Source organism: Echiichthys vipera (genome assembly GCF_963691815.1).
Source record: "Echiichthys vipera genome assembly, chromosome: 17".
Classification (NCBI taxonomy): Eukaryota; Metazoa; Chordata; class Actinopteri; order Perciformes; family Trachinidae; genus Echiichthys; species Echiichthys vipera.
Genome location: NC_139842.1, coordinates 22,240,494 through 22,382,976, shown reverse-complemented (window position 1 = coordinate 22,382,976; position 142,483 = coordinate 22,240,494). Strand labels below are relative to the sequence as shown.

Here is a 142,483-nt window from a genome sequence, read left to right as displayed (position 1 = left end):
ATTGGAACAACAATTTCTGAAATTTTGTCCAGTATTGAGCGAGAGTATCAAATGGGGGCCAGTGCACATTGTCAATGTACGTCCACTAAAAGTGCTTGTTTCTGTCACTGACAGGCTCAGACTGTTATCCGAAATGTCTGACTGGATTATATAAAGATGGAGAAGTTGCTGTTCTCCTGCCATGCTTTGGTCTGTAGCTAATGATGCAGGTCAACAAAGTAACTTTAGCTAATTATTAGCATTAGCCTACACCTGCTCTGTCTGCAGCAAGAGTTTCCACTCTGCCTGTCTGCATCCAAAGGGAACTTTAGTCTTTGCAATCTAACGTTCTAACGTTTGTGTAGCTCCGCAAATTGGTGTTTTGGAAAATGACTGACATATGTTGTTGGTGAGCACTTTCCCTGTTCAATTACATTGCAGCCTGGTTTGCAGCAGCCAGGCTACAACTCACTTGCTCAATGCTGGACCAGTTTAATTTTTTGTGCCATTAGTCACTTAGACAGAAATACATGGGGGAATAGGGTCCAAGGTGAATAATAAGGAAATTCCTGTTTCAGCTAACACCACCTGACAAACAGTACAGCAAGATTTATATACTCAACAGGACTCTCTTCTATCAAAGTAGTTTTGTTAGTTTCTTGAACGTCAATCTAATGCAACTAAGATGCATGAAATCTTTTACTTAATCACAAAGGAGTGGTTCACTCTGTGCAATCTCATGAAAGTCATTAACTAGTTGGTGATTTGCCAGCTAAATAGTTCAGAGAATATTATCAATCCAAGACAAAACGGACCGAAGCAATCACAAATCTGTCTTCTACTTCAGCACCACAGCTAACACAATGGATTATCAATCCAATAGACCAGGTTTAGTGTGAGGGCGTCTCCTCCAACAGTTTCAGGAGAGGCTCAGTCAATGGAAGTGAAAAATGAAACATTAGTTATTACATTAGTTATCAAAGAACTACCTCATAGAGCATCCTAAATGTGTGTGATTTGGTTCAAGAGATTTCAGAGTTACAATAGTTTGGGGGAATTTTATTGTTTTTCTCATTTTCCCAGAGTCAGAAATGAATGTCTTACGACGGACCTTTTTTATGTGTTTGGTGTGGTCTAAAGTTATGCCAAACAGTTATATTGTCATACGAGGCTGTCTTGGCTTGATTGTTGATAGTAGCTCTCCAGGAGCAGGATTGGGCACCCCTGGTTTATGGGATCAAATAGAAAATAATGATCCAGGAATTGAGCAACACTAAGTAAGTAAACTAAGGTTGGGTGAGGTGAATTTCTTTCCAAGGTTTTGTCTGAGGTGAAGCCCAGAAGCACTGTATTCAATATGAGTGCATTCTGTGACTTCACCCACCTGTTAAACAAAGTTACCAGCCTTTAATTACACATAACTTTAAGGTTCAGGTTAACAAAGGACATGCATTTAGGTCATTTTGCTTACAAAGGGGATATTACCAAGTTGCATCACAGTGTTTCAAGCCAAACAGAAAATAACTATTTAACCAAACCAAGAGTCTTCAGGGATGCTAGCAGCTCTGTAAGAAGAAGAAGAAGAAGAAGAAGAAGAATTCCTTTATTAGTCCCGCGAATGGGGAAATTCAATTTATACTCTATTATTTTTTTCATTTTTTACACACACACACAGGCCCGAAATACACACACATGCTCAGACAGGACCTATATTCATGCAACCAAGGGAGAGATGTTAGAGCGAGGGGGAGTCACTGCCATTGACCGGCGCCCCGAGCAGTTGGGGGTTCGGTGCCTTTCTCAACAGCACCTCGGCAGTGCCCAGGAGACAAACTGGCACCTCTCCAGCCACCAGTCCACACTCCATTCATGGTTATAGGCAGAGTGGTTGTTTGAGTTCAATACTGACATCAGCATAATATGCTAACAATGATAATGCTTATATGCTAATGTTTAACCGGTGTTTGCATTGTTAACCATCTTATTTTACCGTGTTAGCATGCTAACATTTACTTATTAGTGCTAAACACAAAGTACAGCTGAGGCTGATGGGAATGTCATTGGTTTTGCAGGTAGTCATAAACAGACGGACTGGGCAAATTGAAAATGTGACCTGATGTTGGTGCTCGATGAAAAGTCAAGGATTCACTAAAGTAATAAAAATTTCTCCTGGGCCGAAAGAGTTTGAGAATTATTACGATTAACCTTCTGAACATCAATCATATCTGTACCAAATTTCATACAATCCATCCAGTAGATATTTTTTAAAAAGTCAACCTGCTGGTGTGCTAAAGGAAAAGTCAGAGGATTGCCAAAGTTCCTCTGGGGACCATGAATGTCTTTAAAAGACATGAATGGCAATCAATCAGACGGATGTTAAAGGGATAGTTTTGCTGTTTTGAAGAAGGCACACTTAAAGCTCCTTTTTCTTTCAGCTGCTCAGTCTCCTTCATTAAAAGTTATTTTTCTGTATACTCTCACTTATAAGTGTCGCCACAGGGAATTCGCCAATCTCTGTCATAATCACTCATTTTTATTCCCTTGGGTTTGTTTATTCCATAAACCATGGAAAGTCTGACTCAAACAGCAGGTCTGCAACGTAATATGCGGAGCACACTTACACTTTTGCGTAGTAATAAATGTCATGGCAGAGGCAAGGGCAGTATGGCGGCATGGTTAAGGGGTGAAAATGTTCTAAATATAGTGTCCAATTTAACTGCTATTGACTGATTTTTAGGTGGCTTAAATATGTTAAACTGGGGGTCATCCCTATGTTCAATTGGTTCTATGCATGTATGTTTCCCATAAAGGGACCTATGTTCACCGGTCCAGTTGCCTCTGCCTCCGCTGATTGAATTCAGCATTTTGTTAGGGTTAGGGGTTAAGGTAAGGGTGAGGGTAAAAAAGGGTCTGAGGTTCCCTGCTCACATACAAAGCGGGGAAAATAGGTACGCTCCCTGTCCCCGTCCACTGCAGTACATTGCTAGCTTCTACGCCTGTCCTCCAGTCTGCTTCTCCAAAGTGGCGGCGTGCTAACTGTCATTCACTGTAGGCAATACATTAACTGGGGATAAGTGCCTCATACAACCGCGCTTCCAAAGCCGAACTGTGCCTTTAGATGTTTGAGTCTGGAAGAGAGACAGACAGCCATGCCGTCAGTACAGCTAAAAGCTATGTGATAGATTTGCAGGTCATCAAAAAGAACCCCAATTCAACAGTCTAGAAATGAGCTCTTATTCTTTTAAAATGTACCTTCCCACAAACTCACTGAGCACAGGGCTAACCGCCTCCTGAGAGTAAAAACAAGAAGTTCTCAAAAACAAGCAGAAGGATGATTACAGAATACCAGCAGAGATCAGGCACAGGTAACTGAACTCTCCCTCTCCATCTCACCTGGGACCCTTACCCCAATAGCCCCACTCCCTCCAACCACAATCCCACACCCCACCTCCACCCCCATATATATCAGTTACCTTTAGATGCTCCCCCTTACAGAATTGGAGTAACTAGAGTCTTTCCTTTGGCTGGCCAGTGGAGATATGGAGCAGAACGCACAATGGGCTATTCATTAAGGAAGCAACACACACACACACACACACACACACACACACACACACACACACACACACACACACACACACACACACACACACACACACACACACACACACACACACACACACACGCACACATACACACACACACAAACACACCTCACACCAATTCATCCCCACCCGACCAACACCAGTAGCAGCTCCGTCCATCACACACATATTTACTAACCATGTCCCTCTGTAACGTACATACGTGCAGGCATACAAAAACCTGCGCAAATACATTCACATACACAGAGAGAGCACACACAACTTGCCACCTCACTCCCCAGCTGCAGTGAAAGCGCTTCCAAGTTCTTGCCACACACACACACACACACACACACACACACTTCTACCCCTCCTCCCTGACCAGTAACTCAGAGAAAGACAAGGAGTACACAAGAGAATAGGAACTTTGGTGGTATGAGCACAAAGGCAGGATTCACAGGCGTTCAAGAAGGGGGACCTATTTAAATGTAACACAGCTGCATGAATTTATTAACAGACAGATGGACGGAGCGGAAGGCTGGATTTTTTTATTACCCATTTGAAGATTTCTTGACATTCACTATTTGGGAGTGATAATTTGAATAATTTAGCTCAGTCCGTGGGGACTTGGCTTGGGGACCTCCCTGTAGGGTAGAAAAATACATGGGAATCCATCAATATGTCATTTTTACTGCCATTATTTGTACTGCCATTATTATTACTGCTATTATTTGTACTGCCATTATTATTACTGCCATTGTTCCAGAGGAACTCAAGCTTGGATGCTGCTTTTATTTCAAACTATAAGACAGACTTGATTAGGTTTGTAATAACTTAATAGCTGTAGCCCATCGGATCCTGCTGCAAGGTTGACTGATCAACTTCAAGGAGCAGATGCTGACACACCTGCTCTGTCTTGCACAGGTGCATGCAGGGAGAGAGAGAGTGAATGAGAGAAGAATAGAGCAAGAGTGTCACAGAGGCATAGGGTATGGTTGTGAGTAAGAGAGCGATATATAGAGTATATATGGCTGCTTTCAGAGGTTACAGGGACTCAGGAAGAGTGTAAGACCTTCTACACAATCACATATGTTGAGACTTTTATTTGCAACCCTTGCTTAAACAAACACTGCACTAACATCATTCCCAGCAGATTCATGCCAGGAATGCAAGTCAGAAGGAATGTGTTAGTTTGAAACAAAAAAATCTTGGCTTCTATGCTGAATAATGCTACCCTGTGCGCGATAAATCGCAATATAATACACATGCTTTTGGATTCCAGATTCTAGACAGTGGAAACCCTTTTTTTCTTCTTAGACATAAAGGTTCCATATTGTGAAAGTGAACTTTTTCAGTCCCTATACTCTCACTTATAAAGATCAGCAAATAGCAGACTGCTGTTGGCAGCGAAGATAATAAATAATATTTATTTATTTATTGATTGAATTGGTGTGTTTAGGAGTATTTTAGATCTGAAAAAACACTGTGTTACTAGACGAGTCCCTGGTAGTTGGCACAGAGATCGAAATTGGGTCCTGATTCCAAGAAACTGTGTGTGTGTGCGCGTGTGCGCGTGTATGTGTGTGTGTGTGTGTGTGTGTGTGTGTGTGTGTGTGTGTGTGTGTGTGTGTGTGTGTGTGTCTGAATGTACCTTCAGCAGCCATCTCTGTGAGGACCAATTTTAGAATATTCCCACTTTTTCAAAGGCCTGTTTGTTAAGACCTGGTTCTAAGGTTCAGGTCAAAATTAGGTTCAAAATTAGGTTCAGGTCAGGGTCAGGGTAGTAAGGAATTTATTGTTATATTGTGTGTGTGTGTGTGTGTGTGTGTGTGTGTGTGTGTGTGTGTGTGTGTGTGTGTGTGCGTGCGTGTGTGTGTGTGTGTGTGTGCCCGTGCTTCACAACAAACTACATCATCTCTGTCACATGACAGGATGTTTGTATCATTTTGACGGCCTGTTTGTGTGTTTCCTCTCTGGGTTCCTCGTTGTTAAAGTTGTTGCGAAATAATTCAGTCAATTATAATCATCTTATTATTTCTTCGGTGTAGCAAAGTATTTGACTCATCTGGTGATGGTCAGAGGAGATCCATATTGTTACGAGTTTTACTTTTCTATGTTTTGGTTCTTTTACTCATTTTAAAGTCACTGTGATCATGAACATAACACTAAAAGTAACTTCATTCCCATCAAAGTTTATTCATGCAAAGAATTGTAACAATTATTCACTGGGAGCAGGTTTTACAGTAAATCACTGTCTGCATATTATTTCTTAAAAATCTACCAAAATCATTTTACTGCGACCATTTCTTCTAAGTTTTGCATTTTAAATAGGTTATTTTCTTTAAAAACATCTGAAAACGACTAAAGTGAAGTTTTATTGCAGCCTAATTATTTAAGCACAATTGTACATTTAAAAATGAGTGGTATACCTTTAACCTGCTGTAATACAAAGCGTTTCACGCTGAATACATTGTTTCGATGTAATAAATATAGGCCGGAACACACATTTATAATTATAGTTTTGTGCCATGAGGAGTCACTTCTCTACGGCCTTTTATACACGTACAAATATATACAAAACACTCTGCTATTACATTCCATAATTCATGTTCTGTTTTTCTAAGTTAGTTTCATCTATTTTTCGCTTAATTCAATTTCTCTTGGTCTGAACAAGTCTGTCAAGGCATCCATCATGATCCTGAAGCCTGAAGGCAACATTTGTCGGACAGACGTTAGACATGTATTTATTTGTATTTATTACGCAAGAATAAATGCTGTCTGCGCTTTTCTCAAGACGCTGAAAGTTTTCTCACTGAGACTTCTAACTAATAACACAAGTTTAAGCTTTTGCAAAACATATTTTTGAAGCACATGGAAGCATAAAATCCGACCAAGTTGCTACCTTTTCCCAAATGTCGCTCAAACATCCTGTGGGTGTATATATATTTTTGTCTAAGCGTCATTAATTCATGTAGCAATGTATTTGTTGGGCCGCTTCGTTTCCCTCCATTTCTCCCCACCTTCATTATTTGCGCACAAACACACACACGCCAAAACAAGCACTCACGTCAAACCGAGGTCGGGCCACAAATCCTCCGCTGCACAGCGGGAGAGAAATCCCCGAAGTGTCTCTCTGAAGATCCCCGGTTAAAAGCTCCAGGAGCCGGACAGTCCCACCACAGCTCCCCGGGGCCGAGCCGCTGCGCTCCTGGAGCATTATTCTCTATATGTCAGAGTTTGTTGAGACGCGGACAAAGAATGTCGGTAAGGGAAGACACAAGCTTTCCCCTTCTTTTCTTTTCTTTTTTCATTAACACAGAACTGCTTTTTGTTGCCCTTTTTTTCATTTCAGGGGGAAGGGGGTGCTCGTTTTGATCACATGATTACAATTCACCTGTGATAAAACAAAGGGCGCAAAGAAAGGAGGGGAGAGGAGGAATCAGACAGAGAGATGCACTCATGCTTAGGATTCCCTTATCACAGTCAACATTATTGGGTAATGAAAAAAAAAGTGGTGATTCTTGGATTGGGAGCCAGTGTGTCGCAAGGCGTGGATACAAGGGGTCATTGTTGTGAAGAACAGCGCCTGTGTTTGTATCCGTCCCCTCTCGTCTCTCCTCTGTGCTGCCGGGTTGTATACGCGCGCTCCGTGGCTCTAAAAGACGCGCTGGTGCAATTATAAAACTCACTCATGGACATAAAGAGGCGCACTGTCGGATGCCACAGTCTTTTTTAAAGGCCTTTGAATGTTTTCTACACATTTGATGTGGTGTTGAATATTAAAGTGGATAAACATGAATATAAACTCCAAAACCTTAAACTGTGTATGAATGCATGCCTTTACCTGCATGTTTTACCCAATACATCTTATTAGGATTAAACGTCTTTTCCTACCAAAAAGTGGAAAGACTGTATATACATGATGCAAATTCAGTAACTTTGACCGTGTGTGCGTAAAATCAGACAACATTTTCTCCACTGGCTGCATCTTATTTTAGACTTGAACAGCACGGAACATGTTTGGTGAACTGCAGCCTCTGTCTGTTTGTCAGGCGCGGCCTGCATGTCCTCAAGAAATGATGGGGCCTGTGATAAAGCTTTGCTTTAATGTGTGCGTGTGTCAGTGACATTTGCCTCCGAGCATGTTCTGTAATCTGAAATGAAACTGTTGAGCATCAAATGTTATTCACGTGAGAACATTTGTATCATTGATTTATTTCCACGAAAGCCATGCAGCGGCGCGTTTGATTTATTTTTTTCAGTTCATTTTAGAATCCAATCGATGTGATTTGGATTATTGCACAGTTTCAATTTTAATGAGCCTGTTTTTCATCTAGATGCAGGCTTCATCTGATAAAACAAGGCCTGCGTTATTTGTCAGATGTGGAATTATAAGAGATGTACGATAAAGAATATGCCCGCGGCTGCCAATTCCCCAGTCAGCGTAAAGTTCCGTACGCCACTGTACGCACGCTCATATCTGACTGTATTCAACCTCCATTCAAAAAAAAAATTCAGCTTTTATTTAATTTTTCTTTATTTTTAATTTTCCTCTTCGATCGTGTTCTGAAACATTATAAGAGAGAGAGAGAGAGAGAGAGAGAGAGAGAGAGAGAGAGAGAGAGAGAGAGAGAGAGAGAGAGAGAGAGGGGGGGGGGAGGGAGGGGGGGGGGTTTCTTCAGCCAATCAGAGATATCCTAGTCTGCATCCGTACTGCTCCTTTAAGACTTGTCCTCCCCAATATCTTTTTTTTTCTTTTTTTTTCTCTCAGCCTCATACAAGGAGCTCTTTAAGCCCCAAAACCGACACACAGAGCAGGCATTCATACTGGGCAGCGCGAGCGAGGGGGCTCGGGAACGAGCGTCACTTTGGAAACTCGGGAACTCACGGATTCTCGTGCTAAACCGGCGACCTCCTTTCTCATTACTGAAGTAAGGTGCTTAGCATTTCCAACTCTTTCCTCTCTGCTGCTGCTGGCTGCTTTCACTCTGCGATTTGATTATTTCTTCTCCTCGGGATCGTAGAGAAGAACCCCGACTCACATTACAGATGTAATCTTATTATCAAATAACAGTGTCATGATAATTATTTTTAATTGTGAGCTCTGGGTTTAGATAGTCCAGATAGGACTGAGGATTTGTTCTTCTGAGCAGAACAGTGTTTTACCTTCAGCTCCAGAAACAGTGTGGTTTAAACTTTTAGACACTTTTTGACATGGGTTATTGTCATAAACATAACAATCCATGTCACTGTGACTCTTTTAATGGTTTTGTGTCAGTACAACAAGTGCTGCTGTTTTGAATTGATTTCATTTTATACATCATTTGCTTGGACAGTCTTTCTTGACAGAATCTAAAATTCAAGCTTTTCCTGTTCGACTAACTGAGACAGGAACATCTTTCATACTGAGAAAACCCGATTGTTCAAACAGTTAACTAAAGAAGGGAAAAGTGTTTAGAAGTTGAAAGACACTATGAATCAATTGTAAACGGACAACGGACAAAGTATCTCAGACATGGACTTCAGCAGTCGAAACTATTTGTTTATATAGTGTTCAGACACTAGCCTATATATGTTCGATTATAGCATCCTGTGATGTTTTTGCAGTATTCACTGTTGTTTCGGAGCTGTGTGGACTAAATGTCACGGCTGTTGTAAAACTAATTGAAAGAAAAACAAAAAAAAAACAAACAAGCAAATTAAGGCCAACTCACTGACAAGTGGAGCGGCGATAATGAGTTCACATAGCCTGAATTCATTACGCACAGCAAATGTGCTGAGTGATGTTAATTAATAACAAACACGATTTGAGGGTTGTGTTGAAAATAATTTAAATACTACATATTATCAGATAATAAATCACGTGACAGATTATGGACATGTCCAGCGGAGATGCGACTCTGCTGAGTTCATCATTCGCTTATCTGCTAAAGAAATAACGTATAATGAGTGCAGTCAGGGGGTCAGGGAATTATAAGCAGTAGGTTAACTCAGTCAGTTCATTCTTGACCACTGCGCTTTCCTTTCTTGCATCAGAGTAGCATTATAAGCAACCAGCGCGTCGCGCAAACATATGCAACTAGTGCGCAATGAGGCGTTGGGTGCTTTACGCACGGTGTTTACGCACGGTGTCTCTGCAGCAAGGATGCTTTTACGCCGTGATGACTGTCTGTGCAGACCAGGTGGCAGGCGGATATCGTAATTAATGCGCCTCGGACAGATGGTGGAGCTTTACTTGCACCTCTGCTGGAAATGGATCCCATCCCTCACATTCACACCGATGTTAATTAAAAGCTAGTTTTTGGGAACACATCAAACTTGTATTAAGAGCCACGCGACACGTGATCTGTAATTTAACCCTTCATATATTAAAAAGGGCCTGCTTAGTGTACGTGTCACTTAGGCTCAACGTTAAAATAATAGTGAAGCTTTTCCTCATATATAAAGATGAGGCAGCCTTAGTTTTAAGCGGGTACATCCCCCCACTTAACTCACACATGAACACACAGACTGTTAAACTGACAGGTTATTTCATAATGTCTCTGGGCGTGAGCGAGGTCGCTAATTTTCCTGCAACATGATACCGGAGTAGAAAACAACCAAGCGGGTTGTGTGGTGCTGGTTCACGGGAAGTTCGCTGATTTTAGGACGTAAAGTTGGAGGCAGGGTGTTGATTTAATGGACAAAACAAGGACACATTTTGCTCCCGCCGATAGACCTGGCCCTGTTTGACAAACACACTGTGTCTAATTCACACACGCGTACTGACGCGCATGCACACGGGGTTTATATTTCCAGCGCCAGGCCGTGTTTATCCAAGAACTGCAGACTATAAATCCAAGGTCTGTGCTGCTGCGGCCTCATATCATTCCAAGACTTTCTCTCCGGGGACCTTGGAATAACTGCTAAACCTTAAACAGTAGCTTAAGATGGGAGGGGGGGTACTTTGCAGGAGCTGGACCTCTAAACCTACGTCCTTATTTCACGACTGAACTGTATCCACTTTAAAGCAGATGCATAAAGCAAAGAAAGCCCCTCCATGACTTCCACTTTGATAATACCGATTATTAAGTTCCATAAAGGTCTCTTTTCACATAGATTTGAACGAATAAAGTCCCTTTTATGCCTTCAATACTCATGACATTTCAAGAAACCACCTGAGGCTCATATCTGGATGAGTCCATGAGTGTTGCTGATAGTGAAGTGAAAGGTGGAGGTAATATTGGGGCATGGCCCACAAAAGGACTATTTTATTGAGAACATTGGGATGGGACGACCCCTTTAAGGGCCAGTCTCGTGTTTTATTACTGTGACGGGGAGAAATAAATTGTGCAAAATGAAGTCCAAACGTTTCCCACAGTGACATCTCCACTTGGCGTTCAACACGAACACAGCACCTCCAACCTCTAATACAGTCAATAGGCTTGCAGGTGTTGGTGAAGTTTACGCATTGTCACTCCACCTCTGGCTCTGCTTAACCGACGCTCCTCATCATTCTGCTCTTTCAGGTCCAGGTCCTGGATTTCAACCGCGGGGCAAACGGAGGAGAGAGTGCAGGGGAAGTCAGGAGGGAAGTGAGACCGGGTGAGTTTGGTGCGGATAGCTGTGCTTTAGCAGGTAAACTGGGGTCCAAGGTGCGCACTGAGCCGCCTATGATACCAACAACACGGATGGAAAGAACTTTAATGTGGAACCCTCACAGAGTTTTGCAACGGAGGCTGAGAGTAGAGACAGACTGGCAGTTCATATTATAACTTGAAGGAGGCCAGAGGGACAGACCAGACAAAAGTCAGCCGACACCCCGTACGTCACTGTAGGGATAAACAGCAACAGAGACCCGACAGGTAGAGCTGAGCAATTTAGGAATAGAACCTTGCGTCCTCTGCGCGCCTGGAGGCTTGTGTGTGTAGAAAGATGTCCAGAGAGGAGCAGAGCTTGTCGGAGGTGGAGCTCAGCTCCGGGATGTCGGACGACAGTCGCTCCCTGTCACCGGGTAATTCCTCCGGTGCGGTCGGCGGGGGGGACTCGCCTCTCCACGGGCAGCAGCAGCCGCAGCTGGCGGGTCTGGACGACTCTGCGGCAGGCTGCTCCTCCATCAAATCCGACGATGAGGACGACCGCTTCCCCGCAGGAATCCGTGATGCGGTGAGCCAGGTGCTCAACTGCTACGACTGGACCCTCGTGCCCATGCCCGTGCGCGTGAACACCGGAAGCAAGAACAAGCCGCACGTGAAGAGGCCCATGAACGCCTTCATGGTGTGGGCGCAGGCGGCGAGGAGGAAACTGGCCGACCAACACCCGCACCTGCACAACGCGGAGCTCAGCAAGACCCTGGGGAAGCTCTGGAGGTGAGGAGGCCACTTCATGTGGATAGTTGAGCGCTGATAGTCAAACCACTGTAATGATCACATGATGCTCACACAGACGAGTAGGATGCAGGGTTCAGTTAGGAATGGGGCTCGAGATGCTTTCAGTAAAAGAAGCTACAACCTACTGCACTTTGGCTTTATTCTAACAACTGTTGAGGGAAGATTATCAGCTTTCAAGATTTTTCTGAAACATTCCTGACAGGGCAGGGTTTATATTTAGTTTGGGAGTTAAGGGGGTGGCTCCAGATTAGGAAAGCACAAAGGTCAGTGTTATGGTCAAGCCCGAGTTTTCCAGAATAAATGCAAGTGGGAAAAGAAATGTTTTACTTGTTCTGAATGTTTCATTAGTAAACACAAACACATAAACACAAAATTGGGAAAAAATCAGCATCATCTCAATCAGCTGATCACTCAGCCTGTGCGTAAACTCCCCCTATTTGTTTCTCCATTTCCCATCCCTCTTCCATGAGTTTTACTTCAGGCCAACTTGAATAAGTATGCTCAGATTCTGACATTAAGAAACAAGAGTGCTGCAGGATGTTTAGATTTTACAGATAGAACACATATCCACTCCTCTTCTTTATTATGTTCTGTCTAGTTTTTTTCTAATTTTAGGATAATTATGCAACAAGAGTGTACCTTTTCCCCCAGACCACTTAACCATTGTTTATGTTCTTATGAACAAAGACATAACTGAGATTTTGTACAAGGGAAAATGCAGCAAGACAACATTCCCTCATATGGCATTATATTTCTAGCTAAATATATTTGCCGTAATTGAGTTGGTTTGTATATGACCATGATTTTTAGGAGACATAGTTGCACTCAACATTACCACACTGTATCACTGGACTTTTTCCACACAGCTCACCAGTTGAGAAGTATTTGTATGTGTTTACTGTCAGCGTGCCACAGTCACATGTTCCTGATTCCAGACTAATTTCATACCCTGCCTTGTAGCTGGAGTAAATAGCTCCTGAGGGACTCAGGGGGTGCTTTCCTAACTTTTCAGCTCATATCTGAAGTACAGGTTTTCAGCCCTCAAATTGAAAATGTATTGCCAGATTTTCTATGTCATTTAAAGTTTTGAAGATTTTAATCTTTTACTGTATCTAATTAAATGCTTGAGCGTCAGAGTGGTTGTCAACACCGATGCGTCTTGATCACAGAATCCCTGCAGCTCTTTCAGATTAATCTTTGTTCAGAGCAGTCATTCAGTGTCTATTCACTTACTATTTTTCCGACAAGACGTTTAGAAGGGTTGAATTCATTAACCTTGTGAGGACTGAACTTTAATTAGATAAAGACTTGACCTTGGGCTCGGGCATGATTGGTTAACTGGCTCAGAAACACGATGAACAGGGAGGCTGAGGAAGGTCGGGGGTTTCTCATGCCATTCCTGCCAGCAGCAGTAATAAGGAGCTCAGTCTCATGTTTGCAGACAGGACGCATCTTTGGCCTGCATGATTTCATTACTGTCCAGCAGTCAAAAGCCCCTGGCAGGCGTGACATTAGACGCAGCTGTGCAGATGTGGTGATTGAAGCGTAATGTATTAATATGCACTGAAAATTGATAAAACATATTACTGGAAAGTATGTTGGTGAGCATATTGTGAAAGATCATTTTAAGCCATATATTGTGTGTAGATATTATTTTATGCCTGTTAATCCTGGATCCTCCAAAATATAGTATTCAGGTTACCATTAACATATGCTCTAAATGTTATCATTTCCTCATACCAAAAGAAATGTTACTGGCATTTCTACACTTTTGCATGATCTTGTAAATATATGACAACAGTGTGGCATAATTCTTATTGAGTGTGCTGAGACTTTTATTCTCTTAATCATATCTTAAACAAACCTATCCACCAATACCTCTACTTTTCCTCCAAGGCTTCTTAATGAGAGCGACAAGCGACCCTTCATCGAGGAGGCAGAGAGGCTGCGGAAGCAGCACAAGAAAGACTATCCTGATTACAAATACCAGCCACGACGCCGCAAAAGTGGAAAGCCTGGTTCTGGATCAGGAAGTGAGGCCGATGGCCATTCGGAGGGTGAGGTCAGCCACAGCCAACCCCACTACAAGGGCCTCCAACTGGATGTGGCCCTCAGCAGGGCAGCCGGGTCCCCTCTGGCAGATGGGCACCACCCTCATGCTGCAGGTGGGCTGCAGGCTCCCTGCTACTACCTCACTAATACAGTGCCAGTCACACTGTTAGATTGATCTTGATACAACTGGACAGTGTGGCACACAGATACATGATTGTTTGAGTCTGTCAAAAAAATCTACTAACTACATGTTTGCACGTGTCTTTACAGGTCACAGTCCTCCCACACCTCCCACCACTCCCAAGACCGAGCCCCAGTCTGGGAAGGCGGGGGATGGAAAGCGGGAAGGTGCTGGTAATGGGGGCTCCCGTGGTGCAATGGGAACAGAGGGAAGCTCAGGTGCTCCGGGATCTGGTAAACCTCACATCGACTTTGGTAATGTGGACATTGGTGAGATGAGCCATGAGGTTATGGCCAACATGGAACCTTTTGATGTCAATGAGTTTGACCAATACCTTCCCCCCAATGGACACCCAGGGGTTGGGCAGGGTGCTGGGGCCACAGCAGCTGCAACTGCTGCAACAGCTGCTCCGGCCTCTCCGTACACCTACGGCATCTCCTCAGCTCTGGCAGCAGCCAGTGGACACTCAGCAGCCTGGCTCTCCAAGCAGCAGCCGCTGCAACATCACGGCCCCCCTCTGGGCTCAGACCCGTCCAAGGCCCAGATCAAGAGTGAGGCCGGGGGTACCGGGGTTCACTTCACAGAGGCGGCCTCTGTAGGTTCTCATGTCACCTATACCCCCCTCAGCCTTCCTCACTACAGTTCTGCCTTCCCTTCACTGGCCTCTAGGGCTCAGTTTGCTGAATACGCTGACCACCAGGCCTCAGGGTCATACTACACCCACTCTAACCAGGCCTCGGGGTTGTACTCTGCCTTCTCTTACATGGGGCCCTCCCAGAGGCCCCTGTACACTGCCATCACTGACCCAGCCAGTGTACCGCAGTCACACAGCCCCACTCACTGGGAACAGCCCATCTACACCACACTGTCGCGGCCATGACAGATAACGAGACCAGAGGGCAGTGGTGCAGGTTCAGCCCCCATGTCCGACCCAAGGAGCAGCAGCAGCGGCCCCAACAGCAGCAGTGTTGGTGGTATCGGTGATGAAAGTGGTCTGGGCTGGGGGGATTGGGCAGGCACTGGGGGAGTTGGCAGGGGAGGCACCTCATTCTGCCCAGATGCAGAAATGCTGTCACAGCCCACGGATGAGCATGGAGCATGGTGCTTTTTAAGCGCGGTTGATTATTTGGCGCACTCAGTGTAGTAGTCAGAGAATGTATTTCTTCACACCATCGCAGAGTTCCAGGTTAGATTCACAGCAGCCAAGCCTCTGGCGCTCCAAACAACACAATTGGCAGTGTTCATAAGGGGTAAAGGATCATGTCCCTGTCGGCTTTGTGTATCAGAAGAGGCATCTTTTAGTCTACGCCCCTCTCCCTAAAGCCACAAGGGGTCAGTAGCAACAGAGACCATGGTACACACTGAGAATTAGCAAGACTTCGATCTGTATTGTGAAGGGTGTGACTGAGATGGAGCCAAATTCATTCTATATGAAATGTTTTTTCTTGTACCAGTGCCAAACTATTTGGCTGTGGCCTACTCACTTCTCAGGCAAGATTGACCTTTTATTACACAGATGATAGTTTTGTATTGCTTTTGGAAATCAACACAACACAAACTGATATCATTCTGTTGGTTTCTGAGGCACATCTGTCCCTATTTAATTCAAATTATTGTGCTGTGTTCACTTAAAATGCCTTTTGTACACACAATGGATGTGCATGGAAGCAAAATGCCATAAAAGTATGTTGAGGTTTTGTTAAGTGAAATGTATATTTAGTCGAAGAAAACCTTGTATGATGACTATTATCAGGATAGTTTCTACAATGTACTTGAAATTAAAAATGTATGCTTATTGATGCATATAGATTTGAGATATTTTTAAACACGACCAAAGTTTTGAGACCAAAACTTATCGAAAAGAAACTGATTTTACAGACGTTTCTCCCAACGTGACACTCAAAACTACCTTACATTTAGTGTCTAATTAGTACTCTTTTAGCTGTCAACATTTTTCCAATGTGTTCTATTCGAAATGACTTCAAAACATATCGGTGTCAAAAGATACTTTTGCCTTTTTTCACAATGACACTGATGGGTGTGATGATTTTCATTAAGTATTTGACGCATTCATGACAAACATTCATGATGGAAGACAATTCTATTTATACTCGCATAAACCATTTGACCATGGTCGCAATGTGTCACTAAATACATGTTAGACGCCTTTTCCTTGTTTTAACAGTTGACTGTATTAATATCGTTCAATGCTTTTTGCCATTATTATCTCCACTGAAAATCTGCACCACTGCCTCTTCTTTCCCATTGTGTGTCATTCAAAATATGTAAATAGAACAATATTCAATGTGAAATGTCAGATCTTTTAATTGTAGTTCTGTTACTTAAAAAAAGAAGCATACAGAGAAAAAGTTGCCAGAGATTGAGCAAGTAAAGCTTCCAAGAGATGAGTTTTAACACAGCCTAATATTAAATAGAAATGTGTCTTAATAATACCTGCTACTTGTACATGAAACAGAAGTATTTTATCTAAAATCACGTTTGTCTTTGCCATTTTTTCAGTTAATAATAATTCAGTTAATCTGTTATTTCATGTTGTGTTCATCTCTCTTTGATGTCTATAATTTACTGTTTCCACAAGTCATTGTTTTGATGTATATCACTCAAATATCCTTTATCACTACTGCACACAGATATGAACCATATGCATGCAGCACTGCTTGTTTGAATTCACTGTCTTACACAGCTTAAAGCCCATTTGTATTTATCCATTTACCTCCAGCGCATGAGGTACGGTTCATTTGACATCCTTGTTGCTATGTGAAATATGTTGCTATCAATTTGACTTTTCTTATTTATATTTGTTTTTTGTTTGTGAGCACCGGTAATTGTTTCACTCCATTGTGAGGACAACTTTTGACTGCTGCTGCCATTTTAGTATTTCATATTTTCCATGCTTGTATAACTGTTGCCAGCACAGCACGGCAACACGACTTCTAAATAACAGCAGGAAGAGGCGAAAGCCTGAACATGTGATGATGACTAATGACCTTTTACGCTCACTTGAAATAAAGCTTATTTCTGCTTTGATACAAGTCCGGCTCTTGAGACTTTTTCTTGTTTTGTTTTTTTTTACAATGGAACAAGTAACAGAAAAAATAAATAACACATCGCACTCATCAACAATTTGTCCCAGATTATAAAGATGTTCCTATTGTTATTAAGTTGATAAAAAAAAATGATCTTCATGGCATTTAGTGACTCAACCACTGCTCACTCTCCCGACATAATCTGTCCACCTAATGGATAATTGACTTTAGCTGGCTGGTACTCACAGCTACAACACTCTGCAGCATCAGCAGAGGTAGAGTGAACATTAGTGATGTGCAGGCAGTGAATGGGACTGTGGGGATGGTGCGTTAACAACAGTAGCAGTCATCACATATACACTCACTTACTGCATGTTAGAGCCATTTACTGCAACTGAAATTTTCCAATGTGAACTAATCCAGTCCGCCGTGAGGGTATGATTGGTTATGCATGCCTATATGCATAGTTCAAGTTTGTTATAGTGTGCATGTGTGTTTCTCTGTGTGTTGCGGGTTAAGCCTGACTCCTAATTCCCTCTCTTTAATCGGCTGTGTGATACTTTGTAAAGACAAAGAGGGCCATTGAAGGGGAGCGAGGGGAGGAGGGAAACAGGGCAATGAGGGAGCCTTACCCATAACTGCCTGGCCTGTAGCTTCACCGGAATACAAAGGGACTCTCATACTCTCTTTGCACATAGACCCTGCAACCCCCACTACCCACTCTCCTCCTCTCATCCCCCATACTCACTCCATCCACTGAAAAAAATGCTCTTTTCATGTCAGAGCTGTAATGGGATTAAAACATTCCGAAAGTTAAGAGAGTTATCCCAGAAAGGAGACGCAGGTAGAGTTTGGTCAAGTGAGTTTTGAGCAACAAACTGTCAAAGCAGGTGTCAGAAAGGAGCAGTAGACCCAGGGACAGACAGTCAATGGGAGATCAGAAGCATTCTTGGTTAGATGGAAGGGCTTTTGTTTCCCCAGTCATGCTGATACATTAAAGGTTTGGTCAAATCCAACTGAGGTACTGCAGATGTGATCTCATTCTGTTAAGCAGTATAGGTTTGATTTCCCTCAAAGATCAGAGAGTGATCATGAGAAGTACATGGAACTAGGGCCGGGACAGATGGCCCAAATCTTCTATCCTGATTGGTCGTTTCATATTTGGATGATATGTATACCTATGTAGCATGTTATCTGGTCATTATAAGAAGTCTATATGTCAAATAATCAATTTTAAAATACTTCTGTTGGTTTACAAAGCACTGAATGGTTTAGGACGAAAATACATTTCATATCCTCTGCTCAGCTACGAACCATCCAGACCTCTCAGATCCTCTGCTCTTTGTCCCCAGAGTCAGAACTAAACATGGGACAGGTCTGCTCCGTGTCCCCAGAGTCAGGACTAAACATGAGACAGGTCTGCTCTGTGTCCCCAGAGTCAGGACTAAACATTGGACAGGTCTGCTCTGTTTCCCCAGAGTCAGAACTAAACATGGGACAAGTCTGATCCGTGTCCCCAGAGTCAGGACTAATCATGGGACAGGTCTGCTCTGTGTCCCCAGAGTCAGGACTAACATGGGACAGGTCTGCTCTGTGTCCCCAGAGTCAGGAATAAACATGGGACAGGTCTTCTCTGTGTCCCCAGAGTCAGGAGTAAACATGGGACAGGTCTGCTCTGTGTCCCCGGAGTCAGGACTAAACATGGGACAGGTCTGCTCTGTGTCCCCAGAGTCAGGACTAAACATGGGAAAGGTCTGCTCTGTGTCCCCAGAGTCAGGACTAAACATGGGACAGGTCTGCTCTGTGTCCCCAGAGTCAGGACTAAACATGGGACAGGTCTGCTCTGTGTCCCCAGAGTCAGGACTAAACATGGGACAGGTCTGCTCTGTGTCCCCAGAGTCAGGACTAAACATGGGACAGGTCTTCTCTGTGTCCCCAGAGTCAGGACTAAACATGGGACCGGTCTTCTCTGTGTCCCCAGAGTCAGGACTAAACCTCGAGAGGCAGCATTCCACGTTCAGAAGACTTTTCTGTTTGCTGCTGCTTTTCAGTAAACTGCACTGTAACTTCTGTAACTGTAATAATATTTGGGTTTTAAATCTTTATACAGTTGTGACCGAAATTATTAGCCCCCAGGAATTATGGAACATTTTCCTAAAATTCTTCCCAATGTTTGCACCATTGATAAAACTTGATATAATCAAGCATTCACCTGCGCTTTTTAGAAGCTATTGGCACATTTTGGAATAACATTTCAGACTTACTTTATATCAAATGTAGACAAAATTGGGTTGTCAAAAATATTAGCCCCCATTATGGGGTGGTCATGAGCGAAAGAACGAGGTCGAAGGTACAAGCGGCCGAAATAGGTTTTCTCAGGAGGGGGGCTGGAGTCTCCCTTAGAGATAGGGTGAGAAGTTCAGCCATCCGTGAGGAACTCGGAGTAGAGCCTCTGCTCCTTTGCGTTGAAAGGAGCCAGTTGAGGTGGTTCAGGATCATCTAGTAAGGATGCCCCCTGGACGCCTCCCTATGGAGGTGTTCCAGGCACGTCCAGCTGGGAGGAGGCCTTGGGGAAGACCCAGGACCAGGTGGAGAGATTAGATCTCCACACTGGCCTGGGAACGCCTCAGGATCCCCCAGTTAGAGCTGGTTAATGTGGCCCGGGAAAGGGAAGTTTGGGGTCCCCTGCTAAAGCTGCTGCCCCCGCAACCCGACCCCGGATAAGAGGCTGAAGATGAGAAGAGATGAGATGAGATAATGGGGTGGTCAATATTATTTTCCCCCAAGTGAATTCTTGCCTTCAAAACACATCTAATTAATCAGCTCCACCACACCTGTGCAGTCAATTGGCTTCCTAACAACACCTGAACATTCAATCAGCATAAAAGGACTCCAAAGAACAGGGTACTTGAACACATTTTTGCGACTACTCACAATGCCAAAGACAAAGGAAATCAGTCTTGAGCTCAGAAAGAAGATAGTCGAGGCATGTGATAAGGGGGAAAGCTATACGGCCATTTTAAAGCGCTTTCCAGTGTCTAGAACCACTGTACGTTGCATCATCTCCAAGTACAAGGAGACAAACTCTGTAGGAAACAAACCTGGGCGTGGACGTATGCGCAAGATTTCAAGAACTCTGGAGAGAAAAAATTGTCAGAGATGTCAGCAAGAATCTCTGGGCTATCTGCCAAGAAGATTGTTGCTGAAATGACCTCTTCTGGAGTTGATGTTTCAAGGAGCCCATTTGTGAGGGCTCTCCATCGTGGTGGACTTGGTGTGGTGAACCCCTTTATTTAAAGAACGGCACAACAAAGCCAGTCTGAGGTTTGCCTGTGAACATTTGAAAGGTAAAGATGAGTTTTGTAAGTCTGTGCTTTGGTCTGATGAGACTAAACTGGAATTGTTTGGGCACATGGATGTTGCTTATGTTTGGCGAAGAAAGGGAGAGGCCTTCAACCCCAAGAACACAGTTCCCACAGATGAACATGGTGGTGGGAGCATCATGCTGTGGGGCTGTTTTGCAGCCTCAGGCACAGGGAGCCTTGTTCGGGTGCATGGCATCATGAAAAAAAGAAAATGATGTTGACATTTTGAGGGATAATATGCAGAAATCTGCTCATAGTCTATCCTTAGGTCGTTGCTGGGTCTTCCAACAGTTCCTGGTGAAATGTTAAAGTGCTTTCTTATTTAGTAGTTTTTGTGCCTTCGAAAGTATGGACACACTCCTGGCCAGCTTACTTTTTAAGAGTCATAATAATGTCATTGATAATCACTCCCAGCACTTTGTTCTCACTAACCCTTTCAATATTCACTGCATTAACTTGAATGTTAATACTCTTGTTGCAGCCTTTTCCCTCCATACAGCATGTATTTAGTTTTATTTAGATTTAGTGAAGCTGTTCTATCCATCTATGGTGCCACCAGACTTCATTAACAAAAGCAGTCGTTTCCTCTTGCAGAACAAAGGAGTTGCTGGTCTTCAGCTGCCTCAATACGTTTAGTTAGTTTGAAATATTGTGTTACTTTGGTGAATCCAAACTAACCCTTTAAAACACCAAGTCACACAATAACACAGAATAACTAACCTGCCGAGGCAACGGAAGACCAGAAACTCCCATCTCTGTCTGGTGGCTTTGAAGAGAGTATATATGGATGTAGCAGCTTCAGTTCCCCATCATAAAGGACCGTCTAGTGTAAAGTGGTGACACGAATCCAAATATAGCAAACAACTGGACAGAAATTGAGCCTCTACGCCTGTCCTCCTGCCTGCTTCTCCAAACTGGGGGTGTACCGACCTCCATCTACTGTAGGTAATACACTGACTATGGATAAGTACCTCATACAACCCCACTTCAAAAAATCTGTACTATCCTGTCTACATTTCTGCTTTTCCATTTTTCTAATGCAGCTTTCTTTTGTGTAGCAAAAGTTAGGATGTTGCCATGCCACATGAAACCATTTCAAAGCATTAGGGTTGAAGATAGACAGCCGTAGCTGAAAGACAGCTACACTGGTAACACCAGTCATGTTCAATATCAGTATGTGTCTGCTTGAAAATTAGCATCTTTATAAGTGAGGTTTCTTGAAGATGTCTGGTACATCCGTCACATCAATCACCAAAATGGCACTCCAGTTGAATACTAGTGAATTATCGTCCAGCCCGACATGGGACTGATGCAAAAGTGTTGCTGTGTAAGCACCAAACTGGGAAAACATGAAGAGACACTTGGCTGAAGGAAGCTGTGAGATATGCATCGATTAGGGAGAAAAAAAGAGAACCAACCTATGCGTTAAAATACACAACGTAGTTTGGTGAAGTGGGCCACTTTGGATCTGAGCTGAGATGTGAAGCAGAATAGAAAAAAGTTAGAATCATGACGCATCACTTGTTAAAAAGAGGATCTGTAAAATTAAAACAACACACATGATCGGAAGAATTCACCTAAGACACTATCCGAATTAACATAATCCACCATCCCCTGATTCAATACTCCAGTCTACAGATCCTGTATATAAATGCTAGGAACGACACACACAAGTGAAAGACAACAAACAGCTGGAAAAACACAGATCAGACTCCAGCAGTATAGTTAAAGAGTTATAAGAGAACCACAAAGAAAGACATGCTGTGTGGGACGCATCGACAGAACAGAGAAATAAGTACATACAAGATAAGAAAACAAGCAAATGAAGAGGAAGGGAGAGGAACACTGAGCAAAAATAACAAGTCACAAGATATTAGTCGGACCATAAGTGGGTGAGGACGACCTGACGGTGGCCTCACTGTGGTTGGTGCTGGTGAGTGTCACATGGGCTGCCCCTCCACCCCTATGAAAGGAGTGCAGCGTCACCCTCAGGCACTGTCTCCTCCAATCAAAAGACTCACAGATTCAAGTCGTTTTTTAGAAATCAACAGCATGACTGTGGCGGCACACAATTACAGACACCAGTACAAACTGGATTCTCCCTGATAACGATGATACACCTCTTGGCTTCACTTTCACCACTGAAAACCATGCTACTTCGTCAGTGTGTATCTTGGCTGTTTTGTTCCCAAACTGCATTTTTATCACATGCACATTGCGCACCCCCTGGACGTATAAACCGTCCATCCATCTACCAGAGGCTGGAGTCTCAACATGCAGCTTCTTCGGCAACAAAGCTGTTAATCCTCTCATTCTAGAAAACCATCAGCCCCCTCTATCTTCCTTCATGCACTGTCCCTCTTTCTGCCTGGGCAACAACCCATTTTCACTAAACAATACTGCGACTGTCAAGCTGCTCTGTGCGTGTGTGCGTGTGTGTTTGTCTGGGTGAAGAGGGGGGAGACACAGAGAGCTTCATGACAGTTACAACACCTCTTTGGCACAGCTCCAAGACATTAGACCAGGTGACAATCTGTGAATCCATGCTAGTTATCAAAAACAGGGAGGAGAAATAACACATGTATAAACAGCTGTTTGATAAAGCTCATGAGGTTCAGCTTTTGTTGAAACTGTCAGGAGTAAGTATTCAACTGGAGTGCCATTTTGGAACAGTATTTGATGTGACGGATGTACCAGACATCTTCAAGAAACCTCACTTATAAAGATGCTGATTTTCAAGCAGACACATACTGATATTGAACATGACTGGTGTTACCAGTGTAGCTGTCTTTCAGCTACGGCTGTCTATCTTCAACCCTAATGCTTTGAAATGGTTTCATGTGGCGTGGCAACATCCCAACTTTTGCTACACAAAAGAAAGCTGCATTAGAAAAATGGAAAAGCAGAAATGTAAACAGGATAGTACAGATTTTTTGAAGTGGGGTTGTATGAGGTACTTATCCATAGTCAGTGTATTACCTACAGTAGATGGAGGTCGGTACGCCCCTAGTTTGGAGAAGCAGGCAGGAGGACAGGCGTAGAGGTTCAATTTCTGTCCAGTTATTTGCTATATTTGGATTTGTGTCACCACTTTACACTAGACGGTCCTTTATGATGTGGAACTGAAGCCGTTACATCCATATATACTCTCTTCAAGAAACCTCACTTATAAAGATGCTGATTTTCAAGCAGACACATACTGATATTGAACATGAGGGGGTTACCAGTGTAGCTGTCTTTCAGCTACGGCTGTCTATCTTCAACCCTAATGCTTTGAAATGGTTTCATGTGGCGTGGCAACATCCCAACTTTTGCTACACAAAAGAAAGCTGCATTCGAAAAATGGAAAAGCAGAAATGTAGACAGGATAGTACAGATTTTTTGAAGTGGGGTTGTATGAAGTACTTATCCATAGTCAGTGTATTACCTACAGTAGATGGAGGTCGGTACGCCCCTAGTTTGGAGAAGCAGGCAGGAGGACAGGCGTAGAGGTTCAATTTCTGTCCAGTTGTTTGCTATATTTGGATTCGTGTCACCACTTTACACTAGACGGTCCTTTATGATGTGGAACTGAAGCCGTTACATCCATATATACTCTCCTCAAAGCCACCAGACAGAGATGGGAGTTTCTGGTCTTCCGTTGCCTCGGCAGGTTAGTTATTCTGTGTTATTGTGTGACTTGGTGTTTTAAAGGGTTAGTTTGGATTCACCAAAGTGACACAATATTTCAAACTAACTAAACGTATCGAGGCAGCTGAAGACCAGCAACTCCTTTGTTCTGCAAGATGAAATGACTGTTTTTGTTATTGAAGTCTGGTGGCACCATAGATGGATAGAACAGCTTCACTCCCCCGTTGGAAAGGGCTGTCTGATGGCGTGGTGAAATGGTAGGATTATACTAAATATATTGTATACTTGTACTGATACTATAACCTATCACTAAATCTAAATAAAACTAAATACATGCTGTATGGGGGAAAAGGCTGCAACAAGAGTATTAACATTCAAGTTAATGCAGTGCAGTGAATATTGAAAGGGTTAGTGAGAACCCTGTGCTGGGAGTGATTATCGATGACATGTTAAATTGGAAGCCATAGATGACTCTTAAAAAGTAAGCTGGCCAGGAGTGTGTCCAGACTTTGGACGGCACAAAAACTAATAAATAAGAAAGAACTCCATCTGTTGTATTGTGTACTAGTCTCTCTACACCTGTGCAGAGGTGTGGGGACACACTGGAAACACACACCCCCTGCTAATACTCCAAAAAAAGAGCTTTGATAATACTACATCATGCCAACTATAGGGCACATACAAATCAATGAATTATCAAATCAAAAATACTCAAATGATATGATTTAATTCACTGTCGCTCAGTACAGTCGATGTATAAGGCTGCCAACAAAAGCCTCCCTCACAACCTGCAAATACAATTCCTAGACAGAGAGGAGGGCCACAATCGGAGAGGGAACATAATTTTCAGGCAGAGAAAGGAACAAACTACATTAAAATCCTTTACCATGTCAGTAACAGTGGAATGATCTAGATGCAGAAGTAAAAAAATCAGCAAAACTTAGTGTCTTATGTAAATATGACTTTTAATTGTTAGAGAATGACCGAGGATGAGGGCTGATAAAGGTCAAAGGCAGGAGTCAGCAGACACTGTGCCAAAAAACAAAAACCACTTGTACCCAAACAATAGCCGACACAGAAAAGCACAGGAGGGAAATGTTAGCTTGTGCGTAAGCAGGATGTTTTGTTTTTATTTTATTTTCAATATAACGTGTAACAACAATGTGCAGATATGGACACTTGTGCAGACACACCTGTAGTCTGTTTGACTGTCTAAAGCTAGACTGCAGCTCTGATTACTACCTGCTGTTGAAACATGTTATGTCACTGTCATAATAAAAATAGTATGATGGAGATAATGTTTTCTGTGTGTAACGGGGCGGGACTAGATAAGCTTTTGCTTCTCCTGCTTTCCCTTTCAGCCATGTGAATTGTATGATTTAAACTAAAGTAATGTGTGATGATGATTGATCTGACATGCCAGAAATAAACAAATACTGATTTTTTTTTTTAGGTGGCTAAAATACGTTTTACTGCCGCCTCCGTCCACAGCTGTACATTGCTTAGCTTTGTGTTTGTAACCTTGTCTGCTCCAAACTGTAGATGTACCAACCTCCATCTACTTTAGGTAATACATTGACTATGGATCAGTACCTCATACAACCACACTTTTAAAAATCCAACTGGTACCTTTAGGTGAATATTTAGGCAATACCACTTAAAACTAAAGCTGTACCAACACCTAAATATACTTAAGCAGTATGACGCACTGTAGTTTCAGGGCAACTGAATAAATCTCTCACGGTTCCTTAAGTGAACCGGGACTTCCCACTTGCTTGGGTCTAAGTGGCTCATTAATGGTACAGTTGAATCCCTGTGACACAGACCTGAACTCATGGTATAACGTCAAAACATCTCTTGTAGTTCTTAGTGTTATTATACAGGTTATGAATGACACATTGTCTTTTATACAAAACAGTTTATTAATAACAATAAAATAGTTATTTTACACTAACCCCCGCTCTCCTTCAAAACAAATTGAATAATTACAACAGAGGATCATTTTGTAAAACAAAGTAAATGTCTGACTTGAGTTACATTTCCCCCTTGTGGCTCTTAGATTTAATACAACTGTTAAACAAGTAAAATAATTACTGCAGATTTTAACTCCAGTTGTGAGGCAGGGAAACACAATGAAGTCAGATCACTGGATTATAGACTTGCCAGCAACACACTGATAGGATTCTAACGAGTCTTCTAGTGTCTCTTCAGTACAGTTTATGTATTGGTATTTCCCCGCCTCGCAGAGTCACAGGATGTGATGGATGTTTGTGGATCAGGCTGAGGCCTGAACAGGTGCTTGCATCAGCTTTAGGGATCTTCTGGGTTTGTATAGCTGACTGATCTGATGTGATGCTGGGCGTGAACCTGCATATATGGTTTTATCAGTGCAGACTGGACCAGCTCTTTAATCGGTTATGATGAGCTCATCACAGCCCCAGTCCTCATAGCTCCCATCAGGAAGGTACCTGCGGATAATGATGGGGATCTTTCTGCTCCTGTGGGAGGGGACATAGAACATTCATGGTAAGACACTTGGCACTACAGAGAAGTTATTTAATTGATTACAGAAAGAAACTAAAGATGCAGCCATTATATCATCTTATAAAGCATTTCTGATCATTCAAACAATTATAACTTACTTGAGCTCTTTCATAGCTATCTGCAAGGGGTCTGTTTCTCCCTCCAGCTCCACCATGACTGGAGCGCACATCCTGTTGGAAACAAGGCAGCAGATAGACGGGTACAGTGAATGCTGAACTGCAGTCAGTACGCTAGTGTCAGACTTATACAGTTGTCTCCAAACACCAAAGCCCTCCTGCAATACATTAAGGGCTGGGTAATGGTACTCATTACATTAGAAGGTATTGACTAGTGACAAATCATCCAACTCCTGCAATTTATAAAGCCGCTGTCACAGTATGTACAAATAAAGTTTGATTAACTGATTGATAGTTTTCCTGCTCTGACTGGTCATCTAACCTCATCGTTTGTTGTATATGGATGCACTCAAATATCAAAATATGTTTAACATAGTATACATGTATCAATATACATCTATTTAACATGACACATGATAATTATCTGTGCTTTAAGAAGTAAAGAGCACACAAGACATTTTTGAGAAATAATCATAGCAACTGAGTATGATGACCAGACAGGAGGGGGTTTTGATCATTCATTTCACTCAGGTGTACTTAGACTGTTATTAACAAACAGTAGTAGACCGAAATACAAGCAGAGGAATGAGCAATTACACATATGTCTTTTACATGAAGCACAGGCGCTCAGTGGCACAAATCAACTACACAACTGTAAGGCCTGTACACACGCACACGCACACGCACACAACATTGTGGTCACATCACCTGAACACAATTTATAGGTCAAGTCAAATAAAACACTCACGCTATCTGGAGAGCTCGTGTCCCAAGCACTCTGGCTCTCTCATATTTGGTCATGTAAGGTGTTGTGATCCTCTTCTGGTTGGCCTGCTGCCTCTCACCTGCTGGAAGGATCTGCACGTTCTCCTGGTCCTCCTGCACACACGAGCCGACAAACAGGTAACATGGGTCCGATGATGATGATGATGATGATGATTATTATTATTATCAGAGTTCAGAGCTTTATTATCACTCGAGGGGGAAATTTGATTTACATTAGCGGCAACAACAAAAACACAACATACTAGAGGACATGGGCCACGAATCACAATAGTTACAACAAACAACCAAAAGACTTAAAATGATAGAATTATAGATGTTCGTTAAAAGAGACTATTGGAGCCGTAGCCATGTGAACAGTGCAGTCAAGGTTCAGTGCAAAGTAAGGGCATTTATTGAACGTGGAACAAAGGAAAACTTAGACTTTTGTTTTTTTTTACACTGGGGCACCTTTATCTCCGCCCAGCGGGGAGCAGAACGAACTCCTCCAAGAGTGGGTGGGCGGAGATGGCTAAGATTGACCGTGCCTTCCCTAAGAGTTGTCTTCTATAGATATTTGCTGAGGAAAGCTGCTGCGTGCCAATGATTTTACTGGCTGCCATAACAATGTTCAACAAACTGTTTTTGTTTTGCACTGTGAGGTTCCAATACCAAGAAATTAAAGAAAAAGTTCAAATGGACTCAATAAAAGATTTATAGAATAAAGCCAATAGTGTCTTGTCCACATCAAAAGTATTCAGTCTATGCAGAAAATAAAGTCTCTGCAGATCCTTTTTAGAGACTGCATTTTAGTTTAGGTCATCGTTCAATTTCTTGTCGATCACTGTTCCCAGATACTTGTAACTCTCAACTAACTCAACCAGTGTTGTAAGGATGAGTGGGAGTTTTCCTGGCGTCAGAGGCCATGTCTTTGGTTTTGTTGACATTTGACTTCAGGAAGTGGTTGTCACAGCACTCTATAAAGTCACAATTGGCCCGGGATCGACCTCCTCCCTGATCTGCAAACTTCCAAAGGTGCCTGTCGTTGTGGCTACTCCTGCAGTCATTTGTTTAAAAAACAAACATTAAAAGGGACAGGACTGGGGATGATGAGTGCTGCTGGGACAGAACACCATTGGCCCTAACTGCCTGGGGCCTAGTGTTGCACGGTATACGATACTAGAAAGGTACCGCGGTACCCAGCCGTTAAGAACGATACTTTTTCACGTTTTATTAGTATCGGTACTTTCTGAATTTTCTGCGACAGCGTGTCTGTGCAGCTTCTCTCTGCTTCCTCGCTGCCTGCAGACGGAGTGGGCGTGGCTTTACGGTGACAGACAGTCACAGAGCAGAGCGAGACAGACATGGCCGAAAGTCTCACGAGTGCTCCTGCCGACCGTCCGAGGCTTGTTGTAAAAGCAGTCGCACGGAGCGAAATATGGAAATATTTCGCTTACATTGCAGACAGCGAGGGCAAGCCCACGGACACCACAAGGCCCGTATGTAAGAGATGCTATAAGTCGGTGATGACCAAGGAAGGCAACACGTCCAACCTGGCGAAGCATCTCGCGGACAGACACCCCGATTTGCACCGAGAGTTCAAAGAGCTGCAGGTTAGCAATAGATAACGTTAAATATCCCCCGGATGAAGTCAAGCGAACTGTTTTCCCCATCAGAATTGCAGGAGGCAGTCAGGGGAGAAGCTGTTTAACAGTCCGATGTGGTTCCACATATCTCTGTCTGCTAACGCAACGTTCACACTGGTGACATGAACTTTACGATAACATGCGCTGGTGTTCACAAGTATGATAATCAACAACACTCATTTTAAGTCAACCGGTGCTAGTAATATAATCATAGCATGTACATTATTGTCAAAAATTTACAAGATATATTGTAATTTACATTTATAGAAAATGGTATGGTAAGAGCACAGACCTCCACCGGGTCTGGGTCATTTGTGTTATACTTTACTGCACTAATGTAGTTTGCAGGCTGATAATACAAGGTTTGAATTTTATCAACTTAAAATACAAATTGCAAATTTCCCTTTTGTGGGACGAATAAAGTATTATCTTATTTTATGAATTGCCAGATTTACAATTATTTTTATGCTGAATAGAATTGTAGTTAATGTGCTGTTAATTTTTTTCTACTACAAACACTGAGCTTTAAATGGAAAATCAGGTCATTAAATAATCTGTGAGAGCAAACAAGACAAATAAACAACACAAGACACTTGTCTTTTTGGACACAGAGATGCTTGTAACCACATTGGCAGCTAAGTTAACTATCAGCCTGAAATAATGATGATAATATTAGTAGTATGCAAGCATAAGCATAAAGTTCTGCAGCTTTGACAAAAATCTCTATATTTATTTTGACTTTTTAAGTTTAAGTGTTGTAATGAATAAAAATAAATAATTTTAAGTTCCACATTTTGTCATCTAATATTTTATTCCATTACTTTTGCTGATGTTTTAGTTTTCTGCCGTGGTATCGTTTCAGTATCGGTATCGAGATATTTTAGGCAGGTATCGTACCGAAGTCATAATTTTGGTATCGTGACAACACTACTGGGGCCTACATGGTATAAAGTCCAATACCCATTTCCAGTGCTCCAATTATTATTATTATTATTATTATTATAGACAAATTACATTAAACCATTAAACAGCAAATGGCTTGATAGGCTAAACGCAGGCTAAATGTCAGATGCTAAATGCTACTTAGAACTGTAAATTATCTCTAAACGGAGAACTTACATCTTCCGCGTTTTCCAGGTCATCTAATCCTTCATCCTCCTCTGCATCATCGAAATCTCCGTCGTCGAAGCTGCAAATGTGACACCAACCGTTATCACAAAGAGCACAGATCCAGACTGTTTGTAATGAACTAGGCTAGCATCAGCGGCTAACTGTGGGTTAGCGGTGGCGTCGGCACACGCTGTGTAGTGTTGAGTAAAGGCGCAGTTTAATTTAGCACTAAAGGTCACTTACTTGTCTTCGTTGTCGGACATGTTTTATTTTGAAGCTCGTATGTAAATCCTTACAATTAAAACTGTTCAGAAACTATGTTTTCTGTCAACATAGACCCACGTGCACTTTCTACTTCCGGCCGCTTGGTCCGTCGGTCCGTCCGTCCGTCAGTCCGTCGGAGAACAACATTCCGGATGTTTCAGAGGAACGTTTGTTTTCGTTCCGCTTGTCCTGCCGTTTAATAAAAAAGGTGTTTAGAAATTATTTTAATTATTATTACATTTTATTTGTCTGTTTCCTAGCGGACTGAATTAGTGGGAAGCGCCTTGGCCCACCTTCCGCATTCTTTTGAATTAAAAAAAATAAAAATATTTTGACCTATTTTGTGTTACAAACTAGAGCCAGATCAATATATCGGTTGCCCAATGGTGAACCAATATTGGCCTATCACAGACGTATCGGTATCTATCAGTATTAGCTTATATGTTTTTTTGATATGCGCCAAATTACAAGGTTTTTGCAGAACATACTTCTGAAAACAATGCTTTTGGTGATTTAGAAGCTGTCTCATATAATTATTTGATTTAACTAGTCAGCAGTTGACTGGTACTAAACATGATGTTTATTTAGATATTTATTTCATTTCTATTTATGTGATGTTAATATGTTAGACATTCTTGAATGAGATCCTTAATAATTAGTTTGAGAAAGCAGCCTGCTGATTACCTTTGCAGAATCACATCGGTGCACAGTCCATGTAGAAATCACCACGGCCACTCTATCAGTAATCTGGAATGTCCACCCGCTAAAATCAGAATTAGCCTCGGATATACTATATCAGTCAGACCCTATTACAAACTTGTGCAAAATAGGGACACACTTGCTTGTGCATGATTTTTTAAACCATCCGGAACATGTAGGTATTTCACCATAACTTTAATAACTGATGCATGTGATGCTTTTATGTAGTTTATCTACACTTGAGTCTTACTGAAGAGCTTGTGAAGGTTGAGTACAGAATATTAGTCGACTGTGACCCTAAATTATCGGTATTTTTAAAATAAAAAAATGCAGCAGTATTTGTGCATAAAACAGACTCTGAATACCAGATGGGACTCAAACTAGGGAGGACAATCAATTCCACAGAAAATAAGTTGACATCTAGGATAAAGCATCACTTCTTCAGCTCTGCTCTTCAGTGATTCTTAGAAACCAGTATTATACACCATTTTTTATCAAGAAGATACCCTTTATATAGGGTATCTTTTTCTTAATATACAATATATATATATATATATATATATATATATAATGTGTGGCTAGTGTAAATGCTGAGTGGCTAGTAACTTTTAAAAAACCACCAGCCACTGTAGCTGGTGAGCAAAAAAGTTAGTGTCAAGCCCGGCTCATAAAGATGTATAAACATAAACTATACAATTCTTCTCCATAGACAACACATTACACTTTCCCAAATACACATTTATTGCATACTTCAACTGTCTACAAGTATGTCATAAATAATAAAAAACATAAACATACAGGAGATGGGGCAAGAAAAGAAACATGGAAGAGAAACTGTACATTGGTAACACTGAAACATTTGCACTGAGACAGTGTTTCATCTGGTCTATACTTCTGTGCTGCACATTAATAAAAGAATATAATATTGTGATCATATTCCAGTTTTCCACAACCCGTTTATTATGATCTCTAAGTATGAGTGTGTTTTTTGTGAGAGTGTCTGCGCTCATGATGGTACTTCAGCTCTTTTTGTCCTCGGAGTCCCTGCTGCTCTCCAGTTTATGGTTCAGCATCTTAAACATTTTCCCGGCCTTGAACTTTCCTTTCGACTTCTTTAGTTCTTTTAATCCTTCCTTCTTGAACTCTGAGGAGACATTTTTTAACAGTTTTTGAAATGAGTGTTTTTTCATAGCATTAATATGTTTCAGAGAATCCAAGAGCAGAGTAAGACAGGAACAGGAGAAAAAAAACAACAACATGAAAAAGGCTATTGGTGAAATCACCTTTGTTCTTCATCATGGCTTCCAAAAGCATATCTTCTTCTCTTTCCCTAGTCAGAAAAACAAAGTTGCAGTTATGCGTTTTAACATAAAAAGTCTATTCATGGAGAAGCCCCATGAAAGGATGTTTTTCCTGTGCACCTCTGCCTGTCCTGATCCAAGCTGCTGACGATGAGGTTCCTCTGTTCGATGATGGCGACCAGCTCATCCATCAGCTGCTGCTCTTGACCTCGATCCTCCTGACTCCAGTCATTCTCTAAACGTGAAGACAACGGCGGAGCGTAACATTTAGTGAAACAAAGCACAGTACATCACTCACTTGGTACTGCATCACAGTCACCGCATTCAGGAAACAGTACCCGGTGAGGTTTCTTGATTTAGTGTTATTCCCCTAAACACAAAGGCACTTTCAGCTAAAACAGAAAAACACATCGGACTGGACCATTTAAACCTCTAACAATTTGCCTTTAGAAATATGCTTATTTATCTCTGTTCCTTCTGTTAAGAGCCAAAGTCTTTATAGACCCACATCAAAAAAGTGCTTTGGTTATGTGTGAAGCTACAAATGTTGGGTCTATTGATTACAAAGGTCCCCAGTATAAAGCATGATTTATCCCTGAATTATTCCAGAGTTTCTCTCCCGCGATGCCACGTGTGTGATGCACACAGTAACGCACTGACCTGGTTTATTAAGGAGACATCTGAGGTTGTACTCCACATCTGCCTGTCTCTCTTCTAACTTCTGCTGCTTTGTCCTGAGATAACACAAAATGTCCATAACATTTAAGGAAACTCCCATCCCAACCCTCAGGACAGCGTTTGGATGCAGAGCAAACTGCAGAGAAAGTGATCAACAATGACACATACTGAGCAACAGCCTCGTGCTGGTCTGTAGTCTACTTACAGATAAACCAGCTCCGTATCTCTGCGCACCAGTACATGTCTCTCTTGGATAAGAGAGAACCACTCCATCAGCATTTGTTCCTCCTCTTTCTCTAAACATTAAAAGAAGGGCTCGTTGAAACAGATACACAAACGTCTGTATTAAGAGTCAAAAAACTGTGATTTTGTGACTAATGTTGTCTAGAACCAGTAGGCCCAGTTTGGCGGACCATTCTTGTAGTCTCTCAGATTCCTCTCCAGTTTCACTCCTCGTTGTTCCAGTGCCTCCAGTTGTTTATCCAGGTCTCTACTCTCCACCTGCAGGCCTTCTGTGGAAACATTCAGGTCTGTCTGCACCTGTCAAGCAACATACAAGGCTGTAATTTGGGTTTCTACTAGAACATGCTTACAGTCTATAATGTTCAAACTAGACACACAGCCCTGTGGTTGTGTGTCTTCGCCACTCAGTCAAGTTGCAGTTTACATCCAAACTCTCCAGACGTCCAAAATATGCGCCATGAAGACTTTGAAGGAATTGAATTAAAGGTATGACGTGGATTCACACTTCACACACATCTTCAACCCCACAGCACAGAAGAGTTTGAAGATTAGTGTCACCAATTCAGTATCTGACCAAATGTCTCCCCTTCTGTGCCTGAGTTATGGAGTTGAATAATAATAATAATTATTAGAAACATTATGATTTCACAGTGAAGTTGACCTTTGAACACGTCATCACTTCATCATTTTATCCAGTTAGACGTTTGTGTTCAATGTAAGAAAAAAAAAAATAATTAAAAAATAATAATTAGTGTAAGAAGTCTTGAGTTATGAGTAAATGTGTGTTTTGTGACATCACAGTGACCTTGACCTTTGAACCCCAAAATTCCCTCCAGGGGTTCCTGAGATATTGCGTTCACAAGAATGGGATGTTCAGACAGGTGGACAACTTGAAAACACGTGTCCACCCACGCAATGTGTCAACATGTATAGAGCAAACATATCAATAAGTATAAACATTTATTGAGTTCTTTTTATCGATAAACTGCTCTTTGCGTTCGAAATCCAGCCGCTTTACCTTCCTCCTGATGAGTGGGAAGCCATGTCCGGGTGCAGGGGCCCGTGTAGATCGGAGGGTCTGACAGGACATTGATTTGGACATTGCAGGTTTTCGATCGAAGGGATTATCTTTGCAGGCCAGCTAAAAATAGAAAGAAACTTGTTGTCTTGAAGTATTGTGGTTATAAGTCTGTGACTGCAGAAGAAGACATTCATGTTAGATGTCATTATTATCTGTCTTCATACCTTACTTTGACATGACATGACCTGATCAGGTTCATTTGTCCCTGTCGAGTCAAAATACCAAAGGGAACTTTGAGAGGAAGCAGATGTGATAGCTGGAACAGAAAGACTTCTGGGTAAAATGTCACTCTGTGCTTCATCTGAAGAGGCACACGGCACTGCTGCTGCACCAGTCACATCTGGCGGCACACCTCCTGTTGTTCTAGTTTCATCCAAATCTGATAAACCAGTCTGACTAGTATCTCCAGCATGTTCCTTTGAAGCTCCCACATCAGCATCATCAGTTGTGGATTTAATGGGGGTATTTTCAGCATCCGTGTCCCCTGATTTATTTGTCAGATTGCTTCCATTCCCTGACTGGATGGCTGTGGCGGAGGGCTCAGTTTGCTCCGCAGGCTCAGGTTTAGTGCCCTCTTCCTGAGTGTCCTCATCCACCTCCTCTGCAAATGGATTGGGAGCAGCCACTATGGGTTTGTACCATGACTTCCGCAGCTTGGAGACAGATTTGGATCGAGGAGTGGGTACTGGAGGGGGAGCAGGGGGCAGCTGTGTCCAGGGTCCGGGATGGATGATGGTCATCCATGGATGGTTGGTGTGCACTTTAGGATTGCCGCTGGTCGGGCTGCTGCTGCCAGGGGAAAAGACAACAGGCGCTTTAAGGGATTACTCCACATCTGAGGAAATCAGTAATTATTATTATGATAATTTCAAGTTTTCATATAGTGCCTTATATGTGATGCTTAGGATTTTTCCTACATTTAGCTTTGTTAAAACTTAATTTCTAAACTTTTTTCATAATTTGTATTCCCTTTTTTAAGATTAAAATGTTTATATGTGTGATTGTTGTCAATTGAATATATTCGTAAGTGAGAGAGGTATGCTGAGAATAAGAAAGGAGATGTTTGTCTGATACAAACTCTTGCCGTACACTCACATGCGAGATGAGTTGGGTGAACATGGATGTTGGTTGGATGAACTGCCTGCGCAGACAGACGGAGAGAAAAACAAAAAAACTTGCAACATCCACATACATACACGCAGAAAGTGGTTAAAACAACCCCTAAGCAGTTACAGTTCATTAATATAGTGCTTATTTACCTGCAGCAGGGGAGCTGGATTTGGTCCTGGGTGCAGGAACAGGGACTACCGAAGACTCTAACATTCGCCTGGGTGCTGGTACAGGCCGGCTACTTCCTTCTGTCACTTGTACACACGCTGAGGAGTGTTCAGAGTGCTCTCTAGTCTTTGTCACTTCCTGTTGTATTTCGCCTTCTACCAGAGAGGGTTCAGCTTTTCCAGCTTCTTTGACGGTCCTGTCTTTAACTCTGGGTGGAGGATGCGGTGGCTTCTCTACCACAGTTGAGTCTCTATTGTCTCTGCTCCTCTCTTGTCTGTCTTTCCCCTCTGGCTCTGCTGTTTTACAAACCAGTCCGTCCTGTGACTCTGTTTTCTTAGTGTAATGAGGGACGTCGCTGATTGTCGAACCGCCCAGAGAAAAGCAATCCGTCTGAAACTTACATTTGGGCAGATTCTCAGTAGCTCTAACTTGCTGAGCGAGGTCAACATGAGTACTATTACAGTCTGTTATGTGGTGAGTGCAGATCAAGGAGCCGTCATCAGCCCCCTGTGTGTAGGACCCCGGTAAAAGAGTGCTGCAGCACACTCTGCATCTGAAACACAAAGGTGATGTGCGTTGCTGTGAAAGCATCCTTAATGCATATTAACAGGAAAAAAGAGTAATGACATAATTTACCTGCAAGTATTATAATCCAAATGATCTGCAGAAAATCCTTTGACGATTTAAAACCAAAGAAAAACAAATCCAGTTCTCGTCTCTCACTGTGCGGCTGTGCACAGATACAGATTCCTTCAGCTATACGCATACAGTATGTGTGTAGGGATGTCAAATATGATTACAGCGGTCACTTGAAACGCATCTGAAACGCATTCTTAAGTGTAAACTGCAGCCTGTCTCAACCAGTTCTACATAGTCCGGATAAACCTGGATTCAGACACTAACAGAAGCAACAAGAAGCAGGCAGTGTTTACCTTATGAACTGTGCTGTTACCTGAAACAGCTGCGATGGTAGACCTTCCCGTCAGTGAAATGTCTCTGTATAAGGTGGACAGGCTTAAAACACAAGTTACACACTGTCCGTGGCCTTGTGTTGGATAAACGATCTTCTCGACTGATTTCCAGATAAGTTGAGCTCTGAAGAGGGAGAGAAGAGAAACCGGCAGCTGAGATGACAAGGAGCATCAGAAAACAAATATGTTCACACTGGGAATACATGTGTGTTAAAATTACCTTCAGGGGTTTCACGCCATCAGGAGATTTACTCTTTGTGACATGTGATGACCTTAAACTGGCAAGACCTGCTGCAAAGTCAAGAGAAGGCATTACATGCAAATGGGGCACAGGTTGGGTAAAACAAGAAGTTTGGATGTAAGCTATATGTGAAATATTTAATTTACATGATGTCATGAGTAAAGGAGAATGTGCAGTCAAAATACTGATAATAAAGCAGGTGCCACTTAAAGGTCCCCTATCCCGCTCATGTTTAGGTTCATACTTGTATTTTTAGTTTCTACTAGAACATGTTTACATGCTTTAATATGACTTAGACTTAGACTTCTCTTTATTGATCATTTGGGATGACTCCCGCAAGGAAATTGAGTTAATGTTCAAACGCACATAATGTTTCTCATACAGCCTGTCTAAAACACTGTTTTAGCGCCTGTCTCTTTAAGACCCCCTGCTCTGCTCTGATTGGTCTGCATGTCAGGGTCTGCAATCCTTGATTGACTGTAACATCATTGTAGCAGCACTTTCTACCTATATATAGTAATGTTGTGACATCACAACTGTGCAGAAGCCCAGACGGCTTGCTTAAAGACACAATTTCTGAATACGGTCTGTGTGTGTGTGTGTTTCTCTGTGGATTGAGCGTTTTGATACTTTTACAGTATTTATATTGCACCTCCACCTGCTTTATAACAAGAAAAGACAAATTGTCTCACATTTTACAATATCAGACCTTTAAAGGCAATGCCTCAGGGGGCATGCATTTGTGTTTATTGTATCATAGATCCTAGGGACCTGTTAAGTGTCCTTCAATAATCATGTTATCAAGTACATAATCAAGTGCTTTTGAGCAAGACAATATCCCTCAGCTTGCTGATTTTCTGCGAGTAGCTACAAATAAAAGCATCTGATAAAGAGCTATAAAACAGGAAAGATTATACTCAACACACCATAAGACTTCCTGCTGAAGAAGTAGTAGTACTGGGAAAGGTAAGTGATGACGCTCAAACAATCAGGCACCTTGGTGGAAACCATGTCCTTTGGGTCCAGCAGTGCAGGGATGCCCAGCTTCCTCTCTGCGATCTCAAATGCCTGCAGGAAACAAGGAACAATAAACAAAGACTGGAGGTGGACGACTGTCAAACTGTTTTTACAGTGTAAGTGCTGGTAAATAAAAGCCAAACAGAGTTAAGAGAGAGACACTTGCACTGTGGTTTGTGTGCAACCATAGATGTAAAATGACTCACCAGTTTGTTATTTTGATACACGTTATCTTTGGAGAGGGAGCTGAAAACTCTGGAGCAAAGAGAGGAAAGTGGAGGCATTGATTCATTGAAGAGGAAAAAACTAAATCAAACAAACAAACAAAACTGTCGCCTGGAGACTCCACAGACATAAAGCACTGCATGCACACAATGCAGTTCAAGATCAGAGATTGAATAAGCATTTAAAAAGGCAAAACAGACAAACTAATCCCATTAAAGTGGACAAGAAAAGACTACACAGAGAGACAGAGGCAGATTAAGCACATGAGAGCAGATTAGACAGTGTGCAGCTCTGCTCCAGATTAGACAGCACATAGTCCACCTGGTGCAGCCCAGTCGAGACAAATAAACCTCAGGACAGGACCCCCAGACAGACAAGGACAGACCACATGTTTACAGTGTGAGTGCGTGTCCTCATCGTGCAGCAGACTTGCAGCACCGTCCTGAGTTTGCACCTGCAGCCCACACAGCTCTGTGACACCACAGGTCTACTCACATCAGGTCAGGGCGGTGTTTGTGGATGATGGCGCAGAATGCGAGTCCATCCCTGAATGAAGTTGACATGTTCTTAATTTCCACATCGGGGTAGTCGGCGCAGGTGACGCGGCACCAGTCTCGTATAACTTTGGGCGATGCCATTCCTTGCATGAGACTTGACACGCGAGCCGCTGAACATGGCACTTTATAGTCGGAGGAGCTCAAGTAAACCCGAGCAGGTCCGGCTGTGAGGAGGAAACAGGAAACGAGCATTTATACCCACTTTCATTCTTTCTTCTAGCTGCAGAAGACCTGCGGCGACACTCGGGCATCGAGTTGGTGAAGCAGCAGGAAGGAAGTTACAGTTCCCTCCTGTTACGAAGGCGCATTAAAGCGGCTTCACCTTGCTTCAGTGCGTCCGGCCACAGCCGACGGTGACGGTCTACTTCACCCACAGCACTTTTTCAGCACCATCGAGCCCCTGAATGAGGCGGGGTGTCCTCAGAAACATCCGCAGTGATCCTATGACTCCTAACCGAGTTAATAAAACGGCTGCACGTTTCCAATCAAATCCCGTTACTTTGTAGTCCTTCTTGTTGTGCTCCACCTGTGAAGTTCACCATCGCTGCCGCTGGAGGGAGACACAGAGCTGCTTCTCTATAATTAGGAAGAGGAGGTTTCTGGTTACAGGTGGCTCTTCTTTGTTTTTCACTGCCTGGCACCTGAATATAGTAATATCATTTTTCAAAATTAAAACGGGTAATTTGCTAATTTCAGTCCTTCCTTCCCGCTCTTGCTTCAGTTTTATTCTTCAACATGATACTTTGACAAACACGTCCAGTTGTAGAGCTGAAAATATTTTGTCATTATTGAAGTTCATTAGTACTTCCGGTCAAATAAATTCAATGAAACTAGGCTTAAAGAAGCATTAATTATTCAAGTCTTGCAAAATAAGAGGCTAAAGATGATATTTGTATTAAAAATACTAAGTAAGTGCACCTTGGCTTAACCAAATGGCATGCGCTGCTTTAATTTTGAAAGGGTTTATTCCGGTATAGTTCCGTTTTCTCTCTTGACGCAGCTCTGGGATCATAGAAATGGTTTTGATAGAATCCCCAAAGCAATTTCAGTCAAAAGAAACTGGACTTGGTTATTTTTAAATAAATAAATAATAATAACAAAATAAAAATATAAATAAATAGAACAAAACAAAATAAGCAATAACCAAGTCCAGTTGGTTTAGACTGAAATTGCTGCGGGGATAACGAGGACCTGGACAAAAGAGAACATTCACAGGCTTTTGATAGAATTACATTACTTCATAATGTCAGTGTGGGGTCATGAGCATCACATCACGAGCTTGGGGACCGCCTTTTACAAGATGTCTTTAAAAATACACTGGCAATACTACGGCAAACGTCAAATAAATAATTAACAACTTCGGTATATACTTCCTTTATTTTATTAATGCAGTAATAATTAGATTTAATATTTCTGTTTTCCATTATAAGCATTGTTAAAAACAAACATTCAAGCTTATGACGTAATGAATGATGTTTTGCCTGGCAGGCAATTAGAAAAATGGGCATGGCAAATACGATTTCAATAAATATGCTATATTATTAAGTATATTTTATATTAATATTAATAATTATTATTATAAGTTATATGTTATAATAATGTTCACAATAATAACACTAATAAGATAACTACTACTACTACTACTTCTACTACTACTACTACTATTAATAATAATAATAATAATTTGATTTTATGTATTTTCGTAATATATATTTTTCAGCATCTTCCCCCAGCTTCAATTCACTCTTTGAAAGTTGAGTAAACATGCATATTAAAACAAACGGCGACACACACGGCAAATGTACACATATAATAATGATGATGGATGGATGATATATATATATATATATATATATATATATATGTTTTTTTCGTACGTACTATACGAATATGTTAAACATGTATGCTTAAATGTTTCTTCTATGCACTCTAGCTCTGTGTCTCTTCTCGTGCGTCTCTCGCGAGACCGCCGCACCACATAAATCTCGCAGTGATGGCTGCGCCGCCAGAAACGGAGAGTTTGGAGTCTCGTATCAGTGAGTGCTTTAAACTATCTCTACAGAGCAGGTATCGCCTGCAGAGCCAGGCACTCACTCATAATTATCCGCGACTGATTGTAGATGACATGACAGCCCAGTGGAGCCGCGAGTGTCCCTGCAGAGGGGACCCGGACCCTGCCGCCACATCAGGGTGCTAAGCTAGCGTTAGCTCCGGAGCTGCTGTGCCTGCCAGCTGTCAACACACAACCCAGCCGGACGTAGCTTTAGCCCTGCGGCACGATAGCTCAGATCGGTAGTTGGCGATGAGGTGATCAGGGGGCCCCATTTTCGGTCACAGAGGTTAGATTATGATTACGGCAAAGCTTTGGCCTTTTAAGAAAGTTCTAGACGAGACCGACCGAGGACTAGCTACCGAGGACCTGCCCTGTCTGTGTCTCTGCCCGGTGACATGCTGGGGTTATGTGACACAGATTTATGGCTCTGAATCATGGAGTCACTCGGAATGTCTGGAGCGGTTTCTTAAGTGCTTAGCAATTTCTTTTGTGTGTGAGAAAGCTTAAACATTATAAGTCAACATGGTGCGAATATTGATGTTTAGTTAATTAATTTAGTACATTAACAACAAAACACTCAGTTGCTAGGTAAGAACCTGCTAGCTAATATAATACAAGCCTAAAACAATAATAGTGGTGTAATGATCCCTAACCGTACCTCCATGAATGTGTTGTTGTGGTTCTGTTGAATGTCATTGCATTGTATTCAGAGGTGTCCCTAATATTTTGGTATAACAGCTACAAAAGGACTGCTTTATTTTAGATGGGTGTACCTAATAAAGTGGCAGCTGAGTGTAAAAAAACATAAGCTACCTGACCAGGTAGAGATGTTCACTGTTAAGGTCAATTTAGAAAGAGGATGCAACCTTCAGCACTAGGAAGTTATTTCATATCAGCAATTACTGTAACCAGCACCTCAGACATATGTATTCTAATATTAGAATAACAATATTTGATGTAATGCAGTGAAGCGGAAGTTTACTCTTTGATTGTGTATTGAATGACCTGTTAATGCGTGTTATTGTGTGAGTTTATACGGTGAAGCCAAAGACAACTTTTTATATTGTGGACAATAAAGGAAAGATTAAGTAACGTCCATCACTTCTGTTGTTTAACATCTCATTTGCTTCTGTTTCAGACAAAGCCACAAACCCACTGAACAGAGACACAGAATGGAGCAGCATCCATGCCTTCTGTGACCAGCTCAACAATGATTTGGAGGGGTAAGAGGACGCCACAGGGCCACGACGTTCATAAATTAATTATGGTCTGACTGATGCTGATTCTAGTTTATTCATTGTGGAGACCCCAGCTGCAGTCGTGGACATCTTGTCTACCAAAGAAGGTTTCCCTGTTGAACTTAAAATCAGTGAAATCCTTGTTATTAATCTAAACAGAGTTGTGAATGCAAATTAACACATGCGTTCAATTCACTGCTCCACGTTACAGCTGAAGACTTCTCACTTCATTTTAAGAATATTACATTCAATAAAACTTTAGTATCTAATGCTAGTTCTTGTCGTGAGTTGGTCACACAGGCTTTTTTTATCACTAATTCTTTAGGTATAGATTCATTTGGAGTCGTTTAATGTCTGTTTTTTGTTTATTGCATCAGTTATAATTCTGTCACTATTTGAGTTGTGTTTTGTGTGATGTGATGTAATGTTTAATGTTTTAATATTGTGTTTAATGTGATTGTGTAAATTGTATTGTCACAATCTAAAACTGCAGGACCCCTGGAAGAATAGCTTCTAGCCACACTGAAGCTAAAGGGGATCCAAATAAACAAACAAACAAAGAAATATGGAATTTGGAAATGTATGCATAAAGCTATCTGCATATTAATGGGAAGTTAAACAAACTTGATATTTGTCAACAGTTATTCTTAATTATTTTAGAAATCGTTATGGGGTTAATCTGACATATTCATTGATATAAGTGTTCATTTAACATTAAAACACTGAATTGAAAAAAATAATTGACTTGAATCCATCTCTAGTAGTCTGCAGGAGACTTCACTACAGTGCTCTGGCCTTTCAGCTCATTGTGTGACTTGTGTTACAGACCTCAGCTGGCCACCAGGCTCCTGGCCCACAAGATCCAGTCTCCACAGGAGTGGGAGGCCATGCAGGCCCTGCTGGTGAGTTCAGATCTGAACCGGGATCTGATGTTCAGTATTGCCTCAGTACTGACAATCCTGGTTCTGTGTCTCATCAGTTTATTCCACTCCACTAACTAAATAAAACTTGTAAACTTAAAAGATGTTTTACTGATTCTTTTGGCAGATTTTACCCATACATTTTCCATGGGCTCCTAAAAACCCATATGCATCAAAACTCTAAATCAGAATATTAGTTGGATGTTTTCAGAAGAGTCTGTAGTGCTGATTGTATTATGAGGAATATATAGTAATGTGACAGAAACAAACCAAAATGCACATTGGCTGTTTGTCTAAATTTATATTAAACAATTAAAGTGTCATATCTTTTTTAGAGCACGATGTTGCTGTTTTCAGATTCATTTTATCTCTTACATTGTACATCTTGTCTAGGTTCTGGAGACGTGTATGAAAAACTGTGGGAAAAGGTTTCACAGTGAAGTGGGCAAGTTCCGATTTCTCAATGAACTCATCAAAGTAGTTTCTCCAAAGGTAAGACTTTCTTAGTGCCTCTTTGATGTTTGTTTTTCTTTACACTTCTGTAAATCACTCGGTTCTCCTCAATCCCCCACTCAGTACCTGGGCTCACGGTCACCAGAGCCGGTGAAAAAGAAGGTTTTGGAGTTGATCTTCAGCTGGACTTTGGGGTTACCTGATGAAGCCAAGATCTCAGATGCCTACCAGATGTTGAAAAAACAAGGTAAGAGGCTATCGCCATTAGAGGAATGGAAATTTTAACTTCTAAAGTTGTTAAGAGGCACTAAAGACTTAAACTTCTCTTTATTGAGCCCTTTGGGATGACTCCCGCAGCCAAAGTCCATTTTTAAAATAACGTTGCTAAAATTCCTCACGGATGGCTGCTGATCCTTTGCGTTAAAAGGAGCCAGTTGAGGTGGTTCAGGATCATCTAGTAAGGATGCCCCCTGGGCGCCTAGGGAGGTGTACCGGGTACGTCCAGCTGGGAGGAGGCCTCGGGGAAGACCCAGGACCAGGTGGAGAGATTAGATCTCCACACTGGCCTATGAACGCCTCAGGATCCCCCAGTTAGAGCTGGTTAATGCGGCCCGGGAAAGGGAAGTTTGGGGTCCCCTGCTAAAGCTGCTGCCCCCGCAACCCGACCCCGGATAAGAGGATGAAGATGAGATGATAAAATTCTTGACATTGTACAGTGCTACATAATGATTGGAAGCATTTAACTCCTTTTCGTTTTCATATTATTCATATTATATCTGTCTTTTTTTTCAGGTATTATTAAACAAGACCCAGAGCTTCCACCTGACAAACTACTGAACCTCCCTCCACCCAGACCTAAGAATGCCATTTTTGAAGATGAGGAGAAGTCAAAAGTAAGAACTTGTGTGTTAAAAGTTATCTGAAGAGGTGCTTTCCAACGTGAGGATAAATGTGTCCTGAGTGGGTTTGTTACCCACGGTGCATGCTGTCATGATTGTGCTCGTCTACCCTTTGAGACGTATGACGCCCGTTCACTCATTTCTCACCATGGGATCCATGTCTGTCTGCTTTGTCAGATGTTGGCCCGCCTGTTGAATAGCTCGCACCCAGATGACCTAAAAGCTGCCAACAAACTCATCAAGGAAATGGTCCAAGAGGTAAACCTCTTTCAGTTTTCTTCCTAAATCGCTCTTTTCTGTTACACATTTACTGCACCTCCAATTTTCCGGGCTGCTCGGATACAGTCTTGGGTTTGTGATTTTTAAGAAAAGCAGTAAAATGCCAGACTACTGCGTTCATGGCAGGAACAATAACTGAACGAGGAAATGGGTTGGGTGTCCTGAAGGGTTTTGTGTGTCACTGGCAGTGATTCAGCAGGAGTTCAGAGTAAACTTGGGCTTTTTTTTTTTCTAATGGCCTCTCGCTGAACCTGCTGTATTTCAACATTCGTGCCTTTGGCTGTTTTTGTGTTTTTCGATGATTATGTTTCAGCAGCTTGCTTTATGTCGAATCATTTTCATACAGCTACGTGTGCCGTCTGTGAATTTGTCTTCTTGTCTGTTGCAGGATCAGAAGCGAGCAGAGAAGGTGTCAAAGAGGGTGAATGCCATTCAGGAGGTGAAGGAGAGTGTCACTCTGCTGACTCAGCTTCTGCAGGACTATGACAACACCGCCGACAATCAGAGCAACGCTGAACTCCTACAGGTGAACTAATTCCCTGTTGTTCTTAAAAAGTTTTCTGTAAACACGGCGCCGTCTCAAGAATATCGGTGTCCACACAAAACCATTGAAACCGGCTAAAAATCCTGTCGTGCACATGCCAAGCCTATATGTGGCACTGTAACTCAGCTATAGAAATACACCAACAACAGAGAAGAAGGGGCGGCGAATGCACATAAAGCCTGCGCGCCGCATACAAAGACAAGAAGAAGAAGAAGAAGAGGAGGAAGACAGAAGAAGGTGGCGAGTGCAAGCCCAAGAAAGAGAATGGAATCGTTTGTGGGATTGTGGTGTTGTTATTATTGTTGTTTAGTGACGTTGCAGGGTTAGAGGATCGAGGGCTAAAGGTCGGAGGCTATAGGGTCGAGAGGTGGTGCAATGACATCACCGCTTCACAAAATATGCGGATAAGCTTTCCAGACGAAAAACGCAAAGGTGGCGTTCTGAGATGTATCCACTCTGGGACCTGTTTTCAGGCTCCCAAAAAACGCTGCCTCGTCTGGATGATCGGCCAAAACCATACAAAACTTTTTCGCTTACAGTAGGGCTGTAGCTATCGAGTCTTTTTGTAAGCGAGTATTTTACCGTTTATTCCATCGATTAATCGGATAAAAAAAGATATATATATATTTTGCTTAAAAATGTATTGAAATAAAGTGGCGTAAAACAACAGGCTGCTTTTGGCTCAGACACCAAATCATCGATGTTGTGCTGTTGTAGTAGAACAGTTCTAGTTAACTGCTCCATCAACAACCATAAATCCAACATCTTCCCTGTCCCTCAAGGCTCAGTTCTTGGTCCAGTCCTCTTCATTCTGTCCGTGCTCCCACTAAGTCAAATCATCCGCCGCCATGGTCTTCACTTTCACTGTTATGCCGACGATACCCAGCTGTACATCACCACCAAAGCCATTACTTCCACCACTCTCTCTACCCTCTCATCTTTTCAGGATCACCTACAACAACTCCACCATCTTCTACCCTCTGTTTTTTTATTATTATTATTATTATATAAGTGTGAAATGGTCCTCGGCCTTTTCCGAATGTAGTGGTGTGCATCCGTAAAAACGGTCCATGTGGAACAATGATCCCTGCACTGAACAGGCCGCATAACGCGTGAGATAGTAATTAAACAAATCATTTTTGTAATCAAGTAACTTGACTTTCTCGAGTAATTGTTTCAGCCCTAGGTTACAGCAACATGCGTCTTGGTTTGGACGGCCCCTTAGACTGTTTAGTGACAGAATTTCAAGTAGATAAAAGTGTGTTTTGTGTGGTCAGGACCTGTACCAGCGCTGTGAGAAAATGAGACCTACACTGTTCAGACTGGCAAGTGATACGGAGGACAACGACGAGGCTCTGGGTGAGCTTTATTTTTATTGATCTGCTATTACATCTCTCAAAAGGAATGATCTCCCCTTGTTTATTTGCTGCAGAGTGTTTTTAGCTCCATTAGTCCTCATCAATGTCATTTGCAAATGCCTTCATAACTTCAAGTGCTAATTGAAGAGATAAATGTTATTTTAGTCCTTGTGTGTTTGATGATTATATTTCCTGGTTAAAAGAAGGTTAATTTAAAAAAATGACAATCATTTGACTTTCCTAGCTAAAAGTGTCCTCTCAAAACCTCTTCACAAAGCTGTTGAGACCAATTTTTATTAAGGACATGACACAAGTGTTAAGGCGCGATCACACACGTGAATGCAGGTGACAGACCATCACCTGCTGAGGTGATATTTCCTGCTGGTCAAACTTCCCCAAATTTTAAACTTCACGCAAATGTTTTATTCCCCCGTCACTCAAAAAGCATGGAAGGGAACAGGAGGGCAATGTTTATTTCGCATGTGTGTGACCGTGCCTTTAGAGCCGAGAGAAGGGGCGGGTTGATCCTGTTGCTGGAGGGGATGTCCTGTTTTATGAAACTGTGATTGGCTTTCTTGGGCTGTTCTGGGTCTCTTTTAAGGGAATTCTTGAGTTTCTGAGGTATGTTGCTATAAGCAAATAAAGATTTTAAAGTCAAATGTAAAAATGAAACGAAGAGTAATATAGGCTGTTGACTTGTCAAGTATATGTGCAGCTAATTATCAGCCTCTTTCATGTCTGGCAGCTTGTTAACAATTAGCAGGTATCCATGGAAGAGGCCTCGTAATGATCAGACTACAACATGATGATAGTGAGAGACACAAACAAGACCAGCTTTTTACTTCTTGTCAACCTGTGCATGGAAGGACATTAGTAAAGGAAAAGTCAGAGCCAGGATGACTGCAAACCATATATGGGAAAATATATGGCTGTAAATAAATGTGACTTTTCCACTTTAAGACATTTTAGGATAGTTTGTAATTTGCTCTTATTGACCTCGGATTCCTCTTGACTACTTCTAACTTTACACACATTTAGGAGCTGCCTTTAGCACTAAAAGACTGTGAAGTCCTAATTTGCTAAAGATAAGGGGCGCAGGTGTTTTCTATCTCCAACAGGACACTGAACTCAGCCTTCCTTGTTCTTTTCAAAGTTGTCTGATAAGAGCATCAGAGACACGCCCACAATATAAACACAGAAACCATTGGAGCTAATCATTAAAAGCTGATGCTAAACGGGGTAAACCTTTATACCACTCCCCACATATGCAATGTGTCTTAACTATCTTCAAAAATGATTTATGTTTATTTGTTTATATATCCAGGACTGCTATTTTTACTAGGAAATTGTGTCTAGGAGGCATTTGCAATTCATTATAAAATATTTAAAATAAACATCTAATCAACTAGCCTTGATAATAACGGTCGGCTTATTGGAGAAGATGTGCTTTACTTCTCCCCTCTGGCCCGTAGAGCTGCTGAGGTTCACTGTCTTTCCCAAGTATCCCTTTCTAACCAAACCCAGCGCTGCTTCTCATGCCCAGTCTTTACTTTTGAGCATTGTCCCTTCAGCTGGAAAGTTGCTTGCTGACAAAAAATGTTTTATGCTCTGATCCATCAGTTTATAAACAGTCTCTCTAAGCTCTAGACCACTCCACTGTCCAGCCGGAGAGACATCAGTTCTGCTATCGTAACACTGTGAAAACAATAAGGAGCCTTTTCTCATGTCTTTCCACAGCTGAGATCCTGCAGGCCAACGACAGCCTGACTCACGTCATCAACCAGTACAAACAGCAGGTGAAGGGGGAGATAGTAAACGGCAACAACACATTAAACACACAGAAACAAACAGGTGGGTGAGGCGTTGAGCACCGAAACACACAGAGCGTAACAGATCTGGGTTCAGAAGGATCCGTTTACAGAAATGTTTAATGCAGAAACGGTTATAGATTAAAAAGGTCCTGTTTTTTGTTTTTGTCCATCTCTCAAAGGAGGAGGGACAGCACTGCTAGATCTGTCAGGACTGGACACATCACCACAGTCGCCTCCGTCTTTCCCAGAGTTCCCCACTCCAACAGACAGCCTGAACGCCCCCTCACAAGAGATGGGGATCAGTCTCCTCGACGACGAGCTCATGTCACTCGGTAACCACACGTCACTGATAAATATGCAGGATGTTGATCGTGATTTTGTGGAGCTCTCAAGAAGCTGAACTACAGGGCTAATTTGAGGGAAAGAAAACTTGTGGAAATGCTCTTAAAATTATTTTTTTTGCTAAATAGTTCTGCCACTCTCTGTGTATTCTACAGGTTTAAGTGAAGGGACACACACCTCCAACCCCCCCTCACAGCCCGAAGACTCCACAGCCTGGGACTCCTTCCAGGTCAGCAAAGGGAGGGTTTGATTGTTTTTGTAGAACTGTGATGGTCCAGGGACATGATGTTTGCATGATTTGTACAACTTCTTTTAAACTTCAGAATTGAAGTCTTGTTTGATCACTATTTTTAACTCACACACACTCACTTTGTACTTCCAGTCCTCTGACAGCATAGACGCAGACATCCCAGCAGCACCCAGTCTCCTCCTGAGTCCGGACCCTGCCTCCCACTCTCAGCCTCTTTCGTCTGGCTCCACCCCTGGGAACTCAGCCCTGGACGAGCTTGACCTGCTGGGAAAGACACTGATGCAACAGTCCTTGCCTCCAGAGGGCCTGCAGGTCAAATGGTATTTAACTAAAATGATTCTAAGGCCAAACTGTGGGAAATAGCCTCACCGTAGCCATAATATTTTGAAAGTTTAAGTTTTGATATGCTTGTCTGCCTGGTATATACCAGGGTTACGTAGATAAGTGTTGTAGCAGTCGCTGTTGGTAAAAGATTTCTAAAGTTTCTACAGTCCAAAGCCTCTGAGGTCGTACTTATCAGAGAAGTTAACGGCTGCAGTTTATGCTTTGACCTTTTACTCCTCACGTTTTCATTCTGGTTTCTGTTTTCGTTAACTCTTGGTTGCCTATGTTAACTAAAAATTTTCCCCAGAAAATGTGCGTGGAGTTAGTGAGAAGGGAGTTCTTTGGTTTTTTGAAGTTTTTGAAATACTTTATTTAGCCACTTAGCATCCACATCAGTTGTTTACGTATCTGCTTTCAGGGACAAGCAGCAGTGCAAACCTACTCTGAGAGATCTCCAGAGCAAGTCTGGGTGCAACATCACCCCGAACCCCATCCCAACCTTCACCGCTGAACAACCCGCACCTCTCAACTGTCAGCCCAGCATCGCAGCGACGTTGCTGGATATGTCCCCGGTTCACACAGAGTCTCCCTCTGCAGAAGTCTCCCTGACTGATGTTTTTATACCGCTAGAATCCATTAAGCCCAGTAAGTGAACTAAACAGATTCATGCTTCTACCCGCCTGGAAGTACAGATTTACTAGACACTCTTTTATTCTCTCTCCATCTTTCTGTCTTTTCTCTCTCCAGGTAGTCTGCTACCTGTGACTGTGTTTGACGGACACAGTCTGCGGGTTCTCTTTCACTTTGCTCGCGACTCGCCTCCGTCTCGTCCCGACGTGCTGGTGGTGATCATCTCCATGCTGTCGTCCGCTCCTGTCCCCGTCAGCAACATAAACTTTCAGACCACGGCTCCAAAGGTCAGAAGTGACACGTTCAAGGCCTTCGTCTCCCATTAGGGACAGTTGTAAATACAAGGTTCATCATGTAAACAAATTGTTACTGAACCACTGCAGCTGATTGTCTCACTAAAGAATGTTTTTATTTATCCACTGTAGTCTATGGCAGTGAAGCTGCAGCCTCCATCAGGAACAGAGCTCCCAGCTTTCAACCCCATCCTTCCTCCCGCTGCTGTCACACAGATCCTGCTGCTGGCAAACCCAAACAAGGTAAGCTAAGATTTAAAAAAAAAATCTAAATATTGGGGCTCTTCCTTAAAAGAAACTACCTTTCATGTCTTAAGCTGGTTTCACACCATGTGGCAACCGACCTGAATAGAAAAGCGTTTTTTAAAGAGGCTCCTGCCACCCAGCAGTTACGGCCAGAGGTTCAGCACGGTGAACTCTGGGCAGCAGGATAAAAACACCACCCCTACCATTGCGATCAAACACCCCTCTGCTGTCTCCCGTCGTTGCAGTGACTTTTTAAACTGTATGAAAATCACCTTTCACTGTTTTTAAATCACATACAACTCCATTTACAAAACGACTGGGGAGAGACAAAAATGCCACTTACGGTAATTATTTTTTTCTATTACCAAGGGATGTTCTCAAAGATGCAGACTAAAACGCCTCTGGAAACAGTTAGATAGACCTACAACCAGTCAGAGCAACAAAATGATGTAACAATGAGCGCCACATGCAAGTTAGGGGTGTGATTGGTCCCCTTTAAAACATGAAAAAATGGCCTCTGGGTCACAAACTAAAATCAAATTACAACTAAACAGTGAAGAAAATGTATTTATGAAAACATTTGAGGCGAGAAATGGGCAACACAGTAACACAATCTTGATTCATATTCGTTCAGCATTGTCTAGTTTGACAGCTTGATCTGTGTTTGCGGAGTCTGGTATGTGGTGCTGGACGGAGAATACAAATTACGTTCAGGAAGTAGATCTGTCTAAAAGATTCAAGATTCAAAGCGTTTATTGTGTTGCACAGTAAAGGAAACCTGTTTCCCTGTACAATGGAATTCTTCATTTGCTGTCCACAGAATGCCAAAAGTATAAAAGAAGAAAAATATTTAAAAACTGTAAGTTATCTTACTTGAGAATTAAATAACAGTTAAATAAAAAAAGCCAGTGTAAATGATAACAGTGCAATTATGCAGTTATGTGCAAACTGTGCAGTGGTAGGACGTAGAGAATGTAAATGTAAAACATGATATAAATGGTTGTGATCAGATTGCTGAGGGCCTGGCCGGCTGGTAATCCGTCCGAACAGAGAAGAGCCAGACTCATCTGCCAGAACAAATGAAATATGAGCTCAGCAGATTCGTCTGGTTCCCAGGCTACACAAAGACTGTAATGGCTGTAATAGGTCTGTGGTTATCCCTGTTGTATCAGAGTAGTTCTTCTGACTCGTGTCAATAAGATAAGTTCAGAGGATGTCCATCTCTGGATGTTTAACTCTAATTCAATCCCCCTCCCTTGTTCTTTGTTTGTGTGCTTCAGGAGAAAGTGCAGCTGCAGTACAGATTAACCTTCACCATGGGAGAACAGGAGCACAGTGAGAGCGGCGGTCTAGAACAGTTTCCTCCTCCAGAGACGTGGGGGAACCTATAGCATTTAAACCCAGCCATAACCAGACAGACTCTCTGCTTTCAGACTCCCTAAACCAACTCTCCAACTCAACACTCTGCATACGCCCGTTTTCCTTTGTAAACACATTGTACTTTCTTTGATTGGTATCGATTATTTTCCTTGGATCACGCTCATGCTCAGTCAATGTAATGTGTGTATGCTTCGCTCTAAATGAGCCTCGTGTGTCTAGGGCTAGTCTGCTGTGTGTGGCTGCTTTCAAACAAACCTGCAACACATTTCCCCACAGTTGTTGCAGTCTTATCTTTTTTTTTTTAACAGAGAGTGCTTCGAAAAAGAATGAAACATCAGATGTGTGCATACTTGCTCATTTGGCGTGCTTGATGTTTTTAATTTGAACTATCAGTTTACCTTCACCTCTGCATGCTCTGCCAACATGGGACACTATGCTCACAAAATCCACCGCACCGAGAGAGAAAGGACGTGAGCTTTACATAGACACAACTCGTCTTAGTTTGCAAGACAAAACTATACTTAATCAATGTTTTGTGGTGTGTATTTTGTGATGAGTGATAAAGAGTTTCTTTTGCAGTGACTGAGTCCACATTTTGATTTGCACAGAAATTCTTTTTTTGATTGTACTGTTTTCCTGTCTCTTAAGGAACATTTACTGTAACAGAGTTGTGTATCATCTGCCATATGTGCCTATTTTGCAGTTCTAACATTTGAAAGCGTTTGGTTGGATTTGTTTTTTTCATCTGTTACACATCAGTCATAGTAAGTCTGCAGTTTCTCAGATACAGATCAGCTGCATTATAACCTTAAATTCTTAATATATTCAAAAACATTTCCAGTAGGCTATATGTTACATTTTGACTAATCTTTTCTTTATCTTGTGATTTAAGTTAATATTTCAGCATTTATGGGGTAAAACTGAATATCATGCAAACTTGAATGAACCCGGGCGCTCAGAGCAGTGCTCGTCTCAAACATATTCAACTGGTTTCTACAGTTGATCAGAGATGCATGTCAGCCACGCTGAGCACTTCCTCCTCCCCACAGGCTCTCAATCACATTCCGCTACACTAATCTCCAATGAGACCGCTTTGTAAATACCAATGATGGCAGTCCTCTTATGTAAATTTGACTTGTGCAATGTGCAACACTGGTAAAATATTCAAAAAGGGTAATAAAGTTTTTTTTCTTGGTGACCTGAAGGCCTGTTCATTTGTGTTGCAGTTAATTGGAGTTTCAATTATTTAAAGACCACACAGGGATACGTTGAAGAGCTTTATTAAACTGTAAAAATGGACTTACTATCTGCTAGGAAAATCTCCATCACTGCTGCAAAGACTTGACCACACTGGTCACCAGTGGTGGTGAACTGAAAAAGGCATCAACACAAACGGAAATGTGAAAGAAAAGCTCATTTATAAGCATGTGGCACTGCCCACCCATGGATACACAAAGCCCCTGCAGAGATACTTCTATATGACTTAAATTAATATCTACGTCATGAAACCATCAAGAGAAATTTCAAAGAAAACGTTCAAAAGAAGGAAACCAAAACCCCCCTATGAAAAAACTATTTTTAACCTTATGTGTGCTCAAGCAACACCACGTCACCTTGATCTTGTGACTGTCACAAACAAATGTAAAGATACTGGACCTACAACAGAAACAAGCCTATACAAGATATAACTCCAGCACCAACCTCCTGCGGTACACTTACAAGGGGAAATAAGAAGTTCTATAAATCCTATTCAGAGGCTCACAATACCAAAAAAAGTAGTAGTAGTAGTTTTTTTTACTCCAAGACCATCATTACAAACTCAAATGACAGAAAAGCTTCTTTCACACTAAATAATGAATGCTGATTAATTTGACTTCAAAAACAAGAGGTGTCAGCCACTTAATAAACTGGGAGCCAGTCTAAATGATTTGATGTCTGCAGTGTGTGTTGTGTGTGACTGATGCACAGATCACATTACTTTCTGCCTGATGGAGCGGGTGGCTGTTGAGGAGCAAACTGGAACGGTGAGTGGCCCATCAGGCCCATCATGGGCTGGGGTGGGTTGAACTGCTTGGCCATCAGAGGCTGGGGGCCTGATGAAGAAGGTGGGGCCTGCACTACTCCGCCGCCCGCCGACCCAGAGCTGCTCCTGGAGCTGCTGTACTGACTGCTGCCGTTGTTGTTACTCTGGTACTGGTCGTGTGAGTTGGAGCTGGATCCATAGCTCCGTCCTCCGTCCCTGCTGCCGCGATCTCTGTAAGAGGAGGATGAGGAGGAGGAGCGCTCCACGTCCCGGCTGCTTCCTCTGCGGCTATCTCTGCTGCCGCGGCCGTAGGTACTGCTGCTGCCGCCGTGGGTGTCCTTGGTGCTGCTGCTCCCACCCACAGAACGCATTCGCCTGGCACACTCGTCCTGGTACATCAGATTGGGATTGTTAGAACTGGAGTTGTTACGAAAACGAGAACGGCCACCTGAAGATTAAAACAAAAAGAAATGAGAGGGAGGACAAACAGCCATCAAACTATCTTGGCTCATCACACTAGTTATCACAGTCAAGTGGATTTGATGTTAAGTTGTTTTATCACATCTGTTTCAACACCCTCATACTAGTCTCATATTGCCAGACATATGGTCTTGCTTCACAAGTTAGCATTCTGGTATAGAGGGAAAAAGATGCTCCGGTTTCTATGTATTTCTTTAAACCAATGAAAATCATCTTGGGCTATACTAAGCTCTGGATGAAGTGTCAGTACCCTTACAAAATAGATAGCGGAGATAGCACCCATTGGAGATATTGGAAGGTGCAAAAAATGCCAGATGTCAGGCTTTATCCCTGCCCTGTACATCTGTGGGTACCCTCATACTAAAGACATTAGGAAACACAAATACTACAATTCCCAAGAGTCAAAAAAGATCCTTCTTTGGTGATGAGATCTCAGCAGCTAAATCTATATAAAGTACATAGTAATCTACTCCAGGAGGAAGTGTCCCTCACCTCCTCCACGTCCGGTGTCACCCAGCTGCAGCAGTTTGGGATTGATGGCCTGTCGGGCCTCCTCTAGCACCCGGATCAGCTCGCGGGCCTGGCGGAGGTTCCCCGGAGTGAAGAAGGTGTAGGCGGTGCCTTTGTTGGTGCTGCGGGCCGTACGGCCAATGCGGTGGATGTAGTCCTCCGATGAGTTGGGATAGTCATAATTGATGACAAACTTGACATCCTCCACGTCTTGACATTTGAGGCAGCAGTGGTAGTCGAGAAGGGTGGTGTGATGGGATCAGTAACAGGGATGGAAAAGACAAAATCAGAAGTCAGAACATAACAAACAGTTTATCCCGTTCATGAATTTAAACTTTTCGAGCTGGGAATATTCAGACAGACAATACCCTCAAGACACCCACCATCCTCTGAAAGCTTACACTCACTTACCTGTAAAAATGATCAACTGTTTGTACAATACTCAAGTACTAATTAGAAAATGAATTCACTTACCATGCCATGCCAATTAAACAACAGGGCTGAATAACCTAGTATAGTAATGAAATAGCGTGCTTGCACACATGCAAATAAGTGCAGCCAAAGCTACAGATCGATTGAATTAGGTGATGAAAAAGTTGCAGTGGTTTGCAGAAGAATTTGGCATGTGACCCTACAAGGATCCATGTGTAAACGACAGCAGTCTCAAGGGATTGCTGATTCATGGTTTAAGTATGGGAATCAAATGAGAAGGATCATTTCTTTTAGAAAAAAAACATCTGTTCAAAACAAATGAAAGGTCTGTTTCTCATTACAGACTGAGGAAAACAAGTCTCGTTTTGGAAGCACAATGATGAACGCTTGCGGAGGAGAAAATTAGGAGGGGGGTGGGGGGTTGGGGGTGTTGAGGTACAGTACTTACCCTGTATCAGAGATCTAGTGATGGTTTACAAAGTAACTCCTCTGTCCCACACACCACCAGTCCTGGGAGGTCAGCAGGGGCAGGAGGAGAGGACAAAAGCAGTCCCTTCACCCACCTCGCCACTCCTCCACAACACTCCCAAAGCTGGAAACTGTCTGGACTAGCAGTCCTACTCTAGTCTTATCTGTGCCTTTTCATGTCCTCCAGACTTTTTTTGACTTACAGATATTACTGCTGAGTTTACACTGTGTCTAGCATGAGGTGATGGAGGAGGGGAGGCCTTTACTGGATTCTTTCATGTGAACTTCAAGGAGCTTAAGCCCTTGTAAGAACGACTTACGGCTGAACCACTCATCTTGCATGAGCAGGGCTTGGCGGCTACCTCCCTGATACTTCTTCGGCTCGCTACCGACATTGAGTTACATTGAGTTTTTCCTATGATAATGACAATAAAGAATCGAGTAAGATTTGTTTTAGACAGAGAAGGTTGAGGTTCTGCCCACAGAAACGAATCAGGAAGTGTTGAGTTCAATATGTCTGTGACATAATCTACATATAAACACATTGAAACTGATGCTGTTATGATGTCAAGACCAAGGTCACTTCCAATGGCAGCGATAGCAACGAGCTCAGCTTTTCAAGTTTAGTAACAAGAAACAGACACTAAGGGGAGGCCATGTGGATGTTTTCTGTAATCTGAGGGTGGGCTCTGCCAGGGAACTTAAGTCCTGACCGATTTTGCTAGTCCTTATGGAAGGATTTAGCACGTCATCAAGAGCAGGTGAGTTTTTTTCAGACTGGACAGGTGGTCTGGTATGATGGATACAAAGAAACAACTTCCTAAGTGTTAAAGACAAAGGGGGGTTGAAAGCAGGACACAGTAGATTTGGAGATAGGGGGCAAAGGGACAAAAAGGACAGGGTTCAGCAATGGTTTAAAGAAAATAAGAAGATAACAGAAGACCCGGATAGAAGGTCAAAGGGGTAAGGGTGGGGGGAAAAGTAAGAGAAGAGAGATAAATGAGAGGGATCGAAGAAATTAGCAGAGGGAAAGAAGTGACAACCAAGTAGGAACAGCAGGACAAATAAGAGATGAGAGAGACTGAGTGAAGGAAAGGACAGAAAGGAAGAGAAGTGAAAGGCAGGGAAATCGATTATAGAGAGGTGGCTCCTCCAGGCCAGGACTCCTGCCAGCCAGGACCAGACATGACGTCCGCAGAGGGAGAGGCCGGCCGGCACAGCCAGTGGTGGGGGGTGTCAGGGGCTGGCATCAGGGGGCAGTTCAGAGGGGAGCCTCCAACATAGCCGTCCATGCCCGGCTTTGGCTGCTTTCCTCCCTCACTTCCTGGCAGTTGTCTCTTTGTCTGTCTTCTTGTAACGCACCACTGTATCTCGGCTTCACAAAACTTAAGTATGATCTATCAAACTGATCTGCAGGATCAATTGACGTAAAACTAATTTTGCTGTTTAAAGTGTGTTATTGGGAATAGAAATGCATCTCCTCAAGGACTGTCCACAAATAGGGTTTTCTTATCCATATCCCATTAGAATAATATTGGAAACTTTTCTTAAAAAGTCTCTGAGTTAATTTAATCAGAAAATGGTGTGGTGCGTCACTGTGATGATGGCATGGCTGAGGGGAGCCCACCCTCCTCCATACCCCCCTCTTCGCCCTCTCACCTGACAGCCGCCCCCGACCTTTGGATCAAATTTGGAAGCCCAGCAGCACCCCGCGTTCGCCCCCCCTCTTTCTGTCGCCCAGGCAGCCAGTGTCCTGGAAGGGGGGGGACTTTAGATTGAGGGCTCTGTTCTAGGATTTCAGCAGAGATGGCTGTGTCTGGGACTGATTAATCAGGCCGTCTCTCTCCCCAAGTCAGCTTTCGATTTGTCATGCCTAGGTCCGGCTGCAGGCTCCAGAGGGCCTGTGTGCTTCTAGTTGCCGGAGGAGAGACTTGGAAACAAAAAAACAAAGAAAAAAATAATGAAAAGAAAACAAATGAACATAGAATTAGGTTAAAGGTTGATTGCCATCTTGTAAGGGGCTGCTTCACTAGCGCCCCCCCTTACATGTTCACACTTTATTCAACATGATTCCTATATTCAGTGTTTTTCTGTGTTATTTAACAGAGTAAAGTCAATCTTGGCAGGAAACCCTGCTTCAAATATGATATACTTCTCAGATACACATTTTATCTGAGAAGCATCACATGTTCTTTGGAGGAAAAACAAATGTGTGTGGGGTTGTCTTGATCAGAAATCTATTGTAAATAAACATGCAGTGGAGAGTCTGATCATTATGTAATGACCACTGTTTTTCTACATTAAAAAAATGAAATGTAATTAAAATCTTGTATGTATATCAACCGTGTGTGGTCATAGTGAGGAAAAGATTTGCTTTGCGCTCGAGCACACAGGACGTACCCAAACCACGTGAGGCCACGTCAGTAGCAATGAGGATGGGAGCTTTGCCGCTACGGAACTCTGCAACATGACACAAAGAAAAGATGATCGGAAGCTGAACATCATCACCACAGTGAAAACATGAGAGAAGGAAAGGAAACAACAGAAGTCGCTGTTCTAATGTCGGTTTTAGATGAACCTGTTAACACCCAGTCTCTCTCTGGCTGGCTCTTGTCGCCGTGAATACACATTGCTGGCCACCTAGAAGAGAGACAAACAAGCTGTCACATAAATGAGCATTTAACCAGTTAATATCACCAAGATTTTATATTCTTAATCCCTATAAGGAAAATGCATGACTTTCTCTTCCCACAACTGGGTCAGATACGAAACATGATAAACATGGCCATGCATGAGATCATGCAAGATAAAAATGGCACAGAAACCTATCAAACCATACATACTCACCCATCACGTCTCATCCTGCGTGTGAGATCGTCACAACGCTTCTTGGTCTCCACGAAGATGATGGTTTTGTTCTCTTTCTCAGCCATGATCTCCTCCATCAGCTGAAGCAACCTGAGGAAAGAAGACAAACAAAAATGACTAGATATTTACAAGTTATACATGTATATATGTATAATATATGTATATGTTGTCACTTATCACTTCGAAAAAGGCAATGGTCGTAAAATTAAGGATTAAAAAGGGATGGGAAATAGATGCAGTCAACATGAAAAGAGTAAGAAGTAAGACAGATAAAGCGAGGAATGCAAAGGAAAAGGACCGCAAACAATTCAAACTAAACTAACTGTAATAAGCCAGAGCAGGAAAGGAAAGATCGGCGATGTGGCCACAGCCTCTTACTTGTTGTCCTTCTCGCTCTCCATACAGACATCCACTATCTGAAGGATGTTGTGGTTGGCGCTGAGTTCCAGGGCTCCAACATTTATTTGGACGTAGTCTTTCAGAAAGTCCTCTGCCAGCTGACGGACCTCTTTAGGCCAGGTAGCGCTCCACATTAATGTCTGTCTGTCAGGCTGGGCAAAGAGCACATCAAATAAACAAAAACAAGGAATGACCGACACTAAAATGACTGCTTCATCTGACAAAAAACATACTCAAACGTAAAGAATTCTAAACTTTGATACAATACTAGTATCAAAATACCTCTAAGAAATACATCTTTTGATACCTCAACAAGAAGTCCTTAGCACACAAATCAGGATATAGATATTTCTTCTCAAATGAACATACAGAAATGTACAGAAAAAGCCACGTGACACAAACTAGCACAGTTGATTTTCCTGGCCCTTGCTTTTTTTAATAGCTTCAATACTTTTGATACATCCAATGTGGATATCATATCATTTTTGAAACATGTGGTATTGAAAAGTATTATGTATTGATACTTTTGGCAACCTTATTATAACATAACACATAAGATAACACAGCAGGATTTTCACTGCTGCTGAAACCCAAACACTAATACTTTTCCTATAAAAACAAAAGCAAAAGCGTTAGGTTTACCCTGATCTGATCCACAATCTTGCGAATCTGTGGTTCAAAACCCATATCCAGCATGCGGTCAGCTTCATCCAGAACCAAGTATGTGCAGCGTCTCAGGTTGGTCTTTCCAGCCTCAAGGAAGTCAATCAGACGACCTGGAGTGGCAATGCAGATCTCAACACCTAGGGGAAAAAACGTACAAACTAAGTATATCATGGACAAATCAAACTTTGGATTTCAATGAAAAACAATTCTGTAACTCTCACTTTTTCGCCTAATAGTTGGTAATGCGTGGGGGGAAAGAGTGTTATTCTAAACAGTAAATACTCCTAACCTCTCTCCAGGTCTCTGATTTGAGGTCCCTTGGGAGCGCCCCCATATACACAAGTGCTTTTAATGCGGGATGACTTTCCGTAGTCGTATGCCACCTGCTGGACCTGCTGCGCCAGTTCTCTCGTGGGGGCCAGAACCAAGCACTGCACAGCAAACATACGGTATAAGTCATAATAACATTCCACCATTTAGTGTATTAGACACTCTAAAGATGGCTTTTACGATCTGATATTCCAAAGCAGACAACTCAGTAATTAATATATTCCCTTTCACATACAATGGGTCCATCTCCACGCTCCAAGTAGGGCTGATGATTGATGTGCACAATGGCAGGCAGGAGGTACTGATGACAAAGAGGGAGATGTCAGTGAATCATGCAGCTGTGCAATATACCAGTATGTTATGCATTCATGTTAGCAAGCACTGACAGAGGAAGACGTGTCTCACCGATAAGGTCTTCCCAGAGCCAGTCTGAGCTATGCCCACCATGTCTCTCCCGCTGAGGGCCAGAGGGAAACCTTGGGCCTGGATGGCCGTGGGCTCCTTGAAATTCTGCTGCATGAGTACATCCAAAACGTATTCTAGATGGAGAAAAAAAAAGTCTGCTTATTTGTTTATAAACAGCTTTGGTTTAGTAGTTGTAGTCAGTGTGTAGTTCCACAGTTATGAGTGTCTAGATATCCATGTATGTGTGTACTTACGAGGAAACTGTGCCTGTTGGAAGCTGGTGATGGGTTTTGGGCAGCCGGAGCCTCGAACAGTGATTTCTTTCTTTCTGCTATACTCCTCAACATCATACTGAAAGCACAAGACCACAACCAACAGACTAAGCACCTGTAGAGCATTTTTACTACATTTTATTACAATAGAGCCACTCTCTCCATGCCCAAAACAAAAGTTTACATTAGGGAGATGCATCAGAAGATAAAATATTGCTATATTTTTTGGGATACCTGGCTCATTCGCTGCACTTCCGAATGTTCGGTATAAAAGTTCTTCTCAAATTTGGGAAGCTCATCCAGGTCCCATCTCTTCTTTCGTAACCGGTCCCCGGGGTTCCCAAACTTTCTTCCTGAAGGTTGGCCGCTTCTGCTGGAGCTGAAACGGGGGCTGCTGCAGCAGGAATAGACACATTGTGTGTTACTAGCTTTATGGCATTGCCTTGGGCTGAGGTGCCGCTTGTCAGCAGACAAGGCAGGCAACTGCTCAGGGCCCCATGGGCAATTGGGGGCCTCCAAGGGTGACAAACTGTGAACTTCAGGAGTGACAATGCCCAAAGGTTGCAATGACAGTAGGAGACCTGACCTCCCTAAGGGGGGCCCACGTGACACCACCCAAGTTTTTATTGTTCTTCATATAAATGTTTGAATTACAATTTTTTAAATGTTTGTATTCACATTTGGATTATAACTAACTTTCACAAAAGCTAAAATGTGCTTTTTAAAAATAAAAATGTTAACATTTAACATTTTTTTTGTTGGCGTCAGGTTATTTATTGCATAATGGTGATGAACGGTCTTTACCTAGTTTGTAAAGTGTCCTGAGATAACTTTTGTTATGATTTGGCACTATAAATAAAATTGAATTGAACGCTGGTTCGGGGGCCCCTGTTAATTTTTGCCCAGGGCCCAAACACACTCTAGACTCGCCTCTGCCTGGACTAGAACATTCCTTTTACCGCTGTTGAACGCAACAAACGCAGCAAAGGCCTTTCATGACAACTGCCTCACACACAACCGTTCACGTTGCTTGACTGTGTTGACCTGTTGAAATAAGCTGCTCACCCTCTGTCACGGCCACGGTCTCGAGCTCTGTCTCCGTGCGAGCCTCTCATGTTGAGGACACACGCTCTTCTATGACAGGTGGACACGTTTACTTAATGTTGCCCCGACCGTTAGCTCAGTGGACGCCTTTCTCAGACAGGTTACCTGGCTTCCGCTTATCGTTACCGTTCCGGGCCTTGAAAACCGCCGTTATGTTATTAACGTTACGCCGCGTCCTCTACTTCAGCCAAATGCTAACGTTAGCTTAACGCTCACTGGGTGAAGAAATTGACTCTTTCTTAATGGATGGTGAAAAGTAAGATACCACAGAAATGTCAACTGACAAAATAACAAGGCACAGCCAGCTGCACTGTTACTGTTATGTTGTTGTTGTTGTTAGCATGGCGCACACAGCAGAGGCGGGATCCACTGTGACTGGCTGGCTGCATGGGAAGCCCCGCCCCCACGTATGATTGACGTCCTGATGAACCAAGTCCTTTTCTATTTGCATTGTTTTGGTCAGCTGCAGACATCCGGGATGAATGAAAAAGCCAGGCTTGAACCAGGCTGGTCTGATCACTCGATCGTCCGGGCTTAATGGCCTGCACGTACACCAAGCCTGGATGAGAAGCGGCGTCTATGTCAAGCCAGGTGTGAGTCATTCTGTAAAAGGAAGACCGCGGGGTCGAGCACAGTGCCGCGGTCTCCTCTGCGCCCAAACAGCAAGATCCAATGCGAACTTATGAGAAGGTGAAGCCTGGAGAGTCGGCCGCTGTTATTAAACAACAAGCAAAGGGCTGACGGGCAATATCAGGCTGGCTGAACGCGCAAGTGTTGAGAAATGCACACCTGTCATTTGTGTCACGTCATTTTCATAAATGAACAGGTGAACACGTTACCCTTAAAAGAGCAGTGGGATCTAATATTGCTCTGAAAGACACGCCAGTTGCAACACTGTGCCACTATGTCGGTCTGTCTCTCAATTCTATTCATCTCAACATGTGCTTTATTGGCATGTACATGTTAGAGAAAGACAATATTTCCAAAGCAAAGCATCAAATACAAGTCCAAATATTCAGACACGTTATACTGTCTGTGTGTGTGTCAGTTTATAGATACCATCACAACAACATGTCATATTTTGTGACATTTCAAAATGATTCTGCTTTAATTGAACAAACTTCAGAGACAGCTAGAGGCATCCACATAATAGAAACAACTAATTAACAGGCTGTGTGTGTATACACACACGCACACAAACTATGTATCCTTGGTACTGCCGTGGCTAATAAAAATTGAATTAGGCGAAATGATCAAGGAATAATTGTGAAACCCGTTTGAGCTGTGATCGCAGTGACAGCTGAGTGAACCGATGAAGCAGCAGGATAAATCAAGCCTGACTGTCAGCAGGCTAACAGCACAGAATCAGTCTCCATGGTAACTCAGCTGCCTGTGCTTCGGTGCAACCGGATCATGGATAAAGTAAACCAGGGTAACTGGAATATCCAGACTTAATCCCTTATCTAGGTTTCGTACAGCTGCCCTCTGCTCTGTACATTTATGGAAGCCCATTTCTGCCATTTCTGTGTGATGGAATAAAAGGACTTAGTATCCTAAAAATAATAAATAAGAAAGGTTTGCAAAATAATAACGTAGCATCGCAAATAATGAGAAACTATAACGTTATATGTCCAAGATATAGTCATTCATTTGAGATATAGTAATTATTTCAAGATATAGTCATTATTTTAAGGTATAGTCATTAATTTGAGACAGTGGTATTTTTTGAGTCATAGTTATTTTGAGATACAGACTCATTATTTTGAGATGCTACGTCATTATTTCAACAAAGTATCGTATAATAATGACTTGCAGGATCTTTTTTTTCTTTTATTGGTAAATGATCTGCCCTGTCTTCAATCGAGAGCAAAACCAAAAGGGAGAACTTATATTTTACATTTTTTGAGCATGATGGCTCCCCCTATTTTTGTATTCATTGGACGGAATAGTTCGGTAGGTATTTCTATTACGTGGATGCCTCTAGCTGTCTCTGAAGTGTGTTCAATAAAAGTAGAATCATTTTGCAATGTCACCAAATATTACATATTGTTATGATGGTGTCTATAAACTGACTTGAACAAAAACCTGGCAGAAATTTGCATTTGTATTTTATTTTATTTCCAACACCAACAGTAACCAATATAGCATGAAAACAAGAGATAATAGTACCGATATACAAATTGAAAAGTGTACAACAGAAATAAAACAGGAGAATATATGAAAATTAAAACTATTAAACTAAAGCACTATACCAAGCAACGCCACTACTGTCATCATCATCATGAATGTTTCGCAGTGCTTAGTTTATAACTCTATGTACAGCATTCCTTCCCTTTCTGATATATTTCCTGCTTTATTATATTCAGCTTTGTGATCAATATCCAGCTTTTAAATCCTATAGTTGTGTTTGACGGTGTTTTGAGTTGGGATGCTTGAGTTTCATAAGCTGTTAACTGGTCAGTCCGTGAATGTCACTTATTAAATACTAACGTAGTGTTACAACAACAGAACAAGTTCACTCAAGCTGGTCTTTTACTGAAGCCCTATAGGTTCACTGGAAAGTCAGGAGTGATGCTATAATAACTGAGCGTGGGGATATAGTTTAGCAGTCACCGCAGGAAACCAGCTTTTCAACACTTGAATTATTCTGCTGAATGCGTACCCTTTTCTCTCTCGGAAGTTGATTGTGCTCTTCTGAAGATGCTTGTGTACTGGCTGTTCATTTTTGTTTTTACTTACAAGGACTTCACTGTTTGTTTACCTGCAGTCACTCTGTTCGGAACTCTGCACTCAACGTAACAAAAACGATGATCGCACATTTAGAGGCGACATTGGGTCGAATGTCACCTGTCAAAAGGAGCTACTCAGCTTTTATATTGCTGTGCTTTGCCATCAAACATTTACGATCACGACCAAAAGCAGCTTCTACACTGACCCCCGCTTAAACGCATTTTAAACAGTTCATAACATATGAACAATGCACTCTACTAATAGGAAACGGAGGACGACAGGCAGGCTTCACTCACTTGAGGATTTCCTCGAACATGCATCACTGTTTGAGTGTGTCCCTGAACAAACTCTGTGCATCTTGTATACCAACTTTTAATGCCCATATATTTCATTTCCAGATGTTTTTCAGTCCCATTTAAAGCCTGACACATCTTTACATGGCCTTGTCTGTCTGTAATGACCGACGTCCTGACTACTCAACAGTAATGACATAATTAACAATTAGTGATGTCCAAATGAAACTTCATGAACACATTTCCACTAGATAGTGCTCTCTGTTCAACAAAGGGTGGGAAGTACACTGAAATGCCCTTCTTTTAATCCCTTTCTTTAAAGAAAAAGCACCATCTAGTGGGGTCAACAAAAACAACTAATGGTTCATGAAGCTTCATTTGGACATCGCTACAAACAATACCAGCAGAGGTAGGCCTGACCTGTGCGACATGTAATGCCCTTAGTTACGGGATTACACTCACATGCACATCACAGCTGGGCCAGCTTTGCAGGGAAGTGTTGCTTCTTCAGAAATCTGTAATCAGTGTGGGTGTTGTCCTTCCATCAGTCTCCCTGCCCACACTAAAGCTGCATTCAGACACACTCGGGCAGATCCAACATTGACACAGGGTTGTCCGGCAGTGGGAGTGTCACTTAAATAGCCCATTTACGTGATGCCCTGTTGGGTTCTTTAACCCCCTAATGTAGCACAAGTGCAATTCATATTTCACAGTTATTGTTTTCTCTCAGATCTTTGTTATGATCTCCACATTTCCGACCGCACTTAGAGGCAGCTTCAATGTCACGGAGAGAGACAAGGAAAACAGTTGGAGGGATTGAGCGACTGTGCTGGAGCATGTAGCAGGAAACAGTCAGCTGTTACGCAGACTTCCAGGCAGTTAAGTTCTTGTGTTGAGTTCTTTTAAAATTCTCTTGTGGCAGTGACAGAGGCAAGATGTTTACTGTTGACTGTACGGGACTCTCACAACACCTCAAAAGGACTGTGAAAGTCCAATGACATCAGGTTGTTTTTCTCCAAAACATGAGTATGTTGAGACTTTTCACTGCAGCCTGCTGCGTTTTTCTCAGCACTCCCCTGCGGCTGCAGACTAAACAAACTACCCCCCTTCAAAATGAATGGGAAGACTTGTGTTTTTGCTGGACCGCCTGATCTGGTCTGAATACCTGCTAAACTCTCTCCTACAGCTGTTCCCTCAGTGCTCCACAAACAACAACATTGCAAAAGGAGCCCAAGTCAACAGCTGCAGTCATACAATTACACGTTCGTATGAACCCACAACAAAATGAAAACAAAAATGGGATATTTAGAACATTTCTGGAATAACAATTTTCCAACAAACTACTCTTTAAATGAGTCACACTTTCAAGGTCATATAACATTTAAAAAATAAAGATAAAAAACGTTATTTAATTCTTATATATTAAAACGAAGCCTGGGAATTCAAAGACTCCTTAGTTTTGCTTGTCTATAAATTAATTCTAAATCTTAAGACAGTGTGTCTCAAAGGGTACTCCCTTCATTTGGCAATGTTTCGGTAAGCGGCAGAAATGGCAGAGGGGTGAGGAGAAGTTTAGATTGAGAATCAATATAAAACAAAGATGAAGGAGACCATGTGTTTGAGAGGAAGATGGCACTTATTTGCTCTAGAATACACCTTATATCATGTCCTTTTTTTGCGGTGTTGTTTTAAAGTGCAGCATAAGGACACTATATGCAGGCACAGTTATTTGTACCTGTGGTATTTCTGTCAGTAATGGCCTCTATGACATCAACACAAATGACAACTTGACCAGTTAATAAATCTAAAGTCTAAACATATTGACTTCTCTTCTCCCTGACTATATCTGAAACAATTTCAACATCCTCTTTTCCCGCTCCCACAATTACCCCTCTTCCCTTGTAAAAACTCCATCCCTTCCCACAGTCCTAGAAGTCTGACATGAATCTGATCTTTTCATTGTTGTCTGAATGTAAAAAAAATAAAAATAAAACAGAATCTGATCTTTCATGTAAAGGCAACAACAAAAGATTAGATTTGTTTCAAATAGCTGATACAAATTCAATTTGGCTAAAGGAGTAAAGTGAGTGTGTGTGTGTGTTCTGTGTCTCAGAACTCGTCGTCAGAGCTAAGCAGAAGGGTCTTTTCATTGTCCCCGCGGGTGCTGATGTTACTGTGGCTGCGGGAGAGGGGTGGTCCCCCACTTCGCTCCAGTGTGGACTGCTGGGTGTACTGCTGATAAGCTGGGGAGAAGTTATGGATGGCATCCTGGACCATGTCCCCTGGATTCATGGTCTCCTTCAGGCTGCTGGAGATGCTCTTCATTGGGGCACAGCGACCTGAAGGCGGGGTAGACAGGTTGGAATATTAATAAAGAGACTCAGACCAGGATGGACAGGGAGTATGAAAGGGATGAATGAGTCTGGAAACTATTCTTTTCCAAATAAATCTTTCAAATGATGCCAAAGGACTGATGCTAACGTTTGCTCAGCTTTATTCCAGACATCCGGTGACTAAAATCCTTTATCTGGTTAAATTAAAGAGTTAAAAAAGACCAAGATCCGAAAAGTGTAAAAGCTATTAACGACAACTTCTGGCAAACAACCTCAACGCATATGCAAAGGGGATATGAGGCTATTGACAGGCGACCCTATGTAACGGTACTGTTTTATTTGTTTTCTATACACAAATGGGAGTGACAATTAAATAGGACAACTGAGCTTGGGTAGGAACATGTACAAACAAAATTGTGCCAAGCAACATGTTTAAAGCTTGAATTAGGTGACTGCAAAATGAACATAAGGAAAGAAAACAAGACAGACACAGACCAACAATTTCAAATGTATAAACTGAATTCATGCTGAACTGTTAAAGTAATGGACATTTACTACAGTCAAACACAAAAAAGCAAACAAAAAGCACTTTAATGGGGGAAAACATAGAAACACAGCTAACATCAGACCTACCGTACTGTCCGTATATAGGAAATGAGCCTTTCAGTGCAGCACAGAGAAGAAGGAAGAAAACAAAGAAGGGGAGACAAGGGACACAAGAAAGTCAAGATGAAGAGGGAGAAGCAGAAGAAAAGAGAAAGATTCAATATATAGAGAGAGATTGCCAAAAATAGGAATCAATGTAAAAAAGGACAGAGTGAGGACACATCAGTGCTGAAAGGCTGCAGAAATCAGTCTGTATTGGGAATCACTCACATTCAGAGCAGACAGATTATAAAGCACACTATAACATACACACTCTCTTTATCATCATCAACACATTTGCTTTAGTTTTCCAATCTCACACACACTTCCCTTACCATATGAGTCCAGTCTTTTATCCATGTAGACCTTGTAAGTGAAGGCATGGCGCAAAGCAACAGCAGCAAAGAACATCTCAATGCAGATGATGAAGTTTTGGTAACCAGCGGCAACCGTTCCCTCGCCCACAGAGAAGTCAGCCGAGCTGATCTGAGGGATGGCTCCGCACTTCTCCAGGATGGCCAGCAGCATGCCTGAATCGTACAAAGGAAGACACCAGAGCAAACAGAGATCAGAAACAGAGATTAGGCACAACAACTGTGCGTATTCTGAATCTATGCATGACTAGAGACCCAAAAATTCACCTATTACAAAAAGTAGAACAGTTTGCAGATTAACAGACATGATCCACAAAAGAAACTCAGAGAAATGATAAAACAGTTTCAGCCTCTGGTAATGAGTTTAGAACAAAAGAAATAGAAAACACAAAACAACAATAATCAATAATTATAATAATAATACATTAAAAAAGCTGTCTATCAAATTCAATATATAATATTGTTGCATCCACTCGATTATTTATACCATTACATGTTTGTGTTTACTTCTGCCAGCTTCTTGCAAATTCACTTAACAGGTACGTGGTATCTGAATTAAAACACACCTACAGGCTGCTGACGGAAAAAAACAGGTTCCTACACATTTGCCATTTCAAAATTCCAGATTTTCAGACTCAAATTTTAAGTTCTGACAGAACTCAGAGGATTTTTCAGTCAACATTAACATCTGAATACCAATTGTTGAATGCTTTTATGCAAATAAATGGTTTTAAAATCAAGTAAGTACCAAGTAATTCCAAGATATTTTTACCTTTGTATTGTAGCTCATATAAGTGAATGAACTCCAAACAGAGACATGTTCAATGCCCAGCATTTGATTCAAGCTAAATGCTAAAAGTGTACATTTAATAACTGTGAACCTGTAACACTACAGACAGGAACAGCAGGGATGGACAATTAACCAGGAACTACAGAAGAACAAACACAAGTCTGTGCTTCACTGGCTTTAGATGGATTAAACATACTATAAATAAAATAATGATAAATAAAAATAAATCATAAATTAAATTAAGACGACACGTATGGAAAACAATGTGATAAATGAGAGTCACATGGTAACCCGACACAATTCTACAGCCAGCTTGATTAGTTTCATATCTACAGGTCGGCTGTGTTGCATTAATAATCTTTTGATTTGTATATATAAATCTATTTTATTTTAGAAAGTGAGATAACATACATACTTATACAGACCTGGAAATGACTCAAATTTAATTTGGAACAAATAAGTATGTGTGCCGCTGCATGTGCTGTGTGCTGACATGCTCAGAAGGTGGTCTTCTTACCTTGCCAGAAAGAGAGAAAGATGACTGATTTGACCATGAAGAACTTGAGCATGGGGTTGTATGGGACTAGCAGTTCACGTGTGGCGAAGTAGAAGAGGAAGAGAGCGTAGAGCGACAGACTGACGGAGATGTTGTAGACAATGGTCACATACAGGTAGCCGCTAGCCACGCTGGAGGAGAGAGGCAGAAAAAAACAATGTGCTGAGCTATTTAGAACAGCTATTCATTAAGTTGAAATGATGAATTATCTAAACAAGACCTCCTAAGCTAAACAGGCCAGATATGGTCCATACAGAAGAAGCTCAGAGGAAATGACTCTCACTGCAGTGTGTGTGTGTGTGTGTGTGTGTGTGTGTGTGTGTGTGTGTGTGTGTGTGTGTGTGTGTGTGTGTGTGTGTGTGTGTGTGTGTGTGTGTGTGCGTGTGTTTGTGTGTGACTGTGTTTGTGGCAGAAGGTGCTCGTTCCTTGTTAAACACATTAGTCGTTCACTGGTGCACGAGACATTTAACAGTTTTTCAGGGGCATATTTTACAGCTTGTTCCACACATTTTATGAATAAGTGTGGACAGACGTGATCGATGCGATGCGTCAGTCTGAAGCTTGTGTGCCGTTAGGTGTAACTCCTCCTTTCTGTTTAAGCCATAACTTCACACTACTCTCTGAATCAAACAGGAGGGGGGATGAGAAATCATTGTCACTCCCTGTAGTTTGCTATGATGGGTTGATCTGCGTGTCTTTATGGCGAACATGAGGCGGACTAGCCAATAGTGGGATTTGGTGAGGGAATAAAACCTCATGTTTCTGTGCAGAGCAGCAATAGATAGAATGTGCCCTATAGACGAAACTATGATCTCTCTGCTTTGGCAGATCGTCAACACGGTCTAATCCTTCATGATCTAATATCATCATATCGCCCACTCCTAACACAAAATATAATCAACTAATAAATTATGATGTAATATTATAGAACAAGCTACCCGGCAGTATATGAAATCATTTAAAATAGCTCAACCTTTACCAGCGACAACATTAAACTGACATATCTACTACATGACTGACTAATTTGTTGTGGATACATACTTAAAGTCTCCATCTCTGTATTTCCCAAACGCCTGAAGAAGCACAGTGATCATTGCCATCAGTGGTTTCACCACACAGAACTGGAGAGTTGCCTGAAGAAGCAAAAGTAGGAGAAAGAGTCATAATGATGTCAGCAGAAATACCAGAGCAGTAAAAAGCAGCAATGCTACACCAGCTTCTTTCACTCAGAAGTCTCATATCAGGGCTGCAGCTGTCAAATCTTTTTGTAATCCAGTATTCTACCAATTATTCCATCGATTAATCGGATAGAACAAAATATTATAATATATATGTTATAATTTTGCGTGATATTGCATAACGCGTGAGATAGTAATGAAATGAATCATTGAGGAAGAGATTTGGCCTTGATGCATTTTTGTGATCGAGTAACAAGAGTAACTCAAGTAATTGTTTCAGCCCTATCTCATATACAGACAGAGAATAAAGCTAATATATTCGGAAATGTTATGATATTAACATTAAATGACAAAACCAGTGTCACCAGTACAGCTGATCCTACGTAGAGTTGACACAGTTAGTATCTTCTGCTGTGAAGTGTATTTAAGTAACTAAAATTGACATGACAGTTGCTGTTGGGATACCTACAGTAATTTAAAACAAACTGTCTGCAAATAGTTTTCCATACCGTATGGATATTAATATGGATAATATGAATATCATACTGAATTTGAAAAAATGTCAAAACATGTAAGAACACTGGACAATTCAGTCGGTAAAGCACAACAGTAAAACATAGTTATAATACCCTTTGAGTTATATTAAACAGTGTACAGTACCTGTTTGCAGAACCTGAGGAAACCAATGGAGTACGTCTTGCCCCACAGACAACAGGTCCCGTACATACAGCTCGACCTAAAGTGAAGCCCAAGTTCATGCGGGTCAAAAGTGTTGGAAAAGTAGGCAGGCTATTTTAACTTGAAGTTACTTAAGAATTTGTTTTGGGTAGAAAGAGAATGGAATCAGAGCAAACAAGACTTACTCGATAGGTTTCCCTCTGATCTCAGCCATGATGGCGCTCTCTCCTCCCAGGTACTCATAACACAGACTCAGGAAGTTGTAGATGACAAAGGCTGGAGAGTGTCACACACAAAAAAAAAAAGTACAAAATTCAGTATCTGACCAAGTGTTTCCCCTTCTGTTCCTGAGTTAGGGAGTTGAATAATGGACAAAACCATAATGATGTCACAGTGAAGTTGACTTTTGACCTTTTGGATATGAAATGTCAACATTTACATGTTGTAACCTATCCACATGACTAGAGCCAGACCAGTGTTCGGTCTAAAAAATCTCATATGATTCTGACCCTGGAAAGGACCACCGGAAGATAATTTTGGCTTTAGATTGGAACAGAGACCCCATGGTCTTGGCTCAGACTCGTCTTAGACTTGACCTAACTGCCTTTATACTAAGATTCTTACAAAAACGTCAAGTTAATGTTAATTATGTGGGTTTGGAAACACTGCATATCTCTAAGGGCGCACTAACACTGTCCATCCGTACCGTGTCCAAGCATGTTTCACGGTTAAAGTCTAGTTCGTTTGACCAGTGTGAGTGCAACCGTACCGCGCCTAGTTGCGACACACTTGCCCGCCACAGTCCGTTTGGGAGAGGTGGGCTTTTGTAAAGCACGTTTGCACATGTACGAGCACGAGCACGAGCACGAGCACGAGGCCTACTGCGGTTCTGACTTCATTTTCTGTGCGCCTGTTGGGACATAGAAAAAAGAAGGAGGGACCATGCACAGACATTTAAAACAATGGCGGCGAAAGGTTCACGTTGGTGTGATGCGGAGATGGAGTGTTTGCTGCAGATTTGATCAGATGAAAATATTCAAAAACAGTCGACAAGACGCACAAAGTACCCTAAAGCACGGGGCACGGTACGGACAGACAGTGTGAGTGCGCCCTAATAGCCTCCAATTGATGCATGAGTTTTTCTGGGTCCAGGGTCAGAACTTAGAATACGCCCACACCACAGAGCAGTTGACAATAGTGTCTGACATCAGGCTAAGGCATAGCAGCAGTCGTTAAATTAAAGGGTTGTCAACACTTGGTGTGGCTGTCATAATTACAGTTATGCTTTGCTGATTTTGTTCCAGAGCCATGATTCTATCAGCAGGCTTAGAAATGATTGGGTAAATGTTATGAGTGATGTAATTGTAAGGTATAGTTCGGTAGTGCTGGGAGCAGAATTGAAGCCGTGTGATAATGGAAGAAAGCTCATGGTCACGTCACACTGCCACATGGTAGTGTCACATAATACAAATGGTTCAGACATCCAATAACACATAATACATAATACGTACTTTATACTAATACATAATACAGATCTTACACAAGTGAGGCGCACACATTTAAGGCTATGATATTCACTCATGTAATCTAGTTAATCAAGTTACATAACTACCACTTACAAAAGATAAAAACCTAATTCTATCAAATGATGTTTTGTGTTATCCTATCACAGCATCATGGGCCTAATGCGAAGCTACACCAGGTGCATCTAATCCCTTTTGATTCTATCCTCCGGTCAGAGTAATATGTATACAGCCACTGACACATCTGTCATGGAAGGTGCAAATTAATAAATGCTGTGACTTAGCATTTTTGCCATTCCGGTTCTCTTGTCTCAAAGTCAATAGATTTTTTTGAGAAGAGATTTTCACACTTCCTTATACAACATAAAATACATCAGTAAACACCCAACTTTTGAATTTTGAAGCTGGTACATGTCTTTAAAAAAGGGTTTGCTAACAAGTGGCTAAATGAGACAACTGACACCATCATGCTGGACACGAAAGTGGTGATGACGTTGTCGTGGCGCGACCTTGGTGTAGTTCGTTTAACGTTAGCTTTTTACTTCTGCCAATTGCATTACGCTTCAAAAATGATAAAAGTGGTGTTAATTTGGGAACATTATTTTGCTGAAGAAAATGTGTTTTGTTTGCCACAGATCTTATTTTCCGTAATAATCAAAATCCAATAGAGAGATTTTTGTCTAGGTAAGCCTACAAAAGTATCTCATCCCAACAGCACTCTATGACACCAACATAGCTGCTCTTACATTTACAATCTATCTTTCTTAAACATTCAGACAGGTAGTCTCAGGGCAGTTACCTCATATCCTGTGTACTAGTAAATAGTGGCTTTTCTGCAAACAACAATTATGTACTGGACGTGTGAGAAGGAACATACAACTAAAATAAACCTGAGTGGATCGCATACTAATCCCAGTAATTGGTGTCCCAGAGAGAGCAGAATGTTTTTCCATCCGCAGCCCCAGGTGTTTTCAGGCTAATTTAAGGGTAACCCACAGATACTGACGCTCCACTGCCTTAGCTTGTGTTACTGTTTTAAGTGGCTGAGTTAAAAAGTAAGCACACTGACAGCCCTGCCAGAACACAGTCAGCACAGTGCTGGCTTTGTTGATGTTGCATAACTACACACGACAGTGTTTTTTCACTCTAACATACTTTCACTGCTTTTTAGCTTAAATGGATGAAAGTAATTTGAACCTGCATTTTGAGAGCATTAATATCCCAAAGTGTAATTAATAAGTACAACAACATATACATGTTGTGGTTTGATTCTCTATTCTACCATTTACTCACTCTGTAATAGTACTGGATTGTGAAACACACTCCAAAAGAGAAGTGAGAGGAGGGAGTTGAGCTTTCACAGACGCACAGTACTATGGCCAGGCGATATGGCCAAATTCTATTCTGCTCTGTAGCACTTTGAGATTGTTGACTGTAAAGTGCAATACAAATAAAATGCATTATTATTATTATTATTATTATTATTATTATTATTATTATCATTATACCCACGGATGCATGCTCTACCAAGCTAGAGCTTGCCAGTATTTTCTGGTAATTCAATATATAAAAAGTCCATATAAAATGAACACATTGTAAAGCCTATTTTAGTATACTCCTGTATGAATTAAATACTTGACAAATGAAAAGTTCTGATTTCCTTTATTAATAAGAACTTTAGAGCAAAACGACCAGAATGTACAAGAATTAGAAACTAATGGCAAGTGCCCACTACAGGACTTTAGTCCTGATTCTCGCTTGCTGACAGATGTTTGAGCTCCATGACAAAGGCCCCAGATCAGGGCAAATAGGGGCACTCTCGTGTCAGCGCTCACGCACAAAGTGTGAAGTGTTCAAAAAAGACACATTCCAGATATCTAGGACGGACACCAAGAGCCAATAAGAGTGCAAGACAGAATAGCTGAGGGGTTGCCAGGGGGAGGGGCGCCTGTAACAACAGGAACGTTACTGTATGTGCAGCCGTACACGGACCCTGCTGCCCGGGGACCGTTGAAGCAGCGAGGCGAGGTGGGCAACGTTTAGTTAACCTTAAAGGTTCAGTCAGAACTAACGGGATAGTCTGAGGGTGTATATGAACTGTATGTTAGAAGAGGGACACATACTATTCTACTGACAGTTGATTGAGCTTGTGTGTAAGTGTATATGAGTATAACAGTGTGTTTGGCCTGCAGTAGACGGCACTAATGAACATGTCTGTCTCTACATTTAACAACAAATTGCCCTGAGGCCAGTGGTACTCCCCCATGAAGCCATATCAGCCAGTGTGCACCTGCTACAAGGCAGGACGGCACTACAGAGTACAGCAGACTGAGCAAAATGTTCACAGCATTCCGGTAGATCAACCAATTGTTTCAGCTAGTGGTGCAACGGATCATCCGTGATCCGTTCGGATCAATATCTTCGGTTCGGCACACACGTGATCCGCAGATTGATTTATAAAAAAAGGTTCTGTGCATGTTCAGTCAACACTTGTTAAGAGCAGTGTGGTCATGGTGAGTGGAGAAACGGAGGAAATTGAACGTCCCGCGTCATTTAAATCCCCTGTATGGAGCATTTTGGCTTCTCTGTCAAGTATAATGATGAAGTAAAGAGGTTAGTGGATAAAACCATGACAGTGTGTAGGCACTGTGGCACAAGAAAGCCATATGACAGTGGAAACACATCACAATAGCTACGCGTCCAGAGGAACACAGAGCTGCGTGACGATAACCGCTCACTTTTTCACACCAGACTAGGAGATGAGAAGTCCGGTGCTCCAGACATGACTCCTCTACCAGAGTCACACCGGCACTCCTCTTGGTAGGTACTGACACAAACAGTGGTGGAATGTAGAATTAATAACGACAACAATAATAATAATAATAATAATAATAATAATAATTATTATTATTATTATTATTATAAATGAAAGACAAACTTATGTTTATTTTCTTGAGTTTCTTTTATCCATTGCACCCCTAGTTTCACAACTACAAGCAAATTATCCTAAAGCACGTCTGAAGATTGACTGATGAAAGCAATATTTTACTTGCTTTATTCTAAGCTACTAAGCTTACAATTGATCTGCTCAGTGGGAAGGCCATTTAAAGGTCTTCTCAACGTTTTGCTCGTTTTCATACAGTTGCTAGGAAACAGGTTTCCCCTCCCCTGCAATCCCACGAGGCCATGGAGACATGAAGACAAAGATGGCAACCTTTGTAAATGAAGACACTAAAAAGGCCATCTGCCACTGGGCTATCACAGAACATAAATTATCACACCCTTATTCTTACTGGTCAAAGGACACATTGGAACAACAAAGACTCACTCCTACTGTTGTGGTGTATTTTCTCAGTTTGCATGCCATATTCAGCAGCACATAATCCAGCCTGCAGCAGAAAATGCTGGCGTACCAGATCATTGCAGTACATTTGTCGATCCACTCACCTTCATAGCAGTCTCGGACTGTGTCAAAGTACACATAATACTCCTCATTGGTGAAGAAAAGAAGGCTGAGCCAGGAGTCAAAGGCATAGATGGGGACGATGAAGAGTATCCGGACTATGTGCCTCTGTTCATTTGGAGAGCTGTAGTAACGTAGGTGCATATAGATCTAGATAGAAGAGAAAGAAAAGAGGTTGAAACCATATTTTATACAATGGGCCCATTAAAGTAGACACGTTATCTACCCAGGAAATTTGCAATGAGAATGTGAATAGCATATTGCACATATCTATTCAATCTTACTTACTAATTGTTCCAAAAAGTAACTGAGTTAGTAATTAAACTCAACTAGTTACCAGGGAAAGTAGCTATTTGCGTTACTGTTGAAAAAAGAATTTGGATTTTTCTGAGCAGTTGAAATCAGTAGAACAGGCAGGTACTTGTACATAAGCTTCAATATTTATCACACATCAACAGACCGTAAGAGGTTTATCCGGCACTTCAAGTATTATCTTTGTAACAAAAGTAAACAGTATAAGTAAACAATATAAAGTGTGTTTGACTCTATATCAAATTAAATCAAACCCTCACAACCAGAGACAACTGGTCAAGTAAACAACCTGTACTTCAATGTATTTTGTTCGCAACAAGAGTCAACATTTAAACCAAAAAGGTGCATTTAATTTGTAAAAAAATCAAACTCCAAATCTCAGACGACCGGTCTGGTTGACATTCTTTAAGTATTTTCTTCAAAAATAAACAGTTAAACAATATAAAGTGTTTTACAGTAACTGTAGCAAATTAAATAAATCAAACTCTCACAACCTGAGACAAATAGTCTGGAAGACATAGGCTACTGTATTTCAAGTATTTTTTTCATTAAAAAGGAAAACAGTCAAACAATATCGAGTGCTTTTAAAGATTGATATTCATCTACCCATCCATACACTCATCTATTAATGTATCCGTCATGTATCCGGCTAACCCATGTAGCCTAACCATCCTACCCTTACAAATTGCCCTTGAAAATGCCAACTTTTCATCGGATTACTAGCTATTTCTGCTGCTTATTTGAATCAATCTGGTGTGTGTGTGTGTGTGTGCGTGTGTGTGTGTGTGTGTGTGTGTGTGTGTGTGTGTGTGTGTGTGTGTGTGTGTGTGTGTGGCGCGCAATTTCTTGACTTGTGTGTAAACACACTGGCTCTGATTGGTTACCATGAAACATGACCTGCCTTAGCCAATCACTTATCTGGTTGTTAACCCAGCTGGTCTCCTCACTAGCAGTTTGTGTGTGGATCATGGAGCCAGGGTTGCGTTCGGACTATGCACTTGATTTAATCAATTCATAGTAACGCACCGCATTTAACGTTTAGTTACGGTAACAGCGTTGTAACGAGGGAACAGTATTTAGTTAGATTACCCCATTACTGAAAAAATAACGGCGTTAGTAAGTCTCATTAGTTAAACAACGTTATTCCCAACAGCTGTAATCATTTCTGTATATGTCAAAATTTGTGGACGGGGACTGAATGCAGTATGGTCTTCAGGAGTAAGACCATATTTTTGGGATCTACATCAGCCTTCCATAGGTTGCTAAGGGAGCAGCTGGAGCATTTTTTTCTTGATGGCTTCATATTGAATCATTTACCTTTGCAAAAGAGCTGCAAAGTGAAATGAAATAATCACAGGAGGATGAGAAAGACAAGATACACTGGAACACAGGCACATAGAAAACATGCAGTTGATATACTGTATATGGCTTATATGAGTAAAGGAGGAAGGCAAGAAGTTTCCAACCCCTGTGAAAATAACTATTTTGTTACAGAGCACAAACGGTGATGCGTTACCTTTGATAGAGTTTTGATGAATTTCAAATTAAAATCAGCAGAATGGCAGGACAAATATATTTACAATTGTGTGAACAAAACTGTTGTACCAATAGGACTGTGTACAAAACTGTGTTTCTTTTTTTGTTGTGACGGTTTTGACAACGCATTATATCATTTGCCACATTAAAAAACAAGACTTTAGATACTGTATTTGGAATATTCATCAGCTTCCTCCTCCGGATATTGGAGTGCTGTGTGTCTGAACGGTGTGTGGGGGTTGTTTAAGGTAATTGACACTGGGCTTTTATCACTTCTATTGAGAGCAGCCGACGGCAGGAAGAACAGGGTGGTTCTTCTCACCAGCACGTCTGTCTGCTCCATCCGGCTCCACTTACACAATATATCACCTATCACCTTTCCTGGTCTGCAAACAGACACACACCTTCAGTAAAATAACAAACAGCGGGTGACTATACAACAAGCAAGACAGTTCACTGGGCTTGTTGCTAGGTGACCCTCCTCCGCACACACAGACACACATTCAGACATACACACAGACACACACACCCTGCTCTTTCATGTTGAAGTCGAGCTAGGAGCACCTGTTGCCAGAGGGACAGAGTCTTCTTTAAGCCTGTATGTGAACAACGATGAAGGACAGATCAATAAGCTAAGCCTCTAGGTACAGTAGATCCTATTTCCATAAAAGAGACACTTAATAAGTACTTCACTGCAACATGAGGGCTGGTTAACCGACGCAAACAAGGCAAAAAACACTTATGTACAATACTGGGATCGACCGTTATGGATTTTTAGGGCCGACTTTTTTTTACCGATACGGACTGCCGATTTTCTTGAGCCGATATTTGGAGAAGATACTACTTTTGCTCCCTCAATTTAAATTGTAAAAATTAACCAATGATGATCAAAAATCTTACGAGTCTCAATATGTGGAAGAATTGGTTGAAATAAATGCAACCAATGGTTTTACTTGCAAATATGACTTGGAAAAAGTATGTCAAATATTCTACCCATGGCACAACACGTCAGGGGCTTAAAGCTTAGGCTTAGCCTCTACAACTGCACTTATCTGCACCACTAACACTAAACCGTCAAAACACAGATGACTAAATTATGTCCCTTTACAACTTTATTTTTCCGTAGCTTTTCCTTGGTACATGAGGGTTAAAGAAAAAGTGGGAGAACAGCGAGTAAACTTTAAAGATCATCAGCAAAATGTAGCTTTTATTCTACTGCTCCAGCTTATCATTTTGACTAAAGGCTGTGGACAAAAGCAAGAAAACAGATGCAACCACTTATATATTTCACATTTATACATTATTCTAACTTCATATATTTAGTCATTCAGCATGAAAGAATAAATAGCTGTAGAGACAGAACCTGAAATCTTGAAGTTACAAGCTTAGTTTGAACCATCTGAACAGTGGATCATCTGCAACCTCCAAATGTCTTGCTCTCCTTACCTGGTGACATGTGATCAGAAGAGCTGTCCAAACAAAAAACCCAGATATGGTTTGGGCAGTGGAGGTCATGAGGAAAATTGGCTCTTCTGGTGTGACCACTGGGGCCTCTGGTACCCAGGAGGAGTTGGATTGTTGTGGGGCCACCGTGGCTGGAGGCCCCGGGGCGAAGCCGACAGGGGAATCATTCCCCAACCTCTCTGACAGGGGGATGTCTCGCCTCCAAAGTTGACCCATCTGTGTGAAGAAAGGGTGTCTGAGAATTTACCAAAGAAGATGCTCTTAGGTAATGCACGGTAATTTAGCATGGAGATTTTAAACAACAAGCCGCCTCAACAACTAGCAGCTGCACAACCTAACGTTCCTGTGACAGTCTAAGACATAAATCTGAAGCCAACATCAACTGATATTAGGATGAGAAAGCTGAGCAAAGTAGGACATTGTTCAGATCTGCAGTGCAAACGAGATTGTTTGAATAGACAAATGAAGTGAGATCAAAACAGAGGGAGTAAAGAGGAGGCATAAGGTATGTGGGTGAGTAGAGGCTGATGAAGAGTGTAAAAACCACACACCAGCACAAATCAGTGTGACAGCAATGACCCAAATTCTCCCCTTCTTTTTCTCTGTACTTTGCTCAGGAAGGGAGAAGCACACTGTAGCTAAACACGCTGCTAAATACAAGCGTATTTCTTCAGAGTGATGAAACACCTTTCCATAAATAAGCACCAATCTTCAGCCTGAAGAGACTGGGGCCTGAAGATGCTTTAATAAGGTCAATTCTTGACACAAAGTCTTCAGTAAATACATAAAACAAATGTAACCTAATGTAAATGCTTACTCTCTAAAATCGATAAAGGTGCTCTTACCCGTTTCTGTTCTACTTCACAAATCTTGGTTTTATGAAATGCCAGCCATTAATTATATCACCAGAGCTGAAACTGGGAAAGATGGGAGTGTTTTTCCAGTGTTGAGTGGCTTTAAGTATCATATTGGTGGTGTGACTTTTTCTCAACATTTGTTGTGAGAAGAACAAAGCCTTCTGTGCTGAGCACTGCACAGTCCAAAAGCTGCTGAATTGTCTTTATTGGGTTCGTACTGTATCAACCTTAATGCTGACACTGCATTTGTGCCATGCCAGCAGAATTGGAAGATGCCACTTCTACTGGAAATCACGTATCTCAAAACTTCAAAAATGGTTTGACTATGATGTCGCACTGGACATATGACAAGAATAATGGCCATACCAGAGCCTGCAGCATCAAAAGCATCCAGAAAGATGCTCCATGTGCCACCACCCGTGTGACAAAATCACTGCAGATCTCTGAGTACTGTCATCTCTCCAACAACGCCAGTGTCTTGGTTTGGATTCCAGGAAGGCAATAATCAAATAATTCAGAGTGAAAACTAATTTCACAATGACATTCAAAGCCCCCCCGCACCAGCTAAATATAGGATGGCGCTCGATGTGGTTATGGATGACTCATGCTGCTTGCCAAAGCCTCAATCAGCTTGTGCCAAAGCAGTAACTAGAACCACATCAGCGTGTCACACATACACCAGAATATGTTCAAAGGAATACTTCACCATCAATATTATCATTTGTGTATCAATTATTCACCCAGTGTTACCCTGGATTCTTGAATAAAAAATAAAAATAAAAAAAATCTTGTGTGAGAAAATCAATGGTAATTTTTCTTCAAGAATTCAAGGTAACATGGGGAGTTTACATGGACATGCTAAACCCATCTATGAGGCCTATCCCGGTTCTGATTATATTTGGGATATGGTTATATGGCACATGGTTTAACTCAAACGGATTATTCATGTCCATGTAAATGCACTCACTGATATACAAAGGATAATATTGAGGTTGAAGTATTCCCTTTAATTACTGAGGCAAAGAACCTTCAAGATGAGTCAACTAATCGATACGTTGATTGACAGGAAAATAATCAGCAACTATTTTGACAATCGATTGATAGTTTGAGTCATTTTTCATGCAAAAATGGCAGAAAATGAAGCCTCTAAATGATGTAGATTTCCTGCTTCTTTGAAAATGTAATATTAAACTGAATACATTTGATTTGAGGACTGACAAAATACATGTACACCATCACCTTGGACTTTGAGAAACTGGGATGAATAGTTTTCACTATTTTCTGACATTTTATAAACCAAATGATTTAATCAACTAATCTCAAAAATATTCACCAGAATTATTCTATAATCAAAATAATCCTTAGTCCTAAACTTTAACGACATAATTGTCTGCATAGCTGGACTGTTTGTGAAACAAATACCGTAAAGACAAAGCCAGATTATGACTCTACTGTGGTTTTAATTAAGGGCTGGGCAACATATCAGTCTCCATAATCTATTACTTAAACTTAGTCTAACTTCTTTCACAATGATTTCTGATACAACAGTTCCCATTTCAATTTTCATAATAACAACACATTCAATGTTATCAACATAACAGCTGTGTCCACACATTATGTTATGTGCTATACTCTACCATGGTATCTTTTTCCACCATAGTGCCTAGCCTGATGACAGTATTTAACAACCATGGGTGGATGCATGTAGAGCCGTCAAAAAAGGTTATCTACATATCTGACAGAAAAATAATATATAAAGTCAGGTCTGTGTTCATTGGACACAAGCACCAGCTCGGGACTACAACAACACAGCTTGGTGCTTTCCAGTGGGCCACAGACAAGAGAGAGAGGCAACTCATCAATCCTGCTGACTGCACCAGGGGGTAGGTTTCAAAACATGCATTGTACTTTGACCTCAATCAATTCAGCAGTCTTTGTGACAGGCCATCATATGTCCTGAGGCTCGGGGAGCTGCCTGAAACATACTGTAAAGCATCCGGCTATTGAGGCTGTGGCAGTGAAGACCACAGGAGCACTCAACAGTGACCACGACTCCTTCAAATTGTTTCAAGTGAAGCTATAACATATACCACGGAGAGCTAGCTTCACAATACAGTCTACACACAGGCGTGCTGCATTTAAGAGAAGGGATGACATTATATTTAATGAAACATATTTACCTCATTTGAATAGTCTGCTAGTAAAAGAAAACAAGTTACGTTGAAGAAACGCTAGCTGTTAAGTGTTCATGACTCCATCCTGCGGCTTCACTCACCTCCTCTGCAGTTGTTTGATCTGCGCTGGTTTGAATCAAAGCGTTAATTTAGCTCATCGTCTCAAGTCGACTGCAAACCTTTTGGAGTACAAAAAGTTAGTTGGCCAAGCGCTAACATTCAGACGACAGCCAGACACTTGTGCAAGCGCTGCATCATTGTTCAAACCCCAGAAACTTGCCTTTTTTATGTAAAGCTGCCAAGTGTCGGCAGCTGAGCGTTAACTACGCCGAGCGGTGCTAGCTAATGTTCGCTAACAGTTAGCCTGGCGTTACCGTTAGCTTGCTGTTGCTTCTCCCCGTAAAGTCAAAACAAAGACATATAACACGCTTATAGAAGCGACGCGCCCATTAACATCATTTAAATGTCTACAAAAAAGCAGGTTTTAACTCGCCATTTCCCATCCAAAGCGGATGAACGGGAGACCGTTATTTCATCCACATCAGCAGCACTTCACTTGACCAACAGCAGCTGCTACAGAAAACTCCGCCGCCGGCGCATGCGCGGTCACTCTGCGACTGATCATGACGTAACTGTGTACAAGCTGGACTGCACTGCATGTGTTGTGTTCAAAGACAGCAAACAACGCCTTCAGAACGTCTGCACGTAGCAGCGAGCGAAAGCTGAGAAAGAAAGGGCAACAAGAGTTGTGAGCAACGTTATTCATTTTTATTACTTCATAAAATATACACAAATACTGTTGTAAATAAAGTGTTAAAGAACTGTACAAGATATCAGTACACAATACATAAAGTGAAATCCCCATCACCTCAACCGCACCCTACCCAATAGTTGCGATGCCACTGGGTCATGGTGGCCTGTACAAAGGTAATTACACACACAGTACACTGCTATTTACACATCCCTGCAATTGCATCACTTATGGTTTTTTTTTAATGACATCATCAAGGTTGCTGGAGGTTAAAATCCAAAAAGGTGACATCAAACTATTATCATATCATTTTTACAGGAGGAATATTAAAAGCCCTATGAATTATATGAGGCGGACAACCTTTGAAGCATAAGAACAGAAGAACAAAGGGACAGGCAAAAAAAGCTACTAATAAGTTACAAGAAGATGAAATGAAACAAAGAGAATAAAAGGACAGAGTTATTTCAGACAATTAAAAAATAGTTTAACATAAATATTAGAGAGGGGGGATTAAAAACAATCTCCATACAAACAAAGACAAAATGAATATCGTATTCTTAGCAGGGATTCACTGCATCACTCTCTCTCTCTCACACACACGCACACACACTATATAAGATGACCCAGCTGGCAAAGTAACAGTAGCCCATTCCACAATTTAGTACTTTAAATAGCTAAAATTCTGACCCCCAACCCCAATTTATGTCATTAGTATGCATTTTTCTACTTTACGCCTTAAAACAAATGACCACGTTTTGGCTTTACATCAAAATAAAAAATATTTACAGTGAAGTAAACATAAAAAATAAAATCATTGGATGTCCCATCCCCCCAAGAGTCATCCGTAAAATAGCCTACCCACTCCCCTGTGACCTCCAATAACAAAAAGAATTTTAAAAAAAGGTAACATTTAGAAGTATCATAAAAGTCGCAGCCACTATTTGTTAGCCAAAACGAGCAGCTATGGTCTCTGGTCAAATACAATGAGAATTTCCTGAGGAGCTTCCCTCAAGATTTGAAGTGCGTCTTTGCAATATCTATGGTCATTCTTCACCTTACCCAGTCACATTAAACCAAAAAAAAAAAAACCCCACCAAAGTCGTAACTGGAAATAAGGGGGTGGTGGAGGTTTTGGTGAGTTCGGAGGGACAGTAAATCATCCCGACATGGATGAAGGGCAAGCAAGCACTGATTGCTACTTCAACAGAAACGTTACTCTACAACAGCTAAAAACATCACTTACTCGTCCTTTTTCAAAGTTACCTTTCTTTTTGTCCACTAGCCTCTCACCTACCTCTCCCCGTTTCTTCATCTTTTAGCTGTCATTCCTCTCAAAATAAGCCAAGAAAGGAACCTCAGAACAAGCTCCAATTTAAGACATCCCAATGAAAGATAAAAGATGACATGTGCTGAAATGTTGTTTTGCGGTGTTGAACTGAAAAAGAAATCTACTAAGCCTATAATCAATCACTAAGTTGACCTCTGATGAAAAACATGCGTGTGTCCCTGATACCTTTTTGCTTCTTTGACGCCAACAGCTCGTCACATGTGTCAGACAGAAGGTACTGAGGGAAATGTTTTGAGGAGTGGAGCAAGTATGAGCAACCATGGAGTAAAAATGGTGTAGGACAGTCATCCATTGCTTTATCTATTGTGGTGGTGGTGGTAGTGGTCCACGGTCCATCAAAAAGGGTTCATGAAAGAGTGCATGTTGGATGCTGTCACGTACTTCTCTGGATCCTTCAAAGATGTACTGTCATATTCCAAAGATCCATGTGTCCATTGGCAATCATCTTTTCATAAGACAAGGTAAGAAGAAAGGAAAAAAGATTGGAACGATGGATATTCCTTGCAGCCCTGCAACACCAAAGGAAGGGAACAGTCATTAGAGAGCGTAATGTAGCGTTAGGTAGTGGTTTTCTGCAGTCAGCGTGGGAATAAATGAATGAAATTAAGTCCTCACCTGTCAGTTTCATGTGCATGCAGAGCCAAAGAAGTCTACTTCCCCATGTGCTCAAATGGCACACTAACCTGCAAAAGAAATAGAATAAAGACTCAGGAGGGATTTGCAGTCTAGCTCTCGCTCTCTCACACACACTGACATACAGCAGGCACAATTATAGTACGCTGAAACAGATGCATCTCCAACTTTTAACTGTGGCACCATCTCACAGCACCATATATTCAGATACAAAGGACAGTTCCCCGACACATTTTGTTACCTAATAACGGCACTGGTCTGACAACTTTGCTGATTGCTCTCATAAGACATCTTTAGTTCATGATTATTATTATATTATTCATTATAACTGTGACAGACCGTTTTAGAACCAATGTTATCAAAGTTAAACGTTGTTGTTTATAAAACTATAAAACTTGTGGAGTTAATTCTGTTTCAAAAGGCTGTTAGGTGAATGTTAAGTACAGCCAACAACAAAACTAGAGCTATTCCAAATTCCGAAGAAACCGAAGAAAACAATCTTCAAATTGCGTCAAAAATATTTTTGTTGTTTCCACGTTTGGGTTTTTTTCAGAATAAAGCTTTACGAAACCAGACCTAAATACCCAATGAATATAGAAATAAGATTAATTGCATAATATTCACAGAACTTGTCACTGTTGACTTTCAGAATAAAAAATCACTGAGAATTGAGATGCACTGACAAATTGGGGTAGTGACTAAATTTACATTTGGTCATAGACTTGCCTTTGTGTGCCATAATTTGCCACACTGCCTTTATTAGCTCACAGAGGACTGGAGCAGATCCTGAAGCATGTACGGATTCAAAAATCCATTTTGATAAAGAACAGCTTTCAATTGAAAATCGTTTCTGACTCGGACCGTGACGCCAAGAATCGGAATTGAACAGTCAGACACCCAAAGATTCACACACCTATTACTTACCATACATAAATTGTGGGTGGAAGAAAAGCTGGATAATTCATCATTATCCTTTTAAATCTTGATTCATATTGTTGAGACATTGCAACATCAACATATCTTGGCTCACAACATCTTTAATGAACACCACATTAGGTCATCGGTGACTACTAAATATCCACGCCTAGATGGATGTCCTCTGTATATATAACATTAAACTGGTGGATCATTCTTTGCATTGTCCACCTCAACACAAGTGATGTTCTCATCAATTATTATTTTTTCCATTAATGCAGTGAGTGTCACATGGCTGACCAAAGAAGCAGAGGGTTCCATTTCATCCTTCTTGATCGCCAGAGGAAGTGCCTGACACGTCCTCCAGCGGTCATCCCGGATTCATAGAACCATAGTTACATTGGTAACTTTGTTTTTCTCACCTGTGATGTGGAAATTCTGGACTGGTCGTGACGGGCTGTGAGGTCAGAGGACGATACGTTAGCAGGAGCCCCGCGGTGGAGCCGCATGCTCACCTTCCTCTCCCTCTCTGCACGAGAAATCGCACGAGGCGACGTGTTCCCTGAAATGATGTATAAAGAAATGATGTATAAAGTTTAGAACTGACCATGTGATTCAGACAGTCAAGAAAATAAAGAAATTATATATATATATTATAATATTATTGTGTTAAGACAGGCAGCAGGAGTTTTAGGCTCAGGAAATTCAGCAGAAAACTCACCGGACTGCTGGACCCGTGAAGCAGGGTTAGAGATGGCCTGCTCTGGCCCGTTCCTGACTCTGTTGGCAGCTGCAGGGTTGGGACCTGGGGGGAGGCCCCGCGATGCAGACCCCCTCGGGGCTCCCCCGATTCGCTCTTCCCTCTCATCTCCTGTCCTCCTCTCCCGATCCCCATCCTCAGCAGTCCGACTGGCACCCTAACAGGCAACATCAGCTACATTAATGCCTTTCTGTTTAACAAAATATAGCTTTGAATTATCTGTATTATAGTGTACACTGTACTAAGAGTTAAGTGGCAGCTGAGCAATCTTACACATTGAAACACTTTATGTGAACTTACAAATTTGAGCATGTTCCAGTCAAAGACGTAATCATAGGAGAAACCCTGACGGTGGAACAGATTCCTGAAGAGCTGTCGTAGGTACGAGTAGTCTGGCTTGTCATCAAAACGTAGTGAACGGCAAAAATTCAGGTATGTGGAGAACTCAGCTGTAGGCGAACGGAAAACAGGCAAAACATTAAGGAGGAGAAAATCAGAACTGCATTAGTGTTGAGCTTAGACTAAAGCGATTGGATGACATTTAGATTTTGAGTGTTCAGCTGCGGATCTCTTCTAATCTACAGCTACGAGGCGCCGCGGAAACATCACTTACAAGGGTATCCTTTGCAAAGAACCTCTATGGGTGTGGACATTTTCTTCTCGCTGATTCGTTCGTACTTTTGTCTCTTAGTAGCGGCCTTGAGGCCCTGCCAGGGAAGGGAGCCCAGGTTGAAGTACATGAGGACGTAGCCGAGAGACTCAAGGTCGTCACGTCTGGACTGCTCTGTGAACAGAAAGCGTGAGAGTACACACACAAGAGTAAGACACTGATCCTTTGTAGTAGCACTGAATCCCTTCATTTACCCAGGCTCTATTTACAGTTTTGAAATAATAAATCACATGAAGAATTCCAACTCAACAAGTCACAGCTTGTAGTAAGACACACATAAGTCATCAACAGGCCTTTCAAGTGATGTTAGGTCACAGTAAGTTGTGAATACATCACAACATGGCAAAACAATTTATTTCACTCGACATGACTACATTTGGAAAACTCAAAGAAAAATGGATGTAACAGATCACGTCACGTGTATCTCACCTACTGTATTCGGTATCTGTGGGTACACCGATTTGTTTAGCAAGAATTGTGTACACTTTGAAATACATGTTGGCTTATCCACATTGCATGTAGAATAGCAATTTCCCGGACAGGATCACCCAACAAATTAAAGGGATAGTTTGAATCTTTTGAAGTGGGGGTTGTATGAAGAGTTGCCAGTCAGTTTGGAGGCAGGAGTCCCGACAGATGCTAAGCAATGTACTGATGTGGAAGGGGGCTTTTTTAGCCATCTAAAAAAAATCCTTTAATGCAACAAACAAACTAAATGATTGAAGCAGCAGTAGACCAGCCACTCCAGTGTTCTGTGAGGCAAAATGTAATTTTTTGTCAAAAGAGTCTGGCATAGATAACAGCTTCAATCCATACCACGTAAACCCAGGCCCTGTTTAGACTAAGACGATTTAAGAAAGGAAACGCAAAAAGTGCCGTTGGTTTCTCACTTTTATTCCACGTTTAGACGAGCGTCTTTGTGGGGAAATCTGCGTACATGCGGTAAAGAAGAAGTGTGTGAAATTTGTTGTAGTATGCACGTCAGTTGGCTAGGTGGTGCTGTGAAGCACTGCCACACGACACCACCCAGAGCTGGTGCATGCGTAGAAACTTCCTTCTGCTCCCTAACAGCAGAGAAGCAGGACGTCGTACAGTTTGACAGGAATCTGCAACACGGTCTGCAGCCTCCCACTGCCTCAGCTCCACCCAGCACACTTGTCCCACTGCTGGAAACAGTCCCACATGTTTGTTGTTGTTTACCTGTACTTTGCACATGGGTGTTACGTAAACATGTACGCGGCGTGAGAAGCTCGGAGCACACTTTCGCGTTTTTGCCACAACTTTGAAATAGAGGATGCACTGAGTGGTTTGAAATCCTCCGTGCGGCGGCATTTTGGATTCCCAATTTACACAAATACAACCGGTGAGAAATGGACAGACAAAACCAAAACAGCATGTAAATATTGCAAGAGACTGCTAGCATATACCGGCAACACTCTTTTTTTGAAGAGATTTTATGCATTAATGTTTTTTTGATGTGGGTTTTGTTTTTAAAAATCCAGTTATTCCCTTTTATCTAAGTCAATAACTACTTCATTTGCACTTTTTTAATAAGACACAAAACCAGTGTTTAACAGTGTGTCTGTAAAGGAAGGATTTGATATTCTTTTGTTAAGATATTGAATTACACCAGTTAACGCCAGTTTACTTGTGAGATTGTTTCTAAAGAAAGTATATATTTTCATGTATTTTGTTGTTTAAGATGACCATTTAAGTTTCACTGTTTATAAGGGCGCGCTCACACTATCCTCCCGGACCGAGACCCGGACTTTAGGGTACTTGTCCCCCCTCCCTCTCCCCCCCGCGCCCCAGCCCCGTTTGTACTCACACTACCTGGGCCTCGGCCAATGCTTCTTGCTGTCCATACGCCTTCAAGCCGTAACACGTCACACGCATTGATCGCGTGTGTGTGGCTTTGTTTACAAATCTTTCCATAGACCTCAGAGTTTTTGTGCGTCTTGTCGACTGTTTTTGAATATTTTCATCCGACCAAATCTGCAGTAAACACTCCACCTCCGCATCACACCAACATGAACCTTTCACCGCCATTGTTGTTGTTGTTAAATGTCCGCGCATGGTCCGTCCTTCTATTTACATGTCCGAACAGGCGGACATAACGCTACTGCCGTAGGGCTCGTGCTCGTGCGCGTACACGTGCGCACGCTCGTGCTCGTACATGTGCAAACGGCTCCGCTAAAGCCCACCTATTTCAAGCGGGCCGTGGAGGGCCAGCTGGCCCCAGTTGAGCGCGGAGCGGGTGCGCTCACACTACTTAAAGGTACTAGACTTTAGCTGAAAAACCGGTTTTGGCCGCGGCCAAAAGGATAGTGTGATCACGTCCTAAGAGGACACAAACTGTTTTACAGAGTTTCTGTAAAGAATGCACTTCTAAGATTTTTTTCCTATGAAAAGAAGATGATTTTATTTGGTCATAATTTGTCTGTAGCTCATTTTGTTAAAAAAAAAAATTGTGAAGAATTGGATCATGAACAAAAAAAAATCATGAATCGTATCGAATCCTGAGTAGAGTCCATCCTTACATCCCTACGAAAGAAACATCTGATTACATATTTTACTGCTTTCGTCTGCGAGCTTTGTCGTGTTGACAGGGCCTTAAACTGTCTGGGAGTAAAGGAAAAGTGCTAAAAAAATATTCTAAATAAAGCGGACAAAAGCAAAGCTGATATGGATTTTTTCTTTTTTAGGTAGCTAAAATACATTTAGCTGCTGCCCCTGTCCACATCAGTATATTGTTTAGCTTCTGTGTAGGACCTCCCCTTTACTGTAGGCAACACACTGATTGCGTACTTCATTCAACCTCACTTCAAAATATCAGATCTAGCCATACTTTTCAATAGTTATAAACTATTACTGCTTAAAAAACTACTAAATAAAAGAATTTTAGACAGATGTAAGGTTAATTACTACAATAGTTTGTCCATCCAGTTCTCATCTAACAACAATATCTAACCAAAATACAGAGATAAACAACTGCTCAGCTAGTACACTACAATAAGTGTTTAAACAGTTAGCCATACAAGAATGCTCTGCAGAATGTCTTGAACACAACAGAGCTTTTTTTCCATCCCCAGACCTCATTTCCTTCTTTTTCCCTCTCATGAGCTCCCTTCCCTCACATCCTCTGTATGATCTGATACGGTGGTTATAAACAAAACGATGTCGAGAAGAGTCATGTCCAAAACTAAACAGTGGGAGGAAGAGGAGGAGGAGGCGAAGGAGGAGAGGGGTAGGGGGATGTCAATGAAGAACAACAGCTTGTGTAGTTCAGCTCCAGTGAGAACTCCAGATTTAAAAAACAAAAAACAATGTTATGTTCTGACAGACACTTGCATGGTGAAAAGGGATATGAGAGATTTAAAAAAAAAATAAAAAAATTCCAAAGACAAGAAAAATCTGGCATGTAGTACAGTGCATTACACCTCCAGGCTCAGGATGAATGTCATGTAGGGGGAGATGTCAGCATAAGCCAGCTCTGATGAATCAGATTGAACATGGTGTACAGAGGCAGCTGTCAAAGTGGAGAAAGGCTGTGACCTGATGGAGCAGAATTTTCAGAAGCAACACGATAAGGGCCGAACGCTCTCATCAATACAATGAAGTGTGACTCGCAGTGAGTTGGCATGCTGCTTGTTCATTTTCTTTACAAAATTCACATTCTTTCCATTTTGTGTGTCTGCATTTCTGCTTGCTTTAGTCAGGATTTACACCACCTCTCTGCCACTGCAGTAGTACACAGAATGTAAAGAAACATGAATCACAACAACTCCAATAGTGGCTTTCTAGAAAGCGTCATCACATGGGGCTACAACAGAACTGACATTGTGTGCGTGTGTGTCAATAACGGGGTCAACAGCAGTACCCTTCTCTGAGGATCTAATTCAATGCTGTGCATAAGTAATTATTCTTGTACCATTTCTTCATGCTCAAAACATACACAATAGAATCATTCAAAAAAAGATTTGTGTATCTGCTCCAACTTTATCTTACCAATTCCAAGATGTGTATTGATGGAGGCGTAGCGCGCTGTGCCAGTCAGGTTCTTGTTCTCCCTGTAAGGGATGTGCTGGTGTGTGCGGGCATCGCGGTACTTTTTGGCCAGGCCAAAGTCAATGATGTACACCAGGTTCCCCTTCTTGCCAAGCCCCATTAGGAAGTTGTCAGGCTTAACATCGCGATGGATGAAATTCTTGGAATGGATGTACTCAATGCGGCTAATCTAAAACAAGATAGGTTAGACAAAAAGAGGGGGAAATTGTCAGGTTCTGCAGCACAAGAACTTAAATATCTTGGTAGACAGAAGAAACTCTGGACAATGTCGGGAGAATGAGGTCCAGGCATAGTCCAGAGTTTCCCTTTCACACATGTAGCACCCAACAGGAGATTCTCCGTGTCAGATGTGTCCTCAATTACTGGAAATACTCTGTTTGGTTTAGGCGAGGGTGGCGCCTGAGTAGAGCACGCAGAGGCAAGAAATGAAGCGGATTGCACCGCACTGATGGAGCCGGTTCTTCATTTGCTCATAAACAACAGAGTCATTTGTTTTTTGAATTGGCATGATAAATTCCTGAATCGCTTTGACTCTTCATTTAGATATTTTCATTGCCATCTTTGGGTAAATCACCCTCCTCCTTCACCATCAGAGGTTTGTTTCCTCTGCCGTTGATAGAAACGCCAGTAACACGCCCATTTGTTAGGTGAATACACTGAAGAGTTAACATATAGGCACACTAAGAGACTGACTCCACAGCAGGGCTCCAGACTAACTTTTTTCACTAGGGGCACTGTGCGCCCCCCCAACTGAAAATTTTAGTCCAAAACGGGTCCTTCCCGCGCACGTCAACATACAGGCACTGCTCCAGAGAGAGTTTTCGCTCATCTCACAGAACAGATTTTATATATAAAAAATATTATAGTTTACTAAGTAGATCGACTTACACCCGAGTTATATTCCACTGTATATGTTTTAAACATATGAACTGTATCTACACTGACTGATCAGATCAGTCTGTGTGTCACCTGCTGCCTCGCTCGCTGCGCTTGGTGGAGAAATAAAGTCAAATAATCAGTTAAACTCTGTTGATTTCTTCCTATAGAGCTTACATTAAAAAAATATTTTTAGTTTAGTTCATTTCTGCTGTCACTCGGCTTGGTAGCTGACGTCTGTTGGCAGCTCGTCAGATACGGAGGCTTTGGGTCCGTCAGGTCCCGAAACTGCGATTCTAACTCTTAGCCTGATGTTAAAGAAGCTGCGGGGCTCACGTGTTAGGTTACGTGTTTGTGTTACTGTGCTGACGGCACTATCTTCTTACACTGCTTACATATTGTTCCTGTCTTATCTGTCACTCTGTTGATGTGTAGCCTCTTACAGATTGATATGGCGAGACATCTGGGCGCGTATGTGCGGCTAGACATAAAATTCAGTCGCACACTCTCAGATGTTAGTTGCAAAATGCAACCATTTGGTCGCAGTCTCAAGCCCTTCACAGACTTTGTGCAAGGGAGCTGGCGAGGTAAACTCCGCTTGATGTCCCGTCCAACTGAATCTGACATCTGGGTCTAGATCATTTCAGGCCTTCAGTGCATTTGTGAAAGGGGCTTTAGTAACATGAATACATTGCAACAAGGACAATATCACATTTTAAGTGCTGTCATACCAGCACTGTCCTTGTGTTGTCTAATAAAGTTTTAGTCACTGTGCAGTTGGAGGTGTACTCGATACATCAATACCTTGAGCAAACTATGGCATGAAGGAGGACAAGGGAGGACAACAGGATATATGAAGACAGGACAAGGGAAGTTGATGACCCCAGGCTATAAATGGAGAGTATATATAGAGGACCAACACAGCAACTTGGCTGCAGTTTGAACAAAAGGTGACATGAGTTGTGTTTGAGAGAGCTGGGCATGGAATGAGATATCTAGGCCAGCCAGAACACTCTAACAAGAGGCCAGAATGATATGCTGAATGCACAAGAGTAGTGGAGACCAAAACATCAACAATCTTTAAAGAAGCCTGAGGAAAATCATGTGAAATCTTTATATAGATAGAGCATGCACCAATAAATAAGTCAAGTACGTCATGCACAGGAATCTGATAAATATTATGTTTCTGTATTCTACTTGTAAACAACCGTTTCACACAGTGGGATCTTAACTGAGGGGATTGTGAAACTTTCCTAATTCTAATGTCTGTGACTTGACATGAGGGTTTGGGTCCTACCATCTGGTCTGCCAAAAGCAGGACAGTCTTTAGGCTGAACTTCCGGGAGCAAAAGTTGAAAAGGTCCTCCAGACTGGGGCCGAGCAGCTCCATTACCATCACGTTGTAGTCTCCCTCTGCACCACACCACTTTATCGATGGAATACCCACTAGAACACACACACATACACACACACAGTCGGTTATCACTGGCACTGGGTTAGAGGAATGCATTGTACATCTTATCAGCAGGATTAGTAAGGTATAGGGCTGAGCAATATGACCAAAATCTCATATCATGATATAGGTAATTTCATGTCCCAATAATATATATCACAATAAAGCTCATAAAATACAAATACTTGATTTATAATGAAATGTTGTTATTCTTTATTGTTCAGATTTTGATAGAACACTTTCAGATCCCTCCCAGTTATTGGCACCTGGTTATAAAGGACTTAATTGTTGGACACACCCCATTTATCTGCAGCTCTCCTGGTTAATTTACTAGATGGCGAGCTGCCCTAAGGTGAAACCCTGAGACAGCAGGTTGTCCAGATGAAGGCCAAAGGGATGACCCTCTCAGCCATCAGAGAGAGGTTGGGCGTTCACAGTCACAGTGATTTCAAGAATACTGAAACTTTACAAGGACACAGATTCATTTAAGTCCCTCAAAAAGGCCGGTCGTCCACGTAAAACAAGTGCACGAGAGGACAGAATTATGAGAAGACTCTCAATGGGGAATCAGTTCAACACTGCAGCTGGAGTGGGTCTCCAGTTCAGTGCTGAACAGGGCAAGGATCTGTCTCTGCACACAGTGTTTCGTCGTTTAAGACAATTTGAAAGCACACTCTGCAGTGACCAAACCTATGTCAGTTCAATTTGGAGGAGGAAGTGTCATGCTTTGGGGGATGTTTTCTGCAGCAGGAGTTGAGTCTCTTGTACAGCTCCATGTTCAGGGTGAATGCAAATGTTTATGTGAACCTCCTACGGCAACATGCAATGCCTCCACTGCAATTGTCTCAGCTGCAATTTCCATGCAAGAAAATGCCCCCTGTCAAAGGTTTTTGCCTTTGATGCACAGAGTAACTTCAGCTCACTTTATCTTCACTCCTTAGGCTGTAAAGTGCATGATTCATGACACCTCACGATAAAAGACAGAGCAACATATGAAAGAATAGATGTTTTTTCTTTCGTCATACCACACACAGGTCATATCGCACAGCCCTAGTAAGGTATATGTATCTATAATATTGCCAGATGCAGAAAATCTAGGAATGCTTGAAAACTATTGGCTGTCACATCAACATTCACTCCTTACCTCCTCCTTGCATCATCTTGTAGAACTTGCTTTCAATGTGCAACTGTGGGTGTTTGGTCTTCACACATTCCAGCTTGATGGCTACCTCCTCACTGGTGGCAATGTTGGCACCTGAGGAGGCGCACAAAAGTACAAACACAGCTGTGAGCCACGGCAGCTGCACCAGTACTGGGCAACTGATAGATGAAAATGAAGGGAAATCAGATTTGGTGGCCAGACAGACTATGAGAAGAGAGACTGTCCAGAAACGAATGTGAAAAGAACCTTAACAGAGGAGACACATAGGAAGATGGGTAAAGCATGCAAAAACAAAATATTGTAAATTTACACTTACCAAGGTAAATGTCACCAAAGGAGCCACTCCCTATCTTTCGCCCCAGCCGGTACTTGTTTCCCACTCTCAGCTCCATGTTTGCGAGTTGTCACTGTCACCAACAGACAAACAGAGATGATTATAGGCAGGCAAAGGACACCTCATCCTAGCTCATCACTTTTCTCTCTCACCTCTAACTTGGAAACATTAAATTATGAACTACTGTACAACTCGACTGAATACAACCCAGGACTATTCCCTCAACTCTCCCTGAGTGCAGGAATGAGGGAACGTATCCTCAAGAGTCAGTCAGCTGCTCATGTGATGCTCCGTCAATCCCAGGCGCACTGAACTGACCACGTGTTCATGTGAGCATGCAGCCTGAGCGGGGCTAGTTGATCAGCAAACAGCTGTCCTTCCAGAAACACACACGATTAGATTTACAGAGTAGCTGGGAGGGGGAGGTGGCTGCAGTGAGATCAGCATAAGCAGGGAAAGTGAGGAGAAATAAATACAGCAAAATCAGGGCTACATAGAAATGCCAGTGGCCACTTAAAACAGGAGCAGTACAGAATCAACTGCTGCACGAGTATTAAGGCTTGGCACACGAGGAAATGAAGTGCATCTTCTGAGCTCAACTGCACGTGATGCTGGAGCAGGATCATCATTTATTTAGCACGCTCTCTACCACGCCACATTGTGCAGCCACTGCAAAAGCAAGACTAAGCTCTCCACTGTTCCGTACTAGCACTGCCAGGGGAGGGAAGACATGAGCAGCTGCGGAGCACTGGCTGACTTTATCTGTGTCAAGGCCCTCAGACAATTGTGTGCAATGAACTTCAGAAAGCAAAGTGCCGCTGCCGAGGATGCATCAACGCAAAGCATCATTTATCAAAGAGATGTGCTTTCCTCACCACCAATTTCGGAACACTGTGTAAACAAAGTGTGCCCTTTATAGCAACTGTGGACCCTCATTGCAAATGTAGCACTGCTGCATCTTCAAATAACACTTCCAGTCATGTTATTGACAATTCAACAAGGCGATCCATTAAATAGACCATGTATCATTGGTACTGCCGTAATCCTCATCCCCTATTGAAATAGTCTCATGACAATTCAGAAATTGAAAAACAAAGCATTCTCAGTTCAGTGGACTTGCCAATGCAAGCTAGCAGAAGAGTCATCAGTTCTGCAGGATTGGTTCTCTGCACTCAGTTTGCTTTGATCCAGAACCTCCTCTCACAACATAAGTTAAGTTACTTTGCTTGATTGTAAGCAGTTGGATCATCTGAATTGGTGCTGGGCGGTATGACTAAATATTTTTAATCAATCTATTTTTTAAAGATTCTTGCAGGTTTCACTGTATTATAGGTTTATATTGGCTTATTCTACGGTTGGTGGTGTCATTTTGTAAATGTAAATTATTCCTGTTACAAATTGTGTCACATTGTGTCACATTGGACCCAAATCCCAATAACTGTGTACAGTAGCGGCTCCGCTGTCATATCCCAGCCACAGCTGGACGACCTGATAGTGCAGTAAATCGTCAGAGACCTGCAGCCTTTGAGTAAAGTCTACTACAAAACTACATTTCAAGTTCAACCTTAATTTCCTTCCTCAGCCTGGCTCGTTCTACTATTCATGTGACTTGTTTGTTGAACCAGGATTCCAGTTCTTCCTTTTTAGTATGTACTGAAATAGAAAATTATCAAAATTGAAAAACATTCGCACCTTAAGGATTACTGTCCTGTTTTTCTCTTTATAATTCCTCATTAAAAAGAACATTCAAGCAGCAAGTTTTTCCTCCTGGTTTTGAGAATATACTGGAGGTGTGAAATTTTGAATTATGAACTATGAACTGAACTTGGAACTAGTTCATGTAGAAAATGAACTTTCCCAACACTGGCTCCAACCATAGGGTTCTTCACAATGAACATGATATGTGTTGCTGCCTCTTGAAGAGTTACAGCAACTGCTTCAGCTATACAAAAAAACAAAATCACCTCATATGGGAAATTAAAACTGGTATACTGGTTCATTTGATATACCGCCGAGCACTTATCTGAGCCTTGTTAAATGATTCAAACTCTTATTGTAAGTTGAAGCGTGGACTGAAACCAACATATAGTAAGACGGAGGTCTAAGACTCTGTCGTCTCTAGCTGATGAGAGAAAACCTTCCATAGTGGATGTGATGGGGGCAGATGGATTTGGGTTAACAAAGGGTTAGGTTTCATTAGCACCAGGAGGGTGTTTCATTTGCAGCAGCATGGGACCAGATTTAGGGAGCAACATTAATAACAAGGCCACACAGTATGTGCCAGTGATTAATTGCTTAGTACAGGAACGGTGACAACATTAAACCGCACACCCCGTTGTGCAAGACTGTCCATGTGGTTTTCACTTTCATACACTCTCATGTGTTTATTTCAAAACGCTTAGCAAGGGAGAACTTGCAAAGACATGAAATGTGAAGAATTCATTATTTGATGGTTCAAAGAATTAACCTATCGCACCGTGAGCTACAATATGGTAGTAATGTCTACAGCACTGGTTCTCCACCTGGGGATCCAGACCCCCATCAAGGGTCGCCAGAACTTTAGGAGGCTTGGGAGGCCTTCTTGATCTTTAAGGGTGCAAGACAACTTTAACCTACATCAGTAATTGAAATTGTTCATTTTAAAGTTAGGATTACTTATATAAATAGGATAAGGGTACAGTAAAGACCTGAACACAAGTTGTATTCATAGAGCCTTCAACAGCCTCAACCTGCATTAGAAAAGTATGCATCAGGGTCAAGAAAGCACTGAATTTGTCCAAAATAAACCTATTTAGTGTGTTTGATATATACATTTAAAATTTGAAAAAAAAAGAAATACAGTTAAACAATACAGATAACTATTAAAATCCCCTTAATATAACAGGAAACTCATCTCTGATGGAATATTCACAGGAAACAATCTGATCAAATTACATCCTAATTGTTTCAGTCTATTTTATATTTATTTTACACAAACTTTCTGCATGTATTGCATTAGCTATTTGAGTTAATCACGCGGTTTGTCGGTAGGTGTGCGCTGTTATTGTAATGCATTGAATATAACAGGAAATATCCATGTATTATGTCACTTAGTCGGGGTCATCGGTTTGATCAATGACTGCCTGTGGTCATTAAACTATACAACACGTCCCTCGGAGAGTCCGTCACACCCTCTCAGTAATACAGACTCAACCACAGACAACCTGTTCTTTTGCACATTATTACAGTACTTTTCACATTATATATATTTTATATAGAGTAAAATATATGTATATTGTTGTTAACAGGTTGTTTGTATAGCTAGAGTTTGCAACGAAAATAATGTCCCCCTGGGATTATTAAAGCATCTCTGATTCTGGAAAGGGGCCACAGTGGCTTGGTTATCATGCCACAGTCCATGCCTGCTGGTTGGAGGGTGTCCTCGGGTGCTACACTGTGGTAGAACCATCTATGAATCATTAGCACCACCTGAATCCCGATTGTGAGATAATTCCGTATTTCTTTAGATGTAACCACCAGGCCCACTGGTGCAGAAAGTGCCGAAGTGTGTCCTCTTTAGGAGAGAAAACAAGTGTCCGGAGCCTACAGCCAGAGGATTTCACAGTCACATGAAAAACAGAGCCCTGCTGCAGCTTTCACTCTACCGTCGGCTCATGTGTTACACACCCGACGCTAAATGCAATAATACGAACAAAACCCGCAAAACAACCAGTAACATTGTTTTAACGGTAACGGCAGACTACGTTGGTCTTTCCTGGTTGTAATTTGGTGAGAAGCGAGCCAGTCATTATTTACGCTACAATACATTTGCTACAGCTATTAACGTTGGTTACATTTGAGTCCACTAACAGCTATGTTTTTAAAAAGAGCACTTTGTACCTTTTACAAACGCTTAAATGTTAGCTAAAACACCAACCGAGGGCATTTACGTTACTCCACTGTTAACGTTAGCTGCTAAGAGTACGTGAAGCTAGTAGAAATACGTTAACCGAACCGTGGTACGTAACGTTACTGCGCCATGAATATTGTCGAAATTAAAGAAAGCAGTAAAAGTATTCTTTATCATACTTCGCCACATTTTGTTTCCCACTTATAACCGCACCCATTTATGTGCTGGACTAGCCTCTGTAGCATCCCTACTGCTCACCCCCTCCCCCTCTCCTGTAAGCCGTGAATACAAGAGTCTGATTCGGCCGAACCAGGTTGCTTTTCCCCCTTGGTTTCTCCGGTTCCCCGACCCACCACTCACCCGATACTGGGTTCGTCCGAGAGCTGCTTCAGTGGAGGTTCTGATCCGATAGTTGTCAGTCGGACAGGGGTCTGGAGGAAGGCGGATGGGAGCGGATTCTTGCGGCTCTCATGCCCCCAGCTCTAGGCTCTGTCGTCGGTTGCACTCCCTGTTGATAGTCCCTGAGAAGCTCCGGCAGCACGGGCGGCCGTTCAACACTCGCGTCTGTCTCCCCCCTCCTCTCGTTACTTAACAACGCGCCCGTTCACAGCGTCGATGATCTCATTCTGTGGATGTCAGGGCACAGTGATTAAAGGAAAACGTCCGACCTAACTGCTCCTTCCTATAGTATAGTATAGTAAGTCACAGTTCACTAATTATTTAGTTCCTCTCTGTTACTCATGTTGAGTCACACGGCAGTTTGCAGATTGTATCCGGGCGTTTCGGTTGTGCTCATCCTTCTAGCAGGAACATGACATACCAGGGAATACTTTGATTTTTCCTGTGATTATTAGTTTATTTATAAGTTGGCACAAACCAAGGTTCTCTCAGATGATAAGCATGAGATCTCACTATTCCACCACTCATATGTGTCTTTTCGGAGTGATGGAAAATGTGAACGCCAAAGAAATCTGATCTGGGAGTTTCCTGTGTTCTACAAATTGTTATGTTCAGCCTTGTGGTTACATCATCACACAAAATCAAATGGTCCCACCACCTAATGTTGGGAAATCATTTGATTTAAAGATCCCCTCCACACGTGTATTAAAGCATACAAAAGCACTCTAATATCTGTGACGTGTTTTTGCAGAAAAGAAATAAAATGGCACATATTTTCTGATCTCTCATTAAAAAAAACAGAATATAGGAATATACACATGTTTTTATTTCACAAGTTGAGTTGATGGACGCAAGATCACTCATACTTCAGTGTAAAGTCCATTTTCTGTTATTGTCTATGCACTGGAGGCTTCCAGGGTCCACACCTGTTGAATATTGGTGTCTCTAGCCGCCTCTTAAAATCAAAGATTTGATTATCGCTTAAAGGATTTAAACTTTCATCAGTGAATGTTAAAACAAACAATACCCATACATCATTCTGCCCAGTGAAGCTCAAACATTCAAACGTAGGAACAAAAAGAAAAACACAAATTCTGACCGGAAACCTCATTTTAAATCTATGGACACAAATGTGGGCTCTATAATACCAATAACGTATGTCCATGTAACCCTGTAACTCCATCGGAGAAGGTGCATTATTTCATACAGTAGGCAGTGGCTTACTGTTGGATGACGTGCGGGGTAAATAGGATTGGTTTGTGGATGGTAATGAGAGGGTGACAGATGGACACACTGGCTTGTTATTCTGTGGCCTTGTTGATGAATAACCTTCATGCCCGATGTAAATTTGGTCTTACTCATCCCTGGAACATGCACATTGTATTTCATTGTCTATTGGTTTAACATAGAAGGTGCTCCTCCATCCGGAAACCTACATTCACACGCACAATAACCACAAGAACACATGTAGAAGCCAATACTTTCATCTTTATTAATCTTGTTCTCATTTGTTTAAATAAATTTTTCCTTTGTAAAATCTCATAACGAAAACACTGAACAGGAGTGTTAAAGCCTGTTTTAATTTAAAACGAATACACAACAACAGAACATTAAAAACGTACGGTAACTCTTACTCTGCATCTGTAAACAACCCACCCCACCCCTCCCTCCCCCTCCCGCTCCACACAGTTTGATAAGGTTTGGCATGTCCATTTACTCAACGCGTATGCCTTCAGCTCTTTGTGTCACTAAAATGTTCTTTTTTATTATTGCAGGTCGGACAATAAAAAAGACAAGTCTGCTAAAAAAAAAAATACAACTTCAAATGAGAGGGAAAAAAAGCATTAGTGCCAATATTTCTTAACACACAGTCAGCAGTATACCAATGCACTCAAAACATTTTTGTATAGACCTTCTGTATAGTAAGCAGCCTTGCCCACATTATGACAGGCAGTAACATGCACACGCACACGCACATTATCCTCACATTCACACACGCACGACAACTGTGGTGGTTTAATCCACTTACTTGGTCTCTGTCTCACTCATACTCATGTCCATATAGTGTGTATGACGCTGCACACAGTATAGACACATGGAGAAATGCAACATAGCCTCAAACTGCCAGCAATTTAACATTTATCACTGCAACAGTAACAAACATGTTCAAGAGAGAATAACAGAGAAAGAGTGCGTGAGATACAACAGTAGGAGGTCAGCATTTTGAAAACAGAACAATGACATTTTTCAATATTTTCACTGTTCAAAAATTAAAACCATACATACAAACAAACAGAAAAAAAACCCACACTTAACATACACAGTAAGATACAGTTCTGTTTTCAGTCAGAGCTGTTTGCATGGGTTTGGATTCGGTCTCCATTTTTAAGGGGACGTGAATACAAACTGCACTTTAACCTCACATCATGTAGTAGTTTTAAGTTCTCTTGTACGATGAAGGTAATGCTGTTTACAGTGCCCATCTGTCTGAAGGCTTGTCTGTATTTGGTGTGTGCATGTGTATGTAAATCTGTTGAAAAGTCCCCTATTTACTAAGCACATTGCAATCCAGTCAAGTCTTTGAGACCAACTGACTTTTCATTCTTTTTCAGGTTTCAAGTCTAAGCAGTTGAAATCTTCATCTGTGGAAAAAGGCTGTATACACATCTAACAGTCCCTGCATTTGTTTATATAATAGCTTAAGTCTGGCCACGAGAATGTGTGTAAGCATGTCTCACATTTCTGCTTGATGTGTGTGCACATTTATATGCATACCATGTATATGTATGCGCATGTGTGTATATGTGTATTACATTAATATGCATACCATGTAAATGTATTTATGCGTGTGTGTGTGTGTGTGTGTGTGTGTGTGTGTGTGTGTGTGTGTGCGCGCTATAGTAAGTACGTATGTATCCCAGTGTATTCTGTATCAGTGTGTCCAAACCTACACATACAAGTGGAGGGGGCTCATCAGATCGAATCAGCTCCTCCCCCCAGCAGGTCGCCAGGCAACAATGCGGCAGGACTGTCCATTTGGTGCCTTTCCTCCATTTGCGGTGCTCCCCACAGGCTGCTGCTGGGGTATCCCGCAGTCATGCCCCCCCAGAGCCCAGACCTCCCAGAATCTACTCCCCCGACACCTGCGCCCTCCCCTGCTCCGTTGGTGCTCCACTGGGAAAATATCCCCAGCCCGGGTCCTTGGGCTGAAGAGGATTCCGAAGAACTGCCTGTACCATCGAGACTCTGCCAGGCAGAGCCAGAGGACCTCACACTACCTAGAACCGCTGCTCCACTTTCCCCTCCTCCACCACCATTTCCGTTTCCACCCGAAGTTGTGCCCACTGCTGCCCGCTCATTCCCTGGGGAGCTACCTCCACTGCTGGCCACAGCTGTGCCTGTTCCAGATGAACCCTGCGTCCCGCTGGCTGCTGACCCTCCTGAGCTGGCCCCCTCTGCCCCTCCGGCCTGGGAATGTGCAAAATAGCGAGCAACTTCTTCCTCACTCACAAACTCCGCCAGGATTGTGGTGTTGCCCAGAACACACCTGAGAGAGATTTACAGGAAAAAGCTCTTTAGATCAAAAGGAGCATGTTCAAGGGTCAATGCATGTGTATGAGTGAGGTTACAGCTTAACCTACATGTGCAGTGCGCCCTGGGCCTTGGCTGCTTCCTGCCGGCTGCTGTAGCGAATCAGAGCGCTGCCCTGGGTCAGGCCGAGGTGGAAGGTCAGCAGGGGGCCATGCTGCATGCAGATAGTCCTCAGCGTGGAGCCATCAATCTACAGGGAAACAAGAAAAAAGATTGTGTGTGTTTGATGTGACAATGTGAGAGTTATTGTCCAGAATTTAGAGTCATCAATTATGGGACAGGGAAAGGTCAGTGAATCTAGGAGGTTACACAACATCATTGGTTATGTTGAACTGTGTATTGATAAATAATATAGTTGCACTGCAGCGCAGCTTTATCACTCCGTAATTCTGTCATGCTGGGACACATGAGCAGAGTAATTCTGTGAATGGGTTACTGTTAAAACATTTAAATCTATATTAAAACCATATACAAACTAAAACTTTGTCTAGACTTGTACTGAAACATTTTAATTTCTGTGCTTTTCCCAGATCAGCGTCATGCAAGTGTCATCTGTGTAAGCCCTAATTGATTAAAGGGCTCATCCAACTTCACAATCCTATTACAGCTGGGTCACGCATCATTCCACCTAATTTGCATAAGACGGACTGAAGGGGAATGCAGATGAATGGGCACAGCGATGTTATGTTTTTCCAATTCAAACCCTAACCAATCTGTCTGGGCAGCTGTTTTACTTTATAGTATACTCCTTTTGCATCTTCTCTCCGCCCTTCTGCACTAGCTCAGTTTATAGACAGCAGGTTTACAGAATTTCCATCTCACTAAACCTGTGCCACTCCTTACCTGAGGGGTCAGATTGCTCAGCAGCAACCAGCAGCTGCCTCTTGAGGCAGTGCCATCACTCCAAGCTGAGCCTATAAAAAAAAGAAAACAGACAAACACAAAAGAGGACAAGGACAGAACAGTTAGCAGGGAAGTCATGGTTGATTACAAACAATGAATATGCTGAAGATGACCATATTTAAAACAATAAAGAGAACTTATATGCTCGGTTTCAGGATACTGTACTGTCAAGAAGAGCACCCTCTATGCATTATAGAAGTTATAAGTTGTCAAATGGTTATGAAATAATCTAAATCTTTTCCCTGTAAACAGTACCTGGCCCAAATCTTGACTCTTGATTTATCGCACCCCCTCCCCAGTTCCGGGCCAACCGTGGGCCTCCGCTTCCCCATGGGGAGGGCGAGGCCTGCTTCTGATTGGTTAAGCCGGGTGGGGGGCGTGGCAGCTGTGAACTGTTGCGATTGGTTTTCCACAATTTGTTTTGTCCGATGGGCTCTGGGGGCCAGCTGGGCTTGTACTCCGAGTACTTTCCTGAAGAGGAAATGGGGAGGTGGGAGAAAAAGGGGGGAAATGATTTTTGACAAACAGACCACAGAAATGTGAGTGGAGAAAACGCAGTACAGCTAACTCTTCTGGCATCTTTGTGGAACAGGCACAACTTGTACACCAGCAAAATAAAGAACAAACAATCATGGGAACAGAAACAAAGAAATGCAAAGCAAATAACAACTGAACTAAGATTCAAAGTGCAAAAGGAAATAAATAACATAAAAATCTAACAAAATCAGAGCATATACCTGTGCTGTGTGCATTGCTTAGGGGACTGTCTGAGGCACTGTAGGGCCAGGCACCAGGTGAAGGCAGCGAGGTGTTGAGGGAGGGGTTTGGCCCTACAAAACATCACAAGGTTATCATAGAGCGACGCATGTGTGGAGTACTGTCAAACACTGTACACAAGTACGGTTTCAAGTAAAACCGACTAGATATGCTCATCAAAATACAGTATTTGGCACATTAAGTCAAATACCTATGTTGTCTCGCAATAACTGGTGGTCAGAGTCGTTGAGGCTCGTGGGTCCGGGGGAGCCGAGAACACTACCAGGGGTCATGTAGGGGTCAGACTCTGGGTCTCCACTGCTCTGGATTCCTTTCCAGGGCACACCGGGCTGGAACTCTGTCATCGGAGAACAGAAAACTTATTGAAAGATTCTTTGGTTGTGGCTGTGTTTATTTATTTGACAAAGACGCCTCTCATCTATGACCTAACATTTGCACATATTGAGTGGCTATACAATTAGGAGTAAATTAATATAATCAGTTAAATGAAATTAGCACAAGAGCTCCTGAGGTGGAGAAGTGTTGAGTCGGTATGCATGCGCACACACACACACAAACACTGGATAGACTGACGACTGTCAAATAAACATATGGCTTCTTGCATATTTGAGCCTGACTTGACATTAAATTTTCTTCTCTAGTCCCAATTCTTCATCCTTCGGAAAACATACAAGGAAAAAGCCCCTGTTACACAGGCACTGAGACCCTAAAATAATCTAGACATTAACAGGAGGAGTCGTATGTGAGAACACAAATGTCCGAATCAGTTAGACAGCAATGAAAATGTCTAACTCGAGACACGACGAGGTTTGTCTAATTTCTTTTGGTATCTCTAGATTTTCACAGGCAGCTTTGATAATAGCAGAGCAGAAAGGTTCAATTAATTCCTGATGGGAACAGCAGTATGAGCAATGTCCACTGACGGTAGTGAACATAGCCTAAATGGTCATCGATCGGCCCGCTCTCAGAAAGTTGTCTTCATGTCAATGAGAGGGCAGACTGGCGAACATACCTCCAATATATTCTCCCTTGTTTACACCCGGGCTACATTACATTCAAAATTCCTCTGCAAATTAAAAGAGAAGAAAGCGGGGGAAATGGATGACTACAGGGATGTTTAAAGAAGCTGCACGCACAACATGATCAGACAAATTCAAGGGACGATAAGAGACTTGGTTGTTCATGACTCCGTCGTGTCCTTCCTCCTGCATGCTCTAAAGAGAGTTTCCAGTAAGAACACATCTAACACAGACAATCTCCTGTTAACTCCTGGGAAACTCTGGACCATGCCCAGAAACGATTCTCTTGACATTGTCCAGAGTTCATATGTGAAAATGGCTTTATTTACCTGGAGGCCAGCTGGATGTGGCAGGTTTGTTCCCCATTTTACTCCCGGGGGTCCGGTGCCAGTTGTCGGTAGAGCCTTGAGGGGGGATCCCCAAACCATCGCTGCCCAGCATTTCATACTGGGAGTAAGGGGATCCTCCTCTCACCTTTATACCACTGGGTAAAGGGCCTTGGGAACAGCACACAAGAGAGAAATAAGGTCAAACAGACTGACTCGAATGTCTTAAATCCCTTTGTTCATCTGCGGTTCATTCAGAAACACTGTGAATGAAGGTGGTTATCGATGCTGTTCAGACCAGATTGACGACAGCCTGTGAGGTGTGTTTCCCCAAGTGTGAATTTGCAAAATCATGTTACGAACCATCTGTTAACCTACCATTCTTGTGAAGGGTTGTGTCGGGGGGAGATGGAGCTGGGGAGTGTCCCTCCATCATCCATTTGAAGCGGGATTGCTGTCCTCCTGTGTCCTTCATCCCTCCCATCATAGGACCTAGCTCCAGTCCTGACAGGTTACCGCCAGGGGCCAGCCCTGACAAGCGGAAAGAAAACAAACTTTCATTAGCACTCTACATTCAACTAATGTTCAATATAATACAGCCTTTGAGTTTGTGTTCAGAATCACTGGGTAGTACTAAAGTACTAAAGACTAGGGGTCGTTTATAATTTGCCATAACAACAATGATTACAAAAGGTAACGTGTCTAAGTTTACACAAATGAGATGGATATGACTGGATGGTTCTTGTCGACTCCCCTAGACAAACAGACACTCCAGTGGCAGGACACTGAGACTCTAATATTACAGGTGGGCAGGGCTGTATGCTCCAACCCTTGGTGACACTTAAATCTCAGTCTGTTGGTTTGCTGTCTTCGTGTACCTAAGATTCGTTATAAATTTCTGCTACTACTACAGGCAGCCTTACCAACACCTAAGGAAATAGGGCTGCTCGATTATGGCAAAAATTATAATCACGGTAATAATCAATATTGAGACCACGGTTATTTAACATGATTACTCACTGACTTTGGAAACATCATGCAGTTACTGAACTTTAAGCATGCACTGCATGGCTTTCACCACCAGGTGATGCCCATGAGTAAGTAGCAGCTGTATAAGCAAGAATTGTTGTTTGTTGTTGTATGACAAAGTTAGCAAAAAATAGAAGCTAACGCTAGTAGCTTATTCTGCAGCTATGAAGGCGTACAGGCAGACAGAAGGAAACATGTTGGTTTGTCTTTGATAAGTAACATTACATTTACAACGTCATAACAAATGAAACCCCCGGTGTCCATCTGTATATTCTGGCTGCAGCACATTTTGCTCACAACCTACTGAAAACTCCTAAATACCATATATATTCAACACTTCAGTAAACTCTACTCAACATATTTCAGTTAGTAAGGGTTCATTCACACTTTGCATTGGTACCGTGCCCAAGCGCGATTCACAGCTAAAGTTTAGTTCGTTTGACTAGTGCGAGTGCAACTGTACCGTGCCTAGGCACGGCATGCTTCCCAGCCCTGACCCGGTGGACAGAGGTGGGCTTCAGCACGGCACGAATCGTGCCTTGGCCCGAAGCAATATGAGTGCAGGCCAGGCCTGGCCAGCAACATTGTGAGGCACAATAACAGTTTTACCTTCATTATCTTTTTTTCATAGTTGTTGGAAGCCAAAATCATGATTGAAAATCAAATCCTAATGAACTGAGCAGTCCTAACTAGAAACATAAAATTTCAAATCTTACAGTAGTTTCATTTATAGTTACCTATAAAGCTAACTGAAGTACACCTAACCGATGGAGTCTAACGCAAAACAATTGGCCTGTTGGACTTACCAGAGTACATCCCTTGTGTTTTGGCATGAAGGTCTGATAAGGCCCCCCCCATTCCAGGATGTGGTAGTGGTTCTACCATGGGCTGTTTGGATAGGCCTCCTCCCAGGTGAGAAGGGGACAGTTTGGAGCCCCCGCCTCCTGCTGCTGCTCCTCCAACTCCACCCTGCTGATGTTGTCTTTGCTGCTGCAGAATAGCCATAATCCTTGCCAGCTGAGAAGGAAAAGATTTAAGAAAAATACATCACTATCAGAATAACTGCACCGTACAGTTTTGGCTGCTGAGAAATACAATAGTGATGCTTCAAGTACTGATGACAGCACATGGTATGGTATGGTACAGAACATGCTCTTGCTCACCTGCTGTGGGTCTGGCTGCTGCCTGAGAGGCTGAGGCTGAGGGAACTTCCTCTGGTTCTGCAAGAGCTGCTGCTGCTGCTGTTGCTGTTGCTGCTGTTGTAGCAGGAGCTGACAAGCCTATGGGTTTGTGGACACAAATGGTCAGAGACAGAGGTATACAAAAATACATAGGCTAGTGTTCACATACAGACACACTGAGTAGGTCATTGGGGGGTGGTTTAATTACTAGTCACTACGAATTTTTAGATAATCTAATACAGAGTTGAACAAAGTCAGACTGTTGTACAAAAAAGAACACAATGAAATATTTATTTAAGTGTGATAATAAATCAGACATCTAACATTTAGTCACGTACCAGATGGAACTGCTGCATGTGGGGGTAAATGTTGCTGAGCATTGCTAGCTGCTGTGGGGAAATCTGTGGGGGGAACACTCCTCCACCAACACCACCGACCCCTCCGACACTTCCGACACCACCTACACCTCCGACACCACCTACACCTCCGACTCCTCCGACTCCTCCTACTCCCCCTCCTACTCCTCCTACTCCTCCTCCTACTCCTCCTACTCCTCCAACCACTCCACCCACACTTCCACCAGGAGAGGGCATCTGCTTCAACATAGGACCCGGCACCTGCATGTCACAGGAGCTTCGTTATTTATGGCTGTTGATACAGAGGCTTAATGGAGCAATATGAGAAACAGTGACAAACCATTCATTGAGCTTTTTTTTTTCTATGCAACTAAATTTAAATTCATAGAACAATTTCAAAAAAGTTCTGGCACATCATATAGTCTTAGCGGCAGGTGCATAGGATCAAAAATTTTGACGAGGAAAAAAGAATCCCACACATGGTCCAGTGTTGGTGGATCTCTGTACATGAAAAGGTGTTCTGTTCAGATACATTTCTCTGATTGGAAGCTTTTTCTTGTGTGTGAGCCCACAGCCTAAGTATGTGCGGTGACGTTTGGGTCCTCAGACCTTCATCAGGTGAAGTCTATATAGACAAACCCTATATAGACTTTACCTGATGAAGGTCTGAGGACCCAAACGTGTTAATATCAGTAAGTTAAGGATGAGTGATTCTTTCATCTCTGAAAACCATAAAGTTTTTTCCCCTAGATGAAATCAGGGGTTGATTTTTGCATTGATCAGTATAGTGTATGAATACTGAGTAGAACAGAATCCAATTCTTTAAAGTGTGGGGCTGCATTACTGTCTAAGGTCAGGTGAATTAGAGAATGAATAGGGTTTTTTCAACAGCAAGAAGGGACAAGGAACCTTATAGAGGAATTCACTGGGTTTTGACCACAAAGACCAGGGTGTAGTTCTGGGGGCATTTCCCAGGGTAATTTTATCCCCGAAAAGTACCTGATTAGGGTAGTACTTTCTGATTTAGCAGGAACCTTCGGGGTGGGGCTTGCTCCACTGAACATTTCTAATTAGTCAAACACACACAGCGCAGCCTGGTTCAACTATTCAATCGCTTCATTCATATAACAAGATTTCTCTTTGTTTGATAACATTAAAAATAAAGTTAGGCTTTGTTGTTAGCTTCCTTACTAATTTGAAAAATAAAAAGGACAGCGAAAAAGAGAGATTCGTGCGAGCCAGTAGCCACACTGAAGTGCAGCTGCAGACTCATGTGGAGTGTGGGAGCGCAAGAAGGGGGAGGCAAAGAATGTGCACCCAATGAAAAGCCAGTGAATGAGCAAAATCAATTTAATGTATGCGGGAGCGAGACGAAATCTATGGTTTATTTAGTTTGTTCTACCTTTTGTTTATTTTGTTTTGTTTTGTAGATGAAACGGGTGGGCACACACTGAACAGCAGGCTGTGAGTGTGTTTACTGCTGCGAACACCAGCAGCCCTTGTGGCTTCATGTTGCTTTTTCATAAGTCAGTGGACTAATTTGCCTATTCTTCATGGGTTTTAGACTGCTGTCAAAACAGACAGCAATGGACTGAAGCATCCAAATAGTTCTTATTGTGGAACATTGTGGTAAAAAAAAACACAATAATGTGACATCTCTTGTTTGGCAATTTTACAAAATGTCTGATAAACAGAGAACTGAGGAATGCTGGGAAAATAAAACAATGAAATAAACAGTAAATATATAGTACACATGAAATACACAAGGTGAAATACATTTTAAAATATGTCTAAACATTCTGTTATGGCCCCTTCTAAGTTAGCCTCTAAAAGCCACAGCTATGTTATTTATGGGCAGACCACATCAGTAATGGGCAGGACTCAAGAGGCGCTTATTCTCTCCCAAATACAACATTCCTCATCACTAATGACATCAGAGAGAAGACAACATACCTGAGCAGACAGGAACTGATGAGGCACTTGAGCACGTAAACCCTGGGAGGGGTTCATTGGATGCATGGCAGGCTGGTGCATCCCTCGAGGCTGAGGCATCCCTCCGCCACTGCCAACATACACCCCATGGCCCCCCATCTGGAGTACAATGGAAACCATACAGTACTAATGCATTTACAATGTAACTTGTGATAAGTTGTGTAAAGTGGTAGATCACTTTAAAAACGCATGGTCTGTAAAGTGACTTATACTAGTTGGCATTATAAACAGACTCCTACCTTTTCACCATAGGGCCCCATGTCAACAGGACCCATGTCTTTGGAACTATTCATGCGGTAACCTCCTCCGCCTCGTCCTCCCCTCCGCATCTCTCCGTTATAGTCAGTTATTCCTCTCTTGTCTCCCTCCATCTTTTTGTCAAGACTTGGGTCATCACCCTGAGAAACAACAAAATCGTGAACACACTCGTTCATCAGACAGTAACAGGCCTCGCTGATGATATTAATATTCATGAGGACATCGATAATGATAGCCTTAATTTTTATCTCACACAACATGGGAGTTACTGGTCTACCGCAGCCTCGATCAGTTTGTGTTATTGTGTGTAAAGAAAACTAACAAACAAATTCCAATAGGAAGAAGGATAAAGATTATTTTTAAGGCAATTAACATCTTACCAGAAGACCCATGTTAGAAAACTGGCGTGACACCGGGTTCATCCAGCTGTCCCCTCCTCCACTCTTTAGGAAAGAAAATTAAACATTACTAAAAAAAAAGAATCCTAATGAACATGAAAATTACTCAACAAAATGAAATGAACCATCTAAACTCGTTTTTGTGTGTCCTGGCATCTTCTTTCCTTACCTTGATGTTGCCTCTCTTTCCTCCATGAGTCTGACCCCAGCCTCCAGAGTTGAATGAGGAGCTTGTTCCCTGGGAGCCAGTGCTGTTCCAGACCCCTCCACCACCATCATCTTCCTCGTCCCAGCTGGGATGACGGGAGGCTGCGACAGAGCCCTCTCCCTTCCCACCCCAACTCTCCATTGACTTAGGGCCTGCAGCAAAACCAAAGCAGATGGTTATAGCAATGTTGGCAGGCATTTTATATAGTTTTCTTCTGTTTGTAACTTGTGGTTTGAAAAATGCTGGATCCCTTTTAAACAGGGGGGGTAACATTGCTTGGTTTGAGCATCACGTCTCTAAATGATAGTGAGCATAAACGACTTAAAACTCAGATATAATATTTTCAATCGCACACATTTGTTCTCTTCTCACCAGGTTTACCAGGGTTGGGTGAAGGGTTCCCCCAGCCAGAAGCTTTGTTGGGTTCATCTGGATCACCCCAACCTGTTGCTGATTCCGACGACTGGCCCCAAGTAGCCGTACCGTTATCCACAGATTGTGTTCCTCCTCCCCACATGCCTGGACCTGATGAAATTGAACATGTTTAAATGTGCAGAAGAGCATGTTAAATGTGTGATTCTAATGACGAGCGTTGCTAAAGTCAATGAATGTCAATGAGACAGACATTGCTGTTACTCATATGAACTGATGCTCTATCTACTTTGGTTGGGGCTTGTTAAATGCACACTCACGTAATAGAAAAGCATCTGCTTACCCACTGCAGCACTGCCAGCGTTTGTGTCCCTGCTGTGTTGCATGCCCTGCTGCCTCCTAGGTGGTTGTTGGATGGATGGTGGTGGGGCCTGCTGACCGTGGCTTTGGCCGGGCGCAGCACTCTTTTTGTCCCACAAATTTACATTCTTGCTTTTGTAGCGGGTTGGGTCTCCCCAGGCGGAAGTGCCATCATCGATTTCCATTTTGCGACTGATGGACTGAGGGGAGGGTTCTTCCCAGCCACTGGGTTCCAGGGAGTCACCCCCGCCCCCGGAGACTTGGGGGATCGGGCCTGAGGTCCAGCCTGAACTTTGGTTCTGATTCTTGGATGGTGGACCTCCACCTCCGACATTGGACCGGCTATTCCACCCTCCTTGAATGGGAGCTCCTTGTGGCTGCTGGCCCTGTGATTGGTGCTGCTGTTGATTTGGGGCTTTCATTGGTGCCACTTGGCTGTTTGGTATCTGCGCTGCTGCTGTGTGGGGCTTAGAACCCCCCCAGTCCTGGTGGGATTTACCTCCACCCACATCTCCTCCTCCCCATCCTCCTCGCTGAGATCCCCCTTCATCTATATGACCCCAGGAAGATCCCTTCTCATCAGAGTTGCTTCCACCTCTGCCTCGCCCATCTCCACACCCACCTCCAGGTGTAGAGTCCCTCTGTCCCCTGTCTCCACCCCAACCACCTGCCTCCCCTCTTCCAGTTGCCTTCCATCCGCAAGTCCCTTTGTCCTCTGGACCATCTCCCCACCCACTACCCTGTTCTCCAAACTCTCTCCAGTTTCCCCCTCCTCCTCCTCCTCCTCCTCTGTGATCACCCCATTTCTTCTCCTCTGCCCCCCATCCTTTGCTCTGGTTCTCAGGTGGGAGATCACCCCAGCCTCCAGCTGCCTTCCCCTGGTTTCCCTCCTTATCTTCTTCTGGAGTTCCTGGCTTCCTACTAAGTATATGAGGACCACAGGTGGACTGTGTAGCGCCACCATCCCAGCCATCCCTCACTGTAACAGGGCCAGAGTTCAGGCTGGTCGTGTGACTGCCAGCAGATGGATCATTAGTTATTGAACTGGTGTTAGACGGGTACACAGGGCCACGACTAGTGGTAGCGTTCATGGTTGTTGATGAGAATGCAGAGGAAGATGAAGTGCTTCTTTCATTTCTGGTTCTTACTCCTGTTTTGGTGTCCAGGTCCCAGGCCACATTCTGTCGGATCTGGGTCTGCCCCCAGCCTGTGTTAGACAGAACCCTGGGGTCAAGGTCAGAGCGATTGAGCATGCCGAGTAAGGCCACATCAGCATTGGAGGTCTGGTCAGAATGTTGGTTTACAACCGAGGCCGGCTCCTTTTTTTGTCCGCCATCACTCCCTCCTCCACCACTTCCAGCTATGGACCCTCCTCCACTAGAGGATGAAGGCGCTCCAGTGGCTCCACCTTGCCCTCCTCCTCCACCCCACTCCCCGACTACCGCGTCCTCACTTTCCATCCCTTTCTGATTGTCCCAAGCTTTTGTCATAGTTGCAAACTTTGGTGAGGCAGAGTCCTGCAAAACACTGCCGCCAATACCTACACTGCCTCCACTACTGCTGCTGTTGCTGCTCCCATCTCCTCCTCTTCCACTTCCTATTGCTAAGTTACTCGAACTTACACCTCCCGCTGTGCCACCCCACTCGGTTTCTGAACTTCCTCCTTCCCACGCTCCCTGAGATACCACTGGGGTATTTGAGCTACCATCATTTCCCCTACCCCACCCTGCCTTGTCACCCTGGCTTCCAAAGCCCCACACACTCCCTTCCTGCCCCTGGGTTCCAGTCCCTCCTCCTCCCCACCCATCTGCCTGCGAGGCCACTGCACACAGATCAGAGGATCCGGGAGGCATGGATCTCCAAGAAGAAGAGGCAGCAGAGGAGGAAGACGAAGAGCCAGAAAGATTACTACTCCCTTCTCCTTCAAAACTAGCAACCACACAGTCCCTCTCATCACCACCTTCTTGATTTGGTCCTGCTCCTCTTGCTCCCCCGCCCGAACCCGACTCCGGCCCTAGGTTTCCTAAGTGCTGCTGCTGTTCTCCACTCCTGGCTCCCACGGCTGTCTCTGTGTGCTGCTGATGGAGACCAGTTTGATTCACAGATGAAAGAGAGTGAGTGGTGATGAGTGTGGTGCTGGCAGAGAACGAGGAAGCTGAAGTAATGGACGAGTGTAGTGAAAGGCTGTCGCTAGGTGAAGTTGATGTCCCACCCTGCACCAGGGCAGGCCAGGCGGAGGGGTTCACGTTGGGGTTGAAATTGGCACCAGGGGCACTGCTGCTGCCACCCACAGCGCTCTCCTGAGGCCCAGGAAGAAGATGGGAGACTTTGGAATTGTAAAATGCTGCTGATCCTAGCCCTGCCTCCACCTGAGAGGAGGTGGAAGAGCCCCACACACCACCACTTGACTGAACACATTCATTAAGCGAGGAAGAGGAAGAAAGAGGAGAAGAACGAGGTGAAGAAGGACTGTCCATGTTCCCTGCTCCTCCTCCTCCTACTGCTCCTCCCTTCTGCTGGATGTTTCTCTCACTCCATGAGGCACTACTGTTGTTGTTGTTGTTACCAGGGCAGTCCTGCTCCTGCACCCCTCCTCCTCCAGCTCCGTCAGAACTCAATTTGGCCCCTCCTAGGATGCTAGGCCAATCCCCCAGGTCCGTCCCATCGACAATTACCTTTCCGCAGCCCTGAGAAGAGGACTGGCTGCCAGAGCCTGCCCCCCATGTGGAATTTGCATAAGTTGAAGTAGTAGTAGTAGTAGTAGAAGACGACGGAGCAGCGACACATAATGAGGATGAGGAGGAGTTGGGGGATGAAGTGGATGATGAACCCAAGTTGGAATCTGTATGGACAAAATTCAGACCACTTAGTTAATCGTCAATTTAAGCATCAATACCAACTATGACTTACAGAACGTACCAACTGTACATCCATTACTACAGATTACTAGTTAGTACAGTGTATGCATATCCTTGTTGTCATGTAAACCTTAACTACAGTTTGAGTGATTTTTATAATGTCCACTGGTGTGTTGGGAGGGTATGCACTGTTGCCTTTTTTGTCATGTCCTTTTTGTTTCTCTGCTTTGTTGATGCAGGGCTCTGCTTGTTTACTTGCTATTCATTTTTGTCAGTCTTTTTTGTCATGGAAACATAACTGCCGTCTGTTAATTTCTCTGTTATGTTATTGGTTTCCCAATACACATATTTGAAACATAATGTCAACTGATGGATTGTATGTAAAGTCCCTTCATAGCTGTAGGATTTACTGTAAAATGCACAGTGTTGTTTCTAAACGTGGTATTCAGTGGACTACATATCAAACATGATATTACCTTTTGGTTTTATTAACCATTTGGTCTTATTAACCCACCTGTGCCTCCAGCTGTGTTTGCATTGGGGTTATCTGCTCCCTGTGAGGGAAGAGATGGGGAAGCTGCCCAGCCACTGCCTCCTCCAACCCCTCCTGCACCCCCATCCCCTCCGCCTCCCCCCAGCAGCATGGAGGACAGCGGTGGCTGGCCCCTCTTCAGTAGCACTTTCTGGTCGTGCTGGCAGCGAAATCTTGGTGGAACCTCTCTGGACATGTATCGCTGCTGCTGGGAGGTCTGGCTTCCAGAAGGGGAGGAGGAGGGCTGTCCGTTGGCCACAGCAGTCCGCTGCTTTGCATTGTTCCCGCCACCAGAAGGAACTTGTGCAGAAACCCCGGCTGCACCAGGACTGGGGGACGAGGGGGCAACAGGGCCAGGGCTGGGGGACACTGAGCCTGGGGTGGCGAGCGGCTGGGAACAGGGGGGCTTGGTTGATTCTGGCACTGAAAAACATACAATGAAGGGTTTGACCTACTAATCAACTTTAGTACAATAAGTAGAGCAAGACAGTAATGTTAACAGGTGATGAGCTGAAGGTACATTAAGCTATTCCAAAGCTTACAGTTTAAGTGTCAAAAGTGTGAGCATACATAACTATTATTCTCATGGTCATCACAATACATTAAAGTTATTATACGAACAGGGCACTGCTAATTAAAGCCAAGACTTGGCCATGGCTTTGACATGATCATATGGAATAATGAGTGATGAAAGGAGTATGACAAAAAAACAAAAACATACCTTTGATTTTCTGTTCTGGCACCTATAATAGAAAGAATAAGAGAGTGAGATATAAGGCAGAAGACAATCTCTCTGTGGCAAAGCACTATTCCCACATTATTGAAAATATGGCATTTAAATGTCCAAACAAAGAACCTAAGCCCTAAAACTTTTGTAACCTAACAAAATATTCAATTTCCAACGTAACAAAAACAATTCTAGCAAAGTAAGTGGTAACGATGTGGAAGCTGAAATATGACTCAGACCCTCTGCAACATATACAGGCAACGTTTGCTGGGAAGTTTTGGTGAACCATTTCACCTTCTGAGAGGTTTCCCTTTTCTTTTTATCTTCTTTCTTCTTTTTCTTGTCTTCCATGAACTACTGCTCCTTTTCCTGATTCTCCTGTCTGTGAACAGATATGCACACAATCAAGTATTTGTTACACCTCAAGGCACACTGAAAGTTTTATAGTGTGTATATATATATATATATATATATATATATATATATAGAAAAACTCAAAATAAGTTTTATCTGATCACTGTCAAGTATTCTCCTACACAGTCAATGTTGTCAAGACTGTAATGTTAACCAGGGACAGACAGCTCGACAACAGCCTGTGGTAGCCGAGCTTCTCATTGCATAATTCATTAACCAGCAAACGATTGCAATCCCAACCTACAGACAACACAGGCAGCAGACAAACAAACAGGTCACTTCAATCTCTCCAACATTTCTTGAAAAAATCACGTTCTCCTGCATAACAGCAGGGACTGTAATGGCAGCATGATCCCCAGGATTCTAGCTTTAATGGAGTACATGACTGGATCTGTCCTGTCTCACTCACTCCACACAAGCTTCCCACCCACCCCAAAGTTCCACTTATATACACTGGAGATCAAACTGAACAAAAAACAAATTATTAATATTCGATTTATTTTGGAATATTTCTATTTTTAATTGCTCCGAATTTGATAGAATGTCTGCTGTGGCTATACAACTGCTGTACTAGCATGTTTTTTTTAAATAACCAAGGCACGTAAACAAAAACCTGTATTTTGTGAAAATAAATACAGGTTTTATAATGGCTATATGATTCAAAAATGAATAGAAGTGTAGAGGCTTTGAACTGCTTCAGGACATCTGCGCCCACAGGATATTCTATCAAATTCTGATGATGAAAAAATAACAATATTTCAGAATAAAACAAGTATTGATCATCTGTTCTCTTATTTTTATCCCCAGTGTAATATGCAAATACACAACTCATAATCAAGTTCGTTTATTGTAAAAAAAATAAAAATAAAAAAGAAGCAAAACATTGCACAGAGGGCTTAAAAACCCTCTAGGATCTCAGATACCAGAGAGCTGTACATACGACTGGGCCCAGTGTTTCTGTTAGCCGAGCTGCCCATAATTAGCATCATATCACAGGGCTAATGAAAGCTAACTGGACAACTTATGGCTTTAACCCACCGGTGTATCCTATATGAATGCACCAACTGACATGGTAATTAATAGTCCGTTTTTGCACTGTACGTGAACCCTACAGGGCAGCTGTTTGAAGCCGCACTGAGAATAAACAGTCTGGGTTTCATGGTAATAAGAGGCCAGTATGGAATAGCTGTGAAGCTACTGGGGACCACTCACTCGAAAGAGAGCCTCACTCGTGGAGCAACTAGCTAATGCTATCGGACTTTAAAGCGGCTGGTTAGCACTGTGCCGTGACCTGAAGAGCCGGGGGCTCGCAGCTACACTGTTCCAGCGCGAGGTGCCTCCGTCGCTCCGCGCGACCAAACTAACCTCTACGCAGTTGACTGTAGACAACAGTTACGCCATATTAGCTAACAATATCCCCCTTATTTTCAAACACAGCACACTTCAGTACCATACGCTTATGTAGAAGCGCGTAGCTTTACAGTAGGAACGAAAACACTACCGACATGTCAGTGAACCGTGTTAGCAGGCTGGTTCATCAGTGGTAACGTTAACGGTCGACAGGGCCAGTAAAAGACCAACTTCAGTGACGTTTCTTCAGCACAACAGCGCGTAACAAGCGACGCTCTTCTAAAACCTTCCCGTTTCTAGGTGGATAACACGCACATACAATATGAAAGCTACCAACGCTCATAGCTGTAATGTTACACACTTACCTCGGGAATCACGTAGGACATAAAGTGCTTCTGTGCAAAAATTCTTGCAGACCTACCGCTAGCAGGCTAGCAAGGTAGCTAGCCTAGAGAGCTAGTTCTTCGAGGCTTTCGAGGCTAAATTGAATAAGAAATGACATCACCGAAAGGCGAAATGATAATCGTAGAAAAAAAAGGAAAGGCGAGTATCCTTTTTGAGCGACTGTAGTTCTCAAGCTGTAAACAAAACACGCATAACCCCTTGATGACTGTCAGACGCTGTATGATCGGTTAGTTTACTATCGGCCATTTTGCTTCTGTGTGGAGGTTTAGCCAGCATATGATATCACCGGGCTGGTTGTTGATCACAGAGGGGAGGAGGAGCGAGGCGCGTGCCGACACCGTCCACCAGAGGGCGCCCCGCCTCTGGAAACATGACGTCATGCACGTAAACAAATAACTCGTCGCTTCACTGAGCTGAATTTTAACAGCTCAGAGAGAGCTCAGGTGTTTTTGATTGACTGAATTAAAGCTTTACTCAAACAGGGATGGGGATAGACAGCGATTTCTCTTTTACTAAACACCCTGATTACAATCCATATAAAACAATAAAGTCACACACAGTTACAGTGGGTTAGACATCAACAAATTACACAGCAAACTAAATTAAACACACGCATTTCCCAATCTCAGTGTTTTCTCGATTATTGCCAAGGTCTTGGGATCTGGTGCAGTGTGAAAATGATCTATAGTTAAGAGACATGTAAGATACCTACGCCCTGCAATTTCACAGCTTGGGATCAATAAAGTATTTCTATTCCATTCTATTCTAGGTAGTTTTCCAAGAAGTGCTTTGTAAATAAATAGAATAAAGTGCCGTACTCTTCTCACTGCTGATGACTGCCACCAAACTTTCTCATAAAGCAAACAACGGTGAGTTCTAAAGCCGTCCCCAGTTCTGAACCGAGGAGCAGAATGATGGATTGCATCGAGAGGTTTAAGAGTATAGGAGAGTGAATATGGATGACATCAACATATTTTTGTAACTGTAAGCACAAACAGTTAAAGTCAGTTTTCTGATTGACCTCTTAAGAGTTTTGTATGAGCTTATTTATTGATTTATTACAATATTTGATATATCAGCGTTCTGAATCTTCTTCCCGTGAACAGGAATAATAACACTTAGAGATAGTTTGGGAAGTTTGCCCCAGAGAAACAACATTTTTGACACTTTTAATGAGAAGCACGTCTTATAGAGGGGATTCATTTTAAAAAAAAAAATGGAGTCGAGTCTAGTTAAGTGAGTTTATTTTTCTGTACCATTCCTTTGCCTATATCATATTTGCAATTCACATTATTCTTATAGTTTCTTCATTGAATCTAGTTGCTGCACTGCTACACTAGTATTTCTTTTACTCAACAACTGGATCAGGTCTGTTGTATATTTGAGCACACACGTCTTTGTTGACATTTATTTTGAAACTGGTTACAAAAGAAATAAAAGGTTACAATAGAAAAAAACAACTTGGCAGTACAAAAGGAGACGATATGTCACAGCGAACAGCTTCTGTTGTACAGTGTGGTATGATGCAGCACTTGCACACAACCCACTTAAATGTCGTTTTTCTCTTTCAAACAAAAATCTGTGTATACTCCAGGGCTGACACAGTGCTTTAGAGATGGCTTATGGCCCACTTATATCAGTTTGATACTTTTAAGATCTGTAAAACTGGTTTACATGTTAATCATTATGTCTTTACTGTAAAAACAAAATGTGGATCAGCAGATTTGCACCCTCTACTATATTTTCTACTACAAACCATTCACCTTTTGTGTCCTCACAGCCTTAACTACCCCTCAGAACATCACTGAAAAAGTTCACCTTGTGTGATCTCTTGAGCGTCATTTTTAGAGTACAGTTACGTAATAAACTTTAAGTGTAGTAAACAAACACAATAAGACATATCCCTTCCTTGTGTGGGTCAAATCTCTTTGAAATGTTTTGCCATGTAGCCAGTCAAGCTTGGCTATCAAATCCTGAAATTCCTGTTTGCATGCATGCACAGTTGTAAACATGCACTTTCTGTTTCTCTCGTCTACTGCAGCCTGTCCAGCTCGCACCATGCTACTGCCCTCTGCTGGCTGTGGATTGCATTGCGTATGGCTGCCAGCAGCTCATCAGTGCAGCTCCAGGTGCTGGCCTCCAAGGTGTAGTACAGCAGGGGCAGTGTCTCCAGCTGCAGCTCCTCTGCCTGGCACACCTCCTCCATTACACTGTCCTCTCCACACCGTGGAAAGAATTTCCTGTTGTGAAGTGTTGGAGGGTCATATGCAGCAAGTTAGAGGGGGAAAAACATTGGGTACTTTCAAAATAAGACTTTTTGCATATCTGTAAGGTTAAATGTCCAGTGAACCTGGATGAGCCTGAATGAAGTATCATGCTACTGTGATCTGTTGTGTACTTACTGTACCACTGAGTTTACTATAGTTGCCAAGCACTTGAATGCACACTTACCTCAGCTTCTTGTGCTTTTTGCTCTTAGGGCGGATATGGATGATGATAGGGTAAATCCCCTGTCTCAATAAGCCCTCAACACTGGGCAGCCCCAGCTCCAGCAGACAGTGCTTGTCCTGAGACAGAGAGGGAGATTTGGATAATGTGAGAAAATGTACATTTATTTATTATTAGCATGGACATCTTCTCTTTCCATGAAATTAACAGATGATACAGGTTAAATTTTCGCTTGGCTACTGATTTCACCCAAAAAAACCCACCCTTCTTACTTTGATAAAGTTTGTGCCTTCAGATAATATCAACAATGATGATTTGTTGTTTATTTTCATTACCTGGCTGATGACATCCTGTATGGACTGCAGCCGTATTCCCAGAGCCTGCTCTGGACTGCAGGGATCCAACAGGAATACTCTTTTGTCTCGTCTCTCTGAAGCCTGGACAGGCTCTGCAAACCACAGGAAACAGAGGAAAGAGGAGACTGTGGTGTATCGTGTGAAGAATCATCAACCTTTTTCTTCACTGAGTTTATCAGTGTTTGGGGCATCAGGTGTACATAAGTGTGTGTGTGTGAGTGCTGTGTGCATACCTGGAGGGCAGGTGTTGAAATCCAAACCAGACTCTGCTGGTTGCAGCAGCCTCTCTATGAGACCACGGGAGAGAAGAGAGGGGGAGAAGATGACCGGCCGCTTCGTCTGAATCTGCACCGGCTGCACCAAACTGTAGGGGATCAAGTGCTCCTCGTGACCTGAGGGGTCATGCGAATATGAAGGTAATATTAAAGGGGATTTTTCAACCTGGACCCTTTCTCCCCATGTATTTGCTGCAGGACTCTTGCTCAATACTGGACCAGTTTCAGAAAACTGTTCCCATTAGGCACTTAGACACAAATACATGGCTACAGGTTGGAAAACAAGAAAATCCCCCTTGATGCAAAGTGTTTACAGATGAAAAAAGTACGAGTTATCACACAGATTTGGTGTTGTATTCTGTGAACTCTGTGGCTGGATCTTACGTCTGCTGAGCGTGTAAAGGACCGGCTGTGTCGAACCAATCCCACGGCAACTGGGGTCCACTGCCTTGACCAAACGTACACGTCCAGATGCTTTCTTCAAGAACTAGAAATTATGGAAAGGAAAAAACATCTAATAGCAGTTTGATATTAGTTTTGTTAAACGCAGTGACTGAAGCCTGCTATTCATGTCATAACAGTATAAGCACACTTACCTTCCTCTTGAAGTCCTTTTGCTCCAGAGCCATTTTTCGTAGCATAACAAGTAACAGCTGTTGTGCCCTGACATGGAAGATATTTGTCATTTACACTCTTGATTAAAATACGGTACTTTCAACATACTAATGAAAAAAAATTCTCAATGATCAGAATTAGAATGAGGTCTAAAATAATAAAGCAGTCAAATCCTGGTCTAAATGGCGTACCTGTTGTAGTTGGGCATGGTTCCTGACTGCAGGGGGTGGGCTGTGTGTGGATCCACCAAAGAACAGTGCCAATGGTATTTTCCATTGTATCTCGTATCCGTGACATGTATAATGTCATCACAGGACGCACACAGAGACGGCGGCTCACCGTGAGGCTCCATGTTGAGATTGACACGTACGTAGAAGGAGTCAGCACCCTTAAATGTAGGCGACGAGAGCTGGGAGCACAGCTTGGAGTATGCTGAGGACAGGGACCCAAAGAGAGGACAGCTTAGTCTCACCTCTCTGAGACATGAATGGACATAACAAAGAGGTTTCAAGAATACGGTAATACTGTTTCGTAGAGCCAGATATACTGGTCAGCTGATGTTATTGTCTGATATATATATATATATATATATATATATATATATATAAATATATATATACAGTGTTGTTTCAAATGCGTTTATTGAGAAACCAATCACTTAACAGATAAATTAACAGTCGCCAGCCATGTTTGGTTTGTTTTTTACAGAAGGTAAGAAAAAGTAATCCCTGACAATAAAGACTTAATGACAAAAATATATTAAATTAATATTATATTAATAGCAAGTAAACAAGCATAGCCCTGCATCAAAAAAGGACATGAAAAAAAAGCGCAACAGTGCACACATTGGGAGGTATCAGGGCTCCGGACTCTCTTTCCCACTCCTCTTTTATCCTATCCGTTCTTCTGACATAAATCCTAATTTAAAGATATCTGAAAAACTGATTCCTCCGTAAATTAAACCTTTCTTGGAGTTTTTGGAAAGAGGCAAAAGTCTCCTCTATGTATAGGTTACCAACAATACAAATCTCCAATCGTTTCAGGTGGAAAAGGCCTCATCCAGAGCAGAGGGAGTGAAAATATATATATATATATGAACTGAACATAAAAAATTGTATTCTTTCTTTATACATTCATCAACTGACTGATACTGAACATGATGTTAATATAACTGTTTATATTATTTGTATTTATTCTTAGTGTTCATTTATAGAAATTCGATGACAATGTCATACATTATACGTATATACTAATGTTAAATCATCTTTGATAAAGTTAGGAAAGTAGTATCTTTGCAGACTAATATCATTGCACAATAAAAAGGTCTATTTTCAATCCAGCTCAAAAGTTTACTACATCTGTTGCCATATCAGTAATATGTGATATTAAAAATCCCATATTGGTGGGGCCCAACTGTTTTGTATTGATTCTTTTAATGCGTGAGAAAAGTGACTTACCCTCCGGGTTGCTCTGGTGTTTGAGTGTTGAAGGCTCAGCCCACCACTGCAGAGAGAAGTGGGCTACCTCAGCAGTGCACTGGCCCAGCAGCACACTACCTCCCCCGAACAGAACCCGCTCCAGCTGGAGAAAAGGAAGAGAAAACTCCATGTTATGATCCAGCCCGATCTTCTTATATTCATCTATATTTCTTCTCTTTATGTTCAATTTCATTTACACTTGTTTTTCTGCAATCAAGGAGCTAACAAAATCTGCAGGCAGGACTGTAACATGCAAAAAGACATGACATTCTCTTCATGAAGCATGTACACACACACACACACACACACACACACTAACATGAACAGAAGACAGACACACACCTCAAGCAGCTCACTGCCCTCCTTCAGTCCACATAGTTCAGCTGTGGACCCGGCCGTCACATGGCTGACAAAGATGCCTGTTTGGTTTCCTCCGACTATGGTAATATCGTCAGCTAGACTGGCTCTCCCGTGCTTTGGTGAGATGGGGGGGCTCGAGGACGGGGAGCGGGAGGGCATCCTGCGATATGACAGGCATGGGCAGCAATACATAAAGATGTGACATGGACATTGGGCAAAGAACAGTGCAACTACAAGAGTCTATTCACTTTATATAATCAAAAGGTTCATTTCTATGCTTGTTCTGTGCTCTAAGAAGTTATTTTGTGTATATTCACGTCATTTTGTATGTAATGTGAATATTTGCACTTATACTATTACACCCTTTCAAAAACGTCAGACCCCAAACTGTATCTACTAGAAATCATTTGGTTCATATGTTCATACGTTGGTTGCATATGGCTCTACAAACAAGATTAAAAAGGGGTAGTTCAGATGTTTCTATGTGGGGTTGTATGAGGTAGCAAAGCAATGTACTGCTGTGGATGGGGACAGGAGCTAAATATAGTTTAACCACCTAAAAAAAAACCTATACCAGTTTGAGTGTACTACATATTTTAAATATTTCAGACAGCCCTTTCTGACAGGGAACAGAAGCTGTTCTTTGCTCTCTTCAAAGCCACAAGATCGGTTAGTACGTTTGTGTTACTGTGTGATTTTGGTGTTTTAAAGGATTCGTTAGGAGTCACTAAAGTCACACAATAACACAAACAAACTAACCAATTGAAGCAGCTGAAGGCCAGTAACTCCTGTGTTCTACAGGGTAAAATGAATGTTTTTGTTAATGGAGTCTGGTGGCTTTGAAGAGAGCAAAATAGATATAATGACTTTAGTTCCCTGTTAGAAAGGGCTGTCTGATGCCAAAGTGCAAAGAGCTAAAATATTAACTTTAATTAATATAAACTGATATTGATTTTGTAAGTGGGCCTTTGGCTAAAATGCGTTTAGCTGCTGCTCCCATTCACAGCAGTACATATCTTAGCTCCTCCTCCTCCTCCCTACTTCTCCACACTGGGGACAGGCTGACCGCACGCATTCTACGGTAGGTAATGCAGTGACTATAGATAAGAACCTATTACAACCCAGCTTAAAAATTGGGTAATACAGGGTATATATCTGAACTATGCCTTTAACAGCATTCAGTTGTGTAAGAGTTGAAAAAGATACATTGACCAATACTCCAAGACCAAAACTACCTTTACCTGCATCATCATCATTCTTATCTATGGCAGTGTTAGATGTTAGCGGTGTATAAGTATTGGTTATTAAGCAGAAAGTCATCACATATGTCAACGCTTTCACAGTATTTTTAGTGGCTCTCATCGACAGACGTCAAAACCATGAGGTTGTACCTTTGTCCTCTAGGATTGGGCTGGTGTGAAGAGACTGCAGGCAGGTTGACCAGGTCAGGGGGGAAGAGATGAGAGTTAAGGGAGTTCCAGGAATCCCACAGAGAAGGTTCACTCTGCTCACCTGCAAACAACAGAGAGCCTCATAACTTTGGCTCACAAGAAGAGAAACCAGAGCTGGAGCCAATGACTTACCTGTTGGTCATATTGTACTCTCATGTAAAATGACTGAAACTCACAGAAAATCTCTTAGAAGTTGTTTTTTCCCCTACATGACTAATAAAAGTCATTGTCCTGACTTGGGCTGGTCCTGATTCTGTTTGAGAAGACCATGACGGTTGTTCATGCAACACGTGACATCATCAAACATACCTGTAATGTTATCGTTCTCATCACTGCCCCATGAATCCAAGTCAAACCTTATGAAAACAGAAAAAAAGGCTGTTAATAAAAAATGAAATAAGGGTGAAGAAGTTAAGTAGAACAGGCTGAGAATATGTGCAGCAATGTGCAGCGCTGATGAACCCACTCTTTGTTGACTCGTCGGTTGATAGAGTTCATACACGGGGGAAAGGGGAATGTGGAGAGTCGATTAATTTCCTTTTCGTTGTCTTCTGTCTGAGGTTAGAGAGGTAAGTAATATACACTGAGTCAGACTCTTTCATTCTTTGTCTCTTTATTGCTTCGTTTGTAAATGAGCAGAGCTGTGATACTCACTGATGAAAGGAGATTCTCGTCTGAGTTGGAACGAGAATCTGCAAATGTATTTGAATGAATAAAATATTCCTACAGTATATGAAATGAATAGACTGCTCAAGTGCAAGTATTCTACTCGGCAAAACTCTTTCAGGTGTGCGTACAACTTACCCTCTGAGTTTCCGTTGGCTTGGCCACTCGAGGGCGTCTGTGGCACAGAGAACATGAGTAAATACAGTATAACTTCAAAGCTGTAGTGAGAGGCAATGTGCAGGTACTAACACGCTAAAAGTTGCATAAGAATCTACAACAATGTCTCATACTCGAAACAATAACAAGATCCTGGTCAAGCAAAAGCGGCATTCCTTGCATACCGTAAAATGAGAAAACATGTTGTTGCAGTCTCCACAACTGTTGTTTCCCATGAAAATGATCGCCACAGTAGGCAACACAAAGAAGAAGGTCCACAACATAAACAGCACCACATTCTTACTAATTCACATTAAAGGTCCCATATGCTCATTTTCAGGTTCATACTTGGATAATAGATTTCTACAAGAACCTGTTTACATGCTTTAATGATTAAAACACACATTATTTTTCTCATCCTGTCTGTCTGAATATACCTGTATTCAGCCTGTGTCTGAAACACTCAGTTTTAGCGCCTGTCCCTTTAAGACCCCCGTCCTGAAAAAGCCTAGTCTGCTCTGATTGGTCAGCGTTTCTGGGTCTTCTGCATCTACATTCTCTGCATCTCTGCATCATCTTTGCACCTAGGGAATGACTGTAACAGTGCTGTAGCAGCACTTTCTACCTATATATAGTATAGTTGTGACATCACAACTGTACAGAAGTCCTGATGGCTCGTTTAAAGACACAGTTTCTGAATAGAGGCTGTGTTCTCTGTGGATTGAGTGTTTTGATTCTTTCACAGTGTTTATGTAGCACCTCCACCTGCTTAATAATAATAAAAAAAAAAACATGGCTTCTCACTTTTTTTAATATGGGACTTTAAAATCATGAATAAAGCAAGAGTGCTCCTACTGTAATTGTTAATGTGAGTAAAATAACAGTTATGGTAGCCACTGCCTGACCTTTCGTAGCAGCGGGCGGTTGCTATTGGCCTGGGGTCTCAGGTCCAGGCCGAGGGAACAGCAGGGGCCGTAGCACTGGTCCTCACTCCACAGGGACAGGTGGGACTGGGGAGATGCAGGGAATATCATATACTAAATGTTCTGTGGCTGCAAAGCCAGTGCTGCGCTGCTAAGCTGCTGTACTTGTGTGTTCTCACTCACACAGTGCAGACAGGGGCTGCTCTGCTCCACTTGCTCCCGGCCCCTCTCCCTCTCTCTCTCCAGCTCCCTCTGCTGCTGCTCCAGGTTGGCCTGCAACTCTGCAATGCGTTTACGCAGAAGGTTCTTATCCAGCAGACAGTCGGTGTACTCCAACTGCAGGCTGTCTCGACTACGCAGAGCCTAGTGACACGATGGAAAAAAAAAGGGAAAAGAAGTTTGCATGGTGTAAAAAACGTTTAGACTAGCAAGGGACGCTAATATGGGGTAAATTGTGCCTTGATGCCCTCTGCATCATACTGACCTGGTCTCTCTCCTTTTCCAGCTCCATGATCTGGTTGAAGTAGGACACACTCCTCTTCTGTTCAGTCTCCCAGTCCAGCTGGAGAGTTCTCACCTTCAGCTGTAGCTGCTCGCACTGGGACTCCATCTACAAACAAAGTTTATCATTACAAACTCTATTCAAAGGCAGTGAAGAAATGAAACACTGGCTTCTTGAAGATCATTTGCAGGCCCACCGTCAAGGGCGAACACCTGTACAGTTATGCCGGCTCTGGAGGAGGAGAAGAAAAAAAAATTCACTTTTTCCTCTCTTCTCTTGTCATACATGCGACAAGAAAGAATAAAAGAGAAAAAGACGAGGGGAAAGCAAAAATGTTTGGTGCCCGGCCACCATAGCTCAAGAGTTAACCGCTGATCAGATTCACCGCGTGAATAAAATATGCAATGCAACGTTTGAAGATAACCTCGGATCTCTGCACTTTATAGGAAGCTGTCATCTTTTTTTTGTAGCAGTTTTTTAAGCCTTTATTATAGAGGAGAGAAAGGAAATGGGGTGAGAGAGAGAGAGGGAGAGGGAGATATGCAGTAAAGGGCCCAGGTCAGAGTCAAACCTGTGGCCCCTGCCTCAAGGACCTTCAGCCTCTCCTCATGGGGCGACCGCTCTAACCACTGTTCCACCGGCCACCCCGGAAGCTGTCATCTTTTTGCAAGAGTGTGTGTGTGTGCACGGGAAAGGCCTGCGGCGGGATCATTTGTGATAGTGCTCACCTTGTCCCAGTGCTCCTCAGTGCTCTGTAGCTCCCCCTGTAGTCTGCTAATGATGTCGCAGAGCTCCTGTCTCTGCTCTGCAGCCTCCCTGCGGTCCTGCTGCAGGATATCCATCAGAGCCTGAGGTAAATCAGAAAGACCATAAAACACTGAATTTTCAGGGACATCACTAGAAAAAAAAGTATACAAAATCTCTGTCTTAATGGACAAAATGAGAGGAAATTAGCAGTGTGATTGATTCGGACGAAAAAAGAGACAGAGATGATAAACGTCGTAGATTTAAAAACATACTCTGACTCCAGTGGCAGGACCGGAGTCCCTCATCTGGGTTCCTGTATTCTCAGCTTTCTTGACTTCAGTACAGTGAAGTGGCTTTTCTGGCAAAGCAGGTGGAGGATCCTTAACGCCATTAGAGAGCAAACTGTTCCTTTTTGCTGGCGTGGTATTCCCTGGAGTATCGACTGTTTGTTTGTCTGCCTCTGTCAACCTGGACTTCAGCTCCTCTACCTGGATGGGGAACAAGCAAAGCAGCTGTAAAGAAACAGATGCTTTTTATTCTCCACTCCAGGCTTTAATTATACATAGAAATATAAATAAAATATGGCCAGTGGGCTGTTTACTGAAGCCTGTAAGTGCAGAACTATTATGTAACATTTCCAAACTTGTAGTTCAGGAATCCAAGAGTTGGGGGTGAATAAAAGGTAAACCACCGTGTTTTTTATTATAATAATAATAATAATATTCTACTACATTCCTTTATCAGCAGGCATGCTGCACACTAAATTCATGGCAGACCATTTTTTGTCATCATGCAGTGACACTTATTGGACTGTATTGCAGTTGCATTCGCCTGCATCTTTTTGATAAGTTGCACTTACAACCTCATGAGAAACATGGGCTTGTGCTTCACTGAGGGTCTCTGTGTTTTCTGTACAGTACTGCATTAAAGCAGAATCCTGCGTTTATTGACAGTTTCAACAGTTATTGATTGCATTGAAAATAATAATAATTGTTCAAACTTACATTTTATTGAACGAATCATAGTATAACTATTTATATTTTTAAATAAACATTTATGGGCCCCGTTTACACATACACGTTTTTATTTTTTTAAAAGCCTCCCCTGCGTTTGTGCCCTTCATTTACACACAAAGAGAGAATTTGCCTCTGAAAACGATTCTTTCTGAAAACTCCAGCCAGAGTGGAGATTTTGAAAAACTCTGGTTGCATGTTTGCATGTTAACAATGAAAAACAGAGTTTTCACCCCCGAAGTCCCAGTATGCTCCAGAACCTGCACCTGCGCCACAGGTGCGACCTATGTTTCCTTTCCATTTGGCTGTGGTGATCATGGATCATTGGCTAACGTGCGCTTTAGCTTCTCTATACACTGCCACCTACAGGTTTGCTATGCTCTTGACGGCATATACACGGGTTAGTGTCAGCGCAAATTTTTCTCAAAATGGAGACAGCGAAATGTCAGTTTATGAAAATAGCCGGCAACGCAGCCTAAGAATTCACATGTACCCCCTGCAGTACTCCAAAGTACCCCTAGGATTACACACATCCATCCATCTTCAACCACTTGTGGGGGGGTTGGAGCCAATCCCAGCTGACATTGGGCGTGAGGCAGGGTACACCCTGGACAGGACGGCAGTCTATCACAGGGCACATAGAGACAAACAGAGACAGACAACCATTCACACCTACGGGCAATTTAGAGTCATCAATGAACCTAACACATGCACGTCTTTGGACTGTGGGAGAAAACCGGAGAATCCCCACGCAGACACGGGGAGAACATGCAAACTCCACACAGAAGAGCTGTTGTGGTTATCAACATCACCATCATTTGGGAAAGAAATAACCACAGATATTTCCAGGTAATTCCAACAAAGTGGTACACACCTCAGTGGAATGGTCGACATGTTGTGACAGTGCACAAAGTAAATAAAAGTGAGGCTGATAATATCTCCAACTGTTGACCTAAGTTCTTATCCTGCAGCTGCGTGCCATCATAAGCAGTTTCACTTGCCCCAGGTGCTGTTTTTCTGCTGCCCTATCATGCCATCAAACAAAACATGCATTTTCCGTCTCTACGTGGTTTTGCAACAAACTACAGTATATTCCTGGTGAACAGACCCTTGTGTTAAATTGGAATTACTGGCTGGCACAGAGCACCTAAAACTCCACTTTAAAGTTTAGAGCAACAGCAGAAAACAAGTCAGGGGACTTGTGGATCGAGAAGATCACTATTATTAGCAAGTTCACCATTTCTGCCGCAAGTATACAGCTGCTTTTAGGGTCAGGATCATCTGAGGAATGTGGTGGGTGATGGGGGAATGACTCTTCCTCTGCAGGCCCTGTTATTGCTTCTCAACCAACGCACCTGCCTCAGTAGTTCTCTCTCACGGGTGGAGGTCCTGCCCTGTTCCTCCAGGGCCCTGGAGTACTTCACAGCCTGCTCCAGGTGCCTGTCCTTCAGCTTGCCCAGCTCTCGACTGGCCGACTCCCAGTCCTGACGCAACCTTGAGATCACAAATCATTACTTTTTCTCATTGATTCTTTCTTGTGCAGCGTAGGTAAGCCGTGTGCTTTCTGTCACATTACAGTTACTCAGTCATGGAGTCATTGTGGTTTTAATTCCGTCACTGAAGCTGCATGAGGAAACGTAGCACATTTAACCTCAAATGGAATCTTAGTCTCTAAATTGCAGGAGACCTTTGGCCAAAGAAAATCTAAATCTGGTCTCTATAGCAGCCCAAAGTTGCTAACAGTATCTTTTACCTTCCTCAACCCTCTAATATCAGTTTGAATAAAAGAATCATAGACCAGCTGATCACTCTAATAAGTTCACGTTCATGATCTGCGAGCAGATTTTACAACTAAATGTTATAGTTCAAACTTTAAAAAAAGGAATGACCTCTCACTGGTGTTTTGAGAACATCAAGAGAAATGACTTGGATGAACTGTCAGAGAGAGCTTCTCCCCTGACTCCTCTTTTAGACTCTCTATCACTCCAGTGAATATCTTTATCTGGGATGAGATTTTCTTGTCACGGCCTGATAACTGCAGAATGCAAAGAACAAACTAGAACAAACCTCTCCAGCTGGAGTCTGTCCTGTCGTAACTCCTGAGCTTTACGTTCGGCGCGGCTGCGTTCCTCCTCCGCCATGCGGCAGCGCTGAGACAGGCGTCGCTCACACATGCGGCTGTTTCGAAGCTGCTCCCTCAATTTACGCACCTCCAGTAGCAGAAACTGGGTCAAACCCTCCGGACCTTCCTCATCTGGGGAGTAAAGACGGGTGACGGTTATAGTTCATGGGGGCTACTGGAGAGGGTAAATGCACATGCAGATAGTCACAGAGGCTTGTTTTAATGTATGAAAATGTGTCTTACTCCTAAGGGGCGAGTGGCATTTGTCACACTGGGTACACTGAAACTTTGTGTATACTTTGTGAAAGATGAGGTGCTGCAGAAGTTGAAATCTACCAAGATACATTCACATACTGGCTTTACATCTTTAGATATTTGTCTTAGACAGAATTAGTGCAAAATTTCCATAGGCCCTTATTATATTCTACTTGTTTAACATACTGTTCAACCCTAGACACTCCTGAGCATCAGAAGAACAAAGAATTGTGTGTTTAGCTCTTCAGAGAGTAATTATCTACTAGAAAACACTGAACATCGAGGTTCTGGCTCTAACACTGAGTTGGTAATCTCGTTTTAAGTGCTGGTAGATATTTTGATGTGTGGTTGTATGAAGTTCTTATCTATAGTCCGTGAGTTACCTGCAGTAGGTGGATAAAGCAGGGAGGAGACAGGCACTGAAGATAAGCAATGTTCTGCTGTGGATGGGGGCAGCAGCTAAACATATTTCAGACACTTCCACATCCATTTAAGTGTACTCCATATTTAAAACATGTTCACCACTTTACCTTGCTGTCAGACAGCCCTGTTTAAATGGACACAGGGGGAACTGAAGCTGTGATCTATGCTCTCCTCAAAGTCACCAGACTCCGTAGACAAAAAAATATTTTTTTTGAGTCTGAAGACAATGAGTCCACACCACTGCCATCCTCGGCACACAGAGAAATCCCTGCTTACCCAGTATGAGGGAGCACCGCTGTGTGGGCTGTTCTCCGGTCAGCTGTGTGTACTGGTCTGGGTGGTAAAACTCCAGTGACTCCATGAAGGCTTGAAGACCCCGCTGGCCCTGACCACGCAGAATGTCCAGCAAACGACCTGTTTCACAAAAAGGTTGACACAATCGGAAACACTAAAGATGTGGAATTACACACTTTCACACGTGCACAGTCTAAACTGGTCTAAACTGATCAGGCTCAAGTCACCAAACAATGCTACCTCTGTGATCTGAGCGTCATTTACACTGTAGTTAGTGTTCTACAGTGGAAAATTAGTATCTCTCTGGCAACAACACAGCAGCGATATTAACCAGATGCCCAGGTGCTCAACTTCACCACGTCTTTACTTGTAACATCGCTCCTTCATCTTTTATCTTCTTTCACTCCCCAGTCTGTCTGCCTTACACTCCCCTTTACTTAACCCCCTCTGTAATCTTACTCTCTCCTTAGTTCCTGCCTGTTTCTCACTGCAACATTTATCTTCACCCATCTGTTTCTCTCTGACAACCTGCTGCACAGTCACTCAGAGCTTCTGCATGTACTGCACTGCTACTCATTTTCAAATCATCTCTTACAATTGCAGATAATATTCTCGTCTCCCAGACAGCCATATGTTTCGGCTTATCTCAGTAAAGATCATATGGCAATAAATCAGTAATGCGAGAAATCCCCTCTCTCTCTCTCTATCTCTCTCTCTTTCTCTCATCAGTTAGATTTTCGAAAAAGGCAGTATAGATTTCATGTTGACATTTTAACAAATTGACACCATTGAAAGTAATTTGTTGAATGTGATATTTGTACGTCCTCATTGTAATGCACCAAGTGTAGAGACCGTTATCACTGGATTATTTAATGACGTAGAAAACCTGAAAACATGATCATTCAGTCAAGTTATGAAGTTAAACGTTTTCTAAGTGGAGTAATTGATGTTTATTGGTGATAGGCTTTGGAGATAACACCATCCAGTATAACTGACACTAAAACTTTATATGTATTAGATTCAGATTGGACTGAGTTATGACTCTTAGAAGCACAAACATTGTCTCCATGAGCTGTGTGTCACAGTCACTGCTGCTGCTGTAACTACTGCCCTTTCACCTCACACCTCATAGTATCTTCGTCTCTGTGAGGCGTGTTTTTTATTGATTGTTTAAAACAACTTCTCCCTCCCCTCACCGGCCTTGCTGATTCGCAGGGGGTACTGTGTGGAGTTGAGCACCTCGTCTTCATCCTCTTCATCGATGACCTTGCACTGGCGTAGATACGGGGTGAGTTTGGCCGGGTTGAGGATGCGTGTGAGTTTGTGCCGTACCCCCTCCACGCGATCCCAGAGCTCCTCACAGCGCTCCTCTGACCACTGGGGAGAAGATCGTACCTCCTCCTGAGCTATGTCTCCTTCCTCTGCCCAAACTGTGACACCTGCAACAGAGCCAAAATGTCCAACTTCAGGAAATTTGAGTCCTGTAAAAGGATTGTGCACTGACAATGCATTTTTTTAAAGGTACAGGTTTATACTTGTCTTCACCCTTTCTACGAGAATATGTTTACACACATTAATGTTAAAAAAACAAATTTATTATTTTTCTCATACTGTCTGCATACAGTCTGAAACGCTCAATTTTAAGACCCCCTCCTGAAAAAGCCCAGTCTGCTCTGATTATTCAGCGTTTCTGGGTCTTCCACATCGACATCGTTATTACAGCCGAGGAATGCCTGTCACAGCACTGCAGCGACACTTATACTACCTATATATAGTATACATATAGTTGTGACATCACAACCGTACAGAAGTCCTGAATACAGGCTGAGTGTGTTTCTCTGTGGATTTGAGAACTTCAAAATATTTATGTAGCACCCCATAGTATTTATGTAGCACCTCAACCTGCTTTATGATAAAAAGGTCAAAGAAATCTCCCATTTTACAAAATGAGGCCTAAACTGTGACTCCAGAAATGATTTGCTACTTTGGACCATCGCCCTTCAGCCCTGGGGGCCAGATTTACAGATATATTTAATGTCCAGTCCTAGACTAATCTTTTTTCCCCACAGAGAATTCCACTGGAATTTGTTTATCTATATAACACTTATCTGTGTCTCTCAACCATCAAAGTGGGTCATGGTCATGACAGCATGTTGCCACTATGGCATCTAAACAATCACAGCCTGTCTGCTTTCCAGTGCAAAGATAAGACATGAAATACATGGTTCGCTTTGTGAAGCCTTTTAATACTCCTCTTAGTTCAGAGTTGGTACATGATGATCATCTTTGTCCAACACTTAATGGCTATATAATAGCTGTTCCATAGTGAAGGAATGTGATGGAGCTCCTTACTGGAAATCTTCCAAGGAATGTTGAGAGGGATTAACTCCCTACAATACCTGAGTCAGACAGATGAACATTCAACCTTTACCCTATGGAGAGCAGATATGGTGATAATCTCATGTAACGTGAACACTGAAAGCCAATAAGCGTGAGCATGAATGAGCAAGAACTTATATTTCATGCTCCCTATGAATTGAGATAACAGCAGCAGTGGTTTTAGGCGCAGTTTAATTCCTGCAGAGCGAAGAGTCTGCTGTTACGCGGGTCATAAACTACAGCGGGGAGGACACTTTGTGGGTCAATGTCTCAGAGCGCAGGAATGAAAATACTGGCGTGACTCATATTGCACACCTAAAAACACACCAGGGGCCCTGCAGACAAAAGCTTTCTCAGTTCCCATTCACTTCAATCCTCAGACAATGAGAGAAAGTGAATAACCCTGCATTACAGGAGTTTGTTAAAACCAGCTACTTATAGACTCACACTGACTGTAAGGTACTTCTTACATCATGTAAAAAACTAAATGATCAGTGATGCAAGACAGGGAACGCTTTTTACCACAAAGCAGCATTAATTCTACAGGCAGAGCCCCATGTCTCATGTCTGTTGATTTTACAAATGTAGTGAGTCACTGCGGTCTGAAAGGCTGTTTGCGTTTCACTTCATTCTTTAATACTTTGGGCTTTTCTGGCTGCCGATTGGCGTAAGAAAGAAATTTTCTTGGCAATTGAGCTCCTCATACTATTAAGAATCTTGGTGTTATTTTAGATAACAAGCTCAGTCTAGAGTTTCATGTTAAAAGGCTAGTTTTGTCATGTTTTGCACGAGATATACCTCTACAATTACTTTTAATGATCTTATGAGTTATTCATGCTTTTATTACTTCCTGTCTGGTTTCAGGGGATTTAAATGCAGCCGCAAGACTTTTAAATCAAATCGCAAAAACATGATCATATGATCCTATGATCTATTTAAGCTTCTCTTCACTGGCCGGCTGTTTCGTTTTAGAATCGATTTTAAAACTTCAGTCTTGACTTTTAAGGCCTTGCATGGTATGGCACCGAGCTCCCTGTCTGAGCTTCTAGATCATTACTCACCAGCCCGTAGCCTGAGCTCCTCTAATGAGGCTGTGTTAGCTATTCCTTGAATAAGGCTCAAGAGAGTGACAAGCTGCGTGCTCTCATTTAAGTCATCGCTCAAGACTGTTTTATTTGATTTTTTTTATGTGTTGGCCGTGCTTTCTTTTTTGTCCTTGTTTGTGAATCACTTTATAACAGTATATTTAAAAGGTGATATTTAAAGTTTAATTCCGGCGCAAAATCATCCCATGATCTTTTTGGACACTTGCATACATTAGATAAGCCGTCAAGACAGTTTTTTTTCATGTATAAACTATTAACAGAGATATCTAGGAGAGTCGCTAACAGCCGGACATGGCTAACACTGATTTGCTCGGGGCAGTACAGTGAAGGCATTAAAACAGCTTTTTTAACCACTAATACTGCTGAAAATAACAGCAACCCTCTGCAGCAGCATGATCAGAGTCTCTACACATAAAACAAAGCAGCAACAGCATAGTTAGTGAACCCAGAGTTTATTAAAAGAGTGTTTTAAAGACTCACCTACTGGCCCCTGTACCAGCTCCTCTCATAGTAAATGGACTTGGACAGCGCCTTTCTAGTCATCTGACTACTCAAGGTGCTTCACAGTGTCTGTCACATTCACCCATTCACACTGACATTCACACTGATGGCAGTGGACACCTACATACCATCTAATCTGATCTAACCATTCACACCACATTTACACACCCATGCGCAGCACGGGGAGCAATTCAGGGTTCAGTGTCTTGCCCAAGGACACTTAGACATGTGGACCGGGGGGAGATGGGGATCGAACCACCAATCTCTCGACCAGAGAGACGACCGACTCTGCCACCAAGCCACAGCCGCCCGTAAAGTAGTAAAGTCCATTCAAGTGGATTACCAAATGCATCCAAAAGGAAGGAGACAATTGATGCTTTGTTTTCTGTGTAGGGACTCTTCTCATGCTGCTGCAGAGGTTTGCTGTTATTTTCAGCAGTATTAGTGGTTAAAAAAGACGTTTTAATGCCTTCACCATGTTCTGAGCTAATCACTGTTAGCCGGTTGTTAGCGGCTCTACCACATTTCTTAGTTAACAGTTCATACATGAAAAAAACTGTCTCAATGGCTTATTTGATATGTGTAAGTGCTGAAAAAGACCATGGGATAATTTTGCGCCAGAATTACACTTTAAATAAAGCTATTATTATTGTTATTATAAAGAAATCACTCTTCACTCTGATAACTTGTGATGGACATCTGTCCCTGTTTAAAGAATAAATTTAAGAAACAACCAAACATAGGCGAATCATGAACATGAAGTATTTGAGCGTTATTCAGCAGTGCTGGCAGTGAGGCGCCTGCTGCTCTGTTCAGCTGATCACCAATCTGAGTTAACATGCAGGTCCAGGCAGGTTTGGATCCTCTGGAATCTCCGTCATTCCCCATAAACACGTCCACTGATGTTATTACTGCTGTACTCCTCCTCCTAACACTCAAAGTAGTAGAAAACACCCACACAAAACTGGAACTTATCCACCATGATATTTCATTAGAAACTGGTCAATACAGCCCAGTTAAAACTGTACTTGACTTTTAAGAGTTAACATCCATCAGTCGATAAAGATAATAATATCTTCTCTTCACACTTTTACAAACATCAACAACAGTTTTGTGTGTAACTTTAATGAATATGAGATGCAGTTTTTGTATTTGACACGACCGGAATTAGACTGTTAGTTTTGAGTTTCAATGATAGTGTTTTGGGAGCTTTGGGTTCAGAGAAATGTGTCAACTGAGAATTGATGCAAAAATAAAAACCACAACAGAAGGAAACTTGAAGCATTAGTTGCCATAAATGATATACTTTTTCACAGACTCCTGATAGGGGAGACTGGAGTTGTTTGGCACACAGCTATTTTCTGGTCCTTTGAAGATCAAAGAAACAAAAATGTAGTGTAAAAATGATTGCTGTCTTGACCTGTACTCATCTACTTTGTTAAAACACTGTTCAAACTTTTCTGGTGAGGGTAACATTTCAGCTTTATACTATCCAAAGTAATAAAGTGGTCTGCGGACTAAACGTATTATCATATCGTGTAAAATAGAGATATTGGAAATGTGTTACTTCTAGTTAATAGAAACATCTACATTTTGATTATGAAAGTCTGTGATGAGTGATGGCAGATAAGGCCCAAAGATGATGTTAATTTAAATATGTAGTTGGGAACATTGAGAGAGAAGGATTAAAAACAATTATAAATAATTAAATGTTATAAAAAGGTTGTTTGGTTTTGAAAATGGGCAGATATTCAATAAAATGTTCATGTTTTCTTGTTCTTGCTTGAATTAAATGTTCATGTTGTTTCTATTGGTGTTAACAGTTTCACTTTTAACATTGTGCATAACACATGCAAACCACCATGATGGGGCTGGTTGGCACACATGCGCAACATGACTTTAATCACGAATAACCTCATTTTAGGAAACATTTGCATAAAACCTATTTATTTATTTATAGCTGAGATCTCAAACTTTAATTTGCTGCTGGTTAAAATATATGAACATCAATGATGTCAGAGAAAAACAGCAGAGAGTGAAAAGTGTGCCAACCAACCCCGGTCTCCCCTACTTAACACAGAGAGAGAGTGGATACATGCTGCACAGCTTAGTACCGAGCTACACAGCACTGTACATAGTGTGATGGATGAATGTATGACATGTGGGGGTTAAAATGCACGTTTTATACTTGTGCTCCAAAGAGAGAAGACTAGTTCATTTTGATGACACAAACCTGAGACCTCATCACTGATAATAGTGTAGCCTTGATGCGATTTAGTTATTTAATGATCAACAAGTCATCCAATCATTCCCCAGATGAACATTTCAAACGAATACGAACACATAGAAACATAGTGAAGAGCGCGCTAACTGTTGGACTCTTAAATCGTCACTTACCACTCATGACTTCAACTTCCTTGGCCCTGTTTTGAAGAAGAAACCAAATACACCGCGGTGGAATAAAGTCCTTCGCATCCCATTCGAGTCAAAGAGACGCGTCAGGAGTGAAACCGAGCAGTGAGGTCAGAGTGTGTGGGCGCCACCTGACTGGAGGTCCCCCTTTTACGCACACCTTGGCGCACGCAGCTCCTCCACCCTCGGTCAACCGCAACGCGCCAATGGGCAGCCACGGGAAACGACAAGTAGTCTCACTTATCACCACATCGTTTCCTCTATCGACACCTTTGACTGGTCAGGAGAGACTCGACATCACCTATAAATAGGCTCATATCTGTATAATAGAGTTCTTCAGCACTAGATGGCGCTTTCAACCAGGGATTGCCCACTCAAAGCTGCCAGCACATTACAGCAGTGATAAAATACGATATGTTCTCAGGACTGTTTCTTCAAATTGTGTTTAGCCATTAAGGCTTGTCACAGAAATGTCAAAGAGAATGTGACTCATTGACACAGTGAGTCACTCAGTAGTCACAGCTGTTTCACCTCAGTGAGGAGCAGAGAGTAGCTACCAGTACCCCCCTTGGAAATCCACAGGAGAAACAGCTTTGTGTGTGAGGACTTAGTGCCCTGGAGGAGAGCAGGTTAGTCACCGGCACTGCCAGGGGGAAACATGACTGATCTAAACCCAGTGACACAGTTTCATTCTCACAGTTTTTGTCTTTTAATTACTTGTGGACTACTACCTTGCGCCTCTAGCACTGGCAGGAGGATTAAATAAGTGGAACAGCTGACTCATATTGTATGATCCAGAGCAGGCCTACTAGATAATTGTCAGTGTGTTTTTTCTTGCACATGAAACCAGGAAGTGACGTAACAGTTAAAACAAGTAGAGGCAAGTGTATCTTGCTAAATAAGAATGATACAAATTAGTGTGATGATTATAGGTGATACTCACAATCATCTTTAACAACAAGTTAAAGACTCACAATTCAAATGATGTACATTTAGAGGTAAGCAGTAGCTGAATGTGACACAGTACATTTACTCAAGTAGTGTGCTTAAAGTGGGATTCCGGCATAAAATCATCCCATGGTCTCTTTCAGCACGTACATACTTTAAATGAGCCTTCGAGACAGTTTTTATCGTGTATGAACTATTAAAGGTGAAATCCGGGGAGTCGCTGACAGCCGGACGTGGCTAACACTGATTAGCTCGGGGCAGTACGGTGAAGGCATTAAAACGTCTTTTTAAACCACTAATACTGCTCAAAATAACACCAAACCTCTGCAGTAGCATGAGAAGAGTCCCTACACAGAAAACAAAGGACCAACAACGTAGTTAGAGAACCCAGAGTTTATTAAAAGAGTGTTTTAAAGACTTACCTGCTGGCCCCTGTACCAGCTCCTCTCATAGTAAAGTCCATTCAAGTGGATTACCAAAGTCAATCCCAAAGGAAGGAGCCCATTGGTGCTTTATTTTATGTGTAGGGACTCTTCTCATGCTGCTGCAGAGGTTTGCTGTTATTTTCAGCAGTATTAGTGGTTAAAAAAGACGTTTGAATGCCTTCACCGTACTGCCCCGAGCTAATCAGTGTTAGCCACGTCCGGCTGTAATTGACTATACTGGAGTTCTCTGTTAATAGTTTATACACGAAAAAATGGCTTCTCAATGTCTCAATGGCTTATGTGATGTATGTTTGTGACGAAAAAGACCATGGGATGATTTTATGCCGGAATTACACTTTAAGTACTGTTCAAAGTCGAGGCAATTGTACATACGGTATATCTCCAGATGTGTTGATTTTGAATGTTTGTGACGAAGTGTTCCTTTATGTGTTGAGAAAATTCTCCTCCTTCTCAAGATAAATAAAGTCCTTAAAAACCCTCTTGGATCCGCTGGAAAATACATCGGCATAAAGCTGAAAACATGAAGTCTACTTTTATTCACAGGAAAACCACATTAAATACAGTATATACAGTATATACAGTATATACAGTATATATAGTCTTAGAGAATGTGATGCATTTCTGTAGATTAAACTCTACAGCAGGAAAATGCAACATGCACATCAAAGCAGCAGGTATATGTAATTAATAATAAGATATACTAGGAAAACATTGACAGGGAACATTTTACTGCACTATCAATACTTTTACATTCTGTTCAACTGTAACAGAGCACGTCTTGAGTCACTGTGTCTCATTGAAAATGTGTTGTACTTGTCTCAAACTGTTTGAGCTTCTCTGCCATTCAGTTTAGGTGTGTTATACTAAAGAAATGCACTAGATGGCGCGGCGTCTTTCAATCGTCTGCTTTTTCCGTTCAACTCCTTCAGAAAGATAGAAACAAAAAAAGGTCTCTCCAGGCATGAAGGTTCTGTCTGGTGGCATTTTCAAATATAGGCATATATTTTGACACATTATTGTTTCAAATGTTTTACTGAACAGATTTATATAAGTTGATACAACAAGTGAAAGTCTAATAAGGGTCAATTTTCTAAAAACATGCCATACCAAATGGTTCCCTTGTCCTTTTATGGAGAAGCTGAGGAAATGGCATCAAAACTGAAATTTGATACGAAATAATAAAAACTTGTGATCATTCATTCTTGTTAATATGGTGATATGACATTTAATGTTATTCAATGATACATATATGCTGAAATAATTTTAGAAGTATACATTTATTATGTTTTTTTTACCATCTAAAAATATACCGTAGCAAACCGTTGAATTGTCATTTACTGATAAAAGTAGTGATTCTAAGATAATAAACTTACAACTTTTATGAAAGGAACAAACTTATGAATATGCACTGCTGTTAATATCATATATTTAATGTTATTCCAATATATATTTAATGAATAAAAAATTATC

The 142,483-nt window shown here is 42.3% G+C and overlaps 9 protein-coding genes across 14 annotated transcripts; 2 read left to right on the top strand and 7 right to left on the bottom strand.

Moving 5' to 3' along the window:
• The first annotated feature begins 8,390 nt into the window (after nt 1-8,390).
• sox10 (SRY-box transcription factor 10) lies at nt 8,391-17,172 on the top strand. 2 transcript variants are annotated; one of them, XM_083931525.1, is made up of 4 exons: nt 8,391-8,494; nt 11,072-11,911; nt 13,829-14,097; nt 14,255-17,172. In XM_083931525.1, the coding sequence occupies exons 2-4, from the start codon at nt 11,478-11,480 to the stop codon at nt 15,043-15,045; spliced, it is 1,494 nt and encodes a 497-aa protein (XP_083787651.1). In that variant the 5' UTR covers nt 8,391-8,494; nt 11,072-11,477; the 3' UTR covers nt 15,046-17,172. The 2 variants fall into 2 exon arrangements, with proteins under 2 accessions (XP_083787651.1, XP_083787652.1); XM_083931526.1 differs by having other exon boundaries at nt 8,469-8,499.
• Nucleotides 17,173-26,122: 8,950 nt separating this feature from the next.
• polr2f (RNA polymerase II, I and III subunit F) lies at nt 26,123-30,766 on the bottom strand. Its single transcript, XM_083931535.1, has 5 exons — nt 30,629-30,766; nt 30,395-30,464; nt 27,616-27,746; nt 26,850-26,921; nt 26,123-26,705 (listed from the first exon to the last, which is right to left on the bottom strand). Exons 1-5 carry the CDS (start codon nt 30,646-30,648, stop codon nt 26,615-26,617), a joined length of 384 nt encoding a protein of 127 aa, XP_083787661.1. The 5' UTR covers nt 30,649-30,766; the 3' UTR covers nt 26,123-26,614.
• A 1,393-nt stretch (nt 30,767-32,159) lies between these two features.
• On the bottom strand, nt 32,160-39,033 carry LOC310959835 (MICAL-like protein 1). The gene is made up of 15 exons (XM_083931296.1): nt 38,879-39,033; nt 38,365-38,413; nt 38,068-38,209; nt 37,121-37,191; nt 36,882-37,024; nt 35,911-36,482; nt 35,747-35,792; nt 34,816-35,440; nt 34,589-34,711; nt 33,741-33,867; nt 33,533-33,623; nt 33,310-33,383; nt 32,770-32,884; nt 32,632-32,678; nt 32,160-32,492 (listed from the first exon to the last, which is right to left on the bottom strand). The coding sequence occupies exons 1-15, from the start codon at nt 39,028-39,030 to the stop codon at nt 32,368-32,370; spliced, it is 2,502 nt and encodes an 833-aa protein (XP_083787422.1). The 5' UTR covers nt 39,031-39,033; the 3' UTR covers nt 32,160-32,367.
• A 1,900-nt stretch (nt 39,034-40,933) lies between these two features.
• Nucleotides 40,934-53,111, top strand: LOC310959961 (ADP-ribosylation factor-binding protein GGA1-like; the record flags this gene model as incomplete). 2 transcript variants are annotated; one of them, XM_083931524.1, is made up of 17 exons in its annotated part: nt 40,934-40,976; nt 42,132-42,216; nt 43,058-43,133; nt 43,545-43,643; nt 43,728-43,851; nt 44,397-44,497; nt 44,681-44,761; nt 45,171-45,308; nt 46,604-46,685; nt 48,422-48,535; nt 48,678-48,827; nt 48,993-49,066; nt 49,220-49,407; nt 49,830-50,056; nt 50,159-50,328; nt 50,467-50,577; nt 51,861-53,111. In XM_083931524.1, the coding sequence occupies 17 exons, from the start codon at nt 40,934-40,936 to the stop codon at nt 51,969-51,971; spliced, it is 1,974 nt and encodes a 657-aa protein (XP_083787650.1). In that variant the 3' UTR covers nt 51,972-53,111. The 2 variants fall into 2 exon arrangements, with proteins under 2 accessions (XP_083787650.1, XP_083787649.1); XM_083931523.1 differs by having other exon boundaries at nt 48,675-48,827.
• A 113-nt stretch (nt 53,112-53,224) lies between these two features.
• Nucleotides 53,225-62,282, bottom strand: LOC310959971 (putative ATP-dependent RNA helicase DDX17). The gene is made up of 13 exons (XM_083931536.1): nt 61,879-62,282; nt 61,048-61,207; nt 60,796-60,892; nt 60,542-60,675; nt 60,372-60,437; nt 60,096-60,237; nt 59,783-59,943; nt 59,120-59,292; nt 58,721-58,831; nt 58,452-58,513; nt 58,274-58,333; nt 54,956-55,183; nt 53,225-54,431 (listed from the first exon to the last, which is right to left on the bottom strand). The coding sequence occupies exons 1-13, from the start codon at nt 61,926-61,928 to the stop codon at nt 53,935-53,937; spliced, it is 1,941 nt and encodes a 646-aa protein (XP_083787662.1). The 5' UTR covers nt 61,929-62,282; the 3' UTR covers nt 53,225-53,934.
• A 1,808-nt stretch (nt 62,283-64,090) lies between these two features.
• LOC310959963 (transmembrane protein 184B-like) lies at nt 64,091-83,366 on the bottom strand. 2 transcript variants are annotated; one of them, XM_083931527.1, is made up of 10 exons: nt 82,925-83,366; nt 79,775-80,008; nt 76,465-76,630; nt 71,680-71,770; nt 71,477-71,552; nt 70,680-70,771; nt 69,600-69,769; nt 68,254-68,448; nt 67,907-67,933; nt 64,091-67,279 (listed from the first exon to the last, which is right to left on the bottom strand). In XM_083931527.1, the coding sequence occupies exons 2-10, from the start codon at nt 80,006-80,008 to the stop codon at nt 67,050-67,052; spliced, it is 1,281 nt and encodes a 426-aa protein (XP_083787653.1). In that variant the 5' UTR covers nt 82,925-83,366; the 3' UTR covers nt 64,091-67,049. The 2 variants fall into 2 exon arrangements, with proteins under 2 accessions (XP_083787653.1, XP_083787654.1); XM_083931528.1 differs by lacking the exon at nt 67,907-67,933.
• A 216-nt stretch (nt 83,367-83,582) lies between these two features.
• Nucleotides 83,583-100,401, bottom strand: LOC310959965 (casein kinase I). The gene is made up of 11 exons (XM_083931530.1): nt 100,043-100,401; nt 95,776-95,866; nt 95,442-95,552; nt 94,142-94,290; nt 91,909-92,137; nt 87,844-88,014; nt 87,531-87,679; nt 87,192-87,387; nt 86,893-87,032; nt 85,538-85,605; nt 83,583-85,431 (listed from the first exon to the last, which is right to left on the bottom strand). Exons 2-10 carry the CDS (start codon nt 95,849-95,851, stop codon nt 85,573-85,575), a joined length of 1,254 nt encoding a protein of 417 aa, XP_083787656.1. The 5' UTR covers nt 95,852-95,866; nt 100,043-100,401; the 3' UTR covers nt 83,583-85,431; nt 85,538-85,572.
• Nucleotides 100,402-101,549: 1,148 nt separating this feature from the next.
• Nucleotides 101,550-119,369, bottom strand: LOC310959958 (trinucleotide repeat-containing gene 6B protein-like). 2 transcript variants are annotated; one of them, XM_083931518.1, is made up of 21 exons: nt 119,098-119,369; nt 117,263-117,350; nt 116,963-116,984; nt 116,224-116,664; nt 112,835-115,693; nt 112,492-112,644; nt 112,081-112,271; nt 111,894-111,956; nt 111,495-111,653; nt 111,217-111,354; nt 109,246-109,524; nt 108,890-109,006; nt 108,533-108,743; nt 107,076-107,228; nt 106,701-106,868; nt 105,543-105,689; nt 105,313-105,405; nt 104,831-105,046; nt 104,516-104,586; nt 103,723-103,862; nt 101,550-103,628 (listed from the first exon to the last, which is right to left on the bottom strand). In XM_083931518.1, the coding sequence occupies exons 2-21, from the start codon at nt 117,317-117,319 to the stop codon at nt 103,055-103,057; spliced, it is 6,252 nt and encodes a 2,083-aa protein (XP_083787644.1). In that variant the 5' UTR covers nt 117,320-117,350; nt 119,098-119,369; the 3' UTR covers nt 101,550-103,054. The 2 variants fall into 2 exon arrangements, with proteins under 2 accessions (XP_083787644.1, XP_083787645.1); XM_083931519.1 differs by having other exon boundaries at nt 112,501-112,644.
• A 1,365-nt stretch (nt 119,370-120,734) lies between these two features.
• On the bottom strand, nt 120,735-139,727 carry LOC310959960 (caspase recruitment domain-containing protein 10). Of its 2 annotated transcripts, XM_083931521.1 has the most exons (24): nt 139,605-139,727; nt 134,418-134,660; nt 133,204-133,341; nt 132,195-132,381; nt 131,483-131,621; nt 129,387-129,602; nt 129,096-129,215; nt 128,350-128,475; nt 128,049-128,228; nt 127,848-127,952; nt 126,925-126,961; nt 126,775-126,812; nt 126,587-126,675; nt 126,430-126,476; nt 126,061-126,181; nt 124,652-124,829; nt 124,289-124,412; nt 123,023-123,263; nt 122,813-122,879; nt 122,601-122,703; nt 122,175-122,333; nt 121,921-122,033; nt 121,589-121,704; nt 120,735-121,377 (listed from the first exon to the last, which is right to left on the bottom strand). In XM_083931521.1, the coding sequence occupies exons 1-24, from the start codon at nt 139,609-139,611 to the stop codon at nt 121,170-121,172; spliced, it is 3,102 nt and encodes a 1,033-aa protein (XP_083787647.1). In that variant the 5' UTR covers nt 139,612-139,727; the 3' UTR covers nt 120,735-121,169. The 2 variants fall into 2 exon arrangements, with proteins under 2 accessions (XP_083787647.1, XP_083787648.1); XM_083931522.1 differs by lacking the exon at nt 139,605-139,727 and having other exon boundaries at nt 134,461-134,498.
• Nucleotides 139,728-142,483: the final 2,756 nt, after the last annotated feature.

Bases quoted from the DNA above. Each gene is read 5' to 3' on its own strand.
- sox10 (XM_083931525.1), top strand. From the start codon at position 11,478: ATGTCCAGAGAGGAGCAGAGCTTGTCGGAGGTGGAGCTCAGCTCCGGG. The intron at 11,912-13,828 runs GTGAGGAGGCCA...TTTTCCTCCAAG, and splicing joins ACCCTGGGGAAGCTCTGGAG to GCTTCTTAATGAGAGCGACA. The intron at 14,098-14,254 runs GTGGGCTGCAGG...GTGTCTTTACAG, and splicing joins GCACCACCCTCATGCTGCAG to GTCACAGTCCTCCCACACCT.
- polr2f (XM_083931535.1), bottom strand. From the start codon at position 30,648: ATGTCCGACAACGAAGACAA. The intron at 27,747-30,394 runs GTAAGTTCTCCG...TCGTGTGTGCAG, and splicing joins ACCTGGAAAACGCGGAAGAT to GAGGACCAGGAGAACGTGCA. The intron at 26,922-27,615 runs GTGAGTGTTTTA...TGTTTCCAACAG, and splicing joins ACACGAGCTCTCCAGATAGC to GATGTGCGCTCCAGTCATGG.
- LOC310959835 (XM_083931296.1), bottom strand. From the start codon at position 39,030: ATGCAAGGAATGGCATCGCCCAAAGTTATACGAGACTGGTGCCGCGTC. The intron at 38,210-38,364 runs GTGAGTCATTTT...TGTTTCCTGCAG, and splicing joins TGTATCAAAATAACAAACTG to GCATTTGAGATCGCAGAGAG. The intron at 33,384-33,532 runs GTAAGTAGACTA...GTGTTATCTCAG, and splicing joins GATACGGAGCTGGTTTATCT to GACAAAGCAGCAGAAGTTAG.
- LOC310959971 (XM_083931536.1), bottom strand. From the start codon at position 61,928: ATGAGAGGCTCGCACGGAGACAGAGCTCGAGACCGTGGCCGTGACAGA. The intron at 60,438-60,541 runs GTGAGACACGTC...CTTTGTCATCAG, and splicing joins GCTCTGGGAAGACCTTATCG to TACCTCCTGCCTGCCATTGT. The intron at 59,944-60,095 runs GTTAGGAGTATT...TTTTTCCCCTAG, and splicing joins AATCAGAGACCTGGAGAGAG to GTGTTGAGATCTGCATTGCC.
- LOC310959963 (XM_083931527.1), bottom strand. From the start codon at position 80,008: ATGGGTCAACTTTGGAGGCGAGACATCCCCCTGTCAGAGAGGTTGGGG. The intron at 71,553-71,679 runs GTAAGTCTTGTT...GCTTCACTTTAG, and splicing joins ATCAGAGGGAAACCTATCGA to GTCGAGCTGTATGTACGGGA. The intron at 70,772-71,476 runs GTACTGTACACT...TTGCTTCTTCAG, and splicing joins TCCTCAGGTTCTGCAAACAG to GCAACTCTCCAGTTCTGTGT.
- LOC310959965 (XM_083931530.1), bottom strand. From the start codon at position 95,851: ATGGAGCTGAGAGTGGGAAACAAGTACCGGCTGGGGCGAAAGATAGGG. The intron at 87,680-87,843 runs GTAAGTGATGTT...GTTCGCCTACAG, and splicing joins TCTTTGCAAAGGATACCCTT to CTGAGTTCTCCACATACCTG. The intron at 87,033-87,191 runs GTGAGTTTTCTG...ACATCATTTCAG, and splicing joins TTCACGGGTCCAGCAGTCCG to GGAACACGTCGCCTCGTGCG.
- LOC310959958 (XM_083931518.1), bottom strand. From the start codon at position 117,319: ATGGAAGACAAGAAAAAGAAGAAAGAAGATAAAAAGAAAAGGGAAACC. The intron at 116,665-116,962 runs GTATGTTTTTGT...TATGTTTTTCAG, and splicing joins GCCAGAACAGAAAATCAAAG to TGCCAGAATCAACCAAGCCC. The intron at 115,694-116,223 runs GTGGGTTAATAA...TTGTCCATACAG, and splicing joins AAACACAGCTGGAGGCACAG to ATTCCAACTTGGGTTCATCA.
- LOC310959960 (XM_083931521.1), bottom strand. The intron at 133,342-134,417 runs GTGAGGGGAGGG...TTTGTGAAACAG, and splicing joins CCTGCGAATCAGCAAGGCCG to GTCGTTTGCTGGACATTCTG. The intron at 122,034-122,174 runs GTATGCACACAG...TGTGGTTTGCAG, and splicing joins TTTCAACACCTGCCCTCCAG to AGCCTGTCCAGGCTTCAGAG.